This window comes from Eucalyptus grandis, chromosome 11 (assembly GCF_016545825.1).
Source record: "Eucalyptus grandis isolate ANBG69807.140 chromosome 11, ASM1654582v1, whole genome shotgun sequence".
Lineage (NCBI taxonomy): Eukaryota > Viridiplantae > Streptophyta > Magnoliopsida > Myrtales > Myrtaceae > Eucalyptus > Eucalyptus grandis.
Window position 1 is genome coordinate 27,643,794 of NC_052622.1, and position 102,031 is coordinate 27,745,824.

The window sequence follows — 102,031 nt, forward strand, 5'->3', positions numbered from 1 at the left end:
TACATGAAACAATCAGAAAGATTTTTTTTTTGGTATTGGTGAGAATTTAGTGTGCAAGTTTAAGAAGTCTCTATATAACTTGAAACAATCATCTCACCTATGGTACTTAAGGTTCCATGAGGTCATTTATTCATTCAGTTTTGTAGAGAATATCATAGATCAATGTATATATCGGAAAGTTAGTGGGAGCACGATTTGTTTCATTATAATATATATGGATAACATTCTATTTGCAACTAATGATAAGAGGTTGTTGCATAAGGTGAAACAATTTATCTCTAAGAGTTTTGATATGAAGGATATGAAATATGGGTAAAGCATCTTATTTCATTGGCATTAAAATCTATAAGGATGGATCTCGAGGTATGTCAGGACTATATCAAGAAACCTATATTAATAAGGTTTTAGAGAGATTTCGAATGAAAAATTGCTTACCAAGTATAGCATCCATTGTGAATGATGATAGGTTTAATTTGAACTAGTGCTCAAAGAATGATCTTGAAATGGAACAAATGAAGAACATCCTATATGTTTCTGTTGTCAAAAGTTTCACGTATACTCAGGTTTGCACTTGACCCGACATTGCCTTTATTGTGGGAATGTTGGGAAGATACCAGAGTAATTTAGGCATGAATCATTGGAGAGCTGCAAAGGAGGTAATGAGATACCTTTAAGGTACAAAGGGACACATGCTTATGTATAGACGGACTGACAGCTTAGAGGTAGTTGGTTACTTGGATTTAGACTTTGTTGGTTGCGTTGACTCACGCAAATCAACATGAGGATAATTTTTATGTTTGCTAGTGGAGCTATATCTTAGAAGAGTGCAAAACAGACATTAATTGCCACTTCCACTATAGAGACTGAATTTTTTTTCCTATTTTAAGGCCACCTCACATTAGGTGATTGAAAAGTTTCATATTGGGGCTTAGAGTTGTGGATTCTATTGCTAGGTTATTAAGAATGTTTTGCGAAAATTTAGCTGCAGTTTTTATGGCTAAAAACCAAAAAAGTGGTGGTCGAAACAAGTACATTGACATCAATTATTTAACCATCAAAGTTAGAAAGAAGAAAGAGATTATAAGACACGTAAGCACTGAATTGATGATAGATGATCATTTAACTAAAGGCATGTCACCAATGAGTTATAAGAATAATGTAATTAGAATGTGCATTAGTCCAACCATGTAAATTTTCCTTCATATGAAAGAATTGTGAGACTTTTTTCATTTGTGATGTTTTTCGCAATACAATTGTATCTATTTAGTTTTTCTGGGTAAAACAATTATGTTTGACCTAGAATAAACATAAGTTTATTCATTATCTTATGTTATCATATATGAGGTGGTGAGACACATTGTGATACATGGAAGATAATACTCACTTTAAGAAGACTTTTTGCCATGAATCATGTGCTTTATTTTCCTTGCCATGAATCATGTGCTTTATTTTCCACATGAAGTTATGTGGATTTAGTTTAGGATTTCTTTCATGCGTTAATACCTTGAAAAACCCCAAACTGGTACACCTGTGACAAATTTACCCCAAACTATTTTTTTAACCACCAAAAACCCCAAACTGGTATACCTTTGACAAATTTACCCCAAACTGGTATACTTGTGACAAATTTATCATTTGTTAGTTTTTATTAAATTTTACTATTAAATTATTAAATTAAATGACACGTAATAGTTCACCGGTAAATCGATTTGGGATTTTACACTCCATTTGTCACAGTTTACAACAATTGTGATTTTTTGCGGTATTAATCTAATTTAGCGAAGAGTATATTTGTCATAAATTTATCAGTTTGGGGTTTTTTGCGATCGAATAAATTAGTTTAGGGTAAATTTATGACAAATTACCAGTTTAGGGTTTTTTATGGTCAGTTTGGGTAAATTTGTCACAGGCATACTGGTTTGAGGTTTTTTATGGTCAAAAAAATAGTTTTTGGTAAATTTGTCACAGGTGTACCAGTTTGGGTTTTTTAGGGTATTATTCAATGAAATGTTGGAATTAAGTGGAAGAATGTTGAAATATTTTTAATATATCCCACATTTAGTTTAAACATTGTTGACATTAAATTTTATTGAAGTGTTATTATCCAATTTGATTACTTATAACTATGGAGATTGCCATATCTACTAGGATTTGTCTTGACGGAAGACTATATATATTAGGATTTGTAAGGGCATATAAATAGGTCTTCTAAGCCAAACCCTCTTATTATTCATTATATTCTGATTATCTGATAATTGGAGAACACAACATCAACGTCAAGAGGACAATTGGCTAAAAATGCCTATTCATGATCGTTTAGGCTATGCAAATCTATTCTTGATATTATTAATGGCTGGAGGTTAGTATAGAATTTATATGTTTCCGCATTTGATCCTAATTATCGAGATCTTAGTTTTCAGCAGCATTTCTAATAGGTTAAACCGCACAGAAGACTCAGATCGAGCTTCCAATCAAAGCAGCGAAATTGGAGAGCCTTATTAATTTTGGCATATTGCCAGGTTGATTCCTTTTGAGACCTCATCCTTAAATACCATTAGTAAAACGTGGGGTCAAAAGAAGGAAATGCTCGAGTCGTTATGACGGTGACGTCCACACGAACTCAGTAATGTGTTTCTTGCAGGATGGAAGCTTCTCTCCCTTCTACCGAGGGAAACGACCCCGAAGAGACAAAGGAATTTGAGGTTTGACGAAGCAAGGACCTAGGATTACCCTGTTCAGGAACGGATTTGTGGTCATTAAGCAAGGCAAAAAGAGAGAATTAATTTCGATTCTTTTAAAAGAGTGCATACGTTGACACTAAAAAATAATTCGAGTTTTGATCGATTGGTGAGAGTGCGTTGTCTAAGGACAGCTGCAAACTATCATTGCAAATCGGTGACTAGTACAGGTGGCCATCATGATGAAAGAGAATTGGCAAAGATTGGAAATCGACATATGAAAGGGGGAGGCGACTTGGAGATCGATAAAGGTTGCGTACATAGAGATAAAGTCAAATTGTAATCGTTTACGGATGAGAATGTGTGGTTATAAGCAAATCAAGTTGAGGCCTAGATTCTCGGGAGTAGTTAGAATTTGGAATTTGAATAATAACCATCCAAGATGGTTGCACTTTGTACAAGGCTACATAAGGTCTAGGAGAATCGATGGTAAAGAATCCCCGATCAATCACACCTATCAATTTTCTCCAGCAATTTACTTTATCGATTCTTTATTCGCTATTCTTTATTATTTATCATTATTAGTATTCTTAGTTAATTTGTATCCATTATTTCCTATCCGAATCGTCACAAAACCCAGTCCACTCCTAAAAAAATTAAGATCCAACTTTTAGTGAAAGGTACTTCATCAACAATGATATTCGGCAAAATAGTTGCAAACAACTAGGGTGATGAAGAAAGACAAAGAAGATGACAATGACCACTAAATGCACACTTGGGAATGGCGTGGTGGTGGTGGCTCGCCGGTGACGATGGAAGGTGGTGGCGACGCCTGTGGTTGAGCGGCTGGAGAGAGAGGGACGAAGAGGGGGTTGCTTGGTTTTGATTTGGAGCGGTGAAGCTCAAATAAACAAGGACCCGTGTGGGAATGTATCTTGTGACGTGGACGTGAAAATGCCATGTCAGACCACTAATTTTACTGACTTTGGACCGAAGGTTATCGGAGGACATGTTTAGACTTAGGTAAAAAATTGTGATTTTTTTTTTATTTTAGTAAAAAGAATTCAGGACAGAATTAGAATTAAATCTAAAGTTGGGAGTTTTTTTTAGAATTGAACCAAACATATAAAAGAAGAATTTCTTATCCATTTTCCTATTTTTACCATGCGGCAGCTACGTCACCTCTTTTTGTCTTTTGTTATCCATGTAAGCCGCCACTTAGGATTGGTAAAAGTGATTTTGGATGGAATTCTGATAGAGAATATATGTGCTACGTGAGTAAAAAAATTAGGATATTTGATAATACAAAGAAAAAATTGAGGTATTGATATTACAATGGGCATGATGTGAAATTTTCTGTGATATTTTTTCTTCTACCAATGAAAGTAACATAAACTTCTGCAGGATTATATGTACAAATAATGGGAAAAATGAGCTAAGCCGATGAATAAGAGTTGATCATGTGAAGAGGGCGACCAAGGTCATTTCCACATGCCGTTGACTGGTTGACTTTGGCACCTCGCGTCGGCTGGCAACGTTACAACCCTAAGAATTGGTTCATTACAACGTTACAACACTAAGAATTGGTTCATTTCACGAAAAATATAGTATTTCTAAAAGAAAATAACTTAAGAAATCATTTTTTAGGAAAATATAATTATTTTTTAGTATTTGGCTAAAACTTGAAAATTAATCTTTGCGTTCGTTTCACGGAAAATGAGCCATCTAGGAAAATATTTTCCGGAAGTCATTTTCCAGGAAAATGGCTATATTTTCCCGTGTTCGGTGGAAACTTAAATTTTGAGTGGAAAACATTTTCCACCGTTCGTTAACTAATTTCTTTATTTTTCTTTTTATTTTTTATTTTTATTTTTTCCTTTTCTTTCCTTCTCCTTCCTCCTTCCTCCTCCTTCCTCCTTCCTCCTTCTTCCTTCCTCCACCGCCACACGCCTGACGATGGCGAGCCGACCAAGATCCGGTCACCAGATCCGACTGACCAAGATCCGGTCGCCAGATCCGGCCGACCAAGATCCGGTCGCCGAGATCCGCGGCTCGGGCGGGCTCGGGCCTTGCCGAGCTCGCGGAGGTCCAGCGAGCCGCGAGCTCCCGGACCGGCGGCGGAGCTCGGGCTCCCGATCAAGGCGAGCCCGAGCTCCGCCGATCCGGCGAGCTCGCGGCTCGCCGGACCTCGGGCGAGCTCGGCAAGGCCCGAGCCCCGCCTCGCCGAGATCCGGCAAGGCAAGCTCCGCCCCAAGCCGGCGAGGCTCACCCGTCCACCGGAAGCCTCGCACCGCACGACGAGCGGCCTGGACGGCGGGCTCCCCGCGAGCCTCCCGGCGCCGCCGCGGTGCTCCCTCTTGAGCCGGATCCTCCCGAGCGGCTTCGAGCCGCCGGGGAAGCGGAGCGCGGCTTCGAGCCGCCGGGGAAGCGGAGCGCGGCGACAGCTGGCGCGCGCCTGACGGAGCAAGGCGGGCGGGAGCGGCGAGATAGGGCGGGAGGCGATCCGGAGAAGGAAGCCATTGTAGCGTGGGAGAGCAAGAAAGAGAGAGAGAGAGAACGAGAACGAAGGGAGCCGGAGCGCGAGAGCTGCACGGAAAATGACTTCCTCTTTTCAAAGAGGAAGTCATTTTCCGCGATTCCAAAGAGGAATTTTCTGTTGACCGTGTATTTTCCGCCGTCCGAACAGGAAATTCGGGAAAAAATATTTTCTGGAAGTTATTTTCCGCGAAATGAACGGAGCATTAGTAGAAAATATTTTTCATTATTCAGTAAGGAAAATATTTTTTTATTTACTTTTTCTCAATAAACTTTATTATTTTATTTTTAAAACATATTTTTCAATTATTTTTAAAAATCGATTTTAATTTTTTTAAAAATTATTTTATTTTAATATCTCTTCACTTTTCTTTTTCTTTTCTTTTTCTTTCTTTTTGGTGATCGCCCAAAGGCGAGCTATCGTCGACGAGCTCGAGCTTGCTAACCTCGTGGCCTCGCCGGATCAAGCAAACCGAGGCTCATGCTCATCGATTTAGCAAGCGACGAGTGGCGAGCTCAAGCTCACCACATCAACGAGCTTGCTAGTTCACCAATTTGGTGAGTGGCAAGTGCAATGGCGAGTCTCGAGCTCGCTAGCCTTTGGCCTCACCAAACCGGCACCACTAGTTCATCGACCTAGCAAGCGACAAGTAGGTCAACAGCCTTGAGCTCGTCGCTCGGCAAAGATCGGCGAGCGTGAGGGCGAGCCAAGTGAGGCCCGAGGTTGGCAGTCAATTATGGCGAGCCTCAAGCTCGCCCAAGCTCCATCAAGCAAGCCTTGGGCTCACTCGATCTAGACAAGCCCAAGCTCCGCCAAAATAGGCGAGCTCAAGCCTCGCCCTCATCGGATCTAGCTTGGGTGAAGCAAAGCATTGCCTGTATCACCACAAGTTGCCAAGGAGCACATTGACTTGTGGCAAAGCTCAAGTTGGAATGTGGTTGGTTGTCGGCCACTGGCCGCAGCCGTGGTCAATGACCGGCCAAGACCAAGGAAGAAGAAGAAAAGGGAACAAACAAAAGGAAAAAGAAAAAGAAAACATAAGAATAGAATGAAAATGTACTTGGCGGTATTTGTAACAGGGATTGACCGGAAGGACTTGATGGCAGGTTGAAAGAAGTAGAAGGCGTAATTGCAGGAAACTAAAAATAGGGGAGAAAATCGCTAATCAGCCAAACTTAGAAGTTTCTGTTGGATATATTATTAATATAGTCCAAAATAATATGTTCACATACAAGCCCAATAGGTAAAAGCATGGTTATTTGGGTCCATATGGGCCGAAGCCCAATAACGTGCATATAAAAACTCTAGGGTTTCCCTACGCTGGAGGTAACACTGTTGAGCGTTCCAAACTTGACGTCTCTTGGTGTAATACTTCAAGCAACTATCTTTTCTCTCTCAAACCTATTACCTTCAACAATCTTGAAGTATTAGGTTCATGTGTCGGATTTGAGCGAGTAAAGTGTGTTCTTGAAGATTTCGTCAAGACGAACTCGTGGCTGTAATTTACTTTCGATTTCGACGGTGATATTGGCCGGGATCTGAGTTTGAAGATTCGGGTGACCGAAATCTTTGATTCAAAAACCCAAAAATTATAGCCAATTTAAGAGGGTGAAACCACTTGGGCTTTGATCTACTCATTGCTATGAATGTTTTGAGTGGTCACTTGCGTTAATCGGAGGTCGGACGGAGAAGTTATGGCACCCGGAAGTTTCCATATGAATTTCTAGCGAATTTTGGGGACGAAATTTCTAGCGAATTTCGGGGGGCGAAATTTTTCAGCAAGTTTCAGCGACAAGGGCAGTCTATCTTAAGGTTTTTGGGCACTCCAGATCCGTTTTTGGGGTTTGTTTTGGCAAATTCCATCCCTACAGAGCGATTTGATCAAGGTTAGGGGAGTTATTCAACTTTGTTGCTCTGAGGACTTCAAGATGCACTCTTTCTAACACTTTGCTTTGATTAAAATGGCAAAGCTAAAGTTGCAATCTTTTGATGTTACTGAATTTCATGGCTGGAAATTACATGTTCAATTTGGCATGAAAGAACGTGACATATTCTATACTGTATTGAGCGATTTTGCATCTACCACTGAAGATGTGAATGAATATCAATGGAACAAAGATGAGGATTTTTGTAGAGATTACTTGTTGAACTCTCTAAATCCTAATCTGGCTATGACTTATAGTGAGTATAAGACGGCGAAAGAGATATGGGATCACTTGAATGCTCAGTTCCAAAAACAAGAGGGGCTATCTAAAACTCTCATAGCGGAGAAATTCTTTGACTTTAAATTCACTATGAATTCAAGCATCACCTCTCAGTTAGTTGAATTTGAGAACAAGGAACAAGCTGAAAGATGATAATTCTGATATGTCCGATAATCTCTTTGTCGGTCTTGTGTTGAGCAAGCGCAACCGAATGGAGTTCTTTCAAGACTGAAATGCACAGACTGAAGGTACAAATGGGACTGGATGAATTAAAGAGGTATATTCACATTGAGGATCAAAATATCACTAGGAAGAGTTTGGAACAAGTGGGACGCCAACTTAGTTTCACACTCCAATAAACCTCAGAAAAAGTCCAAGTCACCAAAAGGTGAATCCTCTTTACGTTAGAGGCCAAAAGACTATCTTCAAAAGAAGAAGAAGGGCAAGTGCCATAAGCGTGGAAAGTGGGGTCACTTTGGGCAATGAGTGTAAGTTGCCGAAGAAGCCAAATAATGACACACCATAATGAGGCCAATATGCTAATTAGAGGATCGAGCCTTGAGCCTTCATTGGAATGATGAAGAATGGAAAGGCCAGCGTCTCTTCTGAGTGGTGGTTGGATAGTGGCGCTACTTGTCATGCTACAAATGACAAGAAATTACTCACTGATGTCACAGAACTGAAAGATACTGTGGAAAATTGCAATGGTGGTGAGGCAAAGGTGACTCATGTTGGAACTGCAAATTTGGTGCTTTCTTCAGGTAAATTACTAACTCTGAAACATGTTAGAGTAGTTACTTAAGAAGAATTTGATATCTATGAGTTTACTTGATAAAGCTGGTATGTCTTTTTCAACTATGAATGGTAAAGTAACTTTATATGTTACCTCATATTATTTTGGTTGTGCATTCATGGTTAATGGTATGTATAGGTTGAGTTTAAATGTTGATAGCATAAACCATGTGAATTCTACTTTGATTGATCCAAAGTTGCTACACAATAGACTTGGACATGTGAATTACGGGGAAAATGCAACATTTAGCTAAAACTCATAACATTCCATTAGATACTTCTATTCGATTTGATAAGTGTGAAGTGTGTGCACAGGCTAAAATCACTAGAAAACCCTTGAAATTGATTTCTAAAAGCACACAACTTCTTGAGCTAATACATTCTGACATTTGTGATTTTAGAAATTACATTACTAAAGGTGGTCGGAAGTATCTAATAACATTCATAGACGATTTTCTAGATATTGTCATGTCTATTTGTTGAAATCGAAAGATGAGGCTTTTGAAAAATTTAAGATTTTCAAGTCTAGAGTAGAAAATCAACTCAACTTGAAAATTAAGAGGTTTAGGAGTGATAGAGGAGGAGAATATACTATGTCAAGGTTCAAGGAATTTTGTGCTTGAAGGTATAATACTTGAAACTACCGCGCTTATTCACCCCAATCAAATGGTGTTGCGGAGCGTAAGAATAGAACGTTAAGCGCAATGTTAAACTCTATGTTACTTACAGTGGCATGCCTTCCTCCTCTTGGGAGAAGCAGTTCTAAGCGCTAATCACATCTTGAACAGGTTGCCGCACTCTAAGTTGTCCATGACACCTTATAAGATATGGCATAAGCGCCTTTGTAGATATGATACTCTTAAGACTTGGGGCTGTATTGCTTATGTAAATATACCTAAGAAACCAAAGGTGGGATCTAGAACTATTACTTGTGTATATCTAGGTAGTGCAGAAGATAGTGTTGCAAATAGGTTTTTAGTTCTATCTACTAACATAGAGATAAAATCTAGAGATGCGATATTCTTCGAAAACAAGTTTCTTAGATATCAAGGCTTGAATGTTTATGGATCTACGGATATGATTTCAGAATATCCCGTAGAATCAAGAAATAGGCTCTTCCGACACTAATTCCACACGGTTGGCTATTGAACCAATTCCAGAAGAGTATCTACAAGAGAGAGAATTCCCAAAAGTTTTGGTGAGGACTTTGTTGCTTACCATCTTGAGGATGATCCATTCTCCTATCAGGAAGCAATGAGATCTAGGGAATCTCTATTGTGGGCAGAAGCCATAGATGATTAAATGAGCTCTCTGCTGCAGAATCACACTTGGCAGCTAGTAAATTTGCCAAAAGGGGCTAAAGCTATAGGTGTAAATGGGTGTTGAAGAAGAAACTGAATTGTGATGGATCAATAGCCAGATACAAAGCACGTTTAGTAGCTAAAGGCTAAAAACAACAGAGTGGAATAGACTATTTTGATTTCTATTCACCTGTGTGTCATCTATCAACTATAAGAATTCTTCTTGCTTTGGCATCTATTGAACACTTTGTAGTGCATCAAATGGATGTAAAAACAGCTTTCTTAAATGGGGATTTAAATGAGGAAATTTACATAGAACAACCGGAAGGATATGTCATGAAAGGTCTTGAGGACAAAGTTTGTAAATTAAATAAATCACTATATGGTCTTAAACAAGCACCTAAGATGTGGCATCTTAAATTTGATGAAGTGGTAAAGAGCTATAGCTTTCAGTCTAGTTATTCAGATAAATGCCTTTACCATCGTTCTATGTCAAATAAGATAGTCATCATTTGCTTGTATGTTGATGACATGTTAATTCTTGGTTCCGATCATTCTGTAGTGAGTGACGTGAAAGCTACTTTAGCTAAAGAATTTGACATGAAAGATCTTGGTATTGCTAATATCATTCTTGGCATGAAAGTAAGCTTTGAACAGACAAGTCATCTCCTTAGCCGGACTCATTATATTGAGCAGCTACTTTCTACTTGGGGATACGATAAGTGTAAACCGAGTGAGACACCATGTGATTATAATAATAGACTGAGTCCTAATGAAGGGACCAGCGTCGATCAGTTAAAGTACTCGAAACGGATTGGTAGTCTCATGTATGCTATGAGTTGCACTAGACTTGACATAGCCTTTACAGTTGGTATGCTGAGTCGTTTTACTAGTAATCCTAGTAAAGAGCATTGGGATGCCCTTAATAGGCTAATGAGATACCTTAAAGGTACTAAAGATTATGCACTTTATTATTCTGGTTATCCTCCAATTGTGGATGGATATTCTGATGCCTCATGGTGCTCAGATATTGGAAATAGTAAGTCAACTAGTGGGTATGTATTCACTTTGGGTGGAGCTGCTATTACTTGGAAATCCAAACGACAGACTTGTATTGCATTGTCGTCTATGGAATCAGAACTTTTTGCTTTAGCCTCAGCCGGTGAAGAGGTAGAGTGGATAAAGAATCTGATTATGGATATTCCTTTGACTCGGCTAAAGATTAATTCTTTAAGCCTATTCGTGATAATCGAGCACTGTCCAAGTCGTCAAGAATTCTCTCTTTAATTCAAAGAGAAGACATGTGAGACGAGACATGCATTGTTGAATTATCTGAGAGAACAAGGGGTTATCACCTTGATCGATGTGAGATCGAAGGATAACATAGCCGATACTCTCACCAAAGGTATGCCTAAAGATCGATTATTCAAAACAGGGGGAACCGGGGTTAAAGACTATATAGGCAAGTCTTAACTACCATTTACTTACCTTCTAATTGTGTGTTTTGAATTATCAAATCTTTCTTTATTGGTTACAATGATAAGCACAGTTTATATGTTTCATCGATGTTCACAGTTGCTGATTAATTTGAAGAGGGTGAGTTGTCTCATTCCAAATTTGATGAAGATGACTTTAACCTAATTCAAATGTTCTATCTAGGAAAATTGTGTCATTCCAAACTTGATGATACAATTCAACTAGATTGGACTATCCTTTTGGTTAAATGATCTCATTCCAAACTTGATGCTAGATTATTTGACTTTAAGGAATCAGTAATTATGACATTCCAAATTGAAACATAGAAACAATTGTTTACATAAGAAGCCTATTTATCTTGTTCTTAATTGAAACTTGATATTACATGACTAGGTTATTGTAAGTGACTTGACTATTGGTCTTGTTCTTGAAACTAGACAATAGTTATTCTCCTACAAATAAACTTAAGTTGATGGCTCTTTGTAAATCACATTGTTTAGGTCTTGTTCATATTAATTAAACTGGCTTGATGCTTATGACATGATATTATGATGCTTTATGACATCAATATATGTTCTTCTCCGCCTGACGGAATGGTGCTAAGTTTTTATTCAAATGATTGAATTCATGATAATATGAAATTCATATTTGACATTCTACAAGGGATGGCAGAGATGGAGGAGAGCTTAATGAGTGGGATCTGACGGGATGACTTACTTGATGAATGAATATATATCATTTAAAGCGTGTAGGGGACTTGACAGTTTACCTGCTATTGCCTATTTTGATGAAGTCCATTTACTTGAGACTTGCATTTTGCTATTTCTATTTTGTGGACATTATTATGCTTGTTTCTTATATTTGTAAGGCCTTAGACTATTTTGACTCGGCCTACTTATACTTGATTAATATGCATATATTGGTTGTGAACTGAATCTGAAATTTATTTTGGGATTTGGATTTTTAATCTCAGAACAGATTCATGATAAGAATGATTCACTTATTTAGTGTGCACATGATGATTTAGTTTAATACTTTCCTGCTGGAATACTCTTTGACCAATCCGAGTTGATTGTCTTGGACTGAATGTGGATGATTCATGTTTGTATGAACATTACACTGACTACCTTATTGGATTGTGCCGTATGGTGAACATAGGAGGAGATTGTTGGATATATTATTAATATAGTCCAAAATAATATGTTCACATACAAGCCCAATAGGTAAAAGCATGGTTATTTGCGTCCATATGGGCCGAAGCTTCAATAACGTGCATATAAAAACTCTAGGGTTTCCCGCCTGTTTGGAGGTAACACTGTTGAGCGTTCCAAACTTGACATCTCTTGGTGTAATACTTCAAGCAACTATCTTTTCTCTCTCAAACCTATTACCTTCAACAGTTTCAACTCTTCATAACCCTTTTATTTATTTCAAAACACACTCTAAGGAAATGCATCTACTGGGAATACTAGATTGGTACAACTTGATTCACTTAAATTACTTCCAACTGACTTATAAATCCGACAGTTCTTAAGGTAAAGCCTAAATACTTCAAACAGAATAACGTGGGCACCGGATCCAGAAGACCAAATACTTCAAATAGACGCGTCTTAAGTTGAGCTGCCAGTGCGGTAGAGTCGCGCACAGTTATAAGCTGAGCAAAAGGACTGGAGCCCTACGAGCAGCATGTACAAGAGGATGGCCAGAAGAGCCAGAATCTTCCAGAACCTGTGGTTGGACATCCTCATCAACATTCGGACCTTTGTATTCCACGAATCATTGTAGACCTTCCTGACGCTCGTGATCATCTCACCCGCTTGGATATTGCTGGTTGATTTGATGGACTTGATTGCACCGTTGAAGATTGACGCGACGTCATTGTCTTTCATGCGGCTTATGAGGATGTTACTGTCCCTAAGCAACTTCACATCCTCCATGGTGTTGATAAGCCCGCTCATCAGTTCCACATAGCGTGCAAATATGAGGGAGTTGGACATGGCCGTCGCTTCATATGCCACTAGATTACAAATGATAACCTCAGTGTTCACGCCCACTTGGATGACGGGCAAGTGTAACATGGCTTTGCTCTCATCGAATTGAATGTCCATGATAGTCTCGGTCAGGCAGAATTTTATCCCGGCTTTAGCAAGATTAGAAGCTCTAGGAATCAAGGTATTATCTGCTACTGGAGCTTCTTGTAGAAAGTTTGAAAGAGCATTCGTTAGGTCAGAGAGCGGTAGGGCAAGCAAATGTTTTGCCATCTCGGCAAAAGATTGGACTACAGGTAAGTTCAAGTTCTTGACCGCTCCAAGAACTTTAGGCCCATAGCTGTCGCAGAGTCTTTTAATGTGAGTCAAGGTACTGGAACCGGTTTCCTTGGTCGCAGTAACAGTTTTTGTCGAAACAACTTCTTCATGAATGACAATCCTGGATTCGTCTCCTTGGGGCACGACCATGTGGGGCACGATCATGTGATACAGAAGATCCAATAGATGTGCATGTTCCAAAGCTGGAGCGAGCAAATACGTATTTATCTTCTTGATCGGTGAGAGCGCCTTGCAAAATGCTACCAATATCTGGGGAAAGATGTCATTGACGAAGCGCCTTTGTTCATCATCGTCCAGAGTGGAGAGCTTTAACATCTCCTCCATAAAGAAGAAGGGGATTTGATTCTCCAGCATTAGCACATCCCTGAGAATGGCATCCTCGGCTGGTTTCCGCCCTATGGGATTGGCCAAGTTCTGCGGCCACTCTGAGGACTTGAGGGTTGTCTTGCCAATGCTGTGGCGGCAGAGAAAATCGAACAGGAAGGAAGAATCGACCGCCATGATCCACGCTAACTGGATAGCATTCAGTTCCAAAAACATACGGTAACAAGCGCGGACTTTCTGGTCTAGCTCAGAGAGTTTGCCGGTGAGACCAGAGAAGTTCCCGTGCTTGGTTTCCTTGAAAAACCGGCGGGTCGCGTCCAACTTGACTCCCTCCATTGCTCGGACCTCAGGCCGGAGATGGTGGCACGGTCCTAGGCCAACCATTTGAGGGGCGTAAGCTTCTGGTGCGACGGAGCTCAGCGATTTGGGCACTTGAAACACATTCACGTTGGCAGCCACGTTCTCTTCGAGCTGCCAATGGAAGGTGTCTTTGATGTTTTTGAACCATGCATCTCGTTCTGCGTAAGAGGACATCACGACGGAATCGCGCGCAACGGTTTCACAATGCTGTTGATGGTGTATATGGCTTGACTCTATAAATCGCGAGTGTATTGTTCTGAAGCATCTCCAGTCTTCCTTTATATAGGGAAGGAAATAGGCGGGCTATTACGAGACGCCAATCACGTGTCGAAAATCACTGGACCTACCTCGGCTCCAGTGTAAACGCGGACGTGTGTGTCCGCATATGCTAGAGGGGATCAGGGGAGGTGTAAACTGGTGATGACTCATCCAAAATATATTTTCAAGACGTTGACATAAACTTTGCCCCCATTCTACTATGCCGTCCTTAAACTTTAACCTTGTTCAATATAATCATTAAATTTCCGATAAATATTTAATTTAGTCTCAAGACTATATGAAACAAAATTTTAGGAACCACATTAATAAGTTAAAAGTTCGAAGTACGATTTTGTACATTGAGCTCAAGTTCAAGAACGACATGAAACAAATCAAAAATTCAGAAATTATATGGCATATTAAGCCAAAATTCAAGGACCACTTATGTCATTCTCCCTATTTTTTTCCCTCTCTTTTAAACTACTGCCATTGCTAAATTTCTAATATCCATTGATAATTGTTTCTCTATAGCTGTCCTGTCGTGTTTGATGAGTTACAATTTATGCATGCTAAATTATTAAGAGGTCCATAAACATTCCCTAATGGCCGTTGCTTGAAGTACACCTGTAATAAGTCTTTGGACATAAGCCATAGTTACACTAATACCAGTGCACACCCTAATTTTGCATCACATGCTTTGGGATCATTTACACTTGACCGTTTAAACATAAAAGTTTAGGCTTCGTCCCATAATTCGAAGCCAAACGGTAATATTTAAACATTATCAGATTATTAAAAGTGTGAACATTAACCGGCCATACTTCAAAGACTAACACTAGAAATTTCATTTTCAATGTGACAACATATCCTAATAGATCTCTTGGAAATTTGGGGCTAGGCCTAGAGTCAAAATTGAGATGTACAATGATCGGCAAAGCAATAACATTTTCTTGATACTTTCTTTATTACCTTGAGGTAGTTCATCACGTTTTTCTCTCTTTCGCTCCACAAGTTAATTCGCCAAGTTCACCTTTTTTTTTTTAATCACCATTTCCATTTTTCAAAAAGTAAGAAAAGTCGGCTATTGGAGAGCCAAAAGACAAACAAATGTAGATATAACTTTCAAAGTTAGGTATAGAGAATTATTTAATCACTGTGCAAGTCCATGACAAATTGATATAACAAAAGAAGGTCACCACCTAAACAATCGCCAAAGAAGACAGTCGAAAGACCAAACCGTATGCACGAGCTTCTATTAAATTGTGAACACGTTCTATCATGTAGAGAATACAATTGAAAATATATAGATACGAGTACAATAGAAACACCTTTACAAAAGAAGATTGATTGAATTTAAACATGCATCATTATTTAGCATTGAACTATGATTGACGTGATTGAATATGAGTTAAAAACAAAACAAGAAACCTACCATTTACATTCGTAAGCTGTATCATTACGTCTCCTTCCCATAAAATAAACTAATTTATGCTTAATCACGTAATTCCTTTTTAGTTAAGTAAATTTTCTGTCACTACAAATTTGTAAAGGTGTTTCTATTGTACTCGTATCTATATATTTTGAGATGACAAGTCATTTTCTTAGCAGAAAAAAAAATGATTTATTCTCATATTTGCAACGAGACAAACTATTACTTTAAAAGGTCAAGAACGTACATTCCAATGATTAAAACTACTTGCTTACACCAATTCATGTACGTTATATAAAGTATAAAGTATTTCTATTAATGTGAATCTATTTTCCATAAAAATATTAAATGAAATTGACGTTTTGATACCCGAGCAAGGTGCACAGCACGGCCTTATCTCTAGTGAGTCCAGAAGGAATCAACTCTAACCAGGCGGCATTTACCAGATTCATCATACCTTTATGGCCTCTTTTCCATTTCGTGCGAGGATAGGTTATGATTTACAATTTTGGTTTGTTCTTCACAATTCGATCGTCAGTCTAAAACGAGAGACCTCGATTTATTTACCTTTTTCATCTTTTTTTGGGAGGCTTTTTCAAGAGAACGTGAGAGAAAAAAGCTACAAAGGGCCTGCTTGCTAATCGGCTGATTATCGGCTATCTCTATTCTTTTATTTCCCAGACAAAAAAACATAACAGAAATCCATTTGGTACCTTCAACTAATTTTTCTACTCTCGAGAATAAATTTGTTCATAAAATAGATTTGGAACAAAGACAAGAAGGCCAACAACTGACTAGAGGAGGAAAAAGAAGTAAAGAGAAGAAGAAAAAAAAATCTCATAAAATTATAAAAAATTAAAAGAAATTCTACAATATAAAAAAATGAGAATCATACCAAACGTATTTATGTTATTTTTCGCATTTATATTATTTTTCTATTCTGGGAATATAAATTTTATACAGTTACCAAACATATTCGAATACTTAAAAACTAGTTTAGGAAATAAAAAAATTATTTTTAAAAAGAAATTATTCTCGAGAACGGAATGGTTGCCAATAGGCTCAAAGTATTTCCTCACATTTGCTTATCAAGATATCTTTCAAGATACTCACCCTGCGGTGGACGAGTTGGTTTGTGCTTTGACCCCTCATCCGACAGAGTAGATGTTCGAAACTTCTCGCTGAGTTAGTCCGTGCTTTGACCCCTCATCCGGGAGGGTAGAGGTTCGAAACTTTTCACCCCCATTGCGCGACTTAAATGGGGTGCCATGGGAGGTGGGTCCTGCGCTAGTGCCCCTAAATTTACGTCGCCGGCTCTGGCTATACATCAATTCCTAGGTCATCAAAAATATTCTATATATATATCTTTCAAGATTTTAATCTTATTGAATTTTATTGAGAATACTACTTCAACATAAGAGCTGTCATGTAAATTCTTAAAATATTATGGTTAGTTTGTTTTGTGGAAAATGAACAATTTGAAAAATATCTTCCTAAAAATGATTATTTATATCACTTGAAATAATAAGTAATAAAAAAAAATTCCTTTATTGACAATAATTTAGTTGGCTATTGAAGAGCTGAAAGACAAACAAACGTAGATACAAAGTTTCAAAGTTAGGTGTAGAGAATTTTTTAACCGCTGGGCAAGTCCATGACAAATGGATATAACAAAGAGAAGGTCACCACCTAAACAATCGCCAAAAAAGACAGTCGAAAGACGAAATCGTTTGCATAAACATCTATTAATTCTTGTGAACACGTTCTATCATGTAGAGAATAAAATTGAAAATATATAGATACGGGTACAATAGAAACACCATTACAAAGGATGATTGATTGAATTTAAATATGCACCATTTCTTAGCATTGAACTATGATTGACGTGATAGAATATGATTTAAAAGAGCAAAACAAGAAACCTACCGTTTTTTTCTCTTTCAGACCACAAGTAACTTCACCACGTTCACCTTTTTTTTTCTTTTCAATTTATCACCATTTCCATTTTTCAGAAAGTAAGAAAAGCCGACAGAGCGAAAAGACAAACAAACATAGATACAAGTTTCAAAGTTAGGTATAGAGAATTTTTTAATCCCTGTGCAAGTCCATGACAAATGGATATAACAAAAAGAAGGTCGCTACCTAAACAACTGCCAAAGAAGACAGTCGAAAGACCAAACCGTTTGCACGAACATCTATTTATTCTTGTGAACATGTTCTATCATGTAGAGAATAAAATTGAAAATATATAGATACGAGTACGATAGAAACACCTTTACAAAAGAAGATTGATTGAATTTAAATATGCATTATTACTTGGCAATGAAGTATGATTGATATGATAGAATATGATTTATGGTGCGTTTGGGAACCACTTCCCAAAGCCCCTTTGAAGCATGAAGATACTTGGGCAAATGCCAGCCCGTTTGGCAAACAATTTTGAGCCCTCATTCCCTAAATGCCAGCATTGTGAAGCGAAAGCCCAAGGCGAGGAGGATCCGCCTTGGGCTTTCGGCTTTTTCGGCATGCCCACACGGGCACTATTCATAAATTTTTTTTTCCAAAATTCCTCACGAATTTTTTGTTTTTCCGGTTCTTGCCCTTGTGTCGCAACTGTTCATCTTCTCCGGGGGGTTCGGTTTTGGCTAATTGCAAGCGGCCGGCGACTGCTAGAGGGACGCCGGCGATCATCGAGGGGTGGCGTGACCGACGCCGGAGGTGGCGCGACCGAGGGAGGGCTGGGTCGCCGCAACCCAGATCTGGGGCGGCAGGCGGTCTTCTTCTTCCGCGAGCGGTCGCCGGCGACCGTCGCCCACAACCGACGCTAAGGGTGGTGCGACCGCCGCAACCCACAAGAAGGTCCGGGTCACAACGACCCAGATTTGGGCGGCAAGGTCACAGGAGGACCTTGCCGCCCCCGATCTGGGTAGCGCGACCTCGCTACCCCCGGATCTGGGTTGCGGCGGCGTCGCGACCTCCCGCGACCTCGCCGCCCCCAGATCCGAGGCGGCGAGGTCCTCCCGTGACCTCGCTACCCCCAGATCCAGCGTCGCCGGAGGTCGCGACGGTGTCACGCGACCTCGCTGCCCTAGATCCGTCGCGCAGGTCGCCGGCGGCCACCGCCCTTTGGTCAATTTTTTTTCATTTTTCTTTTGATAATTTTTTTTTACCACAAAGATCCTTTGTAAATGTAATTCCCCAAACGCTATTTTGCTCAAAATACTTTACAAAGAGCTTTCAAAGTACAATTTACCAAACACGGTTGCATTTTGGAAAACACCTTTAACTCAAAAGTATTTACATTTTCCTAAAGACTTTCCCCAAAAGTGGTTCCCAAACGCACCCTTAAAAGAGGAAAATAAGGAACCTACGATTTACATTTGTAAGCTTTATTATTACGTCTTATTCTCAAAGAATAAACCAATTTTTTGTTTAACCACGTGACTCGTTTTTAGTTAAGTAAATTTTCTGTCATTACAAAATGCGCTGATAATGACATTTTGAGATGGCAAGTCATTTTCTTGGCTGAAAAAAAAATGATTTTTCTCATATTTGTAATGAGACAAAGTTTAAATTTAAAAGGTCAAGAACGTACATTCCAATGATTAAAACTACTTGCTACACCAATTTATGTGCGTATAATGACTATAAAGTATTTCTATCAATGTGAATCTGTTTTCCATTAAAATATTAAATGAAATTGACGTTTTGATACCCAGCAAGGTGCGCAACACGGGTTTATCTCTAGTGTGTAAAGTTTAGAAGGAATCGACTCTTTCAAAAGTGGGCAGCATTTACAAGCTTCATCATATCTTTATGGCCTCTTTTCCGAGGATAGTTTATGATTTGATTTGTTTTTCCCAATTCGGTTGTCATAGTCTAAAACGAGAGACTTAGATTTCTTTACCTTTTCATCTTTTTTGTGGGGTATTTTCAGGAGGACGTGAGAGAAAAAAAGCCGCAAAGGGCCTGCAGGTGATAATCAGCCAATTCTTGACTATTTATGTTCTTTTGTTCAAGGAACAAAAGAAAAAACAGAAATTTATTTGATAATGTTAGTTAATTTCTTTTACTCTTGGGAGCAAATCTATTCATGGGAATATATTTAAAATAGAATCAAGAATGCTAGCAATAGACTAAAGGAGGAAAAAAAGAAAAGAAAAATCTCAAAAATTATTAAAAATTAAATTAAGTTCTACAACACCAAAAAAAAAAAAAAATTGAAAGTTGTATCAAGCACATTTCTATTCTTTTTCTATTTTAGGAATATAAATTTTATATAGTTACTAAACATACTCGAATGCTCAAAAACTCACTTGAGAAATAAAATCATAAAAAAATATTTTTGAGTAGAAATTATTCTCGGGAAATAGAATGATTACCAAATAGGCCCAAAGTGTTTCCTCACATTTTGCGTATCAAGATATCTTTCAAGATTTTCATCTTATCAAATTTTATCGAGGATAGTGCTTCAAAATAAGAGCTGTCATGTAAATTCATAAACTATTATGGTCAGTTTGTTTTGCAAAAATGAAAATTTTGAAAAATATTTTCCCGATCACTTAAAATAATAAGTAATAAAAAAAAAATGTTTCCTTTATTGTCAATAATTTATATCTAAACAATTTCATGGATAATGAAAAAAATTATTCAATCATTTTTCTAAACGATGCAAGAGTTTAAAAAATTATTTTAAAAATTTTCTTTTATCGCAAAATAAACAAAGTCTAAATAGTAAATTTACAAAAGTTGGTAAGCTAGTAGATGGACAAATAGAATGATCCTACGTCCTACCAAACTGAAGAAAAAAGGACAAAACTAAGTAAGTTGAGAGTTGAGACTGAATTAATATTTTAGAAAGTCGGAAGCAAAATCAATCTTTTGGGAAGATGGGACAAATTGGTAGAAAAAGATGGCAAAGCCAAGTTAGTTGAGAGTCGATGCCGACCAAAACGAGATTCATGTGAATTTGACTATATATTAGAGATATGGTCCCATTGAGTATTAGATCAATGTGGAAGTGGAGTATTATATTAAAAAGAGATGGGAAAATTTTAAATAAGGATCCGAAGTAAAACCATTTTCCTTAAAAAAGATCCAAAATAGACATTATCTTAAATAAAAACCCAAAGTAGCTAACTTAGAATGCTTTTGGCAATAGTAACAAATTTTATTCTTTTGTTCCCAAGAGTGGATTTAGAATAAAAATCCATTTAATAAAAATTTTGTCCTAAGAACAAATTTATTCTTGAGAATAGATTTAGAGCAGAATCAAAGAGTAAAAACAAGTTATTTCTTTGTTTTCGGAAACAATTCCATAATCAAGCAAACCTAAATTTACTCATTCTCTTTTCTCTTCTTATTTTCTTCTTGTTCTCCTCACTTCTCTCTTCTTCTTCGACCATCGGTGCTGTCGACCGCTACCGTTGCCACTATCCACCACCACCAATCACCAACGACCGATTCGGTGAGGTTCAGTGAGCTCGCTGGAGACTTGCCTGGCCAAAGTGAGGTCCGGCGAGCTTGTCGGAGGCTCGCTTGGCCACCAATGAGACAAGGCCAGTGGTAAGGCCGAGCCTTTCCAGTGGTTAGGCGAGCCTCGCTCGAGCCTCCCCCAACCATCGACGAACCTCACCCTAAAAATGCTAGTATGAACACCTAGAGGAGGGTGAATAGGTGTGAAAAAAAAAATTCGCAAAGAACAGTAGAAATATTTTTCTTCTGAAATTAAGTCTGAAGAATAACAGACTTTTGAAATTGAGTCTGAAGAGCAGCAGACTTTGAGCAAGATCAGACTTTAGCAGTTAAATAGAACTACAAACAAAATAAATGAGTTTACGAAAGAGAATAAGAACACAAGATTTATAATGGCTCGGCTTAGATTAAGTTTACGTCCACTCTCCCACGTTAACAACCTTCTAGCTAGATTCCACTATGCAATCAACAAGAGATTACAACTTTGAGTACAAACACTTAGTAGTAGATCATACTATATCACTAAGTCACTCTTTTGGTATTTCTCTCACGATCACAAACATTTAAGCTCACCAAAGACAAGTGTATGATCGAAGGTCGCTCATACTTTGAAATTATAAATTCTACGCTCCGTCTCTTACTTGTTAATTGGTCCTTGATCTCCTTAAATACTCCTCCACTTCCAAACTAACTGTTGGACAGTATCTCAAGGATCGTCTTCCAATTTACCCATTTGATAGATCTGTATCTAAAAGATTTGGTAGCCGTTAAGTGACAAAAATGGAATCTCAAAGTGATTCTGATCGCCCATACAAACAGAATTTTGGTTTCCATAAGTAGAGCTTCTCCGTATAAAAAGTTCTTGTCTTCAAGATCCAATCGTCAATTAATTAGATTGAGTCAATCAAATCAATTTAGATGTAGAATCCAAACCAAATCACTAGCCGTTATATGTTTGGGGCTTGTGTTACGTTCTGTCAAGTTATTTCGTTCTGAATCTACTCATTCTGAATTTGCTACGTTCTGATATAAAGTTTAAGAGTGTTCTGTCTGAAGTGAAGTCTGAGTGTCTTCTGAAGTGAAGTCTGAGTGTCTTCAGACTGAAGTGAAGTCTAAGTGTCTTCCGTCTGAAATAGACTTTACAATGTGGACGTCAGTCTAAACATATTTAGCCTTCAGATTTGGACACAATCTAAATAGGTTCAGCTTCAGCATAGAATCTGTCTTATGGTTCTTCATTCACATTCAGTTTGGAATTTGTCAGAATAGGCAGACTTCTAATGTAGAACAGATTTTGACACTAAAGTCTGGCAATCTTTAGACTTTGACACGGAAGTCTGAAAATCTTCAAGATATACTTTGGACATGTGTTACGTTCAGTCTTCTAGCCGTCTTCAGACTTTGACAATATCCTTTATTCGTTCTATCATATGCATAGTCTATTACTCAACCATCAAATATGTTAGTAGTCTTTGATTTATTTTGTCATCTTCAAAACATCATAAGAGATTTCCTAACACACCTAATGTTGGCGAGGCTTGACTCGACGAGGCGTGGCCTCGTTGGGGGCCAACGACGCTGAAGAAGAAGAGAAAGAAAAATAAAAAGAAAAGAAGAAAAAAAGTAATAAAATTATAAAAAAAAAATTAAAAGAAAATGATTTGGATCATAAATCTTGATGATAGTACCAAACACAATTATATTCCAAGAATAGAAATTTTGGGTAGTTACCAAACGCTTTCAAATGTTTAGAAATTATTCCCGATAACATAATAAAAAAGAATAATTTCTGATTAGAAATTATATCCGGAAACAAAACGGTTACTAAATGCATCCTTAGTTTCAAATAAGGACCTAAAGTTCCAATCTTATTCATAGCCAAGAGTATTTTTGTCAAAGAACATATTTTTCTTTGATCTTTTTTTTCTTCCTTACGCCTCCTCCTTCGCTCTAAATTAGGCTCCCCACCAACAAGCTCGTGAGTTTCACGTTGTCATGTGGACTATCGTTGATCTTAGTGACGAGAAGTCGAATTAGAGTTATTTGTTGCTAGTCGCCTTCTCAAACAATAAAGTCCTCAATTCCTCAAGATGCATTAGATCTTGGCTTTCTCGTGCTCAATCTAACGCTTGAATCGACCTCCATCTGAAAAGGAAGATATTGGAATTTCTATCAAGGGCAGTGGTCCATGAGGTCAAGAGCTTGAATAAGACTTGCCAATGGCGCTAATGGGGCAATTGAATACATCAACTCTATGTAGTTAATGATGTGAGATGGATTGATGATCAATTTGAGGATGGGGTATCATTGAGGGAAGAGTTGTGTCGATGACACAAGAGTGTGAGTGGGTGCCTCCATACTAGGGATTATTGAAATGAGCCATTGGCATTGCAAAGGGGAAGGGGGATCTTCAAAAGATCGAATTCACACAAGAGAGGCAAAATCGAATTTGAAATTGATGAGATAGTCGCCTACTACCTACAATGACATTGTTCTTTGGCATGAAATTGTTGATCACGGAGCGTTAATTGAGCAAAGGGTTCGGTTAGTCAAACAAGATGATCTGTCGATACTTGGATATTGTTGCTTCTATTATTGGCAAGCGGGACCAAAAACAGAGCAATAAATTGCAACTGATGCACTCTTAAAGTGAGAGAATGTACATTTGCTTGAGAATTGGAGAAGAAGTTGAGTCTTGGCAAAAGCAAATTCATATTATGGCTTTGAGATTGGAATTTGCAATGAATGATGGTATAAAGGAACCTATTATTGTAAGCATCGTTTCGGCATCATTGAAATGTCTACAAACCATTTCAAGGAGCAAAATTTAAAATCTTCAACAAGTTAGACTATGTTATAATGGTTTATGCTGAAGAAAAGCCACTCTTGTTCATACAACAAGATGATAGAGAGATACAACGGTTGATGATGGCGTTGAAGGTAGAGGTGGTGTAGAGCGAAGGAGGACGTATGAGGAAGATGAAGAAAGAAAAAATATAAGAAAAAATGTTCTTGGACAAAAATACCCCTAAGTATGAATAAAATTGGAATTTTGGGTCCTTATTTGAGACTAAGTTAGTCATTTTGGGTCTTATTTAAGACATGGTCCATTTTGGGTAACTTTTTGAGAAAAATAGCTTCATTTCATATTCTTATTTGAAATTTTCCCAAAATAAAAAGAAGAAGATCCTATAGTTTTTGGAGTGCTCGATCATTATTTCATATGAATTAATGGTATCCTTTGAATTGAGTAAAATATATTAAATTGAAAGATATTAAAGAGACTCATTTTTTTTTAATAATGGAATAAACATAATTGATCATAGTATAGAGATTATATAGATACTCGCGTTCGTTGAATGGTATGGTCTATTCTAGCTACTTGCTAAAAATAGACTTATGGACCGCTAATCATTAGTCTTCTTGAGCATATTGACAATCAAGAGTTCACTCAGTTGTTCAACTTACCATGATCTCTTCAAGCCTTTGCATACACTTATTCTCCTAAATTGGTTAAAGGCCTATTAAGGTTCATCCTATTTTTAGGCATCCTTCCACTATAAACTTTAGATGCCGTTAAGGTGACAAAATATTCCTCATACTAACTTTGCTTGAAATAAAACAACATATACATCTATGAATTAGTAATGGAAAATAAATGATTTTGTCAATTTTTCAAGATATCATAGAAGATTTTCGAAACAACAAAAAGTACAGAAATGCTCAGTCGCTCATGAGTCTTTTGCAAGAGCTTTTCTATAAAAAAAAATTTCATTTTATTTTGAAATCGTAAAGATTTTTTCTCTAGAACTTGAGTTGTATATTTGAAATTAGGTGTGAGATTGATATAAGAGAATTTCTTGGTTGTCTTTTGTGCTGCTCTTTTTACTTGGAAAAACTGGAAAAAAAAAAAAAGGAGAGATCTTTCGGGCTTTCGTCGGCCCGGCCTAAAATGCACTATTTGGGGCCGAAAGGCCGTTCGGGCCGGGCCGGGCCAATTGCCAGACGCCCGGACCGCCCGGCTATGGCGGGTCTTGTCCGGAGTCGGGTCGAGACCCGAAGCAACCCAACCGAGCCCGGTCCGGCTGCCATCCTTCTTTCAGTTCCCGCGCATGGAGATTGGAGACTTAGGGTTTAAGGGTCAGCTCCGAGCTGCTGCTTCTTCTTCACCGTGACCGAAACCGCGAGCTTCAAGGCCCGGAGCTGCCATGGAGGACGAGATGGATGCATCTCCAAGCTACTTCGACCCGGAGGATCTCTCAATTAGAGAGCAATTCCGACGATACGGGTAAATCGATGCATCCCCTTTCACTTTGCATTTTCTCCGATCATCTTGGTGCTCCATGGGTTTTCGAGATTAGCTGGAATCGGAGGGGAATGATGGTTCGGTCATCGTAAGGTGGATGGAAGTTTGCGAATCGGCAGCCCTCTTGGCACCATTGTGGTCGCGGTGTAGTTCTACAGCCCGCCATCTCTACTATGCATTGCCTGATTCGAGTCTTGAGTGCTCATTAGGTGTCGGTAAATGTTAGTTTTGTCTTAGCAACGTATGTGTGGTTAGGATTGAATCGTGTTGTTGCATGCTCAGGAGAGGGCAGTCATCGACTTCCAACATATCGCCCCAGAAACGTTCGGGATCAATGGTGCGGCAGGGTAGTTTGTTGTACGATGGACCGCGCATCCACAGCCCAACAAATGCTGCACTTCTTCTTGACATCATCAAGCAAGAAGCCTCGGGCTTCGATGCTGATTATGCAGAGGGAACGCCTGCGAGGACCCAATCTTCTTCCAAGAGAAGATACTCCATCGAGAGTCAATGGAAGTTAGAGGCCGAGATGGGTTTTGATTCGGTCCGAAGAGCTGGAAGCTATTCGCTGAAAGCTTGTAAGCAGGAGGATGAGTCATCATCGGACAGTGGAGAGACAACGTTCTCTTTATTCGCTTCTCTCCTGGATTCTGCTATTCAAGGTGTTCCAAGTAGATTAAATGTTAGCATGTAGACATAAATTGAATAGATGTTCTTCATCTCTCTAATCTCATAATTGATTTTATTTTGTCACTTTCACATATGCATTATTTGCACTGATATCATGGAAAGTATGGAAAACTTCTTCACGGAAATTTGAATCTGAGATGAAATATAAGCACATGCCTCGATCTTAAGTTCAGTAACTGTGATGCATTCTATTACTTAAGATAGTCATGTGTGATAATTTAAATTGCCGTGATAGAGGATTTTCTATATGGTTGCTAAAGGTTCCCCCTTGGTATCCTTTTGAGGAGTTTTTATCTATAAAGACGCAGGTGCTGTTTTTCTGTTTTTTTTTTCCTTTCCCTCTCCATTTAAGCTTCTCCAAAATCTGTTCTAACTTAGATTATGTGCATCAGGCTAGTGGGCCTGATGTTTGACTTGTTTGTTATTGTCTTGGAAAAAGTCCATTTTAAATATGGATGGGTTGTGTTGTCAACAAAGAGACTGTAGTTTTTCTTTTCAGCACAGATTACCTACTTTTATTAGAGAGAGTGTATTCATGAGTAATAGACATGGGTTGACATACAGAGAGGATAAGTAAGTTTTTAAGTGAAGAGAGGACATTGAAGACATGCCCACCACAGAAACTATTTGTTCTTGCAAGGTTAAATGAAAGTTGAGGGAAGCTTTTATGAGGATATTATGGTCCTTTTGGAGAATGTAAATCAACAAAAGACGCTTAAGCTTCAATATTGATATACTCAAAATCTGTGTATGGGCTGCTTCTAATTTCTTTTGTGAGCTTAGCATATGTGTCATGTAATTGATCTGTCTGTGTCGCATATGCGGGTGTGCAAGTGAGTTTATGTGTGTGTGTGAGCACGTGTGTTTATATATGTTTTTGTCCCTTCTTTTTAACCTGAAGTTCACGAGTGCATAAATAGTATGGTGTTGTGGGCATGCACCTGTTCTTGACAGCTATATCTAAATCTGCAGTGTTATGCAATTTGGCAGACTTAAATGTGAAACTTTCAATAGTATGCTTTGTGGAGTCTTACTTTTTATCATTTTGCAGGGCTGATGTCTATACCTGATCTAATACTACGATTTGAGTCATCTTGTAGGAATGTTTCAGAGTCAATCAGGTATATTACATCAGACGAATAATACAGTACTTAATAACTCTTTCTGTGGGATTTTGGCAATGTGTGCATGGACTAGCAAGTTCACTGCATGATTACTATTGCCTTGTTGAAGTGTAGTACTCTTCTTAACCCTTGCATGGCGTGATTCTCATTTTACTCTTTTTGCTTTAAAAGGTATAGTTCCAATATGAAGCATCGTATTGTGGAGGACAAGCTAATGAGACAAAAGGCTCAATTCTTACTTGATGAGGCTGCTTCATGGTCTCTCCTGTGGTATCTATATGGAAAAGGAAATAGATCTCTGACCTATTGAAGTTGATTATATGCTAGAATATTTCTTTCACAGTTTAATCTATTAAATCTGGTATTGTGAAATTAGCACGTTATTCGTTGTGTGTGGCAAGTTTTGTGAAGCTTCATACAATAATGAGATCATTTGATATGTTACAATATTTTTCTTCCGTTGATATTTTGCATATAACTACCTGGACATAAAAAATGTGCTGTAATTTTTGCATTTATCCATGTGATGAATTAGAAATTGTTCTTGGATCCTTTATAGGATCACTGTTGAATAATCTTTTTATGGGTTGGTTAGTGAATCCGAAATTGATTTTGTGGATTGAGATCAGGATCAAGTTTGATAAATATATATTTGAATGGTAGGTTAAGGTCAAGGATAGGGACGAAAATTTCTTAAGGATCTATTTGGTTCTTTTTTTCTTTAAAATTCTTTGTGGAAACAGAAAACTGCTAGGATATGTCTTTTATCATTTTATAAAATGGTTTATGAAGTTTCCAATTATATATGAGGAAATAATTGGGAATTCTTGAAAAATTCTTGTTTGAACATTTCTTGCCAATGTCGGAACAGAAAGTATGAGAAAGATGACTTATAGAGAGTATAAACAATGTACCCAATTTGTGCTTCAAACTTTTTGAAGTTCTAATATGACCAAAATGAACACAGTTACAAGTAATCGGATGATTTGAAAGTTCCAAAAAGCACAAGATCAAGCATTGGACCCAGAAGACCAAGTCTTGCAAGAGAGGTAAATCAGCTCCTAGAGTTGTGAAAGAAAAGGACGAAGAGAGAGTCTGGAAACAAGAAAACATTTTCCTAAAAATTTTTCACTGAAAATGAAAATCTGACATTCCTCTAGAATTAGAGAGGTGCCCTAATCTTTTGAATTTACTATTTCCCCAGCGACTTGTAAGTATTTGTCTAGCCTGTTGTTATGTGAATATTTCATGTATAATATCTCTGCCAAGTTGCCCATCTTCTCCTGAAGCTCTGTCTGTGTGCATGTGCTTCTAACAATTTCCTTTTCCTATACAGGGAATGAAGACATCCCAAAAGATGTATATTTGGTAATGCATCTTGTTGTTTCAACAGTTATCTTTTGATGTTTACAAAATGACTTCAGAGTCGAGTATAATACTTTCCTTATTCTAATAACACCTCTCTCTTGTTTACTACAGTATCCAACTACATCACATTTGGAGGCTTGTCAGTTTGTTTCAAATGACCATACAGCACAGTTGTGCCTCCGGGTTGTTCAGTGGTTAGAGGGACTAGCTTCCAAAGCGCTTGATTTGGAAAGCAAGGCATAACTCTATTCACTTATTTCTTTTATGAGGGACATCAAATCATGTTGTAAAGTGTGATTTGTTGTTCAGAATATTTGACAAATGTCACCTATGCTTCACCAGAGTCTCTTTTCTGTGTGACAGTGTTGTTTCTTACAATTTGGTGCCTGTCAGTTCCAGTGGGACCATGGTTTTTTGTATTTTTGTAGACAGGATTGTGTCAGCCACCTAAGAAATTATAAACAATGAACTTTTTTATGGTTGTGTACTAAACCATTTCCCCCATAAAAGATTACACCAGAGGTCGATGGACCCATAAGGTCAACTGTAGTTGACTTTGGGTTTTAACAATGGAGGAGTTATATCTTCTAGTTATGCCGTAGTTTGGTGGATGGTTGATCTCTGTTCTGATAATATTGGTTGCTTGCTCTTTTTTTTTAATCATTGGGATGAAAATGGCCTTGAGAAGAAGGTTAAGCAGGAGCAGGATCATAGTCATGACAGGTGTAATTACTGTCCAGCAAAAGAAAAATACCTAAAGATGGACATCATGCTGTTCTTTTGCATATTTAGACTGGAAGAAACAAGGAGAGCTTAGAAGGAGAAGAATCTTCATAGTAAAATTCATGGAGTTTCAGTGTTATGTTGTTCATCTTTGGTATAGGGAAGTGGAAGGGTGAAGATGGTGGTTAGATACTTATGTAAACGTGTTTCTAGAATGATTGTGGCACATTGTGGTGTTTAGTTTTTGTACTTGAAAGGCTTTGCTTTAGAAGCCATTTTTTGTGGGGCTGATGCCTTCTTGGTACCACGTAGTGAATCTATTGTATTTTATCAGAAAATACACATGTATTTTATTGTCTTTCTGTTAATATTCTGGTTTAGATGCTAAGAAATCCTTTTGGTTTTGAGAGCTGTTCTGTATATGGCTTTAGTTTTCCGGGCTCTTTTTGTATGTGGGTTTGCACTCCTTGGTGCCCAGTAGTTGAACTTTTAATCTATCATCAGAAAAAAGGCAAAGAAAATACTAAAAATGAGGAAGCAAAATGTCTACAATCCTTCTCTAATTGGTAATCCAACTGAATGTAAGTCTGCTTTCAGTATGCAATTTGAGAAAAAAAATCCATGAGTTGATCTATAATGCTGAGTGTCATGCTTGTATCCCCCTAGGTTCTGATATTGCTATGCTTCTGTGCTGGCCAAATATTATAGTTTTACTTACTGATAGATGGCATGAGTTTTGTACTGGGGCTCCCATTGAATTTATCTGTCATTTCAGGTGCGAGGATCTCATGTTGGAACCTACCTACCCAGCTCTGGAATCTGGCATCACACTCAGAGGTTTCTGAGGAAGGGTCGTTCTGATACGGACACTGTTCGTCACTTGGATTTTGATGCTCCAACACGTGAACATGCACATCAACTGCCTGATGACAAAGTATTTCTCTTGCCTCATAGTTCTAGCAAACAGATACCCACTGTAACATTCCAATTATAGCATTGGTTATAAACGAAATATTGAGCAAATTGCTGTTTGAAGCCTGTGTTCCTCCTTCAAATTCGGTTATATTTCATAGCATTTCCCCTTGTTGGCCCCAGCCTGCTTAGAAGCCTTGAGATGATTCATTCTCAATGAAGCTTGTGCATCTATGTTCGCCATACTCGTCTTTGTTTGTGATTTGCATGCCTTGCTATAAAAATGATAAAATGCATTTGCTAGTGCCCTTCTATTGTATTTTTTTGGGGTCATGTGAAGACAAGTCATTTGTGATAGAGAGAGGTTCTTTATCCGCATGTATTAAGGTTGAGAAATGTAGCTGAATCCTGAAGGATACGATGAGATATAATCCCTCCTTTCAAGGATTTTAAGGATATTACAGCATGCACCTCTTCCAATAGCCAAGAAGGCTGGAATTCACAGTTTTTCCATCTTCAGCATCTGAGTAAAATACTCAAGTCTGATTGAGAGCTTCTTGTTGTTCCTCCTCAAAAACATATAGGTTGTACTTGATTTGCGTAAAGAATGTTGTTTGCATTGGTAGTTATCTCTGTTCTACCTCGTTTCTTCACACAAAGATAGGGAAGGCACTACAAAGCAGATATATTGTTGATTTTCCAATCCCCATCAGGGGGAAAATTGTCTGTCTTGCCAGCAAAGACAGATGCTATTTACTTTCTCCAGATTCATTTTATTGCTTACGTGCTGCAGAGCACATGATGCCGCTTGATAACTATGGGTTTTCCGAAAAATATTCGTGTCCATGAAGTTGATGTTAATTGATGGATTTTAAAATTTTTACTTAAAAACTTTAAAAGACTAATTATTATGAAGAAGAATGATACCTGTTTTGGTACTGCCGGACTGTTATCATCACTTCATATAGTTTCTGGAGCTGCCTTATCTACACCTGACTCAAAGCTGAAGCCTAGTTCTAATTAAGTGAAAGTAATGTTGTGTGTGAAGCTTTTCTTGCAATAATTCTGTCAATAGTTGCATGTCTTTCCTATTTTTCCTATTGTTGGGTGAATACTGTTATCTTGAACATATACCTGTTTAGGATCCTTAAACTCATGGGAATTAAACCAGGACTTTCAATATTTCCTCACAGAAACAAGATAATTTGCTATTGGAAGATGTGTGGACTTTATTAAGGGCTGGGAGAGTCGATGAGGCTTGTGACATTTGTCGGTCTGCTGGACAGGTGTGTTGAGTTACAAAAAGATGCAATTGTAAAATCAACCAGTATTTTAATGTTCTTATGAAGCATACTTTGTTATGGCATGGCAGCCATGGAGAGCAGCAACTCTTCGTCCATTTGGAGGGTTGGATCTATTTCCTTCCTGTGAAGCCCTGGTAAAGAACGGAAAAAATCAGACTCTACAAGCAATTGAGTTGGAAAATGGCATTGGACACCAGTGGCGCCTCTGGAAATGGGCATCCCATTGCGCATCAGAGGTGGGGTTCTAATGATAAATTCTGCACATACTTGACTCATTATGTTAACATTTTAATATTAATATGCAGCATTGTGCCGAAAATGCAACTCTGTTTAAGGTGTATTGGTTCAACAGTCTGCATATATATGTTAATCTCATCTTTTTGTGGGATTCGCTATGAATAACTGCAGACATCTTCATTCAATAGTGTTAGGATTATTACCGAGACTCAGGGTTCTTCAAGTTTTTGGATGTTTGATGATTCTCTCTGGTGTTTGGCTTTTGTAGTCTTACATATATGTCTGCTTTTGTGCATGGTACTTTTAAAGAGGATTGCTGAGAAAGATGGTTGCAAATTCGAAGCTGCTGTATATGCAGCCCAGTGTAGCAATTTGAGGTGCTTGCTTCCAATATGTACAGACTGGGAGGTTTGTCTTTTCCGTCTAATCAATATGATTAGTATTGATTTCTTTAACTTCTTCAAGTTCTGTTTTTGGCCTTTTCCTATTATATGTTAGCATTTCTTGTGACAATATCTTTTGCATGCTGCCACAAGATTTAGCCTTTGAGGCATAGTGATAGATGATGGACAAGTTACAGGTAGGATTATTATTTCTGTTTCCTGGGGCTCATGGTAGAGAAGGAGAGAATTTTTGCAGATGCAATATGGACTAGCCATTATGAGGTTCGTGGCAGAAAGGTGTACCAGCCGATGCTTATAGGAATAATTTTTGCAGACTCAATTCATATTTGCTTGGATAACAGTTTTATGATGTAAATATAAAAGATTAAAAAGGAATTGAACATTTGAGACATCATGGCCATGTATTGGTTTGCTCCCTGTGTCTAATTACTACATGGATATTTTATGGACTTCAGTGTCAATTTCACAAAATCCAAATGAGCAAGGATTCTAAAGTTATAAATTCTGTATGAAGTTCTCCCAAAGACTTTGGCAAAAGCAGCAACCCCTCAGACACCATGCCTGGGAAGAACTTTAACAAGTAAAAACCTGAGAACTTTGTGATTTTATTGTGAACTGGTGCTATATGTGTAGAAAAGCTTAAAATCTGTAAATAATTGTGGTGAAGGTGCTTCAGAAATTTGGTCAATTTCTAAAGTTCAATTGGTGACATGTTATGAACACTGAAATGAGTTGCTTGTTTGTTGGCATCTGTGCGAAGGCCATGAGTTTTAAAAGAAATTTCTTTAAGGCGTGTCTGGATTATCATTAGCTTTACTGAATCTAAATTTTGTGGCAGACACCCTTTGACTTTTTGGTTAACCCTAAATGTATGAAACTTTTATGACATATAAATGTTGAGACTTACATTCACATATAAATTTTTCATATTTTTTTTAAATTAGAATATTTTAAATTTTGACGGGAAAGCAAAAAATGCACTCTTTGCTTTTAAAAGGCTTAAACAAGCAGGCCCTTGATAACTTTAAAGTTAGTGAAAACCCGAGTTTCATGGTGAGTACTGTTCTTTTTCATAATTTTTTATTAATATTCATTGAATCTTGCCATAATGATCATTTCGCCCAATTTTTTCATAATTTCACTCGTTCATAGATGTAAAATAGTTTTTGTGTCAATAAAAGATTGCGATATCAAATCTATATGAGCGAATTAGTTCTGATTTAATCAAGAACTGTGAAACTTTTTTTTTTTTGTGTCCTTCATCCTATCAGCTGCTCTCGGTTGGTCCCTCCTTGCTAAATCAGGAACCTGTGAAGCTTCCCCAAAAGGCTTACCAAATAATATAATGAGATGGAAAGTACTGGATAGAATTGGGTAAACACTTGGCCTCATGCTTGAAATTAAGCATTGAAAATATTTAAAAAACAAAACATGACATTTCCTCTAAATAATGAAAGTTTGTCTAGTGGTTTATGGCACAAAAGGGCATTGTCCTGGAAAATATAAGTCAATTTGGAGAGGAAAAACTCTATTGACAAATAAAAAGGAAAAGGGAATGAGAGAAACAAAGAAAAGAAAATAAGAAAATTCAACCTTTTTCTATACCTGACCTAATTCATGCGGTGGACTAGTGTTGAATACCATGCATCTTGAAAACCCTACTTTATATAATTGTAAGATTTGCATGATGCACAAGCTCTGGTTTGGGGAAACAGGAGAAGAAATGGTTGGATCAGAAGCACCTTACAACTAATTGAAAGAGACAGTATTTGACACTTTGCCAGACCGCGATTTGAATTTTGCTTCTGAGTAATTTTCCTGTTTTTCTATTCTTTAGGCCTTGCTTAGCATTGTCTATTACGTGCATCTTATATACATGAATAGGCTACCTTCTTTCGTTTATTATAGTACATTTATCATAAACAGAAATAATAATCACATGAAAGGCTGATGTATGCCCACCACAATTACAGTCTGCTTGCTGGGCAATGGCCAAGTCCTGGCTTGATGTTCTGGTGGACATGGAACTTGCTCGTTTGCAGCCTGGTGGAATGACTCATTCAAAGAGTTATGGAGATGAGGTTGATGGCAGTCCTGAACAAACCGAGGGCACATCCCAGTCTTCTTCAGGGCCTGAAAATTGGCCGCTGCAAGTTCTTAACCAGCAGCCACGACATCTTTCTGCTCTTCTTCAGAAACTTCACTCGGGGTACTAAACAAGACTCAATTTCTTCGGAAGTTAGTATCATTTCTTTCAATATATGATAAACCTCACTTTCGGCCTAATTTAGTGATGCTGTACATGAGGCTGTTATGCGAGGATGCAAAGAGCAGCAAAGGCAAATTGAGGTGAGTATCTTGGCAGGAGAATCACTTTGGCTTAATTATGGTCATGGACACATGAATGAAGCGCATAATTGCTTCTTTACTGCATCGACTGTGAAAATTATATCATCATAACATTTCCATTCATTTTGCTCTCTTGTACAAAGGTAATCTGTTACAGTTAAAGTGGGCAACTTTTATCCTTTTGGACAATTTGTCCACACAACATGAAACATACATTATTTGACTAAGACTTCAATTAGATCTTCCAGTGATAATTTTAATGTTTATTACTTCATTTGAGCTTGGCATGACTTGCTTTCACAGATGAAACTTATGGAAGGGAATATACCCCAATTGCTGGATCTTATCTGGTCATGGATAGCACCTTCAGAAGATGATCAAAATATCTTCAGGTATTAGAAAATGAAAATGATTAGCAACTTTTTTCATGCCCATCTACTCACTAAAATGTAAAGTAATTTTTAGTTGGAGGCTCCCTATGACCATGGCTTCCCAGTTTTTCTTTCAATTTTTCTAGCGGGATAGTTGAACATGTTTTTCTAACTGGCCCTGTGAAATTGGGATTGTACGTTCAAACTGTATCATCGTAAAGTTTTATGAACTTTGCTAAATAACTCTTGGAAATCTTAGGAGTCTCTAAAGCTCCAGATTACTATATTAAGCAAGAAGAACAAGCTTATTTGTACCAGTCTCACAGTATCAATGCCCTTAATGGTGCCACTACATGTGGAAAGAAAACATAACATCGGGATCATGATCGCCTACTGGCACCCTTTCTTGGGCTCTTTCATGATCTTGCATTTCTAAAGCTAGTCATTCGATTGTTCATTGCATCTCAAGAATCCATTGAGTTTGGTTGAGCCTAGGACTCACATCCTTTTTGCAGCCATGAAGAAAGATCGGAACCCAGCTCTTATACCACGATAACATCTAACACCAAGAACAGAATTGAGGAAGCAAATCAAACAATTAACAAGGAAACTTACAATCTAAAAGGTTGTCTAGTGGATGTCAAAGCTAGAGAAAAGGAAAAGCAAAAATCTTGAAGACAAGACTTTACTCAATAATGGAGAGTACCCTCTGAAAACAACGCTTCAACACTTATAAATAGGCATAAAACGCATTATTGATAGGATGCCTCGTTAAAGAAGTAAACCTAGTACTTCTAGGACTCTGAAAACATAAGTAAAGACCCTGAATCTCGAAATTCTGTGAACGGTAAAAGCAAGAATAAATCTTCTGTTATGCTCCTGCATCTCTCTCTCTTACTCTCGCCCTCCCTGCATGTGTGCATCCTGAACCAGAAGAATAACTTCTGGTCGTCTTCTATTTATTTTGTAATGATGCATACTTAAAGGCCGAGTCCTAACATTTGAGCAATAAATGTATAGCTGTTTTCATTTGGTTTTGCACTTCAAGAAGCCAACAACAAGATGAAACCACTAGAAGAGATCTTGGAAGTTAGAAAATGTAGGTAACCGAGTCAAGGTGAGTCAACAAGCAATTGTAACAGTTCAACTTGTGAAAATATATTGTTTGAGGGATAACAAGAGGGTGCGGCACGCAGCTAATGACAAGAAATTCAGTGTTAAATTATGTTATTCTCTCTTGGGGAATTTCTCCCCTCATTCATTCCCTCTAAAGCAATTTGGCTGCCCTATATATCTATTAGAAAGTTCAACCCAAAAGCTTAAACTAATAGTTGGAGGGAGACCACATGAATATAGAGAGCATTTACGACCTGATTTCAAATGATGTGGGATAATATTTCAACACTCCCTTTCACATGAAAGTCGGATTACGAGCTGCACGGGGAATTTTGACTGTGCACATAAACAAGGATATTTTTACCATGCACCTTTGCGTAAGGTATAACTAGCTCTAGTATCATGTTAGAAAGTCCAACCCAAAAGCTTAAATTAATAGGTAGAGGGAGACCACATGAATATAGAGAGCATTTACAACTCATTGTCAATCAATGTAAGATAATATTTCAACAATATCATATATAATCTCGTCTTTTTTTTCGGTTGGATGGTAGCTTGGAATAAGATTCTTACCATTGAGAATCTGAGGAAACAGAATTTTCTATTCACGGATTGGTGTTGCTTGTGTAAGCATTTAGGGAAATATATTAATCATCTCTTTCTTCATTGGGACTTTGCTCTTCAGCTTTGGATTCATAGGCTTAGTTTGTCAAAGGTGGTGTGGGTTATGCCAAGTCATGCCATCCAGCTTTTTAGTTGTTGGGAGGCTTATGGAGGAGGCTGAGTTTCTAACAAGTATTGGAGTGCTGCACCACTCTGTCTCATGTGATGCATTTGTAAGGGAGGCAGTAAAAGATTGTTTGAGGGTTTAGACTCTTCAGTTACTTCTGTGTAGTACTCTTTATTTGGCTTTGGACATCTTGTTCTGACTTCACATTGTCTTGTGATGATTTCTTTGTTTCTTTTTTTTTTCTTATATCCATTTCTGATTTACTTGAATAAATTAAAATCCTTCATTGCCTATAAAGAAAAACTTGCACAAAACATGCTTTCACTGCAGACAATTTTAATGTTGTCCTATAGAATGCAAGTTTAGCTTGTCAAATCTTTTACTAGCCAAATCATTGTTTTGAAGACATTGCTTTACGGTGATTTGAGTGAAGAAACACATTTGGAAACATTATTCTTTATTCTTTTGGTTTGAGTGTGATTTGACAGAGGAGTTGTAATGAAATGTCCTCTCTCTCTCTCTCTCTCCATGTCTGGGTTCTGAGAAGCAAATTACTGTGAAAGATTCCTTAAGGCATCTCCTTCTTTCAGGCCACATGGGGATCCTCAGATGATTAGGTTTGGAGCTCATTTAGTACTTGTGCTAAGATATCTCCTTGCTGATGAAGTTAAGGATGCCTTCAAGGAGAAGATTATGACAGTTGGTGATTTCATTCTTCACATGTGAGTCTTTTTCTTGCATTAAGTAACTCTGTTTTTCAATGGATTGACGAAGTATATGGACTTCAAATTCTGTAGGCTGTGTTTTTTTTTTGGTCTAAAGTGCAGGTTGTTAATAAGCCCTGAATTTATGTAATTTCTCGCTGTTGGTCTAATGCTTCATGTAGGCAAATCTGGGGGCTAATATGCTTCTTCATAATGAACCAGTCTGCATGTATCATAATGGGTTAGTTAGTAATCATATGTTGCTCATTCGATGATTTGCAATTGATTATAACCTGTAGGTGCTTGCTAAAACAATATCTGCTACTCGTTTTATTAACACTTTGTTGTGAGTCGTGACTAATCACTTGTAGAGTTGGAAAACATATTCTTCCTTCTCAAAGTTAAGTAATGCCAGCCAGACATTTTCATTTTGTGTTTTAATCAGGACATGAAGGTATCTACTGACCTATTACCTATATGGCCATCCTGTATTTCTAGCTGCATAGGCTCTACAAAAGTTATGCAATGTTAGACGATCCCCCATTTTTTTAGCATGGTTGTCCAGTTTTTGTAGCATCCTTCTAATTCTTCAATGATTTTGAAGTTTGCACTGATCACTGTCTTGTGAAGTTATGGGAGGCAACAATTCTATGATTCATTTGCCTGTTTGGGGTTCAATTTCAGGTATGCGATGTTTCTGTTCTCAAAACAGCATGAGGAATTGGTTGGGATCTATGCTTCTCAGCTTGCCCGCCACCGATGCATTGACCTCTTTGCCCACATGATGGAACTTAGGGTGAACAGCAGGTCTGTAAATGTAGAATTGTTATGAATCTTTCTTCTCTCATCTCTCTTTTTGTTTGCATGGTTTTGTGCGGCAATCTTTTAAAGACCATCATATTGTCAGTATAACTTACTTCTGCTGGTTTGATTGTTCAATTCACCACCTTCAAATGTGAGAATATCCCACATTTTGTATTTGCATTCTAAAATTTAAGTAGAACTTAAATTAGGTCAAACATATCATTTGAATAAAAGCAGCACTTGAGGAAACATAGAAACTTTGAAGATGTCCTGAACATGCAAAATTACATACCGAAATAAGATCTGGTTCTTATCATGCATGGATAGTAACTGTTGAACTGGAGAAATTAGTCGGTGCTTTATGGGTATACTCTCTCCTCTCACATTGAATCCCCCCCAAACACAAACAAAAAAAAGAAAAAAAAAAAATCTCTTCTTACATACATATATGGGTCCCACATGAGGTTGGAAGGATGTAGCATACTCTGGTTAACACTTAATAACTTTAAGTGGAAGTGGGTCCCCTATCACATGCTAGCATAAGATGCTTAGATTTACATTTCCCTGATAATTCCAAATGTGACAATCCTGGGACAAATTTCATGAGCCATGGTGTTTGAGGGATCACCATCTATGCTGTAGAGAAGACCATAGTTTATTCTCCTAAATGGCATAATAATTGTAGAGAGTATGCTTTAATGATCACTTCCTTCATGCCATTGCAGTGTCCTTCCATCAGTTGTACAGTGCTGAGTGCGAAGATGACCATATTCATATGCTTGTCAGCTGCTTCGGTTTTAGTGTTTATGAGTTTGATTTCCTTTATTTTCCTGCAGCGTACATGTGAAGTATAAGATCTTCCTTTCTGCTATAGAGTACTTGCCTTTTTCTCCTAGGGATGATTCAAAGGGAAGTTTTGAAGAAATAATTGAGAGGTACTAATTTCGTTCTGCTGCTTTCTGGTTCTATGCTGATAACTGGAAATTTGATGATCTTTGACTTGAATAGGGTTCTGTCAAGTTCAAGAGAAACCAAAGTTAGAAAGTATGATAATACATTGGACGTTGCTGAGCAGCATCGCCTTCAAAGCCTTCAAAAGGCTATGGTCATTCAGTGGCTCTGCTTCACACCACCTTCCACCATTACAGACGTTGAGCTTGTTAGTGTCAAGCTGCTGCTTCGTGCTCTGATGCATAGGTAATATCCTTTTGAGCCTTCTGATTTTTCTTTGTTCTTATGTACACGATGATCAAAAGTTAGTATAGCTTGATTTTCATCACTTACATTTTGTTGTATTTGTAACTTTAAATCAAATGTTCTTGTTTTCTTTCCTTTTATATTTTAGATATTTCTGTACACTGTTTCATCTTTTGCATTTCCTCTTTTTTTATAAATTCATCTGTTGAACCCTTCTGTCTTACTTGAATTGTCACCACAATTGCTTGGCCTATTCATCGTTGTCTTGTTTCTCCTGTTTCTTGGTACTCTTGTTTAATTTTTCTTTTTCTTTTGTAGCAATATATTATTCAGGGAATTCGCTTTGATTTCCCTGTGGAGAGTGCCTGCAATGCCCATAGGTGCTCATAAGTTACTTAGCTTCCTTGCTGAACCTCTGAAGCAGCTGTCGGAGAATCTTGGGGCTCTTGAGAATTATGACATCTCGGAGGATTTAAGTGAATTCGAAGACTGGGTAAGTTTTGTAGGCATGATTCATAGATTTTTGTTCCATCGATATATTCCTTATGATGGTTATGTATCATTTATTTGTCAGAGTGAGTACTACTCATGTGATGCAACTTATCGTAAATGGCTTAAAATCAAACAAGAGAATGCAGAAGTTTCTGCAGTAGAACTCTCGCAGGAGGAGAAGGAAAGAGGTTCTGCTGCAGCTAGAGAAGCCCTACAGTCAGCACGTTCATTATTACTTAGTAAGTGGGTTCAGCTACTGTAATTATGCTTTATGCAAAAAGCAGACACAATTTAAGGCAGTTGATTTGTGTTTGATTCTTTGAACTTCCCAATTTGTCTGCAGGGAAAGAACATCCTTGGTTGCCTTCTCGTGAAGAAAACGTGTATGAGGCAGTGGAGCCTATTTTCCTTGAGTTGCATGCATCTGCAATGCTCTGCCTTCCATCTGGTGAATGCATGTGTCCAGATGCCACAATTTGTGCTACACTGATGAGTGCACTTTACTCTTCAGTGAGTGAGGAAGTGGTGCTAGATCGACAATTGATGGTACGATGGTCTGTTTTCATCAAATTTCTCTTCAGTTCCTTACATGCCTTATTTATGTCAGTTATGTGCTTACGGAATTTGATGTGAAGCTAGGAATGATAATTTAATCTCAAAAGTGGACAAAAAAATTTCCTGCCATTTCCTTCTCCTTACTGATGAGAGATTCATGTATTCTTACGCAAAATTTCCCCTTGGAAATTCAAAATATTTATTTTTAAATATAGAACTAGTTAGTTCTTGAGGTATTTTCAAGATCAACACTTAGAAATGTGGAAAAAGCAGGGTCAAGATGTTTTGGATGATTGAGTAATTCAAGAGTAACTCTCCTTCTACATCGAATCTATTGCTGTTAACTGCATTAGTGAATCAGAACTAATGATAATTGCTCTGCTTTTTTCCTTATGACAATGAAACAACGAATCACGTTGCCATTTTCTTTTAAGTTGTTTCTGTAGGTCTACCTAAACGATGTTACCTGGCTGTCTTCAAATGTCTGCTTTAAGTAATCATGTCCCTTGCCTAGCATAGTTTCTTCTTCATTTGTCCACTAATATCATAACTCTTCTTGGGCGTCTGGCAGCATGTAGCTTGGATTTTATACGTGGAAACTACCTTTACCTATCATATGGGTTCAGTCTAACAGTTCATTATGTCATTGGTTCCCAAGTATGGACAATTAATAGGAGAATAAGGAGTGTTGTCAGCTGTAATTAGTTTGATAAATGGCAGTCACTAAAGTACTGTTGGCTTGTTCTGTTAAAGTATATAAGTGCAGCAAATTCTAGTAGAAGAAAGCTAAGAAATAGCCTGGCGTGATTACTGTATCCACAGTTAGATAAAAGTGATCATGACACTGTGAGCTGAATTGGAAGATATCTTTTCCCTTTGCTGAGGTTTTAAATTTAATTGGCAGGTAAATGTTGCTATCTCATCCAAGGATAAGTACTGCATTGAGGTCGTCCTAAGGTGCTTGGCCATTGAAGGTGACGGGTTGGGAGTCCATGTGCTCAATGATGGTGGCATACTTGCTAGTATGGTGGCAGCTGGCTTTAAGGGTGAGAAAACAGTCCATAACTGCAATTGTTTATGCTCCTTTTTTTTTTCTTTTTCATTCTTTAATTGGTATGAGTTGCCCCCTAATAATACCATTGAAGACAATATAATGCGCGGAAAGATGAAGCGATGTGATGATGACAACAATAATGATTGTGTCTCTTGCTTGCTCATAAGAATTCTTGGAGTGCCAAAGAATGTTCTGTTCGTTGAAAATAAATCCCAAGGGCTAGCATATGGTGTAATCAGAGTAAGTGGTGTTATGAACATATTACATCTTTTTTTCATATGTTCTAGTTCAGGGGCCATGTCAATATATGGATATGCCAGGAAATTTTATCTGGAGGGCTTGCCATTTTTCATTAGAATGTGGTCTGGATGGGAAATTCTATGTTAAGATTCGGAAAAAGAAATTAGTCTATCTCTGATCCACATTGTGTGGTTGCTCACAAATTTGATGCTCTGCATTTTTTGTCATATGAGAAAAAGTAATCGGATAACTGTTGATATTTATGATGAACAACACAAACAATTTCATGGGGGTAGAAGAATAGGAGAGAGCAAGGAGGATGTAAAAGGTAAAAAATTTCACATTCTTCTTTTTGATAATTAATCTTAATTGGAGTTAAGAGGCACGACAACCCATCAACTTGTTAAGCATTGTGTTGTTTAAATTAGGGTTCCATTATAGGAAGGCCTTCTATTTTCATCTTTTAATATTAATTTGTATGTTTTTATTGAAACTCAATGATGGCATTATGCATTTTAAATTCAGCTCAGAGAGAAACACTAAGGATCGACCTCTTTGATTGAATTCTTTTGGGTATGCGATAGGCAGATACATTAATTTCATTGATAAAATGAGCTTTAATTGTCACATAATGCTTTCTTCCTTGATTCTGTACTTGCTCTTTGTTTGTTTATTTTTAAGATTAGATCACTTGTCAAAAGAAATTGGGAACTTGGTAGTGAAACTTACTCCTAGCACGCTACATAGGGGTGTCAATGAACTGGTTCGGTTCAGTTTTCTACCAAAAACCCTGCTGAGTCAATGATTCCAGTTTGCAGACTTTCCTCCCAACCAATCAACTCAATCTGTGATAACAGGAACTTTAATTCACCCTGAGCTTCTTCCTCACTCCTACCTGCATTGGATGATCTCTACTCTTTACATATGAAATTGTATACTCCAGAAAATCATAAAACCGAGAACCAAACAGAGGGTAGACATATGATTTGACTAAATAATCAGTTCATTTTGGTTAAGGGGTTAAATGATTTTGGTTTACCCTCCCTCCTCTCTGGTTAGAATGATTTTGTGGACAATGAGTAACTTCACAGGTGATCACAAGTCATTTGACCAGCTTGAAGTTTTTGAATGAGTGGTTGCATTGTTGCAAACTCATCCAATGTTTTAAAGATGCTTGGGTCTAGAGTTTCCTCATTTGGGAAAGAGGTTATTTGTCATAGAATTTGCCTTAAGAGAGTCAGTGAAGCTGTTTTTCTTTTTAAGATTTTCGGACATCAGAAAGTGAAGGAAGGCAAAAGTTGTCTTTAATAGTTATATTGAAAAGTGGAGCCACTTGATTATGTTGCATAACAGGCAGAGCGATTTGATGAACTTGCTGTTGCAGAAAGAAAAAATTTAGGAAAACTTTGTAGAATGAAAGACCTCAGGAAAACTATATAGAATTACACCAGATGGCTTATATGGTGTGATTTGGTTTCCTGATCCAATGACTAAAGACTGGCTTACACTTTCTTTAATCTAATTGTAGATGTCATGCTAGGAATACTCAGTATCTTTTTTCTCTTAGCTTTTGTTTGGTAAGCTCCTGTAAAGTATAGAAATAAGTGCTCTAACACTGTCTTTGGCATAATTTATATGAAGAAAGTTTGAAATTTAACCCAAAATCAGTCCAATCTTTGATAAACTGAAAATCAGTTCAGTCTATACAGTTTGGTCCAGATTTTCAGATGCACCGACTTATTTTCATAGTTCTGATGAGCGATGACTGTTTACTGCAGGTGAGCTTGCTCGATTTCAGATTGGAGTCACCATGGAAATCTCCCGATTAGATGCTCGGTATTCAAATAAAGGTGGTTCTTTGGAAGGCCCGGCATCATACATTGTCCGGGGCCTGTGTCGTAGGTGTTGTCTACCAGAAGTCGTTCTGCGATGCATGCAGGTGGTGTTTTCTCCCTGAAGAAGAAATCCCCTTTCTATTTTTATTTTTATTTTTGACATTTCCAGTACACATACCAAAATGGATGCACGGAGTATCTCATTTGTCTTTCAATTTATTGGACCATTCTCCATGCAATGCAGGTCTTGGTGTCGGTCGTGGAGTCTGGTGGCCCTTCTGAAAGCCATGATGATCTGATTGAACTGATCACTTCACCCGAAACAGGGCTCCTTCATCTGTTTAGTCAGCAACAATTGCAGGTAATTTCGATACTAATACTTGATACGGGATATTGGGTCTTCCTGTATCATGGGTTACCAGGAATAGTGGGCCTAACCTGTCATTGCTGAGAGTGTTTTTCTCATCCTGCAAGTCCTGACTTTGTTGCACGTAAATTTTATTGGCATGACAATGATTCACTCAAGTCCTCCGTGTTCTCTTTGGTTTAAATTGTCTTTGATACTTCTAATTCTGCACCCTGTGAACATAGGACATCTTGATCATACATCTTTATCGTGTCTAAAATGGAGTTTGAGTTTTACTCTCTAGTCTTTTCAATACTTTCCTTACAAAAAGTACTAATATTCATTTTGCCGACTCTTGTGGGATTGTTCTAGTTATTTGAATTTGCTAATGGCGTCTTTGGTTTTTTCCAGGAATTTTTGTTCTTAGAGAGGGAATACTCCATATGCTGCATGGAGCAACGGCAAGTTGATGAATAGGCCTATTGTAAATTTAACCTGATCGGCTGTTTTTTTAAGACTTTGTAAAGCATGAGGTGAGAAGCCGAAAAAGAGAAAATGAAGGTCTTTTTGGAAGTCTAATACTAATCCTCTCTCTCCCTCCCCTCTCTCTCTCTCTCCAATCAAGAAATGTGAATTTGAGCATTCCATTGCTCTAATGTGAATTATCCACCGGGACCAAGGCTTTGTTTATAGAAGAGAGCTTCAGAAATATTTTAACTTGTCCTAGAATTAGCTGTTGTTCGCTAAGTATAGCCCGTCTAGTGGTGCTTCCTACCATATGCTTTGATCGCGTGTTAGAGACAGGACAAAAAGAAAATGCTGTTAGTGTCTGGTGGTGTGCACAAGTACATATTAATAGCATAAATAAAGACATCTTTACGTGTAGCGGCCAATTCTTTGCCCTTCGAACTTGAAGGAATTAAAGAAGACCCCTTACCATTTTGCATTGTGATCTTTGAATTAAATTAACTAGATCGGTAAAATATGGCAGATGTGTCGCAACAGTTTTCTTCGGTCCAAATACGGTTTTTGGACAATTGTGGAGAACTTGCTTCCTCTTTACTTTCGCCGGTTGTAGCGAATGATTCCATCGGGGACGGGGAAACTCAATGGTCTAGTGGGAGCCAAGGGATCAGTTCTTGACCAGAGGGTTGCAGAAAACTGAAAAGGACGTTTCCTGGGTGGCTCAGGTGGCCATTGAGAGGGCTGTGGCGGTGGGACCGAGATGAAAAGTTGTCAGTAGTCGTGTTGGCCAAATCAAATATGTCAATGACAAGTGGACTGCATTATACAAATTAAGATTCGGCTGAACAATGTACACAAGTGGAAACAAGTTGAAAGATCGAATAATACTTGTCCGTGAGAAAACGAAGATTAGGCTTGCCAGCAAAATAGCGATCAGATGACATACTTGACTATCTGAATGAATCTTTTGCTTTGTAATGTATCTTTGCTTCTATATATTTCTACCATTCTAATTCTTCATCCTGACTTTGACTTCAAATCACGACTTATGTTTTGACCACAATGGGTAAGTTTCTGCTTTAAGCTAAATTCTATAAGCTAAATTCTATTGATACGGTACTATGGGTGAATAGTTCCAAGTTTCTTACAAATTCCGTTTAAAGCCTTGAACTTACTTTTGGATATAAGTTCCTCATTTTCTGGATCCTTAAACCTATCTGTTGGAACTTGGAACCTACTCTATCATAGGTTTCAAAGTCGGTTTAAAGTCCAACGGTTTTTTTTTTTTTTTTTTTAATTTTTAGTTAAACAAAACAAAAATAAACGCAATAATAATAAACAAGCTTGTCATTCATCAAAGATAATACAAAATAAACAAAACTATCAGAAGAAAATAAATTATATAAAAGTAGGGATAAGCGAATTTAAGTTCCGTACAAATTCCACCTGAAACTTCCTCATTTTTTTGGAACTTGAAACTTACGTTGCATACCCTAAAACTTGGAATCTATCCTGTCATAGGTTCCAAGATTAACCTAAGTCCCACTTATATTATTATATGAACGATTACAATTCATTAATCATAACTTATATTTAGATATACGAAAAAGACAAACATTAATAAAGTAAGGACTAGTGTTTTTAAATTATACACTCATCATCGAACAACATTAAATATTAGAAAATCGCATGGAGATATAGATCAAGAAAAATATTAAAACTTGTTCCAAATTGTAGGTTACAAGTTCCAAATTCCTTTAACTAAGAACCTAAAACCAACCCGTTGGAACGGATTATTCATTTTTTGGAATCTGAAACCTACCCTACATACCTTGAAACCTGAAACTATAGGTTCTCACTGATCTAGTTCTCAGATTCCAAGTTCTACCATGGAACCATGCTCATCCCTACATGACACTAATAGATCGCTAATTTTTATTTTATTTAATAAATAAAAAATAAAGAGTTTCTTACAAATTCACGAAGGATTCGTTAGAATTCATTCCAACAACAGGATACTTCGTTTATAATCATCACAAAAAGTAAGGTGGTATCTATGAACAGATGAAATTAAACAAAGCACAGAAGTATCCAAATTCATAGTGCAAGTTTGGCTGTTGAATCATTAGAATACATAAGCCTGTTGAACTTACTCATTTCAGGGAGAGTTTTTTGAGAAAAGAGAACGTAAAATGGGGTAGACGTGAATTGCTTCTTATAACTGAATAATTTGGTTAACTTCTTAGATGAAATACTTAGCCATCTGAATTTCCTTCTGTTTGAAGCCACACTTCTCATAGAATGCTTTATTCTCATTGCTGCAGTCAAGAATCACCTTATAGCAACCCACGGATCGGGCATGATCAGTGAGGAAAGAAAGAACCTTCTTCCCTAACTGCATCCCCCTATAATCACGATCAACGACCACATCTTCAATATGCCCAGCCTTACCACAGTTCCTTACGAACTTCTTCTCAATGAACACACTTCCAGTGGCAATGATCTTTCCACAGGTAGTATCCTCAATCACGCAAATCACATGGTCATCGCCTAATGACCTGAGCTCTTGGAACCGCGCTTCGAAATTTTCATCAGAGATAGCATCACAAACTGTCAGTTGCTGCAATAGCTCTACAAACCCTTTGCTATTGTCAGAGACCTCTAGTTTCCGAACTTGAAAGTCATGTGCTTTGTTTAGTGGGACCCCAGTCTGCATTTCCCGAGACGAGGCTTCTGTATGTGCTTCGTTTAGTGGGACCCCAGTCTGCATTTCCCAAGATGAGGCTTCTGTTTACGCCAACTTCATTCATGTTGACAAGGAAAGAATTAGATTTCATACTATTAAAGAAAAGAACATGGAACGCATTTAGAAGCTCCACTATGTTATTAAAGTAAAGGTAAACGACACACAAGATGCATGGCATTTTTATATCCAAACAAGCCCCTCCATGGAGACTTGTAGTGGCCAAATCTGCTGAGCTCTAAATCATAAAGCGAAAGATAAATGCAATTCACTTGATGGTTCCACTTTTCTGCCCCTTTCTGTCTAGCTAATAATAATGCAAATGTCACATCAATTACTTCCTACTGAGTCTGTTCACAAAAGATAATAATAAGAGGAGAAGAACTTGCTGATGAGGCTAAATTAGTATGTATGTACTCAATAGAAGGAGCGGAAAGAAGCAGTTCCATAGAGTCCTTTGTTTACAGAGTGATATTCTCACATCAAATTTTAAAGTCAGAAAGCAGAATTGAAGCACCTATCTGCAGCATGGCAACAATTACGGCCAAAAAAGAGAGAACGGTGAACAAGTTTTCTTGGCTCTGTCATTTTTCAAAATCGCTCATTAAAGCTTCAAATAAAATTCCATTTAGGAAAAAGCGATTAGTTGCTTTCTTTAGTACACCATAGCAATTCATAATGATGTTTGGTGTTAATCCCCAACACCATTCATTATTCAGACATTGGAAAACAACATATGCAGTGCTAATTAGTCAAAAAATCACAAAATGGAGTTCGTTCTTTCTCAAAGCGTAAAATGACTCAAGTTTTCTATGACCTGGACTTAACTCCATTTGTTTCGCAGAAAATGAATACTTTGGAAAACGTTTCTCTAAAAATAATTGTTTATATGGCTTACAAAAATAAATGAATGAAAAACATTTCATCGTCTATGAAATGTTTAGACATAAATTGCTGTTGATAATGATAACATTTTTCATAAATTATTGACAAAACAAATCAAGCCTTAGTTTATGTCTAGGTTATCCATAATAGAGGGTGTCATGGGTCAGGTCGGGTTTTTATGGTACCCAACCTGACCTAACTCATTAGGGTCGTGTGCTCTCGGACCCAACCCGACCCAAAACACATAAGACCTGAAGTGAACCCCAGGTTGGGTCAGGTTTTTGGGTTTTATTTTATTTATTATTTTTGGAGGCTCCCACTTGCCTCTTCTTCATCAGGCAATTTTGATGAATTGTAAAGAACAACAAATCTGGTTTTCTCACACAAATTGGAAATAACAATGCCTACTAGTGACCACTCAATACACCTAGAGTTCATAGAAAAGAGATAAGAAAGGGAATCCATTTGAGTACCCAATTAGTCATTATCTTCTCATATGGAAAGAACTATACTGCATTGCTTCTCCGACTTGGTATTTGATAGCTTCTGCTTCAGACTGCTTCCCAAACATCCTCTGAAGCCATAGAGAGATTCAGAGAGCTGAAACATTACATGTAAAAGCAATAAAGGCGGACACAAAAATTTTCTGAAGGCAAACACACTGTTGGATGGATAATCCAGTAATTTCTATAGTAAAAGATTCTGACATGAGTTGAAGGTGCCAGAAAACTCTAATGCAAAGATTGATATCAGCAACAAAGAAACATTAGATATAATGTATACTATGAGTATCCACATTTGATATGATTAAAAGATTGAAATGACCCGAATCAGGGTCAATGTTGCCATCCTTGCTGGCGTCCCCGGCGTGGTCATAGAAAGCTTCTCCCTCCTCAAGCTCGGTTATTGTTCTCATCCATCTCGCACACGACTCCCCCAGACTCTGACCCCGCCCTGAAAGCCAGCTACCCCAAAACCCTAACCCTAATCCATTCCAACCCCCCCTAAAATCCAACATCACTCGCGCTTCCGGATGAAATTCAACCCCGAGAAAAACCGCCAAAGCTCGCCACCAATGCCTCCAACGCCCCAATCCGATTGTCCCCAACGCGAAACCCGCATTGAACGTCCGCCGGTAACTCCACAATAAATTACGAGAAGGGGGGAAAAAGCAGTGAATGGATTGGCCAGAATTCGCAGCAGTCGCGCGATGATGGGAGGGTCGGAACCCAAACGCGACGAATACCCACTACAGGAAACCCAAGACCAGAGAAGAAGAACAGCACAATCACCAAATCGAACTCGCCACACACGAAGGACTTGGAAGCAAAATCAAACCCGAAATCAGCTCGAAACGGAACGAAATTCGTCGAAATCGGAGAGCGATAGAGAGAGAGAGTTGGCGGGTCGGTAACCTTGGAATCTGTGGAAGATCCGTCCCATTGCGTCGTATAGCAAACCCTAGATCGGACGAAGCAGAAGGGAAGATGAGAGCCGAAGATGGCAAGGAGGCAGGAGCTGAGGAGAGGCAAAGGCGTCTTGCTCGTGCAGAGAGAGGGAGGAGTTAGGCGTTAAGCATATCGCACCGCGTGCGTGGACGGGAACTGCCCCGGATCAATCCGACTTTTTTCCCTAAAAATATTTTTTTAATTTCTTAAAAAATAACAATAAATCTTAAAATTATATATACTCTAATATCTTTTTAATTTTTTAACTTTTTTTATTAAGTAACCAGTTTCATTAGACCAGATCGGACCTATCCGATTCCCAATCTAAGGATTGTTCAATTTGGTTTCCAATCCTAAAATCGCTCGGTCTGGTTCTCGATCTCAAAAAATAGGAAAACAGTCCACTTGATTGGATTCCTAATTTTTAAGTGGAACCAGCCCGAATGAAAAATCGATCGGCCTAAAAAAGCAAAGAGAAATGGAGAGAGACTGGGAGATCGAGCATATGCATTCATTTTTGGTAGTGGGTTAGGTATAACTCAACCCAAACAAAAAACCCTTATCCAAAGAAGATTAAGGCTCATTTTTGGGTCAGGCTCGTTTTTTTATACCCATTAATTATGATACGTGATAATGTTATGTACAAGGTTCATTCCATTGTCACCGTAGGGTTCGTAAGAACGCTAAGGTATACGACAAGGTATACCTAGAAAGCTGAATAAATTTGCTAGTTAATAGTTGTCCCTTTTTCAAAATTATATGAAATGAGATAGATCGTACATATTCCTTGACCCTTTTGGAACGTGACGGATTAATAGGTAAGAAAAAGAGATTATCACAAATTAAAAATTCAAGAAAACATTCACGAATCAAATTGAATAAATTAAAAGTTCTATTAAATACATAAAGTGTTAAGAGTAAAAATTCGATAATTATCCTGAAAAAAAAAAAAAAAACGCAACAAGAAGCGAATATCCGTTCTTCTTCCTCTTCTGCTTCTGCCTGTCATGTCTCTGGTAAAGCGTGGGAAGGAGGAGGAGGAGAAGAACGACGAGGAATTGCGTCTTCATCCGAGCCTCTAAAAACTTATTCGGCGATGCTGCACGCGTCCACCTTCGCTGCTTGAGTGATGATATCGTTGATTCGAAGGCGGTGCAATCCCCTCCGTGAAGCGAGTCGTCCTCCCACATCTCCGGAGCGACGCAGTTCGCGCGCTCCCTTTTGATTTGCGCGGAGATCGGGTCGAAATCGGATAAGGTAGCTGTCTCTTTGTCTGTGGCCTGCGCGATGTTGTTCTTGTGTTGTTGTTGTTGTTGTTGTCGGTCGTTGCGATGATATGTCGCCGAAATTGTCCGCACAACTGCTGGTTAGATAGGTCCATCGCGGTTCTAACTTTCAATCGGTGGGATGGATGATGTCGAGTCGCTGGCCGTTCGGGTCGTGGTGAATAATGATCGAGATAAGAGTCCGAAACTGCGTGAATAATATGGAGATGCGAATCCCGTCGCCGGGGGGATCGATTTCTCTTTAGAAAAAAAATTGAACTCGACTCATCGAGATGCCGAACGCACGGGCGCGCACAAAAACTTACAGTTCATGTGTTTGAGACGAGTAGGGCATGACTTGGTATTTAGAAATGATGTGAGCTACTCTTGGCGACCGCTGCAGCCTTAAGTCGTCGCGGGTTCGTGAGTTCTGTTGCATCATCTTGTTATCTCTGGAAATTAGATTAGTTCGGCACCTGTTGTTTCTAAGATGCCTTGCTGTTTATTTTATCGTATAGACTGCGAAGCTGTTCTGTGAGATATCCTTCGGTGATACCGCATTTCCTGTGAGATGAGTTTGGGATTTGATTTAGATTGTAGTCACGTACATACTTAGGTTACGTAGTTAATTTCATCGTTGGAAGACTTTTGGGCTATTGGTTTAAATCTTAAAGCGTAGATGTTGGGCTTTATATTGTCAGCATTTTATTAAGTAGTTAATTTCATCGTTGGAAGACTTTTTGGCCGTGAAGTTCCTACAAAAGGTATGACAGATGTATCCTTATTCATTTAGAATTAATCCTACTCGTTGAACTTTAATATGATTAAATGTTAGTGTGTCCTCATGAACTTGTAGAGAAGTAATATCTTGCTGAAAGTAGATGGAAATAATCTACTAGAATCTTATGAATTTGTCTAGTTAAAATATTAAGCTTAGTGAATTGATTGATGTTGGGAATTTTGTCAGGACGGGTTATGGTTCATGTACGTGTGTTTGTAAAACCAGGAAATATTGATTGCTGTGATTAGTTCAAATTCATATTCAAGCAACCCTCACCCCATCATTCTAACATGTATCTCCTTGGGCTGAAGTCTTGCCTTATGTTGTCTTCACAAGCCTTCATTTGATACTGTATGAGTGGTGACTTATCTGGTCAATAAACAAAGCCAGTATTTTTTAGTCTCTTAATAACATGGCAAAAATATGAAGTTGCTGGAGATAGGAGTTAATGAGTGATTCTGACGATGATCTTTCTGTTTCCAGATCCACGAGGCAGAGCAAAGAGATATCCATAAGACATAAAAATGTCGTTGATTAAGCACATAACTCCTTTTTTCACTGCCCGGATTCGAGAGAACCATAGGCTTTTGAGCTCTTCTGCTTCAGCACTTCGTGAAGCTTCTTCCTCTCCACTGCCATCTCCTGATGACGTACACCTGACTGACAGTTGCATTCAGGTATTCTCATCTTAATATCTTTTTTTGACAGGTTTCAAAAGAGGGAGTATGTAAAGCTTAGATATGCTTTCTGAATTTTATAGTTCCTGCTGGGTGCTGAGGTAAATGGATTTCTAGGCAACACTTTAAAAAATTCTTCAACTCTGTGTTGTAGCAATAGGATAGTCATGATATCAAGTCAGCGCCAGAAGTTCCTCGTAGTTTGCATATCAGGAAAAGCAATGGTATCACAGAATTATAGTTTTCCTCTTCTTTTCCAAAGCATGGCACCTAGATGGATGGCTAAGATTGTGAAAAATAGTTATAGATACAATATTCATTGTATACTCCCTCCATGTTAGATCTCATATCTCTATCTTGGGGTTGGCAAGCACCCCATGGTACATTTCTCCATGAAATCTTATTTTATAGCAGCAGAGCTTTATCGTAACAGAATGTTGACTGTAAAAATATTCTGTGTATCCTCCAATGCATGATTTTCAGAAATATGGTCAGTTTGTGCGAGTTGCAGCTTCTTCAATGGCTAGATCATGTAGAACTCTTTATAAGTAGAATAGGAGAGGATTCACATCATTACAGAATGCATTGAACATTGAAGGAGCAAGGATATTGATCCTTTTCCTCTCGTTGAGTCATTTTCAAGTTCTGATTGACTGTAGGACTACCTTTCAGAGAATGAAAGAACTGCAGGCGAGTGAAGGATCCCGTTCTGAGAAACTGCTCCGCTTGAGTGTAGAAACTGGTGGATGTTCGGGGTTCCAGTATGTTTTCGATTTGGATGACAAAGCCAATTCAGATGATAGGTACTGAAATTACAGGAGAGATGTTTTGCTTCTTACATATGGTTTCTCCTATTTTGACCAAGATGTTAAAATTCATTTGAGCTGTCTTGCTTTCAGGATTTTTGAAAGAGATGGAGCCAAACTTGTTGTAGACAATATTTCATTTGATTTTGTGAAAGGGGCAACTGTTGACTTTGTTGAAGAGCTTATCCGTTCAGCTTTCCAGGTAGCTTTGCGTTCTTACACGCTCCATTCTGACAATGGCCTTGAATATAACATTTTCAGTTACTATGGTCCCGTTTTACATTTCACTGATACTGGAACTATTGGAGAGATTAATTTGCTTATTTATGAATTTTTCACTATAGAGTGAGCTGTTGGAATTGTTCTCGTTCTTTTCTTCATTTTCATGTTTGTCTACGGTTAAGCTTACCTTGACTGGCAACTCGAAATTTCTGGCGTTATGTGCAGGTAACTACAAACCCAAGTGCGGTGGGAGGGTTTAGCTGCAAAAGTTCTTTCATGGTAAAATAGTAATCCTCACATTTGCTGGATGGTTCAGTGCCTCGCTCTCCACTGACTTATAGTTAGTTCTCGACAAACTTTAGCGTCCCTTGATTACTATGCTTTGGAATGTGATCATTTGCCATTGAGTCATTTATTGTAAAGTTGGACACACGAGTCACAGACTCATAACACTTGCAGGGGTTGTTACTCATTTGTAAGTTCTATGAGCCTGACTTTTTGACTTTCGACAAAAAATTTGGTGACGATTCTGTCCATGTCTTGTTTATGTATCTAGTGGACCGTTTACGAGTTATTCTGTTTAGATCGCCTATTGGCAGCGTCTCACAACTCCAGATTTTCATAAAAGAAGATCTAGCTGGCAGAAGAAAAGAAGGATGGGAAAAGTTCATCTTCATATGTCGTTATAAGTAGTCCGCACATCATCATGCTAAAACCAGATGCTGTCGAGAGATGGCAGGGTTCCGTAATCCGTATGGTACCCTTCGTTATGCACCAATTTACTAGATTGAATCGAATTCTGACAAGAACAAAAACGACACATTGCATGAACCGGTAAATCGTCCGTCCTATGCTAGTGTTCGCATGCTATTGTTTTCAGTTAAAAGGGCATGGATTGCAAATAAGATTTTCTAGGACTTGTACAAAAGATGTGTGGACAAAAAACTGAAGTCTGTAAACGTTGCACCTCGAGCTCCGACAAGAAAGAGAAAAGAGTTAGTAGGACTACAAATCTTTAAGAATCTCAGAGAGAACCCAACATCCAAAATAGAAGAATCTCAAAGGTTTTGGTTGGTGCATCATTCTTAAGCTTGCGTGGTGGCTCGGGTTTTAAGCAGAGAGAGAAAGGAACACTTTATGAACTATATGTTTTATGGTTGATGGAAAGTGAAGATTTATAAGACCGTTAACTGTGATGATATCATTTGCAGATTCAAGGAGCAAATTGGTTAGATGAAAAATTAGAAGATGCGAAATTGTTTAGGGGCCAAAGTTGGAGAGGATGTTTTGATTCTCCCTTGGCAAATTTATCAAAGTCAGATATTGCAAAAGGATAAGTTTGCATATTCCCGACATCCCATTCATGCAAGCCAATCATATTGTGTTAAAGTACTATGAATTGCCATGCTCATATTGCACCAAAAAGACATTACTTAAAAAAACTCGTGCAGAAAGAATCTGGAGTTCAAGCTGTGATTCTTCTTCTTGCAATATTCAAATAAAAGCCACGCAGAAAGACTCCGGAGCACAAGCACCAACATTTAAATTGTTGTTACAGGATTGCATCAAAGAGCAGACACACAGGTAACAGAGACTGCTGGGGAAGAGATAGCTGAATACTGCCACTGATGATTCCACAAAAGAGAAACATTTTAGCAACACAAGGTTACAAAATTAAGTTTTGATGTACCCATGTGCATGAAACTTATTCAAGAATGAAAAGTGCAATATAAATGCATCCTCCAAGAACTCAGAAGCATAAATACATGCTGCAGTTGTCAGGAGGACCGATATTACTCTTCTGATTGCCTTTGACCCAAGACTGGAATGTCCTCGTACCGTTTCTGCAGTTCACAACACAAACATGATTTAAACCCAGATACATGAAAAGATAACAAGCACAAAGGTCTTAAAATGAGGAATGTCGCACAACAAGAACTCCAAGAAGCAAAAAAATCAACAGCTGTCAATACTGTCACCAGCCAAAATAGCCAAGATTCTGTGACTTCACAGACCGCCGGTCTTTTCTAATTATAGCTCATTTAATTGAAACGAAAGATGTTACCGGCCTAGGATTGGTGCAACAATTAAATGAAGCATGTCACACACAGAGCCCAAAGGTTTTCAATCTTCATTTCCTATCCTCTCTCAATAAGGAAGAAAAGCAAGGCGAAGGAAAAGATACATAATATTAATTGCAAGCCCAGCATCAGATAACGTTGATCATACACATATGGTCCCTGCTAAAGTATTCCGCATTGCTTGGCCATTGGATTTCCATCAGCACTTTATACATGTGGTCATCTTCTATCTAACTTAGTTTGGTTGGACTTTCTAAGCTCATATAAGAGCCAGCTTCCGCCCTGAATCAATCCCAAGTGTGAGGCTCCCCCATTCATCAAATTCCATGTGCTGTTCGCAGTCCAATTTGCATGTGGGAAGGAGTGTTAGAGTATCCCACGCCACTAGTTTATGGGATTGTGATAGTTCTTACATACATATAGTCTTCTTTCACCTATCAACCTAAATTTTTTGTTGGACTTTCTAACAGATCCCACAACCACAAGAACCAGCACTCCAATCATAATATGATGAAAAGAGAAGGCGCTTAGTAGTATTAAGCAAGAATTCTTCTAATCACAAAAACAATTTTCAAGACTCTTTAGAGCAACAACAAGAGGTGACGATGATGACCGCTCTATAACAGGAAACCCACAGATAATATTCATATCTTCTTTATTTCTTGGTAAGTAAAAAACGTCCCTTTGCCCCCAATCCCCAGTTCCTAAAGGGGAATGGGTGGCATACAACAAGAAATAGAAAACCGCTTGGTACATTTGAAGATATGCCCAGAACTCATGACTCACTATTGAAAGATTTGCCAGGAAACTTTGGATGGAATCAAGTGACACAAACCATTTCTAATAGCAAAAACCTTGACAGCATTTGATCTTTCACAACTCGATGTAACTTTCATCAGATAGTCGTGATTGAAACACACAGAATTTCCACCACAGCTAGAGATGCATTTACAGATCACTGATTATCTGGATGCAAGCAAAGAGATATGAAGAGGAAAGGATATATAGAGACAGATGCGTACCCCGACATTGTTGTACTCCCAGAGCTTATGAACTCCGTAGTCCACAGCCTGCATCAATTGTGTCAGCCACATAATTAGCATAGAAAGTTCGCTATAACCTGGATGGTAAATGCAACAATCCCAACACACATTTCTTTCTCAAACGCAGCCCATCCTTTTCTTTTAATCCAACCCAAAATGCCCATCACGCAACAAAGTAATTTGATAATAATGACCAAGCTGATAAGACCTTCTCAAGAAAATCACCGCAGATCGCTCAAAGTCCATAAAACATCTCAATCGAAGGAAAAGATAAAATACTCCGAGCCATACCGAGATATGATCGACTAATTTAACTTTGCTTCAATAACCCAAAACTCAAAACCAGAAACCAAAACTGCAAATCCAAAACCTAAGCAACGCCAGATACAATGATCTCATTCTCCAGCTTAAATCCTCCAAGACCTAGATGAACCGCACAGAAAATGGAACTCGAGAAAGAGGACCGGAATCGATCCAAAGCAAAGGAACACTTCCGATTTGAATCTCGGCACTGAGGTCGTCGCCTCTTACCCGTTCTCCGAGGAAAGCTCCGGCGACGATGAAGGTGACGTAGACGGAGTTCCGGCGCATGATGACTCGGTAGAAGCCTTCGAGAAGGCCGCCTCCGCTTCTGCGAGCTGCCGATTCCATGGCTGGGCGCTTCGAATCTCCCTCAATCGATCGCTCTCGCTCTTGCTCTCTCGCAGGTTGGGGTCAGCTTAGGGTTCGTACGAGCGCTCAGGCGAAAACGAATGATGTTATGAGGTGGTCGGTTCAGCTCCGGACCGGCTGAGAACGGACCTACTGGTTCGAACCCGGTTCGTTCGGTTGAACCGAGGCCCTCCTTATGGGCCGGATCCGTGCAGGCCCTCGCTTCGCAGGTAGAAGTTTCCACGGGTCCTTTTCGTAATTGTGGGAAATACAACTACAAATTTAGGGTTGTGTTTTTTTTTTTTTTTTTGGATATCCAGATTCGCCGGAGCCCCTTTTCGCTTACGCTATTCGGGTTCACACGACCCGCCAATGCCCGATAGCACCAGCGAGCCTCGCCGCAAGCCGCTATTTAGACATTAGTACTTGGAGGGAGCTAGCCCAAGACCTCACGTTAGTACCTAGAGGGGGTTAGCTCAGGATCCCAACACCATGATCCCCATTTAAGATACTTTAGCAACAAGAGAGTTTAAACCCTCCACCTTGGCGATAAGGGAGAGAAAGCACATCAATTGCGTTGCCCGTGGTTGAGTAAATTTAGGATTGTGTTTATTTCATGGAAAATCAACAATTCGATTTTTTTTTAAATTAGTCACTTATATTATTTGAAATTTTATCATCAATAACAATTTATATTTAAACATTTTTGTAGATGATAAAATTAATTTGCTTTAGTTGGTTTATTTTTGTAAACGACATATCCGATAATTCTTAGAATAGTATTTTTTTCAAATCATTTCATTTTTCTTGAAACAAATCGAGCTTCATGCACTAGACTTTGTCGCCAAGAACCTTATGGTAGATGTACAAAATCTCATACTTTGAAGGGTTAACATAATAAGTTTGAGTTGATTCACATAATAGAGGTTTTGTTTTTCACTTTTGACAAATTTTATTACTAGTAACCAGAGCATGTGTTGGTAGCGTAAAATTGCCACAAACTGTTGTAATTCTCTCTTGATTCAATGGGCTAGTAAGAGAGTGAATAGTCAAAAACCTTAGATCAAGAGTGAAAAAATGCATTCTCATAATTTTTTTTATTACATATATGCTCGAGTTGTTTATTTTTTTTCTTGTCATTCGTCATATTGTTTTTTTATTGCAAAAACATGAATTAACACCAGGATATAAAAATTTTCCCATATAGATCTTGCTATGATCATTTATCTTTTGTAATACGGTAGAGTGTTATAACATTAGACACCCATTAAGCTTATAAGTGAAAATAGAGCATATATAAATATAAGAGCGCATGAACTTCCACGTGCCAGAGTAGGAATGGTAAGTGGGATTTGACTAACAAAGGGCAATGCACGTGAATTGAACTAGAGCAGCACTTAACTTTGATATCATGAATGTTTAACATAAAAGCTTAAGCGAATGACACAAATAATTTATAAACTTTGGATTAGTTTATAATATGATTCTTAAACTTTGTCATATAATATTTTGTTACATGTTTAATTTAATCCAATTTAGAAACTAAATTAGATAATTATAAAAAAGTTCAGGGATCACGGGGTGATCTACATCGTAAATTGGACAAAATTTCATGGATGATGTGATTATTTCAACTTATGGAAAGTCAATAAATTCCGTGGGCTAAGAAGGAAAAGGCCAAAAAAGAGAGGCAGGAAAAGGGGTCACTGCCCCTCTGTCCTGTTCTCCCTTTTTTTCTCCTCAGAAATCAAAAGCCCTCCCATGTCGCAATAATTCAAAGACACGTTCACTCCACGCTCCCTCCGTCATCGCAATCACTCCCCTACCTTCGCCGCCCCCCCCGGTTGGACCGCAACCCTCCTCCCGCCGTGGCGGCGCGTGCACGTCCGCCGCACCCGCGAACGCCCCTCCCCGCCCGATCGCCGCCCGCCCGATCGCCGCCGACAGCCCCCTCCTCAATCTCCGGCCCCCGTCGCTCTCCGCCCCCACCGGCAGCAGCTAAATGGAGTCTCACGACGGCGCGTGGTCGCTCAAGGAGGTGCAGAAGCTCGAGGGCCACACCGATAGGGTGTGGAGCGTCGCTTGGAACCCGGCCGCCGGGGTGGCCGGCGTCCCCGCGATGCTCGCCTCCTGCAGCGGCGACAAGACGGTCCGCGTCTGGGAGCAGAATCCCTCTTCTTCCTCGTGGTTCTGCAAGGTCGGCCAGTGAAGGTTTTTCGATTCGCCATTGTTTTTTGCGTCGCGCTTTGTCGTGGTTACGATTTGTAGAAGCTAGTTGATTGGATGTCGAGTGATGAAGCGCGGAATGGTTGAGCTAGCTCGGCTGAGCCTGAGAGAATGTTGTTACGGTGGGATTGCCGGAGGCGGGTTGTCATTATCGTTTGCGAGTTCCTTTGTAATTGGGCTGCAGGGTTGTAAGATATTGAGTGCTTGTTCCCTGGTAAAGTAGTTCGAAAGACGTGAAAGGGTTTGATTTATAAGTTTCGCGGATTGGTGTTGCGCGCATTGTACAATAATGTTGAGTTGGAACTTGCAGGCGGTTTTGGATGAGACGCACACTAGGACCGTTAGGTCTTGCGCTTGGTCGCCTTCGGGGAAGTTATTAGCCACTGGGAGCTTCGATGCCACCACTGCGATTTGGGAAAATGTTGGGGGTGATTTTGAATGCGTTTCTACATTAGAGGTATTATTATGGTTTTGCACTTCAATTGTTAAAATATGCACCATGGGACTTGCTAAGCCTTTGTTGCATGACAATCTTGTATGCCATATGTACCCTTCTCTTTCCCCCTCCCACTTGGCGTTGCTTGTTCTAGAAACATAGATTCCTTCCATGTATAATTTGCTGGTCAATTCATGGTTCTAATAAATATGAAGTAGACTTTTTACTTGTCTATGTGCTATAGGGTCATGAAAATGAAGTCAAAAGCGTCTGTTGGAATGCGTCCGGGTCCTTGCTAGCGACATGTGGCCGAGATAGATCTGTTTGGATTTGGGAAGTGTTGCCAGGGAATGAGTTTGAGTGTGCTTCAGTGTTGCAAGGACACACACAAGATGTGAAGATGGTGCAGTGGCACCCAACCATGGATATACTGTTTTCTTGTAGCTATGACAACACTATTAAGGTACTTCTTGCTGTAAAATCTGTTGTCTTTGCTAATCTGCTGCCAGAGGTAGTCGAGAACGAAATCTTCCCACTGGCTTCTCTGCCCTTGGTTATCCTGGATATGTTCTGAGTTTGGTCTGGAGATTAAATACTTGGTGCATGCAATTTTTGTTGCAGATTTGGGCAGAGGATGGTGATGACGACTGGCACTGTGTTCAAACCTTAAGCGAAGCTAATGGGTACATCACTTCTATATTTATGTTTTGTTTGTGTTCTTTGTTCATCGTTTGTGAAAATTGGCTCCTTCCATGTGACCAGTGTAGTCCTCTCTATATGCATGCAATGGCACTTTCGACAGTACCTGTATTACTTAACATGTTGAAACAATACATCTTTCTGCTTTGTGATAATTTTTGGTTTCCATGATTGCTTCTCTTGTTAGTGGTCATACGTCCACCGTTTGGGCTCTTTCCTTTAATACTGCTGGAGACAAAATGGTTACGTGTAGGTATGCGAAAGTTCTCTTTTCAGGTATCTCTGTATCTAACTAATTGGAAAGAGACTGCTGCTAACAATCTGAGTATTTCGCAGTGATGATCTCACGATAAAGGTATGGGAGACTGACAGTGCAAAGATGATGTCTGGTGATGGCTATGTACCTTGGTGAGGAAGAGATCCACTATAACTACTTAATTTTTGCAGACAGTGCATGGAAATTTTATGTTATGGTTGTTGCCGTCTGGCTTTAGTTTGAATTTTGAACCACAATACTACGAAACTGTATGCTAGAAAAGCAATATGTGTTGTTTAACCGAATGAGCTTTCCAATGTACATATTGGCAGATGGAAGATTTGCTTTGATACTAGTCCATTTCGTTTACTAGATGGTATTTAGCTACTGCTAAGTTAGGATGAGGGTCTGGTTTCAGAAATCTTCATTGCAATCATGTAATTTGCTTTCTCTCGTTTCTCCAGGAGTCATGTCTGCACTCTCTCTGGTTACCATGATCGAACCATCTTTTCTGTTCATTGGTCCAGGTAGTGATATCAATACTTTGATTAATATATTTTTACTTAGTTTGAGGTCATGTCTGCATTTTTTCTTATTATCTGTTCTTTCTTAGCCTTGTAATTGTTAAGTCAGAAAAATCTTGGTGATGCAAGGTGATCTCTAACATTTTTCCAACTTCTGAAGAATTGTTTTGGGTATAAGCTGGATGATGTTGTAGATATCTGTCCAAAGTATACTATTTCCCAGCATCTCCCTAGAGGTTCTTTAGTGAATGTATCATTTAATCATGGACCATGACTCTTGATTTTTAGGAACCGTCCCACAATATCTTCTGAAATGAATCGCCATGTAGCATGATAAGTTTGTTTATTTTACAAGTACCAGTATAACAGGCAAGGGCAAGAATTATTAGGAGCAGAGTCAAGAATACAAGGGGCTTCAACCTGACAAGTTAGGACTTGAGATATGAAAAGATTTTAAGGGCACTTCTTGAAATAATTTGCATTTTGCTTTCTTGGTTAATGTGAAATGTGTTGACATGGATTGTCTCTTATGTTAGAGTTGCTGATTTATAGTCTTATGATTCTTGAATGTGATAGGGAAGGGATTATTGCTAGTGGGGCTGCAGATGATGCTATCCGATTTTTTGTTGAGAGTAAAGATGGTTCAGTAAGTATTATACCTCACCATATCTTCATGATTTAATCTTTTCTTTTAACAGTTCCTCCTATATTGTTCCCCTATTTGTGGAGCTTCTGAAATGTTAATGTTTAGATGGTTTCTCTTAGTGATTAACAGGTTTGGTCAATGCTAACCTTTTTTTATTAGATGAAAAATTTTCTTAATAGAGAATTGTTTAAGTACATCAGGAATATACAAGAAGCAAAAAACTGACAAGACCACATTATTTCCTAAAATTATTAGAACATGAAGTCCATAAATACTACAAATAAGCAAAAAAGGACTCATGAGAAGATTTGGATTCTTTTGATAATGTTTTAGTTCTTTCCTTCCAATTGCACCACGCAGTGAAGAGAGTGGCATTCCAAGAGTCCAAGCCGATTTGGAAAGGAGAGAATGGGAAGGAAAGCTCTAGCACTGAAACAATTACAGAACTGACTTCGACATAACCCTATATACCAGAGGAATCGAAACTGAAATGCCAAAAATGTTGAACAAATCGAAGCTGAGGGACATTTCAACATTCATTTTCAAAATTTGGAACTCTGCATGAACGATCCAGTTACAGCGTTAAACACTCAATTCTTTTGCACTGAGTGATCAGTTGGGAGGGATTGACAAACCAAAGCCTTTCCTCTCTAAAATAATCTGAAAGCTCTGTCAGGTGCAAGTTCTTCTTTGGTTGGATGGTGTAGACTGGTTAATGAGGTTTCTCACTTCATACTTTGCTGGGTTGTCTAGTTTTAAGTGGAAAACCTATGAATCCTTAGACATTTTCCATGATCATGTAATTTTGGTAATCAAAGGCAGAACTAGTCTTCTTCACATTGTGGTTAGAATTATCTAGAGTCCTTCTTGTTACCTGACTATGAAGTTAATGCAGATATATTAAATTCTAGTCATGAAGTATTCAATAAGCAAACTTTGTGATTATGCGGTGCCTTTACTTGATCTACTGAATCTTTTTGGATCGATGACTATGCCTCCTTTTGCCTTTTGAACTCAAAAACACAGATTACCTCACCAACCTTCTCACAATTCTCTCAGGTTGATGGACCTTCGTACAAAATGATTCTAAGAAATGAAAAGGCCCATGATATGGATGTGAACTCAGTAAGGTGGAGCCATGGTGTAAGTCTCTCTCTCTCTATCTAAGTTCCGAACTGGCATATGGGTTCAATAGAGACGTCTATTTTTGCTTGATTGTGTAGTCAGATTGCGGTTGAATGTAATCATCTTATTGTGTTAGGAATGGGAGTTGACCTGAATTTTAATTAATTGACCATATTAAAGATTTTTATTTTTTATTTTTTTGGTGTAAGGTGGAGCCATGGTGTAAGTCTCTCTCTCTCTCTATCTAAGTTCCGAACTGGCATATGGATTCAATAGAGACGTCTATTTTTGCTTGATTGTGTAGTCAGATTGCGGTTGAATGTAATCATCTTATTGTGTTAGGAATGGGAGTTGACCTGAATTTTAATTAATTGACCATATTAAAGATTTTTATTTTTTATTTTTTTGGTTGGACTCATATCAAAGATTAAGCTGACTATAATTTTTTAGTGCCTTACGAGGCTTGCTGGAAATTTTGGTCTTTCCTTGCTGTAATTTTGATATCTTGCTTATGCCTATGGTGGAAGTATTCATGATGACCATTAACTGCTGTATGGAAATTATTCTTTGCTTTATTTCTACCAGACTACCATAAATAATTAAAGGAATAATAGGCATGAAATGCACATGAAAATGAAAATTGGCCATTATAAGGCACAATATTTTTCATAATTAAATATACTGGGACGAAGAGAGTCCCCTGGGATGCTTCTTGTTTGGTGTTCTTTGTATTTTCTCCCCCCTTGATTGCCTAAAATGATAAGAACGATAAAAGAGTAGACTGTCTAAATCTACAGGTTTAGAAGATAATGTACGAAACACTGCACTGGGGAAAACTCTCGTTGATTTATCTATAACTACTTACTGTTTTTCCTGTGCAAGTTTGTCTTTTGTTATCAGTTTCTTGCTTGATTGCTTCTCTTTGAATTCTCACATTAATATTGCCACAATATTATGCACTTATCACCGTTATTTTCCAGGAAAACCGCTTTCTTGCATCTGCAAGTGATGATGGGACGGTAAAAATATGGGAGCTTGTGCCTGTAATTTGATAGCTATGTATCACACTGTCAGTGAATTTCATAGGTATCATGTCATAGATATGTAAAAAGCTCTCCAAATTGTTCAAACCTTGGAAAAAAATATATAGAGGTTTCATTTCAAATGTCTCGCCTTAAAATAAGAGACTGCTGCTGATCAGATTTTCCTAAGTTTGGCCAGGGTAAACAAAACAGAGAAGTGAATGAAGATGAGGAAAATTTGTGCTTCTAGCTCGGCTGGAAGTGTGGATGTGTTCGGGTGCACAATTTCAGGGAGAATTTACACCCCCCACCCTCTCTCTCTCCTCTCTTCTGTCATTTGCTGTAATCTTTTTTAGGTTGGTTGTGTAAACCATATTTTGTCCTGCAAACCCTACTATATTCTGCAGTCAATAGACTAATCAAATTTTATGGGAGGAGACATTCCCTTTTTATTTGTTTATGTGAAGCGGAGACTAAGACTATAATGATCCATAATCATGTTGGTAGATAAATAGGGCATTTGCTTTGAGGACATAAAAAGCAGAAGTTCACGCTTTGTCAATTGTACGTTGACAATGGTGGAGCTAAAGATTCAGAAGTAGATATGCTTGTATTCTTGCGCTGGTGAACTTGAGAAACAAGAGAAGAAACAGCTAGATCCTTTCCTTTGCTTCTATCGATTACCCCCGCCACCCCCCACCACCCCCTCTCTTTCTCTTTCTATTTATATACAGACGCAACAATTTTATTGATCCTGAATTATGATTTCTATGCCAGTCGCTTCATCTGGAAAAGTCACCATGTCATTGTAATGCGCATCGTGGAAACGCCATTATAATGCGCAGGTGCAATGTCGGCAAAACTCCCATTGCATCCAGTTCGAACTCATACCTACTAGGCGTGCAGTACCCTCTACAAAGCAAGAAAAGAAGAAAAGCAATTCCCGAAAATCACTTTAACATTATTTATATTCCTGGTCGGACGATACAACACACATTGAAATCAACACATTGCCAAGATTAATCTAAAAGTGATTATGGTTACACGCCTCTAATAAATAGAAGAAAAAGGGTGAAAAACTCTAGCACCTGTTCTCTAATCTCAGTCCACCGGAATTAGCTCGTCTTCCCTCCTCAACCAAAGCAGCCTTAGCCGACATGATTTTCGCGGGCAGGAACGAAGCCTCGAACGCGGAGCAATCCACCCAATCCTTCAGCAGCTCCTCCTGCCCCCATATATCGGGGATCCACGCCCGACCCGCAACTTCGATCCGATGTCTCTTCAGCCTCTCCCGCCCGTTCATTCCTCTATCTTCTTTCCCTTCCTCTTTCGAATCGTCCAGGCCCGAGGAGCGGTCGGCCAATGCTTGGAGTCGTGCGCCTTCTCCTCCATCGTCCTTGGTCTCCTCACGAGCTGCAGGTGATGAACTCTGCCCCTCATTATTTTCATCAGAGTTACCCTCAGGGCCACCCCCGTGAAGGGTGTCCAGTTCATTACCAGGTTGGTGGGTTCCTGCAGGAGAAGAGGCCATCGACCCATCCGACTGAGCTGAGCCGGAACCTTCTTCCACACTCATTGCAATGTCTCCTTTCCTCATGTGGAAAATGAGAGTGAGCTGAACAAATGGCTAGCGTTTCGTCCTTCTTGATTCTCGTGAGGCACCCTGGCTCCGCTCCAGTTCTTGAACGATCCTCGCTGCTATCTCGTTCGGGAGCTTTGAGAAGATAGGCGAGAAGGAGCTGGAGAGTGTGTGTGTGAATAAGAGAGGGGTCGAGAAATGGGTGGGGCGGTAGCCGACACGTCATCCGAAGGGTACCCTTTTTTGAATGGTATGTGACAAGTGTACGTGTCCTTTTCCGGACTGAATTCCAATTTGTGTGGCTTTCTTTCAAGTCCATGATCCACCTGACCGTCGGAAGGGATCTTGGGAATATTGTGAGGTTGATACGAGCTTTAGCTTTTTTCGAGTGATCATATGTGAGGTCGATGTTGGTTTCGATGAATGCGATTCTTGGGGACAGGCCAATGAGGATGTAGCATTGGATTTAGGGGGAAGGACCGGAGGAGGGACCTTTTTTTCATTTTAATTACTTTTATAAGAGAAAAATGTATAGTATTTTTTATATTATTTAATAAATTTTATGATATTATAAATGGAGACTTGGTGGGAGAGGAGTTTCAAGGAGAGATATTTCTTAGATGTTGATGGACACCTCCGGCCACCAGCGTTCATCTCGTCCTCATTTGCTTGAAGCTCCGACCAGCTTTCCTTTCTTTTTCATTTTTTCAATAATTTTTTTCTTCTTTCTTTCTCTTTCATTATATTCTTGTAATTATGTTTGCTAAAGCTTTTAATATATATGGAAGCTAATTAGACTAAAATATCTGGCTTAATCTAGTTGAATTCACTAATTAGATTGAAATGTTTATCTTAATCTTTAAATTCAGCTTCCTTATATTTCACCGGTAAAAAGCCAGTGACCACTACCAACAACCACCAACAACCATCAACGGTTGATAAGTAACATCCAATGATAAAGGTGAAGATGATGAGCATAGTCCACAATAATCTTTTTCTTCAACTATAAATTGGTCCATTTTAAGTTATTTTTATCAGTTATTTTTTGCACATGAATACCCGAAACAAGTCCATCTCCCCAAGGGAAGTGCACCTTTTGTGGAAATTTTACATTCCAAACATATTCCTCATTTTCTAACATTTGGATCATTTAAGAATATGAATCGTCTGAAAATCTTATTCAAGAAATTCACTCCCTCTTTTAAACATCAAAAATCACTTTTCAAAATAGATTAATTCCAACATCCGTACTTGGGACCCCAATGCTCAAGCGTCGGACCTTAACAATCAGGTCTAGGTATCCCTGTGGCCGACAGGTCCTAGACAAGACTTGAGTTGTACTTCAGACTTTTTCTCAACGTACGTTTTCATAAATTTCTCATGACAAACATCAGAAAATAACTAGAATATGAGTTCTGTTATTATTTCCAATATGCTACTAAATATAGAAAAATGAATCATTTTGCTTGAAAACATTTTCTAACAAAGGTGATTTTTCGTAAAAAAGATGAAGCCTTAATTCCCATTTTCACGGATGAAGATCCTTTACCCCATTTTGTGCTCCTACTTTAAGCACAGTTACCATTGGAGATCTAAGGGAACCAATTGACCTGTTCTGAGAGAAGCCTCACTGTAAGAGAGTTCGCCTTGTGACTCAAAATATTACAGATTGGTGTCTACCAGAAAGTAAAGCCATATATAGCCCAAAAAGAGACCAGCCGGAGGCGCGAATTAGGGCAAAATCTAACCTTTGCACAATCGATGTGGACTGAAATCTTAACAGTTGGGTGTATAAGGGTCACAAGATTCAAAGGCATATTCCACATAACTGGACCGCCTTCATGAAATTTGATCTACCCAACTAGGTAAGCTACTAATGTCCCAACTTCCAGTAGAATTACCGCGAAGGTTTCCCTCTAGGTAAAGCCCAAAACTCTCAGCTCTCAATTCTATGCTTATCAGGAAACCGAATTTACCAAATCCCACAAGCAACAGCAGACATTTCATGATTATTCAGAACCCAAATTAGAGCCCTCCAAGAAGCTAAAAACACAAGTATCGCCTTACCCAATTGAGTCATCCTGCCAAGGCATCTGCCTCCCATGCAATCCACAAGCTGCAACATATGATTCCAATGCTCTTCAGGAAGAGCATTGCACAGACAAACAATGCTTGCTCCTGCCAGCAGGATTACATGAAGTGCGTATAGAAGATCTCGATATGTTGCAATGCTCTTATTTAGAAGACATTTGATCTTATTTAGAAGACTATAAAGCCATATTTAGGACCATTAGGCTTTAGCCATGCTAATTTATGCCGGTCAACATCATCTCTGCCAAGCAATGAGGTCACTCCTTCAGAACAATGCCACAAGATGAATAAGAATTCTCCCTAGATCTAATATTATCACCACGAACCAGCTCAGGAGCTTGCACATGATGGAAGTCTCACAAAGTACATTATGAACCTTTCTTTCTTCTATTAGATGATATAAAAAGGGAGAACAAAAATAAACTGCATCTAGTAAATTACAGCTAAATCAGGAAGCAGAGCTACTTCCAATTAGGTACCATCTGTACAGGGGGAATTATTTCCAACGTATATCACAAAACAACTGACCTTTGTGGAGAACTTGGATGATACTTGAGTCTGCAAAACTGTAGCAAGTATTATTTTCTTATAGGCTAAAGTAATAACATAATGAACCAAACCTAAAAATCTAATCACAAGAAACACTAGCCAACATGCACACTGATATCTCAAGATGTAGAACCTTTAGTTAAGATCCATAGGCAAATTTAGGAGGCCAGTATTGTCAGAGAATCCTTTTCATTCTCCTAGAAGGCATGCCAAAATTCAACAAGAAATTCCTCACTTTACAATTTAAGCTCTTGGATAACGTGACCGTCCCTTCTTCTTGAGGAATTCTGGAATCTCTACTGAACCACCCTCACTAAAAGAGGACGATGGCCGGTTGATTCCTATGGTGACCTCACCTTGGGCAAGCTGACCTGCCTGCATTTCCGAACAGCAGAAATAAAATCAAGTTAAACATGGTCAAACATGGTCAACTCTTACAATGATGTCACCTTGGGCAAGCTGACCTGCCTGCATTTCCGAACAGCAGAAATAAAATCAAGTTAAACATGGTCAACTCTTACAATGATAACAATTCGTTTGTTCATACTCCTGTGTCAGCTGTGTATGCAGAGAGAGAGAGAGAGAGAGAGAGAGAGACCTGGAGGAGCCTGCTGTCGCTTTCTTCTTGGCGTTTGAAACCCGTCGCAATCAATGTTATGCTAACCTGATTAAGAGCAAAACCAATTGCAATCACCTTCAGTGCAAGAGTTATTGTTGTAACAGGACAATTGTAAAAAATACCGTCCATTATTTTTGGCCCAATCAAACATCTTATTCCTGTCTTATTGGGTATACTTTCACCATCTGTGCTGACATTAGAGGACAGTTTTTAACCAAAAAGACTTGGGACTGTGCATGTGTTCCAAAAATGGCAAAATAAGAAACTAAGAAAGAAAAGGGACTCATTCAGAGAGCATGAAGGATTAAAGACTAGATTTTGCTTAAAATTGAATAGCGTAAGTGCAATACAGTTTTTGCTTATTGATCAGCTACTATCTGCAACTTACTTGACCACTGAGTGATGGATCAATTACTGCACCAAATATTAAATTGGCATTTGGATCCACAAGATCATATATCACCTCCGCAGCAGCATTTACCTACCAAAAAATCCCTTCCAAGATTTAGACTATGCATAAAAAAGGACATGAATACATAGAAGCTTTAAATTATTCTCCTAAAGTAGCGGTGAAGATCCTGACTTGCATAAGCCATTAGAGATACAATAGCTTTTCTCATACAGCCAACTGGTGGTTGGGAGGCCTGTTCAGGAATTCCAATGCCTGATGTTAAAAACTTCAGGTAGGAAAGAGGGAAGCCTCATATTTGTTTGTTTGTCCTCAAGAAAGTCTTGGAACATGGAAGATTTGCCATGTCAAAAATTGTCACAATCCAAGCAGAGACCCAAGTCTAAATATGTGGACATACAAAAAGATGAACCGGTCTCACAGCACTAAGCCTCATTTTCAGTGGGACCAAGTTCCATCACAATATTGAAGCTGTGTGCAGCAGCAGACAAGCCCTAGTGCAGCAATCTATGACCAACTTTCACAGCACATATGAAAAAGAAAAAACACTTAGTTTTTGATTTCGTCTTGATATAAGATGCCACTACGTAGCACTTAGTGGGAAGACAGGGAATTTTACTTCTAGTTTTAACTATCACTTCAGACTGTAATGAGTCCATGACTGAGGGAGCATGAATATGTGCAGCAACATCCATGATGTGCCGATACCTACCTGAGATCATCCTATGTTGTGAATTGTGATTCACATTGTCTTTTCGTGGATGTGCTTAAATAGAAAATAAGCTAGGCAAAGAGGAAGCATGTAAAGGTTAAACTAAGGACAACCACCAACAAAAAATGGACAGAAAGTATTTTAATATGCTTATACCTCATATAAGGTGAGATCACTGCCTCCAGTTATGTTCCAAACAATACCAGTAGCCCTTTCTATGCCGATGTCCAGTAATGGTGACTGAATGGCATTCAATGCAGCATCTTTGGCCCTGCTCTTACCTAATAAAAACAAGATATCATCATTTACAGACTGAAAATTTTTGACATTAATCATAAGTGGTCTATGAACCCAATTTCAAACAGACAAGTTTGCCACCTCAACCCATAATCAACCTAAGATATTAGCAATCCCCAGGATAACTTTATCACAAGTACTGATGCACATGCAAACTCATGAGGAGAGTGTAATTTTCTGAATTAGACCAGTAAGACTTCCTGAGGGACTGCTTGATTAAGTTACAGTTCAGAGTTTATCAATAGCAAATATGCACAGAAGGATGTAACAGATCCCTTTTTGAATAAGTTGATGGTTAGATCTAATAGATGGATTAGGAATAACATTAAACTGAACCTTTTATGCCTTTCCTACAAATTACAGATTGCATTCATGAATTATTAAGATGGGCTCAGTCTCTTCCTCTCTATATATGGTTAATCAAGCCTTGAGGACGAGTAAGTTCATTTTCATTGTTACATTCGTAGGATTCTACAATTCACAAATACCACTTTCTAAGCAAAGCTTCAAGAATGCAGATCGGAAACTTCATGATCTACAATTACCCCCAACAATTATTGCATGAACTTTATGGAATGTATTGAAAACACCAGTTACTTTTCATATAAAGTTATCAAAAGTTGCAATGATTAACTAACCAGAATGTCAATTAGTGAAAACTAAACCAGTTTTGTTTCAGCTGCAGTCAACCGTTAAAGAGATTCCAACAATCACATACAAAGCTATCAACACTATATTTATACAGTACCTTACATATCATACCTACATTTGACATTAAAATTTTACTTGGCAATTAGTGAATACCTACGATACTTTTAAACAATATAAGCAGAATACCCTCTTGAAGTCATCTCTGATATAAGGAGATGGACACTATGATAGCATGCAGGAAGTTGTATCACAACATCATACAAAATTTATTCTGCTTTAACCCAAAAATACCTGTTGCGGTTCCTATCCCCATCAATGAAGAGCCGGCATCTGCCATTATAGCTCGAACATCAGCAAAATCCACATTGACCAGCCCCGGTATCTGCAAACAAGATGATACAATATCAACTAACACCAACAGATAAATTCAAGGAAGTAGGATACTCGAAGTAGTAGAAAACTTCAACTAGCATAATCTAGCTGATCAAACATTATTTTTATGGAGAAACTGCTCATTAACAACAAATACTCAACCTATCTAACTTACCACCCATATAAACCATGAACAAACAGTCAGACAAAAGTTACTGCAAGGTGGCTCTACCTAAAATAGTGAACAATCAATCACCATACTGCCATAGAAGCAACTCCAGCAGCAATAAAAAAACTCATTTTCCCAATTTCTTTCTTCAGTAACAACAACAAAAGTTACTGCAAGATGGCTCTACCTAAAAGTTACTATTATTTGCTGAAAAGGGTTCCATTGAACAGAAAAAAATCTTTCCTACATAATCCATGTTTGCTGCTTATGGACTGCACACTTTGAGATCGTTTGGTGGCAGAAATAATTAGATTACTGAAACCATCCTGCCGTCCATAAAAAAGATTTGGAATACACTTTTCCTCTTTCATTCTATATTCAGAAGTTCTATTTCAACAACCAAACACCAAAAGTAATGCAGGTCCAATGAGGCAAACTGATATCTCTATACCGTGATTATGTCAGAGATGCCTCGAACTCCTTGCCGTAGGATATCATCTGCCAGATTAAATGCTTCAGTCACTGGGGTAGATTGTGAAACTGCAGTTAACAATTTGTCATTCGGGATGACAATTAGCGTGTCAACGTTGTCTCTCAAAGATGCTACTCCTTCCTGGGCTTGAACGGTCCTCCTTCTTCCCTCAAAAGAAAATGGCGTAGTGACTATACCAACAGTCAGTATACCCATCGATTTTGCAACTCCTGCAATGATAGGTGCACCACCAGTCCCAGTTCCTCCCCCCATTCCAGCCTGCAAGTGGAAGTCTAAGATGATGAGAAAACAGATAGACCATGTGAATATATCAACAACCAAGTGCATTCAACTTAAAATAGCCTGTAGTAAAATTTTCTGGACTAGAATCACTAAATGTCCCAAGACAATTAGCTTCCAATGACAATTTTATCCCCTATAATAGCAATCTACATGCTTTACTCCCAAGAGAAGGAATGCAATAAAGAGAATGAACATTGTCAAAAGTTTCTTTTATGAAAATAAGCACACTGCACTGGCACTCTTACCAAATTATCAGTTGTCTTATCTTACACCCTAGCATTCACATGCTAATTTGAGTATGGGAACAGATCAAACTTCCAGAATAGAGAAAAATTGCAAGTAAAACCTTCTTTTTTTTTTCCTGATGGTAATGTCCACTAACAATAAGGAAATGCCTGCAAATTATGGAGTTCAAAGTGAAAGCAATAAACCATAAAACACAGAAGTACACGCTAGCAGAACATCATCGTTTAATTTGATGGCAGACAAAATAAAACCTATCCTACCGTGACAAAAACCATATCTGCACCATAAAGTGCCTCTTCTATTGTTTCTTTGCTCTCTTTGGCAGCATTCATGCCAATCTCGGGGTTCCCACCAGCACCAAGACCTCTAGTTAGCTCTTGACCGATTTGTAGACGATTCTCTGGAAAGACAGGTGACATTCTCATTGCTTGAACATCTGTATTGACAATCCAAAACTCCACACCCTTCATTGCACTTTCAATCATGCGATTAACTGCGTTTGAACCACCTCCTCCCACCCCAATAACCTTGATCTTAGCTTCATTATAAGTATTTGGAGTAGGTGTATCTCTTAGGCTCTCCGTGACACTTCCACTTGAACTATCCTTCCGCGGATTACTTATGGTGCTATTTCCCTCACCCCTAAGCATTGACACTTCCGGGTGCAGATTCAGGAAAGGGTCTTTACTTGGGTATGGACTGACATTGTGTGAGTTAACAGAGCATTTAAATTGAGATGAAGAGTAAGTTTGGTAGGCATCCATAAGTCCACTCTTGCGGTTGGACATTCTCAGAAAATTAACTCTTCCCAACTGATTCTCGAGGGCAAATCTGTCTCCAAGGTTGCCAGACATCCCCAAGGGGACTGGGGTGACAGAAGGTGCAATACGCACGGATGAACAAGAAGCCATCTCCAAATGCAGACGCCAATGATCTTACGATAAGATAAATCGTACACGTTACCAGAGCCTTTAGACTCAAATAACCCAAATCTCCAATTCTGCTGCCAATATTTTTGGAAGACCTGTTCGAGAGAAATGCAAGACAATCAGAGACACAGCAAGCAGCATTAAGGCCAGAACCAGAATAACGAAAATGCGCCAAGTGACTCTGCAAAAAAAAAAAAAAATTCACACCAGGACCATGTCGAACGGAAAATTAACCATTCCAGCTCAAGAATACAAAGGCTAAAAGTGCAGAAAGAAAAGAACAGAAACCCTAAAGGCAATGCCACAACTTCAGGGTCGAGAATCCAACCTCGAACGCGACAAAGAACAATGAAAAGGATGCGCGAACCACCCCAGACGAAAGAAAACAACAAACGTTTATTGGGTAACGAAATCCAGCAGGACTGCAACCCGAACAATGCCAGAGAATGGAGCAAACAGAATAAAAGTGCAGAACCCACATGCACAACACGGGAGCAATGCGAGCGAACGCCGAAAGGCTTACTCATGGAGACAAGGGGAGGCGAGAAACGGCGAAGCAGTTGATGGGTCGTCGCCGAAACGGGAAATGAGAGGTGCAGCGATTCGGCTTTCGAGGAGTGGAGTGAGAGGTGAGGTGAAGTGAGCGAGTGAGGATTCTCTCGGTGGGTTCGCTGCGTTTGACGCTTTGCTTACCAAAATATTTGCTTGGTTTTGGCTTTCTGGCTGACAACGAAAGTCTCCGACACACCCGCCACCAAAATATCCGCCACACCAAGGAGCAAATTCTAGGGAACTACACCTGCGACCTTCGAAAAAAGAGGACATCCTTGTCATTGTGCAGATATTCGGGCCGGGCGGGCTGGGATTTAGCTTGCACACGAGCCCGCCCCCGAACATTCCAGGCCAGTCCGGGTCGGTTTGGGGTCAGCTCAAGCATTGCATTTTATCCTTCTACTTCCGTTTGTTTTACTGAAAATGAATAATTTTAAAATATATTTTTCTAAAAAAATCTATTGTTTTACTTATAAATTGAATAAATTAAAAATATTTTTATTGTTTATGAAAACATTTGTTATCTCTAAAGCCTAGACATCCATCGCACAACTCTGCGATCGACGGCTACAGTCCCAAAAATTACTCAACATGGACCCAAGAATTTCGACAAGCCTTAGTCATGAAGGGTAAGAAGGGTTTCCTTGATGGAACCATCTTAATTTCGTTTGATGAGCGTTTGGCACCAATCAACTTTTTCGATTATGGATAGGAAATTGCATAGCCTTATAAGTGGTGATTGGACTTCCCCCGACAGAGGACTCAAGAACTATGTTGGAAAATATCAAAGAAATGTATGGAAAACTTGATCTGGCCAAACATTTCTTGCTTACCTAGGCACTTCAAGGTTAAAGCAAGGAAACATGTCCATCACGGCCTGCTTTGATAAGCTCTAGACACTCTAGAATGAACTAGAGGCAGCCAAAGAAAGACTTATAGGACTGGATTTGACATTACAATAGTATTGGGCCATGAAGGAAAGAGAAAATGTGACCCATTTTCTTTTAATTTCGAATGACACTTATTGTTCTAGTCTCAGATTTTCGTTATGGATCTAGTGCCATCACTTGGCCAAATCTATCAACTCACCATCTAGGAGGAAAGCCAATGACTTACTTTGTTGGTGGACATCAAGGTGGGAGAGAGCATCTTGCTCATCGCCCAAACAAAACTCCAACAAAGAGGACAAGAGGACTGGCTGGCAAGACATGGACTAAAGGTTAGAGAAGATGATTTTTGTCATATATTTTTCAATTTTGATAATTGTTTCTTTTAGGCCTTTTCAAATTGACAAACTAATACATCATCCAAAAAAAAAAAAAAATTGACAAACTAATAAACTTGGGCTGTATTTTGCAAGGGCTATATTTTTGGACCAATTTTCCCAAAATTTTTTATTTATCATGTATCCCCTTGTATGAACAATCATTATGTAATTCTACTACTAGTGATATAATTTTTCTTTCTCATAATGCTTCCTTATATCTTTAATGCCAAATTTATCTTTTAGCAAAGCATTCCCACTAGTAAATCCTGTGACACCATTGTTTTTTCACTGATTCATGTTGATGTTTGGGGGCTTTATCACACACACCTCACATCATTATGAATTCCCATGGAACTCTTATGAGAGTTTATGCATTTATGCTCCATAACAAAATGGGATTGTTGAGTGTAAATATGTCATCTCTTTTGGGATTCCATTTTAGAAACCTTTTGGGGAGATTGTGTGATCACAACAACTTACCTGATTAATCATATGCTGACTTGGATTCTTGGTAGACGAACTCCCTTTGATTTACTTTTTGGGAATAAATCCAAAATGCATCATCCGAGAGCTTTTGGCTACATATGCTATGTTACTACCATGGGCTCTCAGGACAAAATGGTTCCCTGTGCTTGTCTATGCATTTTCATGGGATGCCCGACTCTCCGAAAGGGTCATCATGTTTTCAAACCATTCACAGGTAATTTCTTTGTAAGCAAAGATGTTTTCTATGAAGACATATTTTCTTTTCAGGATAAGGTATATTTGCCTTAACATTTTGGTTCAAACGCTTGATTATAATCAATTCTTATCTAAAGAGGATTTATCCTCTAATTAATATCATATTCTTATTGCATCTCCAGAACATCCAACATCATCTCCAATAATAGAGAATATTGTCAATTCTTCATTGACTTTGGGTCATTCGATCGAGCACTTTGCCATGCCACGCGAAGAGAACTCTGCCCTTTCTAACACTTCTGTTTGTGCCAAACGCTCATAAATTCTTCAGGAATTATTATGTTACTTTTATTGTGGCTCTCCTAATAAAAAAACTTTCCATTAACCCTTTTCCATGAACGTTGCCACGTGGTGCCTTTGCAGTGTTCTCTTAATTCTGAAAGTTAAAATAGACCAACTTTGATCCAATATGGAGTTTTCATCTAACGTTTGATTGACCTGATTTTTGCTCGAATCATCCTGTTGGGATTGTTGGATTCCCAAAAACCGGATTTGACACTAAATCGAACCCCTAAAACGAATGCGGAAGACAAGCCCGAGAAATTCACATGTATCACCGATCCTAAAGCACACAATGGAATCGAGCGTACCTTATTAGCCACAGATTAAACACCGACGCCGATAAGAGGAAGAGAAAACCGATCATGTTCGATCCGATAACGTCAATTGGCCTTGAAGGGAAGACGACATTACATTTTTCGCACTTTTTCTTTTGGAGGGAGAGAGGGAGAGGAAACGTACGCACAAAATGCCAAAAGGTGTCTTCGTCTCTCTCTTTCCTCCCTTATATACGTTCCCTCAAAAATAGAAACGTACCCATTCATTGTATCCCTCCATCCATGGGCCCTAATCCTGTGGGCCGGGCTTTTAGGCCCATCATGGGCGGACGGGCCAACTTAGGCCCATCACATAAAACCATCATCTCCCACTCGCACATGGTGGGCTGAACAGGATTCTCTTTACCTCTCTTCAACATTCATACCGGTGAATAATCCGTGCGACCATCATACTTTAAGAGCTCGTTGCCATACATCTGTTAGGAATATATAGCAGCTCATAATGGACATCACACTCTGAGTAGATTTAGTATGCAGTACCCTAGATCGATCGATCACATTTATATCTCTCTTGATCTCTTTTAAACAATGACTGTATTCACAATTATGATTATCCCAAAGACAGTCATAATTGGTTAACCAATGAATACAAAACTACAATGTGATTCTCCAAATTCGATTTTCCTCTTCCCTTCAAACTCTCAATTTCAGTTTAGCTTGCTTTTCTAGAAATGTCCCATTAGATCGAATCAACTCATGACCATTGGTAACATCCTAAGATAGTAAACACTAAATAGAAATCTTGAGAATAAGTAAAAGTCATGAGGGCACTTAAATTGAGGAACTCATTTCCTCAAGAGTCTCACACGGCATAAAAGTTGAGATCAAAACTTTTGCCACTCTTATTGGTCGTTTCATGCATACGTAGTATGAAATACGTATTACGGTATTAACTCATTTCCCATGGAGCGTATGTCTACACCTTCAATATCGTACATATGATAGTTCAGACATACCCAATGTCTAACTTGAGTTCACGTATCTACTCATTCACAAAATTTATCAGAACTCACATCTGGCATTATAGACAGATAAAGTAAAATATGTGGGTTATTTTACTTTCGGATATAGTAAGTATTATGTCATCATCTTAACACTCAGTTAAGGCGACATACGTATTTTAAGCTTTAGCTCTCGATTATCACCTAGATAATAAGCTTAAAAACAGTCTCATCTCTATTTATCACACAGTAAATAGAGGCAATTACCCGTGTGAGTGGGCTAATCTTATATCTGTTCGACATACTTTTTCAACTTAAAGTAATGCACTGAGCATTAAGATGCATAAAGATCAAACAAAGATTCATAGGCATTAATGATGAAAACATAAATTCATCAAATGTGAACACTTCAGGGAAATTACAATCCAGTACATTAGACTCTATGCAATCCTAGAGATTTCATATGGCCACAAAACACATCTCTAGGTATTGGCTTTGTCATAGGATCTGCTACCATTCTATACGTAGTATGTACTGTAAGTTCACATCTTTTCGTGCAATCATATTTTTGATAAAATTATACTTGGTATCTATATGTTTGGTCTTGCCATGATATTTTGGATCTTTGGTGTACGTTTTTGCTGTTTGGCTATCACAGTTAACCAACAATGAATCTGCAGCACTTCCAATAACACCTAAATGATCCAATAATCTCTTAAGCCAAACATTTTCTTATACTGCTGCTGATAATGCCACGAACTCAGTTTCCATCGTGGACAAGGCTATACACATTTGTTTTTTACTGCTCCAACATATGGTGCCATTATTCGGTAAGAAAACAAAGCCAGAAGTATATTTTTTTTCATCTAAATCTCCTCCCCAATCAGCATCAGAATAGCCTTAGAGCCGCAGATCATTTTCTTAATAACTCAGTGTATAATCAGCAGTCCCCTTTAGATACCTCAGTATTATCTTAACGGCCTTCCAATATGCTGGACCTGGATTGGATTGGTATCTATTCACCATTCCAACTACAAAACATATGTCAGGTCTTGTACACATCATAGCGTACATCAAGCTCCCAACAGTACTAGCATAAGGAACATATTTCATTTGTTCCTTCTCTTGTGGAGTCCTTGGACACATTTATGGCTCAATCATTCACCTTTTGCAATAGGAGTGTCTATGGGTTTACAATCTTGCATACGAAATCGTTCAAGAACCTTATTTATATATGTTTCTTGCGAAAGAGATAACGATTTCTTCGAACGATCTCTTGAAATCTTAACTCCAAGAATATATGTAGCCTCACCCATATCCTTCATCTCAAAGTTGGAAGATAACCAACTCTTGACAGTATTGACAAGCTCCATATTGCTTCCGGCAATTAGTATATCATCAACATATAATGATATGATCACAAATTGATCCTTGGATCTTTTGATATATACACAATGATCCTCATCAATCATTGTAAAATCATATGCCATTACGGCATTATGAAAACGTATATACCATTGTCTCGATGACTGCTTGAGGCCATATATCGATCTTAAAAGTCGACATGCATTTTCTTCTTGGCCTTTTACTATGAAACCAGCAGGTTGTTCCATATATATTTCTTCCTCTAATTCTCCATTGAGGAAAGCAGTCTTTACATCCATCGATGTAACTCAAGATCCATACTAGCCACTATTGCCGAATAATGCGAATCGAGGTAGATCTCACTACAGGAGAAAATGTATCTTCATAATCAATTCATTCCTGTTGATTATACCCATTCACCACAAGGTGAGCCTTATGCCTTTCTATTGAACCATCAGCCTTTTGCTTTATTTTGAGAACCCACTTGTTCCCTATAGCTCTGCGTCATTTTGGAAGATCAACTAGTTCCCAGACTTGGTTTGATTTCATTGACTCCATTTCCTCTTCCATTGCATGAATCCATTTCTCCTTACTAGGGCAATTCAGAGTCTCATTAATAATTCTTGGCTCATCCTCATCTTGCGGAGCAATCATAAAAGTTTCCCCTTCAATGTCAAAACATCGACGGGGAATACTTTGGCGACTTGTTCGCCGTATGGGAGATTGTACACTTTGCACACCATTCCCCATTATGCTCCCACTTGGATTAGATAGTGATGACATCGTCTCATCATGTGGTTGCAATTGAGAATGAGTTGAATTCAATTCATCACTTCTCATATTACTCCCACTTGGACGAACTCCACTAATATCATTATCTTGATCCAAGGTTTCAAATATGGAGTAATCTTCCCATATTTCGTCCTTCTTAAGAAATTCATCCTCTAAGAATGTGATATCCCGTGATTTAAATTCAGTTATACTCCCACTTTCCTGCTCACCTATGAACACATACCCTTTCGAGTGTTCCGAGTATCTTATGAAAATACTCTTTTTTCCTCTAGGACCCAATTTCCCAAACTTGTGATATGACTCATGTGTATAGGCAGCACAACCCCATGGCTTAAGAAAACTTAAGTCCGGTTTTCTACCTGTCCATAACTCATATGGAGTGGAAGTAACTGATTTGGAAGGCACCCGGTTAAGTATATAGGCAGCAGTTAACAACGCATCTCCAAAAAGTGATAGGTAAGTTAACATGCGCTATCATGGACCTAACAATTTCCAGTAGGGTTCTGTTTCTTCTCTCCGCAACACCATTTTGTTGAGGAGTATACGGAATAGACAACTGTCTTTCTATTCATTTTTCATCGCATAATTTTCTAAACTCATCAGATAAATATTCTCGACCTCGATCGGATCTCAATATTTTTATTTTCTTGTCTAATTGATTTTCTACCAGGTTCATAAACCTTTTGAAACAACTTAATGCTTCAGATTTATGAGAAATCAAATAAACATATCCGTATCGAGTATAATCATCTATAAAAGTGATGAAATAAACAGCTCCATGCATTCCTCTCACATTCATTGGACCACAAACATCATAATGGATTAAATGCAGAGGAAATTCAGCTTTTTTACCTTTTCCAAATGGTTTTCTTGTTGTTTTTCCTTCTAGGCAATGCTTACATATGGGCAAATCGACTTTTTCAATGTTGCCCAACTAGCCCTCTTTGGCTAATCTATTCATACGTTGTTGGCCAATATGACTAAGTCTAGCATGCCACACATTCACATCATTATCATATGAATTAGGAGACATGAGAAGGGAATAACAAACATTTGCATTAACATAGTCAATATCTAATGCAATGAAACCATCCAGAAAATAACCACAACCATAGTAATTTGTATCCAAAAACAAATCTACACCTCTATTATGGAAGTTCATATTAAAACCTAATTTAACCAACACTAAAATAGACACTAAATTCCGACGAATCTCCGGAGTATACAATACATCATGTAGGAATAAAGTGCGTCCACCACGCATGTTCAGTTGGTAGGTGCCAATTCCTTTCACTTCAGCTCTGGAGTTGTTTCCCACATAGATCCACTTAGTTCCAGTTGGTACTCGTCGGAATTCTGCGAAGGATTCTCTATCCTTTGCTACATGGTCTGTCGCTCCTGAATCTACAGTCCACAAAGAATTAGACTCAGTCAAGAATACAGAACTCGACACAAAAGTAAAGTTCTGAAAAGTACAAGAGGTGTATACCTTCTTTGGCTCACGACAGTCGCGAGCATAGTGACCCTTCTTGTCACAGTTGTAGCATTTTACCCTTGCAAGCTTCTTCACGCGAGGACGCTTTCCTCTTTCATGTTGGTTAAACTTGGGTTTCTTCCCTGAAGGACCTGCTTCCTTGCATTTCCCTTTATCAAACCACTTAGGGCATTTGCGCTTGGAGCTCGAAGCTCCATGTGAGCTAGAACTAGCATGATAGAGTTCAGCATTCGGCTTAGCCACTAAGAGGCGGTCCTCTTCCAGCTCAAGATGGCACACTGCATCCTCAAAGGTTTTGATATTTTCATTATGGGTCAGGTGCACCTTCATATGCTCCCAACTCGAGGCAAGAAACGAATCACCTTGCACTTGCTGCTCATCGGTGAGGACATGGCCAGCATCTTTCAGCTCATTAATCATGTTTGACATCTTTCTAAGATGTTGCTTCATGGTCTGACCATGAGGCTTCTTATAAGAGTCAAACCTAATAGTGAGCTCTCTCAGTCTGGTCACCGAAGTATGACCAAATCTAGCTACCAATGCTTCCCACATTTCCTTGGCATTGTCAAAACGCCTAAACTCTCGCATGACATCATTTTCCATGCTGCTCAGCAACGTAATGCGAGCAAGAGAGTTCTTTCTTTTCCATGCAGCAAATGCTTCCTCATCTCTCTTGTGCTGCGCAATGTTTCATTCTTCAGGTTCTACCATGGTCAGGTTTAGAGCTTCTAGTGCCTCTTGCTCTTCCAGCACATATTTGATTTTCATGTGCCATATTTCATAGTTGTCATCATTGAGCTTTTCACCTTTGTTCAGCTCAGCAACTATGCTCTTTGTGGCTGAAGCCATTGATCTAAACGCATCAGACATATATGCACGAATTATTAATGCCTATCATTTATGCATCCCTTTTGCCTGAGACCCATCATATTAATAAACAATTTCAAGTAAGGTTTCAGAATCAAAAGGTCACTAAGTTTCTAATCATCCTCCAAAAATCCTAACTTAAAACTATTATTAATATAATTGTCTTATGCAAAATAAATTCTATGAACCTACAAAAACTTCTATAACTACCCACAGTAACCAGTAATAACAGAAAGCAAATAATAATTGACATCCAATAAAACAATAATGCTTTCACATAATACAACTAACATATCGGTTGCTACATCAACAACAATCAGGTAGTAAACATTACATAAGATGTCCACAAAGCACACTTAACTAAGATCAGCCAATACATCTAACACCAAGTCAGCACACGAACTGGGAAAGATCTTCTTTTGTTCAATTTCTTGATCTTTTCCCTTGTAACAATCCAATAATATTCATCTACAAAATCCATCACAATTTTCTTATATGAAGCAGCTCTATTGACATCCCATATGCGATTCAACACTCCTTGCCATTCAGGTGAAAGGGTGTTCATGAAAAATCGTACCATCTCTGACTGTGGCATAGGACGACCATTCCATATGACATTTTGAATTTTCCCGTTGACTTCAAGGACGTGATCAATTAAGTCACCACTCTCCCATCGATGATCAATAAGCTCAGCTATCAACTTAGAAAGCCTTTCCTTTTGTTCATCGGTAATTGCGTGAATAGGTGTGCGCAACTTGAGGGGAGGCATAGTTTCTGCAACAAATGCAGAACTGTTCCTGCAACAAATGCAGAACAAATACGGGATCACATATAATCCACATAGACTTAATTGAAAAAGAAACACATTCTTTTCCTCTTTTTTTTTGTCAACGGTCAACGGTCAGGTCGCTAGTGGTCGGACCGGTCGGGCCGGGTCGAACGAACCGATCGGCACGTGCTGCACGCGTGTGCGGGCTGACGTCATGCAGACGACAGCCGACACGTGCGCGACATGCGCCAGGCTTCCGCGCATGTCGAGTCGGGTCGGGTCGCCGGTCGGGTCACTGGCTGGTGATCGGCCGGCCAACGGTCGTTAGCGATGACGTCATCGATGACGTCATCCCAGCGGTTACCGACCGTTGGGTGACGTCACGGTGACGTCAGCACGCGTCGGTTCGCCGACCGGCGCGTGCCGATTTGCCGGCCGACGGCGTCGCGCACTTGCCAGTTTGCCACTGGCGCGTGTGCACATGCGCTAGCCGAGCCAGCGCTTTAGGCACGTGGCGCCCACGCGTAGCGGCTTCTGGCCGCGCATGTGGGCGCGTGCGACGTCGCCCGGCGGCGGTCGACATATCGACAAACTTGTCTCGACGAGCTCTTTCACCCTATGTCTTCAGAAATCGATTTTGACTTACAAAAACTCGAAAAAGTGGATGAACAGTGCTCAGGTGTCGGGATTTTTCGCCCCGATCGGTTTCGGCTGAATAATTCCGCGAAAAATCAATCAAAAACATTCATAAACATGAAAGGGGTCGGGAAAAACATGATCTCGGGCTCTAATACCAATGTTGGGATTGTCGGATTCCCAAAAACCGGATTCGACACTAAATTGAACCCCTAAAACGAATGCGGAAGACAAGCCCGAGAAATTCACATGTATCACCGATCCTAAAGCACACCACGGAATCGAGCGTACCTTGTTAGCCACAGATTAAACACCGACGCCGATAAGAGGAAGAGAAAACCGATCCTGTTCGATCTGATAACGTTAATTGGCCTTGAAGGGAAGACGGCATCGCCTTTTTCGCACTTTTTCTTTTGGAGGGAGAGAGGGAGAGGAAACATACGCACAAAATGCCAAAAGGTGTCTTCGTCTCTCTCTTTCCTCCCTTATATACGTTCCCTCAAAAATAGAAACGTACCCCTTCATCGTATCCCTCCATCCATGGGCCCTAATCCTGTGGGCTGGGCTTTTAGGCCCATCATGGGCGGATGGGCCAACTTAGGCTCATCACATAAAACCATCACATCCCAAGAGTTTTGCTTAACGTAGGAGGAGGCTGGAGCACAAATAACGAGCATTTCTTTTCACATCTTTTTTATCTACCTAGTCCCGTAAGTTGATCTAGCATAAACAATTAGATGATTTAAATTGATTGTTTCCGAAAACTCAAATAGACTTTTTGAACGAGCCTTTTACTAGGTAACATTGATAAAGCTAATGTGAAGGTGCATGACTCAAACTTTCTGAAAATATAGTTTGATTTTTGAAATAGTGTTGGGATTGCCGATATGCTCAAATTGGGACCAACATTTGGTTGTTGTGAAAAGTTGCGAAATCTTCCTGGTTAAAACTCTATCAATACAATTCTCAAGGCATCAAAAAAGCTTGTGACTATATCTAGGTAATTCATCACCTGATCTTAGAAAAATCACAATTTTCTTGACACCCTTGAGGTTGGACGGTTAAGTCACAATATCCAGTAATGGAGTCATTCAATTGGGAAAATTGAGTATTGTTGGAAAGCTCTTGGAAAGCACAACCCCTTCGTACCCCTCGGTTATAACATCAATGAAATTTATTTTCAATCAAAATTTAGTCTTTGGGTACGAACGCCGACAAAAAATAAGATGTCTAGGCTTTGGTTAGGGACACGGTCGTTGTTCGAGTGTACCCTCCTCTACTTTCTTTGGACATGCATTTACTCAAAGTAGAGCTATTAAATGGGTGGGTTAGGTCGGGTTTGGGTTGGGTTATTAATGGTCCGACCCAAATTGACCCATTAACCTATTTATGACCCATTTATGCCTAATATAAATTTTTCGATCCATACCCCTTCCCCCTCCTCTCTCTCTCTCTCTCTCTCTCTCCCTCTTTCTCTCTCTCTCTCTCTCTCTCATATCAATGGCTTCCTCCTCTTCTCCACAACCCCTCCTCTGTCGCCTCCCTGCGGCGGCCCTCCTCCTCCTCCTCTTGTCCCCCGCCATCGATGCCGTCGGTTGCTCCTCCCAGAAGCTCACGAACAGCGCCCTCTACTCCACCTGCCTCGACCTCACCACCCTCTTCGCCTCCCTCCACTTCTCCTACGACCCTGCCAACTCCTCCGCCGCTGCCGCCTTCAATGTCGCCCCGCCCAAGGGCAAGGACAGCTGGGTCTCCTAGGCCCTCAACCCCACTGCCATCGGCATGTTCGGCGCCCAGGTCCTCATGACCTTCCGCGATGCCGACATCATGACCATGAAGACCTACAACATCACGTCCACTACAGTCAAGGAGTTGCCGATCTCATTCAAGACGTGGGATCGGGCCACCGAGTACAACTCAGCCAATGGCATGATGGGATCTACTCGATGATCAAGGTGCCCGCTAGCTACCCGACGAAGCTGAACTAGGTGTGGTAGGTGGGGTTGAGCGTGATGAACAGCGTGCCAGCCTCTCACGCGACGATAGGTGGCGACAAGGCGACGATGGGCAGTGGCAAGCAGCGACGAGGTGATGATAGGCGGCGGCAACCAGCGAAGGGCGATGGAGGCAGCAAATCAGATAGACTAGATTGTGGGTTCATTTTTAATGGGTTGGTAAATGAGTCTTAAATGGGTACAGAGTAGACCCATTTAAGACCTATATATTTTAGTCCATTTATTTTTAAAACCCATCATGGGTGTTTTGGAAAATAAGACCTACCCATTAACAACCCATTTAAGCAAATATGGATCCATAAATAGGTCGTGTACCCATTTTAACACCTCTAACTCAAATGAGTGATCAGAGTGAAAAGAGTGCAATGGGTCATGTTTTACCAGGATTCGTTGACAGCTTGGCTCCGCAAGCCGGAAGGCCATCTTCCAACGCTTCCTAGGAAACTCATAGAGGAATATATTGTGTAACACAATCTTCTTCTCCCTCACAACTTCGACTATACTACGAGGTATCAAAGATATCTCCTCCGATATTCAAAAGACGAGCTTAGATATTACTAATTTGCTACTTTGGTGATTGCTGTTTGCTTGTTTAGCTCTACCATTTCGAGATGCTCAACAGAATTATACTCAATATAGAGTATGCTTTTGATCGAGTACAAATAGTTTGACCTAGCACATATAATTCTCAACAGAATTGTACTCACTGAGAAATATGTATCGCGCATTTGTGAATGAACGGATCCCAAAAGTGTTTTTCATTCAGCACATGAGTGGTGATGTTTGATTCAACTCACATCCTAGAAATGTTTCCTTAGGAATCTATTTTTAAGCTGATTTCACTCTAGAGAGACCCCAATTCTGACGGGATATGTTTTCTTCGATTCCCGATCAAGGATAATACACCTGAAAAAAACTTCAAAATAAATGTTTTTATAATTATGCACAGGGTAGAAGTTCACCATTACTGGGAGGAAAATAGCAATTTTTACACGAAAACTTGCCAGCAAAGGAGCAAAAACAGAAGGAGATAAATGGCCCATCACATTCTTGATCCTCTTATTGTCTTGTCATATCACAATTATTCATCCCTCTATAAAATTACAATTAAACCATATAAATTCATTTCTAATTAGACTCACCTCCTCCTGCATTTATGACTGTTGGGATATAATAGCGGAAACGATAGGATCTTGCAAATTACGTCAACGCGAAATCACCAGAGAATTAAACGAGAAAATCAGGACACCAGAAATTTACGTGGTTCGGTCCGAGTATCGGTACCTACGTCCACGGGGAGAGCCAGCAGCAAATAATCCACTAAAATCGGAGAATCAGAGTTTACAATCGCTCAATCGTTCAAGTGTTTCCCGCACCTAGATTTAACCCCAAACCCCAAGTGTATAAATAACAACTTAATTGGGAATAAACTCACGGCACAAATTACTGCGTTCAAGTCATACACCAAAAGAAAAGATTCCTAAGCTCTCTTATGCAGCTCCTCTCTTTCACGGCGTGCGACTTCTCTTGGATCCTTCAGCGGCTTCGTAGGTTTTCTTTTGGCAGGCCAACGCACGAACGTAAAACCTTTCCCTTTTATATGCGTGGGTGTAGGTGTGTGCCCTAAAAGTCAAAGCTTGACTTTTGGGCCCCACCTTCTCTTATGCGTGCAGAAGGAATCGCGTGCGAGTTCAAATCCAAATAGAATTCGGCAGAGGAATTAACAAGAGACCTGGGCCCACTTTAATCATCCACGTCCGAGGCTTCACTCTTCTTCTTCAATTCGGATTCCGCAAGTTTCCGCAAGAAGAAATTTTCCTTAAATATATTTTATTTTATATTTCCTCTTTTCCAGCGAAAACTCGAGACATGATTTTAACAATTCTCCACCTTGGCTCGATGTTTTGAAACCAAGTTATAGTGCTCATCATCCATGCTGCTCTCCCAACGCCCCGACGGGCGCTCACTCTCCACAGACGCCAATAGAGCTCAAGCAGAGCTTGAGCTTCGTCACAGGAACATACTTAGTCATCATGTCTGCCGGGTTATCTGCTGTAGCAATCTTTTTAACAATAACAATACCCTTAGCTAAGACATCTCGGATGAAGTGGTACCGACGTTGATAGCTTCGTTCGCTCGTGATAAACTGGATTATACGCCAAATATATCGCACCTTGGTTATCACAGTGTATATCCAGACTTTTCTGTTCTAACCCAAAGTCCAAGAGCAAACTTTGTAACCATATCGCCTCTTTCGCTACAAAGGTTAGTGCCATGTACTCTGCCTCAGTCGAAGACAAGGCAATGTGATCCTGTAAGGATGCTTTCCAACTAACTACACCACCTGCTAGCGTAAACACGTACCCTGCTAAAGACCTGCAATCATCCAAGTCACCGGCGTGATCCGAATCCACAAAACCAGTGGTCTCACTGCCATTGCTGTCCCTCCGATATACTATACCCACGTCTGTTGTCCCCTTCAAATATCTGAGAATCCACTTCACAGCTTCCCAATGAGCTTTACCAGGACGCTTCATATAACGACTAACCACGCTCACAGCTTGTGAAATATCAGGCCTAGTGCACACCATAGCATACATAATACTACCCACGGCACTAGAATAAGGAACACGGGACATATGCTCCTCCTCCTCCTCAGTCTGCGGTGATAATTTTTCTGAAAGTTTAAAGTGCTTCGCTAAAGGTGTACTTACAGATTTCGCCGACTGCATATTAAAACGTGCTACAATCTTCTCAATGTATTTCTTTTGAGACAGACGTAAAACTCCTGCAGTCCTGTCACGCAAAATCTCCATACCCAAAATTTTCTTTGCTGCACCTAAATCTTTCATCTCAAATTCAGCATTCAACTGCCTCTTCGGCACATCAATATCAGACATATCCTTAGCTGCTATCAGCATATCATCAACATATAAAAGTAGATAAATCAAAGAACCATTCTCCAATCTCCTAAAGTAAACGCAGTTGTCCATCTGACTTTTTGAATAGTCTTGACTAGCCATGAAAGCATCAAAACGTTTATACCACTGCCTAGGAGATTGTTTCAGCCCATACAAAGATTTCTTCAACAAGCAAACATGATCTTCCTTACCCGGAATAGCAAATCCCTCTGGTTGCCTCATGTAAATCTGCTCCTCCAACTCACCGTGAAGAAACGCAGTTTTCACATCTAGCTGCTCTAATTCGAGATCCTGCGAAGCAACTAAGGCAAGTAAAATACGAATATAAGTATGTCTTACCACAGGAGAGAACACCTCATTGTAGTCAATGCCCTCACGCTGTGTATACCCTTTCGCCACAAGTCTCGCCTTATACCTCGCTGCCTCGACACCAGGAATGCCCTCTTTCCGTTTGAAGACCCATTTACTTCGAACAATCTTTTGGCTCTTTGGTACTTTGACCAGCTCCCATGTCTGATTTTGATGTAGAGATTCCATCTCTTCACTCATAGCCCCTAGCCACTGCGACGACTCCGAACTAGCCATCGCCTCAGAGTAAGACGAAGGCTCATCTGTCTCCACCTATTCACCTACAGTCAATGCATAAGCAATATCTGTATAACCATAACGTACCGGTGGTTTAATTTGCCTTCTCTCTCTATCTGCGGCTATAGTCTGCTGCGGCTTTGCTGGTTGTTCACTATCACCGACTTCAGGAACTGCGACTTCATTTGCAGTCTTAACTTCTGTTACCTTCGAGGTCTCCGGAGTCTCCACCTGAGGCTCCACCTTATTTATGACACCATGATCTGTCTTGCTGGTTGTGTCTCAGAACTCCTCTGTTGAAGCATTGCAGTCTCGTCGAAGATCACATCTCTGCTGATTAGAAAACCGGGTGATCTGGGATCGGTGCACCACAGCCGATAGCCTTTCACCCCTTGTGCATAACCCAGAAATATGCACTTCTTTGCCCTCGGCTCAAGCTTACCATCACTCGCATGAGCATACGCAGGACATCCAAATATACGTAATCCGGAATAATCAACAGGTTTCCCCGACCATACTTCCTCAGGAGTCTTCCACTCGATAGCAGACGATGGAGATCGATTTACCAGGTAACATGACATGTTCACTGCTTCAGCCCAAAATTCCTTGCCAAGTCCTGCATGCGAAAGCATGCATCGAGCTCGCTCAAGCAAGATTCTGTTCTTCCGTTCTGCCACGCCATTCTGCTGTGGTGTCCTGCACTTGTGCGGTGTCTTACAATACCTTCTTTCTCGCAGAACTCGGTAAAATCTTTACCACAGAACTCCATGCTATTATCGGTTCTCAGGCACTTGATCTGCTTATCTGACTGCTTCTCAATCAATGCTTTAAATTTCTTGAACCGATCAAACACGTCATATTTGTGCTTCAGAAAGTATACCCATACCTTCCTCGAATAGTCGTCGATAAAAGTCAGCATATATCGGGCACCTCCTTTCGAAGGAACCGAAGACGGGCCCCAGACGTCTGAATGAATATATTCAACAGGTCGTTTGGTCGAATGAATAGCTGTAGTAAACTTAACTCTGTGCTGCTTCCCATAGATGCAGTGCTCGCATAAGTCCAGCTTCCCTGTTTTATGACCACTCAACAACCCCCTTTCACTCAGCATCGTCATACCTGCCTCACTCATGTGCCCCAAACGCATATGCCATAACTGAGTCAAGTTAGAGTCTGACTCACCTGATGAAACAGCAGCACTTCCAGTCACGGTCTCTCCCAGTAGATGATAGAGAGTATTCACTTTCTTCCCTTTCATCACTGTCATAGCACCTCGAGAGACCTTCAGTACTCCACCTTCAGCGGTGTACCTGCACCCGATGTCATCGAGTGTCCCCAGAGAAATAAGGTTCTTCTTGAGCTCCGGTACATGCCTCACATCTGTCAATGTGCGAACCACCCCATCGTGCATCCGGATCCGAATTGTCCCTATCCCCACAGCCTTACAGATTGCATTATTCCCCAAAAGAACTCTACCACCATTTGCAGCTTGGTAAGTAGTAAACCAGTTCTTATGAGGCGTCATGTGATAAGAACACCCCGAATCTAGCACCCATTCGTCTCCTGACGAAGTAGCAGTCACACATAAGACAGCTTATGCATCCCTATTGCTCCCCTCAGCAACGTTTGCCACATTGGTTGTAGCATTATGCTTATCAACTTTATTTCTCCGCTTTGGACAATCTCTCCCGATGTGCCCCTCCTCGTGACACTCAAAGCACTTCACGGGTCCCTTGGACTTTCTATTGCGTGATTTTGATCTGCTTTTACCTCTGCTGCTACTAGGCTCTCGATGTTGTTCTCTACCCCGAATCGTCAGTGCTTGCGCTGCCCCTTTCGCCAGACCGTCATCTCGCAACTTTCTCTGCCACTCTTTAGAGAATAAGGCAGACTTTACCTCTTCTGAGGTAATCGTAGTACGCCCCTACAACAGCGAATCAGTAAGGTGCTCCCATGACTCTGGTAAAGAGGCTAACAACATCATGCCCTGTTCTTCATCATCAAGTATCTTACCGACGTTCTTCAGATCCAACATGAGTTTATTAAATTCATCTAGGTGGGTTCTGATAGACGTACCTTCAGTATATCTAAACTGAAACATCTTCTTTAGCATATACAAGCGATTGTTCAAACCTTTCTTCACATAGAGTGCTTGAAGTTTTGCCCATAATGCTGCGGCATCCTCCTTCTCAATAACCTCTAGTAAGACCTCATCCGACAAATTTAACAGATTATGCTCTTTGCTTTTTGCATAAGCTCTACCCTCTCTCGAGGCTTTCATTATAATCGGCAACTCATCCTCACCATCCAAAGTGCCTTGGCCAAACCGTGTGTTGTCAACAAAGCTCGCATCTTGATGCTCCATAACACAAAGTTATTTCTCCCATCAAACTTCTCAATCTCAGATTTCCTCTCAGACATAATTGCAATAACATAATTTCCAGATAATAATCAGACAAGCAAAAGCCCCAAATCACAATCAAGAAATCCAACCCTAAGCTCTAATACCAATTGTTGGGATATAATAGCGGAAACGATAGGATCTTGCAAATTACGTCAACGCGAAATCACCAGAGAATTAAACGAGAAAATCAGGACACCAGAAATTTACGTGGTTCGGTCCGAGTATCGGTACCTACGTCCACGGGAGAGCCAGCAACAAATAATCCACTAAAATCGGAGAATCAGAGTTTACAATCGCTCAATCGCTCAAGTGTTTCCCGCACCTAGATTTAACCCCAAACCCCAAGTGTATAAATAACAACTTAATTGGGAATAAACTCACGGCACAAATTACCGCGTTCAAGTCATACGCCAAAAGAAAAGATTCCTAAGCTCTCTTATGCAGCTCCTCTCTTTCACGGCGTGCGACTTCTCTTGGATCCTTCAGCGGCTTCGTAGGTTTTCTTTTTGGCAGGCCAACGCACGAACGTAAAACCTTTCCCTTTTATATGCGTGGGTGTAGGTGTGTGCCCTAAAAGTCAAAGCTTGACTTTTAGGCCCCACCTTCTCTTATGCGTGCAGAAGGAATCGCGTGCAGAGTTCAAATCCAAATAGAATTCGGCAGAGGAATTAACAAGAGACCTGGGCCCACTTTAATCATCCACGTCCAGAGGCTTCACTCTTCTTCTTCTTCAATTCGGATTCCGCAAGTTTCCGCAAGAAGAAATTTTCCTTAAATATATTTTATTTTATATTTCCTCTTTTCCAGCGAAAACTCGAGACATGATTTTAACAATGACCATGCTTGATAATTATTCTCAATAATTACTCAAAGTCGCCAGCAACAAAAGAAAGAAAATTAAGGCTTGAGTACCATTCCACATTCTCCATTTCGGCTGACAAACAAGGCTTGATGTTTCATAGTTCAAACAACAGATATCGCCGGACAAGTTTGATGAAATGAATGTAAATAAACTCAGTTTGCTTTCACCTATTTCAAGATGAAATCAAATCAGATCTTCAAGAAGAAACATCTGAACTCGCGGATGTCATTTTAGGCTCTTCACTTCAACCATTGATACTTGAGCTGGTTCTCCGATTCTTTCACTGAGTCTCTTCACTAGATGCGTCAACCTCGTTCTCGCTGCTTGGCATAATGTATTTCTCCCATTCTTGGCTTCGTATAAAGACAATTAAATGAATAAGTTGATATGAGGAGCTCATGTTTGTAATTAAGCTTTAAGATTGGCTTTAAAAGGAAAAACCTGGTGCCACTCATATGCACTCGCGGATGTTATTGAGGTTGTTGTATGATTCCTCCAAAAAACGCTCAACAGCTATTTTCTGTGCACTAGAAATCTTCAATGACTTGGATGGAGGAATCTTTTTTCCTTTCTTACTGGAAGATATCTTTTTCTTCGATGAACCTTTCATTGTAGTAGCAAAACCTTGCTCCTAAATTGTCATCCAAATGAAGTCACACCCCAAGCGTTAAGTGAAAATAACTTATTTAAGGTTTTTATATCTCACCTGTGGAGAATTACCCCCAGGTATCTCTTTTATAATCAAGTCCTCCATTATAAAGTTGACAACCTCGACAATTGAGCGAAACATCCTCGTTGATTGTCCATGACGATAAGTCTGCAAATATAATAGATTTCGGTTATCTTAATTACCATATGAACATTTCCAAATAGTCATGTGCAAAGGTATTACTCATAGGTTGTGGAAAAATGTCAGTACACAGAATAATAAAACAAGCAATAATGTAAAACTAACTTTTTTATTATACTTTTGCTAATGTCCACGACTTGATAAATCCATTTTATCAGCTTGCAATGTTTACAAGAATGGAATCAATGGAATCTACATTACTTCTTTTCAATTGTCGATTCATCAATGAAATCCATTTTATCTGCTTGCACTGACGATGAAATTTTTTTAATTTCACAATTACCATATCAAATTTTCCATTTGCTCGTCGTCTGCATGCAATGTGCCACCCTTGAAGCCTCTTTTCAAATGAAGATTGTTGTTGGACATTCTGCAATTGAAAAATATTAATCACATCATAAAAATGGAAATAATTTGACAATTAGATATACAAATTGAGATACTTATATGCATCTAACGCAAAAACATAAAGAAGAAATTCAAGAAGCTACCTTGTCTGAGTCCGTGCCAATTAGACAATCTGGGGGGAGTAAGAAAGACACTATCTCTTCCCCTACAAGTGTGGTTTTGGCCCTGGTTTTGAATTCCACTGGTGTAGATGGATTTGTCTGTGCTTGATCATTTGTTATTTATGGTGAGCATTGGTTAGAAATTCTTACTAATAAAAAGTGTGCATTGATATGAATAAAAGATGAAATTTTAACTATCGATCACCATACACTTTAACTCAAGAAATGCTTGTTCAAATCTTTGAGAATGCATTTGTGAAAAGTATACAAACGAATCATTGAAATAATGTTACCTTAATGGCCGAGACATTTGACCTATCATTACTTGGAGGTAATCCATATGATATTGAATTTGAGTCGAGCACTTGATCTGAACTACTTTTTCTCAATTGAGAGACAACTTCCTGCAATTATAAATTATCAATGCTTGTGTATCTTATTGTTAAAGCATGGATTATGTCAAAGTCAAAGAATTGGGAATACACGTGTTCTGTTTATACATAATAATTGTAGCTGTACTTTTTACAAATATAATTTAGGTGTGTACTTCATAACTACATCAAGATTGCCAAATATGCTTCAAGAATCAAGGTGAAGAAATTTTGAGTGCCTCCCTATCTATTTTGTGGATCAGTCATCTCATGTGTTCTATCAATCTTTTCATGAAATATTTGTATTTGGAAACAAAGTGTTGAACCTCATAAAAGTGAATTGGAAAAAACCATACTCTATATTGTAAATTTGCATTTACAACATGGTCTGTCTCATGAAATTTACACTACAATTACATCGACTACTTGTATCCAAATATACTTAACAAAAGGTTAATTTGCATTACATTGTATCACTATTAGTGATGCAAACCATACTATGTGATGGTAAAATTGAGTTTATGTCATGGATTGCCTCACAAAGTTTCAAAGGAAAATAGAAAACTCAAATTGACTATAATAGAAAGTTAACTTACATTGACTAGTGCCCTAAGTGATGTATACAATAGATCACGCTGTCCTTGATTACGAATGTCTCGCTTATTTGAACCACAGGGTCCATTCAATCCCGTTGAAACATGAGAGTTGTCTGGACTAGAGAATGACCTATTGACCTACAAAGATGAGAGAGATAGAGATGGACAAGGCATGAATAAAGAAAATAAATAAGCATATACGATTATACTCATCATCAAATGCTGCGAACCAGTTCAAAATGGGAAAACATATATGCCGTGAAACAGGATCTTCAACTGTATTCGTTATATCAAAGAAATGAAACATTTTGGAAACTACTATCAAGATGTTAAGCAAGTCGTGCTTGAGAAGATCAATAGTAAAATTAGAACAACTAATCCAACCACATTCGATAAGTTTAAGAACCCGCTCCTCCTATCAAGGAATCAAACTCATGGGATGCAATAAAAATGATAAAGGACTAGAAGAGTAGAAAAACATAGTGCCATATTCTGAAAGAAAAAGACTAACAAATCATTTCATGTGGAGAGCATGATTTTGTCCAAAATGATTCCAGTTAACAGCTAGGTTTTGAGAGGAAGAACATTGACTTATTAGCAAAACAAAGAAATATAACATCTAGACGTAGTATAAAGCAAAATAGTTCACGGAGAGAGAGAGAGAGAGAGAGAGAGAGAGAGAGAGAGAGTACCTAGAACTCATTCCTGAAATGACAATGGTAGAATAAAATGAAGAGAAACAGCATCTCCAGAATAACAGACAAAAAAAGGGAAAATATTTTAAAAGAGCCATTAGTTTCTAAACATCTAATTTTAACAAACGAATTTGGCAGCTTATGTAATATTCAAAAGAGAGGTGGAAACTCATTTCGCTTTACATGTAAAGGACTTTCGGCTTCTACTTTTGTTCGATTTGGAAACTCATTTCGCTTTAGCTACTCATTGTTCTCCGATGTCGAATGAGGGTCGACTTTCTTTATCATTGAACTTAAAGAACGTGCAAATTCTCACTCAATTCATCGGTCCTATTATGAACATTTATCGATGATCAACTTATGGTATAAGAGTTTAGACCCAAAAAAAAAAAAAAAAAACGTATGGTATAAGAGTGAAGTCTGCATAGTAAGAATACCAATTAAAAGAAATGAGCATAATAACATTAACGGTCTGATTACTTACAACAATTAATAATGATTTTGCCATTTCAAACAATTGCCTATAGTTTTATTGTCTAGCGGATAACGATTCCTACATCGATCTATGAAAAAAGCATAACATCCAAATTCTCAATCCTAGAAATGTATTATCTATTCTTCCATTGTATATTAGATAAATCTGTTGGCAATTTCAATTTTGCCATCCTCAAAAGTCATATTCTTGTACCCACCCATATGTAATCTATATATCCATAAAGTAGATCTAGGCGAAGAAAAGTTATAAACATATATATTCATACAAATGATTATGTAATTCATTCCTTGTCCACAAAAAAATTAAGAATATTTTAGACATTTCATCCATGGTCAAATTCAACCAACAACTATTCGTTGGTTTCTTTAAGTGTATAAACAATTAGATTTGTACACACTGAGACAAGAAAAAAGATTTAAAGATGATAGATGTTCCAATCTATATAAGTTGTGTCGAATCAATTTGCAGATTTAGACGATGGATCATTTGTGGCAAGCCAATGCTTAACCTCAATGTAAACCAAACAAGAACCCTTGAAAGAATTAGGGATAAGTGCTATAAAAGTCATAAAACTTATCATGAAAATGCAATTGAGTTCTAAAACTTGCAAAAAGTGCAATCAAGTCCTAAAATTTGTCAAATTATTTCAATTGAGTCATAGAATTAACACCGTCGACTTTTTAACGGAAAATGTTGATGTGGCATTTAAAATTAATTTTTATTTTACATGTGGCTTTTTAATTTTTTTTTAATTTTAAATTAGATTTAAAAATTTGAAAAGAAAAGTTAAAATTTATTTTAAAACAAAACAATTAAAAAAAAGAAAAAAAAAGCCCATCATCGGAGGGGCCGGCGACCCTCGCCAAGCTTGGGTGCGGGTGCCCAAATCTAGGCACGTCGGCCCTCGCGGGGGGGCAGCGGCCGTCGTCGGCCCTCACGAGGGGTCAACGGCGTCGCTTGCCCCGGGCGACGCCTCGTTAGCCCTCGCTCGGGGCCGGCGAGGCTCGCCGGATCTTGGCGAGGGCCAACAAGGCATTGCCCAAGGCGGGCAACGGTCGTCGGCCCCGTGAGGGTTGGCAACGCCTCACCTAGGGTGGGCGAAGGCTGCCAGCCCTCGCGGGAGGGCCGGCGTGCCCAGATCTGGGCACCCTTGCCCGAGCTTGGCAAGGATCGCCGGCCCTCGCCTGGGGCCGGTGAGGCCTCACCCTAGCCGGGCGAGGGCCGGCGACCATCACTAGCCCCTCCGGCGATGGGCGGCGGCGGTAGCGAGGGAGGAGCTGCCTTTTTTTAAACAATTTTAAAAAATAAAATTTAGCTTTTCTTTTTTAGTGTTTAAATCTATTTAAAAAAATTGAATAAAAATTAATTAAAAAGGCATGTGGAAAATGAAAAATTATTTAAAATTCTACGTCCACGCCACGTTAGCATTTTCCATTAAAAAAATCGAAGGTAGTTAACTTTAGGACTCGATTAAAACAATTTGATTTTTAGGACTCGATTGCACTTTTTTGCAAGTTTTAGAACTCAATTGCATTTTCGTGACAAATCTTAGGACTTCTACAACACTTAACCCAAAGAATTATAATTCTTATCTTTCACCATACATCGCTTTAGATTTTCTTATTGTAAATGAAATGCTATAGAAATCCATTTTTTGTAGTTGAAGCACAAAATTTATAGCCAATAACCTAGCAGGAAGGTTGATTGAGACTTACCTTGCTCATTGTTGATGGACAATCACCTGTTGACGGAGATGACAACACCGGTTGAGAAGATATGTCCTGCAATTTCTCTTTCGGAGAGGGAGGAGGAGTCTGCATCTTAAGGTTTGCCATTTCAAAGATCACTTTAAGAGCTAACGCTAACAAACCAAAAGATGTGTGGTACGCCAATTAAAAGAGAGATGCTGATATATAAAGAGAAGAAAATGGTGGATTTTTTAAAAAACACGGTGAAATAATGCCAAACAATTTTGCCCATTTATTACCTTTCACCATTCATTTACATCATTGAATGTCTTGTCAATTTTAATAACCTAAGTTGGTAACTAAAAGAGCTAATTATCCTTCTATATTTTCGTAAAAGTTAACAAAAATTTAACGCTACCAAAATAGATTCTTTTCCATAAATGTAAAAAACCCAAAAATATCTTTGAGCACATGAAATTTGGAAATACAAATAAATGCACTTTTGTGCCTTTTTTTTCCCCTTTAAGTATTGATAAGGAAGTTAACCAAATTCAATTCGGCTGTGGTTGAAAGCAATGTGTATCCACAATCTATTTAGCGAAGAAAATAAATAAAATTAATGTAAATGGAAGTTGTATGCTTACTATGCCTTAGTTTTTGTAATCCATTGTAACAAAGCTAGAATATAAAAAGTTGACATTTGCTAAATCTCATCTCAATATTGAGCGATGAACTTGTGATGCAGCAATGATGCAACGGCACTTTTAATTACTTTACACAATATACAATTATCTGAGCAGTAGAGAATTGTGCTTTTATAGCAAAAAAGGAAAATAATTTTATTCAATGAAATTTATGGAATGTAAGCTAGCACCAATAGCATTTAGGTGACAATTAACATATATGCCAAATAGGATGATGTGTGATTAGAAATAGTATAAGGAGGATAATAATGAAGAGGCTAACGATTTGATAGATGTATGTGTTCAAATGTAAGGAGGTTATAGGAGATGAATTGATCCTCATCCCTTATGTAAATCCAATACAAAAATTAAATCCTCATTGCACTATAGCATTAAATGCCAGATTTTGAGTATTTTGACTTCCATGAATGCATTTTGTACCTTTTGAGGCATCATTCATTACAATCTTATTACATTAACCATATTGAACGATCAATTTAGCTTATTTCATTCACTTAGTCAAGACATCTTATTATAAAATGCAAAATAACTCCTTTTTCAATGCAAGATAAGGAACATACCTTTTCTTCTACAAAGTCAGCCATATGAATTTCTTGAAAAGCTAAAAAATAGGTATTCTGTTAATATCTACCTTGGAGGAACGTATAGCACATGATATGTAAATCCTTTAGTCAAATTAATCACCACGAATGCATGCCAATTGGATGACATGTTTAGCCCCTAGAGTTTAAAGTAGGTGATTCTATGATTTAAATGTGGGATTTGTGATATCAAAATCAAGAGTTTAACAATTCAGCCACTCTTTGGGGAATGAATAAATAATCTTTAACATGTTACATAAGAATCTTATTCATCTAGTTAGATATTTATAAAATCAAATGGCTAGTGTGCCATATCACATTGCTATAATTAGCCTAAGGATGTTTGATGGGCCTATTAAGTTGGGGTTCCCACTTATACCCTTGTAGGACATAAAGGTATATATTTTTTGTGATTCAATTCGAAACCCCACTCGCATAAAATCTATTGTTGTCAATTGACCGGTTGATGGTGCTTTCTCTTACGACGAAATCTTTGCAAGAGGCTATATCCTCATAAATAGGGATTCAAGGAAAGCACGGTTGCCTTGCTTTAGTCATGAGAGATAGCCTCACTGAAAGATCGAATTTATTCACGTGCTAACCACTTTATTGTTTACATTTTTTGGGACTTTTCACATTATTGTTTACTTTTTTAGGGACTTTTCACAAGGGGAGCTCCTCGTATATCTTCGTTCTGTACATGATCTAGGATTACACATGTGACAACCTTGATCTAATCCTCATTTTTAGAGCGGGATTCCAACGGTGGCAAATCTTCAAAGCGAGATTACCATAAGGATCGATAGACCACAAAGATGCTGAAAACACCACTTTGAGGTAAAAACTCGATTTTTCTTTGATGGGACGTAAAAATTTGGAAAGGTGAAAATGGGCTACAGATGATGACTCACATGGGCCCAAGCCCATGATAAGGCCCAATGGGCTCACCGCCCAAGGTGGGCGGCCCAATGGGCCTCACACCCAAGAGGGCCGGCCCAATGGCCCATGAGCCACCCAAGCACTTTTTGGTTTTTTCAAGTCTTTAATTAATGAGCCCCATGTGCATGAACAGTACCTAGAATTAGCGTAATTACCATTTTGCCCTTATGCCTAATAAAACAAAAATCATGTGCATAAAGTGAAGAGATGGGCACTCAATGAAGAGAGGAGAGAGAAGATGATGTCATGCCTAGTCTACCCTATCTAATTGAGCCTACCTATCTTTTTTTTCTAGCTTATGCATGATGGGTTCATTAAATGACATTTAATGGAACTTGGAAAAGAAGTAAAGCAAGAAGCAATCCAAGCCTTTGATCTTAAATAGGACATGACAAGATGCAATTTTGGCCGTCCAATAACCCAAGCATGGGCTGCCCTCTCTCTCTCCCCTTACCCAAGTTCAGCCTCCCTATCTTTTTCTCTCATTTTTCCACTTAGCTCTCATTCTCTCCTTCTCACTCTCTTCTTGTGTTGGCTGAACTACCACCCCTTTATTTCCATCTCTTTTGCAAGTCATTTTCCCTCATTTCCTCTCTAGATCTCACTGGCCACCGTCCATCGCCCATTGTCCAATGTTGAGCAATCGTTCTGCACCACCATTCTTGTCGCCATGCTGGATCTTGGAGCCACGGAGGAAGCTGTCCGACACCTCACCACAGCCTCCTTTCTTGCTCCTCACTCATGGTTTGGACACCGCAAGCCCAAGGGAGGCCATATGCCTCCTTGCCGCTACCATACCTCCTCCAGAACACTGTCATCACCCTTTACCATGGGTTGTTGAGATGTGACCAACCATCATCGAGCACCACAACCGCCATCCAACCTTTGCTACTTTGGCCATCACTTGTCGAGTCTAGAATTGGGAGTGAGTGGCTTTTTAGCCCTTGTTTAAGATTGTTGTTACACTTAGGACTTAGGTTAGTGTTAAACTAAAGTTAAATGATGTTTTGGCTATATGATAAGTAGTTATAAGGGATAAGTTAACATAAATATTTGACGGGTTATCGCGATAGGTTATCTAAATATATGATAGGTTATTGCAGTAAGTTATTATAATATTTGATAGACTATCATGATACATTGCTAATTACTCAATAAGCTATCATTACATAATGTGTTAATATGTGATATGTTATATTATTATGTTATGTAATGTGTGATATGTTGTAGTAATACATGATGTGTTAATAGGTAATGTGTTATAGTAGTGTGATACAATAATATATATAATATGTTATAATGATATGTTATGTATCTTATTCCGTGGCAATAAGTGTTTTCTATAATATGAGTTCAAATGAATTAGTGCATTGTTGGTTGCTAAATTTAAAGATAGTGCATGCTTATGTGACACTTGGAATAGAAAATGATAAGTGTTCGAGGCATTCAAGGATGGTAGCTAATTATTGTGCATGTATGGTTATGTGAAAAGATAACATATTAAAGTGTTTAAGTGATGCATTGGTGTGATATGGTATGAGATGCAAGTATGACTTGATAGCATGTGGCAATTGTTATTGCATATTACATGGGCATTACACACTCTTGCATTGATTAATAAGAAAAATATAAAATGAGTTTAAGTGATAGTATGCATGTGTGATTACTTAAATAACTTGATGTGTATGATTATGCAATGTGATGGAATCATCCTGATATGTATGATTATGCGGGACGATGCTCAATTAAGTTCGGATGCCCCAATGTCAATGGGATGCCGTTCGCGGATGGATTTCGGAATGAAACTCCTCATTTGGAATGCCATCTCGAGGTGTATGCATACGCAAGACGATGCCATGCCCAATAAGATGGGATGATACTTAGTTATGCTAGAAGACCGCAAACCTTTGGGTTGGCTATGGCCGTAAGTGGTCGTAATAATCTTGAAATATATGTGTGGACCATGCATGAAAATGATATTTACTTATATCTGGATTATTAGTTGGCATTTGTGCATGATTATAAGATATTGCACGTTCTTATACTTGCCTCATAAATATGTGATTAGTCGTGAGATTTGCTTATGTGCTCATGTTATGATGACTGTAACAAAGTTAGATAACCATTCATGTTAATAGTTAAGGCAAAGTAAGAGCTTTGCTATTGATCTACCATCAATAGTTAACTTGCCCATTTAGGCTGATTCTGAAGTGAATTACCTCCCTACAAGAGGATTATGAAGTTTACTCATTGAGATTTATTTTATTATTATTTGTTGAAATGTTTTTAGGCCCTATGAATTTTGAACCTTACCACCACATTAGGTTCGGGGTCCCTATTGAGCAATTTAGGA

The 102,031-nt window shown here is 38.9% G+C and overlaps 8 protein-coding genes across 17 annotated transcripts; 3 read left to right on the forward strand and 5 right to left on the reverse strand.

Annotated features, from left to right (window-relative positions):
- Positions 1-12,597: 12,597 nt before the first annotated feature.
- LOC120289862 (putative UPF0481 protein At3g02645) lies at positions 12,598-14,172 on the reverse strand. The gene has a single exon (XM_039305242.1). It carries the CDS (start codon positions 14,170-14,172, stop codon positions 12,598-12,600), a length of 1,575 nt encoding a protein of 524 aa, XP_039161176.1.
- Positions 14,173-25,266: 11,094 nt separating this feature from the next.
- Positions 25,267-44,750, forward strand: LOC104425641 (nuclear pore complex protein NUP107). The gene is made up of 24 exons (XM_010038378.3): positions 25,267-25,448; positions 25,749-26,128; positions 27,208-27,277; positions 27,452-27,567; positions 28,617-28,648; positions 28,760-28,885; positions 30,147-30,305; positions 31,477-31,569; positions 31,656-31,823; positions 32,134-32,232; positions 34,202-34,437; positions 34,520-34,577; positions 34,881-34,969; positions 37,385-37,516; positions 38,183-38,305; positions 39,139-39,237; positions 39,311-39,499; positions 39,818-39,992; positions 40,074-40,230; positions 40,335-40,537; positions 41,451-41,592; positions 43,619-43,779; positions 43,920-44,036; positions 44,433-44,750. The coding sequence occupies exons 1-24, from the start codon at positions 25,369-25,371 to the stop codon at positions 44,496-44,498; spliced, it is 3,270 nt and encodes a 1,089-aa protein (XP_010036680.2). The 5' UTR covers positions 25,267-25,368; the 3' UTR covers positions 44,499-44,750.
- Positions 44,751-46,463: 1,713 nt separating this feature from the next.
- LOC104425642 (glucosamine 6-phosphate N-acetyltransferase) lies at positions 46,464-49,728 on the reverse strand. Of its 2 annotated transcripts, none has more exons than XM_039305751.1 (3): positions 49,530-49,724; positions 48,588-48,714; positions 46,464-47,286 (listed from the first exon to the last, which is right to left on the reverse strand). In XM_039305751.1, the coding sequence occupies exon 3, from the start codon at positions 47,254-47,256 to the stop codon at positions 46,729-46,731; it is 528 nt and encodes a 175-aa protein (XP_039161685.1). In that variant the 5' UTR covers positions 47,257-47,286; positions 48,588-48,714; positions 49,530-49,724; the 3' UTR covers positions 46,464-46,728. The 2 variants fall into 2 exon arrangements, with proteins under 2 accessions (XP_039161685.1, XP_039161684.1); XM_039305750.1 differs by having other exon boundaries at positions 46,489-47,286; positions 48,588-48,688; positions 49,530-49,728.
- Positions 49,729-50,542: 814 nt separating this feature from the next.
- On the forward strand, positions 50,543-53,896 carry LOC104425643 (iron-sulfur assembly protein IscA-like 2, mitochondrial). Of its 2 annotated transcripts, none has more exons than XM_010038382.3 (5): positions 50,543-50,819; positions 52,092-52,285; positions 52,958-53,088; positions 53,185-53,293; positions 53,539-53,896. In XM_010038382.3, the coding sequence occupies exons 2-5, from the start codon at positions 52,133-52,135 to the stop codon at positions 53,599-53,601; spliced, it is 456 nt and encodes a 151-aa protein (XP_010036684.2). In that variant the 5' UTR covers positions 50,543-50,819; positions 52,092-52,132; the 3' UTR covers positions 53,602-53,896. The 2 variants fall into 2 exon arrangements, with proteins under 2 accessions (XP_010036684.2, XP_010036685.2); XM_010038383.3 differs by lacking the exon at positions 50,543-50,819 and adding an exon at positions 51,012-51,246.
- Positions 53,897-54,759: 863 nt separating this feature from the next.
- Positions 54,760-57,186, reverse strand: LOC120289639 (cytochrome b-c1 complex subunit 9). The gene is made up of 3 exons (XM_039304870.1): positions 56,969-57,186; positions 56,417-56,464; positions 54,760-55,157 (listed from the first exon to the last, which is right to left on the reverse strand). The coding sequence occupies exons 1-3, from the start codon at positions 57,086-57,088 to the stop codon at positions 55,107-55,109; spliced, it is 219 nt and encodes a 72-aa protein (XP_039160804.1). The 5' UTR covers positions 57,089-57,186; the 3' UTR covers positions 54,760-55,106.
- A 1,603-nt stretch (positions 57,187-58,789) lies between these two features.
- Positions 58,790-64,534, forward strand: LOC104425645 (protein CIA1). 2 transcript variants are annotated; one of them, XM_010038386.3, is made up of 11 exons: positions 58,790-59,285; positions 59,625-59,771; positions 59,995-60,213; positions 60,372-60,433; positions 60,637-60,702; positions 60,786-60,857; positions 61,170-61,232; positions 61,806-61,875; positions 62,935-63,018; positions 63,981-64,086; positions 64,222-64,534. In XM_010038386.3, exons 1-10 carry the CDS (start codon positions 59,091-59,093, stop codon positions 64,050-64,052), a joined length of 1,050 nt encoding a protein of 349 aa, XP_010036688.1. In that variant the 5' UTR covers positions 58,790-59,090; the 3' UTR covers positions 64,053-64,086; positions 64,222-64,534. The 2 variants fall into 2 exon arrangements, with proteins under 2 accessions (XP_010036688.1, XP_010036687.1); XM_010038385.3 differs by having other exon boundaries at positions 58,791-59,285; positions 63,981-64,514.
- Positions 64,535-64,962: 428 nt separating this feature from the next.
- LOC104425646 (protein BIC2) lies at positions 64,963-67,054 on the reverse strand. The gene has a single exon (XM_010038388.3). The coding sequence runs from the start codon at positions 65,617-65,619 to the stop codon at positions 65,104-65,106; it is 516 nt and encodes a 171-aa protein (XP_010036690.2). The 5' UTR covers positions 65,620-67,054; the 3' UTR covers positions 64,963-65,103.
- Positions 67,055-67,206: 152 nt separating this feature from the next.
- LOC104425647 (cell division protein FtsZ homolog 2-1, chloroplastic) lies at positions 67,207-74,236 on the reverse strand. Of its 7 annotated transcripts, XR_005547786.1 has the most exons (10): positions 73,944-74,204; positions 72,752-73,515; positions 71,922-72,221; positions 71,221-71,311; positions 70,138-70,262; positions 69,249-69,341; positions 68,840-68,905; positions 68,375-68,616; positions 68,221-68,258; positions 67,207-67,779 (listed from the first exon to the last, which is right to left on the reverse strand). XR_005547786.1 is itself a non-coding variant. In XM_010038393.3 (8 exons), the coding sequence occupies exons 2-8, from the start codon at positions 73,400-73,402 to the stop codon at positions 68,485-68,487; spliced, it is 1,458 nt and encodes a 485-aa protein (XP_010036695.2). In that variant the 5' UTR covers positions 73,403-73,515; positions 74,114-74,236; the 3' UTR covers positions 68,061-68,484. The 7 variants fall into 7 exon arrangements, 5 of the variants coding, with proteins under 5 accessions (XP_010036695.2, XP_010036692.2, XP_039161342.1 ...); XR_005547785.1 differs by lacking the exon at positions 67,207-67,779 and having other exon boundaries at positions 68,057-68,258; XM_010038393.3 differs by lacking the exon at positions 67,207-67,779 and having other exon boundaries at positions 68,061-68,616; positions 74,114-74,236.
- Between the last annotated feature and the right edge of the window lie 27,795 nt (positions 74,237-102,031).

What these genes read in the sequence shown, in the direction of transcription:
- LOC120289862 (XM_039305242.1), bottom strand. Translation starts at nt 14,172, where the DNA reads ATGTCCTCTTACGCAGAACGAGATGCATGGTTCAAAAACATCAAAGAC.
- LOC104425641 (XM_010038378.3), top strand. Translation starts at nt 25,369, where the DNA reads ATGGAGGACGAGATGGATGCATCTCCAAGCTACTTCGACCCGGAGGAT. An exon ending in CAATATGTACAGACTGGGAG is followed by an intron (nt 32,233 to 34,201) that starts GTTTGTCTTTTC and finishes CCACAATTACAG; the next exon opens with TCTGCTTGCTGGGCAATGGC. An exon ending in TAAGTGAATTCGAAGACTGG is followed by an intron (nt 39,993 to 40,073) that starts GTAAGTTTTGTA and finishes TTTATTTGTCAG; the next exon opens with AGTGAGTACTACTCATGTGA.
- LOC104425642 (XM_039305751.1), bottom strand. Translation starts at nt 47,256, where the DNA reads ATGCAGACTGGGGTCCCACTAAACGAAGCACATACAGAAGCCTCGTCT.
- LOC104425643 (XM_010038382.3), top strand. Translation starts at nt 52,133, where the DNA reads ATGTCGTTGATTAAGCACATAACTCCTTTTTTCACTGCCCGGATTCGA. An exon ending in TGACTGACAGTTGCATTCAG is followed by an intron (nt 52,286 to 52,957) that starts GTATTCTCATCT and finishes ACTACCTTTCAG; the next exon opens with AGAATGAAAGAACTGCAGGC. An exon ending in AAAGCCAATTCAGATGATAG is followed by an intron (nt 53,089 to 53,184) that starts GTACTGAAATTA and finishes TCTTGCTTTCAG; the next exon opens with GATTTTTGAAAGAGATGGAG.
- LOC120289639 (XM_039304870.1), bottom strand. Translation starts at nt 57,088, where the DNA reads ATGGAATCGGCAGCTCGCAGAAGCGGAGGCGGCCTTCTCGAAGGCTTC. An exon ending in GAGCTTTCCTCGGAGAACGG is followed by an intron (nt 56,465 to 56,968) that starts GTAAGAGGCGAC and finishes CAATTGATGCAG; the next exon opens with GCTGTGGACTACGGAGTTCA. An exon ending in GGGAGTACAACAATGTCGGG is followed by an intron (nt 55,158 to 56,416) that starts GTACGCATCTGT and finishes TGTGAACTGCAG; the next exon opens with AAACGGTACGAGGACATTCC.
- LOC104425645 (XM_010038386.3), top strand. Translation starts at nt 59,091, where the DNA reads ATGGAGTCTCACGACGGCGCGTGGTCGCTCAAGGAGGTGCAGAAGCTC. An exon ending in CTTCCTCGTGGTTCTGCAAG is followed by an intron (nt 59,286 to 59,624) that starts GTCGGCCAGTGA and finishes TGGAACTTGCAG; the next exon opens with GCGGTTTTGGATGAGACGCA. An exon ending in TTTTCTGTTCATTGGTCCAG is followed by an intron (nt 61,233 to 61,805) that starts GTAGTGATATCA and finishes TGAATGTGATAG; the next exon opens with GGAAGGGATTATTGCTAGTG.
- LOC104425646 (XM_010038388.3), bottom strand. Translation starts at nt 65,619, where the DNA reads ATGAGGAAAGGAGACATTGCAATGAGTGTGGAAGAAGGTTCCGGCTCA.
- LOC104425647 (XM_010038393.3), bottom strand. Translation starts at nt 73,402, where the DNA reads ATGGCTTCTTGTTCATCCGTGCGTATTGCACCTTCTGTCACCCCAGTC. An exon ending in GCATCTCTGACATAATCACG is followed by an intron (nt 71,312 to 71,921) that starts GTATAGAGATAT and finishes TCTTGTTTGCAG; the next exon opens with ATACCGGGGCTGGTCAATGT. An exon ending in ATCCATCACTCAGTGGTCAA is followed by an intron (nt 68,906 to 69,248) that starts GTAAGTTGCAGA and finishes GCTCTTAATCAG; the next exon opens with GTTAGCATAACATTGATTGC.